General features: G+C 38.8%; 1 protein-coding gene and 1 pseudogene across 6 annotated transcripts; one reads left to right on the top strand and one right to left on the bottom strand.

The window, feature by feature from the left end:
* The first annotated feature begins 3410 nt into the window (after positions 1–3410).
* On the top strand, positions 3411–88453 carry ELMOD1 (ELMO domain containing 1). 6 transcript variants are annotated; one of them, XM_045163004.1, is made up of 13 exons: positions 3446–3548; positions 19452–19499; positions 20033–20101; positions 28622–28717; positions 43190–43335; positions 43473–43501; positions 44487–44584; positions 48792–48921; positions 67256–67389; positions 70510–70578; positions 73980–74030; positions 75141–75274; positions 87066–88453. In XM_045163004.1, exons 4-13 carry the CDS (start codon positions 28701–28703, stop codon positions 87236–87238), a joined length of 981 nt encoding a protein of 326 aa, XP_045018939.1. In that variant the 5' UTR covers positions 3446–3548; positions 19452–19499; positions 20033–20101; positions 28622–28700; the 3' UTR covers positions 87239–88453. The 6 variants fall into 6 exon arrangements, with proteins under 6 accessions (XP_044785713.1, XP_025122738.1, XP_025122740.1 ...); XM_045163003.1 differs by lacking the exon at positions 3446–3548 and adding an exon at positions 4162–4200; XM_044929778.2 differs by lacking the exons at positions 19452–19499; positions 20033–20101 and adding an exon at positions 21362–21476 and having other exon boundaries at positions 3411–3548.
* Positions 12817–22447, bottom strand: LOC112579386 (annotated as a pseudogene).
* Positions 88454–121896: the final 33443 nt, after the last annotated feature.

The raw sequence follows: 121896 nt of genomic DNA, 5'->3' as shown, positions 1-121896 counted from the left end.
GAGATGGCTGGATGGCATCATTGACTCGATGGATGTGAGTCTGAGTGAACTCCAGGAGTTGGTGATGGACAGGGAGGCCTGGCTTGCTGTGATTCATGGGGTCGCAAAGAGTCGGACATGACTGAGCGACTGAACTGAACTGAGCTCAAGAAAGGAAGAGAATACCTACTCTACTGAGATTATTAGGAAAAGGAAAGAAAGGTTGGGCTTCCCTGGTGGCTCAGATGGGAAAGAGTCTGCCTGCAATGCAAGAAACCCAGGTTTCGGGAAGATCCTCTGGAGAAGGAAATGGCAATCCACTCCAGTATTCTTGCCTGGAGAATTTCATGAAACAGAAGAGCCTGGTGGGCTACAGTCCATGGTGTCACAAAGAGTCAGACATGATTCTTTCGATTAATTTACAATAACAAGCTAATTCCTAGGGCGATGACGCTCAGTAGTCTTTCTTCTCTGGTGTAGTGGGGCGAGCTGGATGTCCATTTTTTAAAAACATGGTGGGTTGAGAATGTGGAAAACATAAAAATTTTAAGGATAGCTGCTGTGAATTGGAGGCGGTAATAGTAATATTGATTTATAGATGATAGATTGTGGCTTTAGCTAAAACACACAAATTTGTAATGAACTGTGGCTAGGATTTTCTTCCACAATGCTCTGTGGATCCTTAAGGGTAGAAATCTGTGAATTTGTGACTGGAGGGAAATTAATAGAGTAGGAAAGGGAAAAACTGTCCCCAATCCTAGGCTTATTAAGACTAATAAGAAAAGATGTATATAGTCTAAGAGATTGAGAAGAGTTGAGAACCTGTACATATTCATTCATTATTTCACAATCTTTTATGCAGGATCTATCACATATCAGTTATCTGTTAAATTCTTTAATACAAGGTGAATGAGATCCTGCCCCGAGTTAAACATTAATACGTGGCAAGGCTGTCTCTAAATACTATGGAATACATGTATACAAACATACTTTGGAAAAGTTGATTCTAAGTGGTGCCAAGTCTGTCTCACATTCAGATTATAAGAGAAACAGAGAGAAAAAGTTAAGTTATTCAGACAGTAGGTAGAAGCAAACAGTCAACTAATACAGAGAATAAGTAGGATCATAAACAGAGGTCAAAGGTGGTAAGAAGGTGAAGGTTTAGGAGGTAAATGATCCTGGAAGAGATGTTTGAGATGTAGGAGATATGCGAGTCCAGGCTGAATCTGGCCACTGGAGAAATGCCATTCTTTGAGGTTAGAAAAAAGATATAATTTGGTGTGGGGATTAAACTCTGTGGGCTTTCCATACCCCTTCCAATTCATCATTTGAATTGCAGGTCCCTACCTAGAGGAGCTAGCTGAAGAAGTCAAATGAAAAGAATAAAAATAATTGGCAGGGATCCAAGTCCATGTAGTTTGGTTGACCAAGGGCTATCATTATTTTTACTGATATTTTTGAGAGAAGGAATCAAGGCCTATAGATTAATTTGATGAACACAAGGACAAAAATGCTTGGTTTGTGTCCTTGGAGATTATTTACTTTGTAGGTGTTTATTGCCTATCTTCTTCAAGCTATCTTTAAGCGCTATGAGGGCAAAGACCATGTCTGTCTTGTTCATAATTGTTTCCTCAGAACAATGCCTGCACAGTAAATTGTTTTACATTGCTTAAACAATAGCAGTAGACTGTGATAAGTGCTGTACCATCAGAATGCATTGGTGCTCTGGAAGCAGAGCATTAGCTCTACCTTGGAGTTAGGGGAAGCATTCTGAAAGAAGGTGGCATTTGAATTTGAAGAATGGGTAGGCCTTTGTAAAGTGGAATGGAAAGAGAAGAGTCTTCCAGAAAGTTTCGAACACCATAAATAAAGGCAAAGCATTACAAAACACATGGAATGTTTGGGAACTATTGAAAAGTTTGTTTTTTGAGCATTGGTACTTTAAAATGTATGCAGTATCCGTGGAAAGTAAATTGCTTCCCATGCAAGTATACTTTATGGAATAATAGTAAAAGAAGAATATTAAATTACTTTAAAAATCGACTTTGGAGTGGAATTCTTTTGTCATGTGGATAAACCTGTCAACAGTGAATCTCTCCTAAAAAGCTTTTCCTTCCCAAGAGGACTCATATATGGCTGCCCAAGAGGTTTTATTTTAAAAGTAAGAAGAAGCTGAAGAGTATAAAGGGAAGGTAATAGTGGATAATGCTTCTAACAACAATAAAAAAAAATTAGAAGGATAAAGGGTAATGGTTATATGATGTGAGGAAGGAACACAATTTGTTCACCATTTAAGGACTATCACTAACCTAACCTTTCATAAAAACTCTATGGTGGAGGTGGAACCTACAGGAATTCTATTCAGTGAACATTTACTATGTAGCAGGTGCTTTGCAATCATTGTCTCACTTAATCCTCACGCCAGTCCAGAGAGGAAGTCCAGGATTCACCATTTTATAGATGAGGTAACAGAGAGGAAGAATAGCTGGGTAAACTACTCGAGTAGTAAATGAAACCGAAATCAAGGCCTACCTCGAAGGTCATAGTCTTTCCCCTACTCTATCCTGCTTCTAACTTAAGAAACTGTTTTGAGAGAAAAACGTTCTTCCTTAATGCGAAACACAATACAAAATAAAGGCACAGGTCTCCATGTGTGTGTGAGTGTGTGTGTGTGTGTGTGTGTGTGTGTGTGTATTAAGTGAGTTCAGAGCCAAGTCCTCTTGCACTGTGAAGTAAAGTTCCCCCAAACAGCCCCAGGTCTTGTTGTTCATAATTCATCCATTATAATTAACCCCAGGGTTAAGGTATTGTTTCTGAAACCTGATAAAAATGCAAATATGTAACCTGAGAGGATTGACGCAACCTCAATTACAAACCAAAGAGCTGGCTCTTTAACTTGACCGGACTGGTCTAGTAATCGGGAAAGGAGGGTACTGCTGAGGCATCCCTGTAGGTGAGGACCCCAGGCTCAGGAAAGCAGGTGAGGGGTGAATGTCTGGATTGGAGAGATCTCACCTGGTAAAATAAGCTGAGCTAAAAAACAAACTTGGCGCTCTGAACAATTCTCTGAGAAGGGAGCGAGGAATACATTTTGCCTTCTTATTCCAGGATTCTTTAGGAACCCCATAGACAAGCCTCCTGAGGTTCACCATCTTCCAGCCTGTACTCCTTGCTTTCTGCCCAAGCAGCCAGGTCTGCAGATTTAACCCTTCCCCTCCAGACGCCCGCGCTCCCTCCCCCGCGACTGGGCATGCTCAGTGGCCTCCCGGGTTGTGCTTCCAGGGAAACCTCCGCACGCCCTACCCGGGGCTGCTCTCGGTTGCCTGCTCGCCGCCCGCCGCCTGGGGCCCATCCCAGCTTGCTCAGCTCCTAGCGACCCAAATTCCGGCCCTGCCCCCGCCCCGCCCGCGTCCGCAGCTAGTGCGGCAGCCCTGATCCAGGCTCCGCGCTGGGACCGACCTCGTCCAGCGCCGGGCGGAGCGCGCAGCCGGAGCGCTTGGGAGAGCAGAGATGGAGATCCGACTGCCGCACGCCGGGACCTGCTGAGCTTCTGCGGCCGCAGAGTTCACGTGAGTAGCGGCGTCCTGGGGCGACCCACCGGGAGCGGAGAGGAGAGGCGCGAATGCCCTTGAAGAGGAGCGAGGTGGCGGCGAGGACGCGAGGCATCGCGCGAGCTGTGCAGCATGTGGGGCGCAGCAGGAATGTTGCGGGTGTGGGAGGAGGGTGTTGGAATGAAAAGTGCATACTACCTCGGTGCAGGGGCTTCGTGGTCATTGAGGACCGTCATCTGTCCCCTCATCTTGCCACCCCAAGTTAGCACCCGGGGGATGCAGGTAGGCAGGAGAAGCTGTTTACATCTTGGCTGGGGCGCTAATCACCTATTGACCGAACGCCGAAGGCTTTTGAGGAGGCATGGTCGGCAGAGACCAAAATAGGAGCGGAGACAAGGGCGGCCGGGCAGGGCGAGTGGCCCGTCGGGGTCTCGGGGCCCCTTGCCCCACGGCCTGAGGCCCCAGGGGCAGTGCAGGACTTCGGGTTGGCGGGCCGCAGAGCTGGAGGATCATCAGCGCCCGGAACCCGGGGACCTGTCTTAGGAGCTGACGCTCGGTGCCTCCTACTACCAGGAAACCATTCACTTATGAGAACATCTCTTTCCTAGGCAGGTAGAATTGAACAGGCGACTGGGGAGCGACGGCTGACAGAGCTATTAAAAGCAAAACAGTTAAGTGTGGTGGTGAGCTGTGCGATTGTGAGTGCCTTTCGCCGCCCCCCCCCTCCCGCGCCCCTCAAGTGTGGGTGCTTCTATTCACCGTGTTTCCTCCCCACCTGTAAGTGGCGAGTCCGGTAACACACCTTATAAATATTTCAGGAACGACCTCGTAGGCTCGGTTGCTTCAGATCAAGTTTAATGAATATGTTTGTCAGCCTTTATGCTCTGCACAGGCAGGTAGAAGCCCCGTGCCTCAGTTTGCCAGATCTCATCCCTTTCCTATACCAACTAGGAAAAAGATACTGCCAACCCCACGGTGAGCTTTAGATTGGTACCGTAAATTTGAGTTTGTCGTTCGGAGAGACCAGTCTTGGGCAGATATCCAAGCGTTGTTCTGCATCTCTGCAGTGTGCGTGTTGAGCCTGGAGCTTGACAAACCGGAGCTTCCAATATGGTGGAAAGCAGGTAATATGCTTATGTTGGAATAAACGTCTTAATTCATTATCATCTCAAGACACCAAGTAGTTACACAGAATTAGTCATTCTCTTCCTAGAAGTTGAATCTGAGATCTAGTTCAAATTTTGAGAAAGGCAAAATTTGTATCCCTCTACAACTGGGAGGCAGTTCTCTCTCCTAAATTCTTCCATGGGAATAAGAAATGAAGGTCTTTTCCATAATCACTGTCAAGAATAAGGAAACAACACAGTAATGTAGGAAACTTTCAGGATTGGAACAAGCTGTAGGGCATCTTTCCTCACACTTTGGGTTATAACTTCCACTATAACACACACACCATTAATGCACTACAGTGGTTACTCCTTTGCTGAAGAAACCTGCTTTTTCCTCCCTTAGTGGGACTCTTAGTATGTCTCTAAACAACTTGTGAGGAATTCCTCTGTTGACCAAGATTTCAAGCCTCTAAGATTTACATTATGCTGAAAGAGACAAGTCTCTTCTCTTGTAAGACCATACACATTGAAGCTGAACAATTCGGTGTACAGATATTTATCATTTAGAGAAGACTTTTCTAGCAAAGACCCACTGCAGTTACATCACAGGCTCCACCTCCACCTCCCAGGCTGCTTCTCCCCAGCCTGTTAGTGAGGACAGTATGTCTCACTGTGCTTGATGAAGAAAAGGAATCCCCGAATGAAAGACATATATTTCTCATATTGTGTTTTCAAAATTAAAATTTCAAAAAAATTTTCATTATTAATACATAAATGCAAGGACTTCATTCAGAAATAGTATTGATAATGACTCTGAATATCAGCTTTTCAAGAAATCTGGGGCAACATTACAGTATTCTCTGTGCTGAAATTATTGATAGATGGTATTAGAAGGGAATTCTATGAAATTAACAAAATAAGTAAAAATTTTGCATAAGAAACAGCATTTCCTAAAGTATGTTACTGACTTGCTCAGAAAGTAACCCAGTATCATTAACAGACATAAAATATGGCCAGTTGAGAAGTTTGCAGAGCTCAGATACAAGCCTCCAGGTGCTCTAAAGAAGCATTCTTTGAGTCCTGTGAGAATTTTTAGAGTCACTGGTAAAGCTGTCAGATTTGGCAAATAAAAATATAAGCTGCTCATGAGTTAAATTTGAATTTCAGATAAACAATGAATAATTGTTTTTAGTACAAGTATATCCCATGCACAATTTGAGGTATACTTATACTAAAAAATGTTTTATTTGTTGTTCATCTGAAATTCAGTTTTGACTGAGCTGCCTGTATTTTATCTGGCAACTCTATAGTCACTGGAAATGTTTCGGTCCTCTTTTTGGGGTCACTGTGTTTTGAAAAATGAAAGTGGAGCAGAAATCATATGCTTTTCTATAGACAATCTGGGACAAGTCCAATTCTGGCTCAAGCTATTGAAAATAACTCATGCTTAAAAGTGAGATGCATACACATTCTGATTCACCTTGTTGTACAGCAGAAACTAATACAACATTGTAAAGCAATTATTTTCCAATTAAAAAAAATTTTTAAATACTTTTAAAAAGTGAATCCTTCAACACATCTCTGCTTGCTAGATTTAGTGAGAGGTGCCAAAAGATACAAAGATGAGTAAGGGAAGTGGGGGTAGAGGAAGAGCTCTGTATCATAAGATATGAGACTTCCAGAGTCCACTCGAGGAGCCTGGGAAAGCCACTGAATTCTGCTTAGTGGCTCTAGTCAAAAATGATGAGCAGTTTTGACAGGTCTGACCTTGAATGAGCGAGATCTTACCCTGGGAGGTAAGGAATAAAGAAATTCATACCTTTATACCTAATGGAGTGGAGCTAGAGGTTGACGGCCTCAGTCAGAGGACAAAGAAGCCTGCTGAGAATGAGGAAAATGAAAAGGGAATGCTAAAGGACATTAAATAGCTGGTGATGGGAATGGAAAAGGGAGCTGAAAAGGGACAAGTCCAAGGATTGGTAAATGGTACTTGGGTGAATGCATCTCACTGCATTAAAAAAATAGTTCGTTTGCCTTTTGACTAATACTTAAAGGGCTTCTTCACAGTTCTGCTACCTTCCTGGTTTCCTCAGGTAAAAAAAATCATCATCAAACAAATCTGGTATATAGCATTTTAAAGTTTTGTTATTTTTATGTAAAAGATGATATTTAAATTTGATATTTGTGATGCTGATCAATATTTGGTTGCTTTTGCCCAAATTCCTGAAATAAGATAAGCAGATGTTTTGGCTTTAGCAAGTCTGTTGCTTCAGATAGGAAAAGATACTAAATTGCAATCATTTTCTGATTTAGTCCAGCTATCTTTAAGGAAGCAGATTCTGATAATGGAAAAAAATGTAGATTTTACAGAAATAGAACTATATGAAAATGCCCATATGCTTATAGTACTAGAAAATACCTACTCAGAATATTTCAAATGTAATTTATTCCAAAAACACACCACTTATATTTATGTCTTTGAAGACCCAGTGGGTACTTTCACTATTGATCATTATAGGAATTTTCCAGGGAAGTTGAAGATCAAACCACTATGGTCCAAATAGAGAACAGAAAATCTCCTTTTTCTGAAGATTCCTGTTTGCCAGTCTCAAGCAAATGATGGTAGAGTGCCATCCTAGATTTCATGTCTGTTAACAGATATAGTTATCTCTAGGGACCATCTTCAGAAAAGCTTCATATAATTGAATATCCATGCAGTGCTGTGCTATGCTTGGTAGTTCAGTCGTGTCCAACTATTTGGGACACCATGGACTGCAGCCTGCCAGGCTCCTCTGTCCATGGGGATTCTCCAGGCAAAAATGCTGGAGTGGGTTGCCATGCCCTTCTCCAGGGGATCTTCCCAAGCCAGGGATTGAACCCAGGTCTCCCCCATTACAAGCAGATTCTTTACCGTCTGAGCCACCGGGCCCAAGAATGCTAGAGTAGATAGCCTACCCCTTCCTTCAGGGGATCTTCCTGACCCAGGAATCGAACCGGGTCTCCTGCATTGCAGGTGGATTCTTTACTAGCTGAGCTACCAGTGAAGCCCTGAGTATCCATATGTATGGTTAAATTTCTACTTTATATTACAGTAAATAAGTATATAAAATATAAACTTTAAATTACAGTAAGTTTTTTAAATCACAGAATTACTCTATGCTAAAATGCGTAGTGAAGCAGTCAATTCAGGTTTTTCCTTATCAAATGATTATTCCTTAAAAATAGAACAGAAAACACTCTATTTCAAGTATTTATATTGTTCTTCTTTGTAGTGTCTGGCAAACATATCCTGCCTTATAATTCTGATAGTACATGAGAAAAAGAGTGATCAAAGACATCTTGAAGTTGCCAAAATCTCAAAGCAATTAGACTACAGTTTCTGTTTTCAGCAGGGTTTCACTTATTAAAGTGATATGACTTACTAAAGAAAGCCTTACTTCAGTGATCTCTAAAGACAGCTTATGCGAACTGTCACCCATAAAGAGCTTTAACTGAAATTGTGTGCTCAGTTCACATTCTAAGTCTTCAGTAAATAGTCTGAATTTAGAGACTCTGAAGACAGTATGTTTTTGCATCCCAGGAACTTTTAGCCCTCCAGTTCATTTATGCTGACCATGAGCAAGTCTTATTTAACATCAGTTTCTGTGCTGAAAAATGAAAGATATACACATTTCAAAAGAGAATATTGTGTCAACTCCAATCATCTTTGTCTATAAAATAAACATTAACTGTGTTCTAAGGGATAAATAACTTCAATCTCAAAGTAATTAGACAATTTCTATATTGTCTGTGTACAATCTGTAATGTTTTTGATGCCACCAGAATAATTCAGAATTTGCTATGTTTAATCTTTTGCTTTTTTTTAATATAAATCAGATGATTGTGGTAAATGTTTAAGGAGAGCTCATTGCTGCTGCTGCTGCTAAGTTGCTTCAGTAGTGTTCGACTCTGTGCTACCACATAGACGGCAGCCCACCAGGCTCCCTCATCCCTGGGATTCTCCAGGCAAGAACACTGGAGTGGGTTGCCATTTCCTTCTCCAATGCATGAAAGTGAAAAGTGAAAGTGAAGTGCTCAGTCATGTCCGACTCTTAGTGACCTCATGGACTGCAGCCTACCAGGCCTCTCCATCCATGGGATTTTCCAGGCAAGAGTACTGGAGTGGGTTGCCATTGTCTTCTCCAAGGAGAGCTCATTAAGCCCCCTTAAAATCAGTTTCAAACAAGCTAATGACTACAGATTCAAAAGTCTTTACATAACTTTTAAATGTAGTTTCCATTTTAATTATTGGGATTGGGACTTTGTTGATTAGAATGTGTGGTATAAGGTCTTATTTCAGCTGATATGACTCTCAGTCCTTTTTCCCTTGTATAAATAAAGCTACCATATGTTTAGAAGCTTTCATTCATGATGAAACTAATAACTTATTTATACCACGGCTGCTTTTTGGTTTAGCAAATGTCATCAATGATAACATAAACTCTGTTCCCTATTTTTTGTTTTTTACATTACAGTTTGGCATTATAAATATTTTAAGTGTGAATCAGTCTCTGGCATGAATTAACTATACAAGTATATTTCTTCCTTTTGCTTCAGAAGAAGAATCAAGATGCTGTACCCTTCAGTATTTGAAAGCCAAATTTTCTGAAGACTCTATATTCTGGTAGAACAGTTATATTTTAATTTCAAATTTTCTTTGGTCTTAGAATCCATTTAGATTAGCAAAAATCTTAAAACAGTTGTTTTTAATTGAGAAGTTTTATCATATATTCTTTAAAATGGTAAACACTTATCAAAGCTAATTTAATTAATATATATTATGCACATCATTAATCATAACAGTTGTAAATATATATTCACCCTTCATAGGACCACCTAAATACATAACTTAAAACTTTGAAAGCTTACATTAAAATATCTGGCATAGAAATTTGGTTTTCATATTCTGTCTCATGTATGATCTGTATGTAGCCCAATATGTGAACTAGTACATGAAAATCAAGACATAAAACAGAAAGATTGGATTATAGTTTTTGATGTTTTGTATCAAATATTTCTTCTATTATTCCTTTAAATTGTAGATAACATAGAATATTTAAAATAGAGCCAGACTCATCAAATTTTTACATCTGTACCAACCTTCTGGAATACATCTGTCAACTAGACTCTTGAGTAATCTTTGTAGATGAAATGAAAAAATGACATCTGGGATGAGATCTAATAGCTGGATTCATCAGCTGGAACCAAAGAATGTTTCTAAGTGTGAAAGCCACATAGAAGCTTGTTTCTGTTGGCCTGCTTCAGATCTCTTCCCTTGACCCTGACATTTCTACAGTTTTATCAATGCCTCAGATATACTTGGGCTTCCCAGGTGGCTCAATGGTGAAGAACTCCCCTACCAATGTAGGAGATGCTGGAAAGACGTAGGCTTGATCCCTAGGTTAGGAAGATCCTCTGGAGGAGGAATTGGCAACCCACCCCAGTATTCTTGCTGGGAAAATCCCATGGACAGAGGAGCCTGGCAGGCTACAGTCCAGAGGGTTGCCAAGAGCCAGACGCAACTGAGTGATTGAGCACATACACACAGAGATAGACTATACATATATCAGGTTTGTTGATAATGCAAAGCTCCAAGAACTAGTGAATTTGAATGACAATCAGGGTTACACTTAATATCCCTTAGCCGAGAGCAAGAGCTGAAACTAAAATTATGTGCAGAAAGAGTTGGTTTCATTTAGTTTCTAAGATTAGTTGCTAAGGTCAGGGAGTGGAAGTCCTTCTTTAACAACAGTTTGAGTTGTAAAAGTTAGTTCACTTGAGTATTAACCAACAGTACAGAAGAAATTAATGCTTTCTTTGGTTGCATTCATAGAGTCCATATTAAAAAGATCAAAAACAGACACTATTAACTCACTGTACTGAAAGTGATGCATTTTGGGCCATCTATCAGGAAATGTAGTAAGGGAATGCCTGACTCTTGTGAGCCTGGGTAGGATGTTGGCTCATATGACCTTAAAAGCACCTCCTAAATCTGATTATGCATTTTACATTGAGTTCTTAGGCATTTATTATGAACCTGCCAACATCTAATTAACTTAGTAACATTTATGTGGCACATAACTATTGTACATCCTTTCCTTGATTAATAATGAATATCTCTCCTCATTCTTTTCTACTTAAAGATTATTCTTTAGATAATTAACCAATCATCACTTAAATGCTTCTACTTTGTGACCACCAGTGGGTTCGTTCACCTAGTTAAGATCAGACTTGAAATTCTTAGATAAAATAATATGTTCTTTGACTAGCCACAGAGTAGCCACAAAGGATCATGTTCAGGTTCTAAAATAAAATGGCACAAAGTAGACAAAGATGAAAGGCAGACATGTATTCACTCAGTGTATTCTATGTGTACTCTGTCTGCAGTGTGTTTTGGCTTTCAAAGGTATTTGTTTATATAGAGTGGACACCCGTCTTTACTCTTGAACACTGCTGTCTGAACCCCTTTCCTGTGTTGAGGGGCCTGTCTCACATTATGAGACAGAGGCCACTTCTCACTATAGCAGCTAAAAGTGCCAGATGCTTTCTCTCCCAGGTATCCTTGCGTGAGATAAGACGTGGACTCATCAGAGACATGGACCCAGACTCTGCCCCAGCGGCACATATTTTTTGGCAACACTCTTGATCAGTCCTGGGGAGGGGTCAGTGGAGCCAGCTATTGATTCTGGACCTGATAATGGAAGTAAAGGTGTCTTTATTAGACTGGGTCTACGTTGCCATTTTAAGCATTATTTTTGTCTACGTTTCACTGGACACGACTGAAGTGACTTAGCAGCAGCAGCAGCAGCAGCAACCTCTAAACCCAGTTCTCCAGCCCTCCTGGAGATTCTGTAGATTACCTTCAAATTCATTTTCTGCTTAAATAGGCAGAGCTAGTTTCCATTCCTTGTCATAATAAAAAACCCTGACTGGTACGAAGCAAACAAGTCCATGCTTACATTGGCATCTTAGTCAGTCACTGGGACCTACTGAGTACAAAGTACTCTGAGAGGCTCAAGAGGAAATATTTATTCATTTTCTGAATATTTCTTTAACAAGGCACCTTGCTTGGCATTTGGTAGGAGAGGCAAGCAAAACTGGTATTTTCAAATTAGTGATATGAGGACAAGTAGGAGAAGGTAGGGATGCCACTGTCAAACTTTGATAAAGGCAGATATTCTTTGAATTCCTGACTCTCAAGATTGATTTAGTGTAGGGATGAAAGGTTGGGGTGAGAAAGAATGCTTTGGGGGAAAAATATATGTTTCATCAATTCTAAGAGTCAAATTGTTTTCTTCATCTTAACATTTATGAAATTAGAACACATTAGAAAAATTAGAAAACAAGTGTGTCATGTTTTAATTGCCACCTTTTTCTCCTCAACCCATCAACATATTTCACCAAGTCTAAGATATCATTGAATATATACTACTACATTTTTACTATTAAGAAAAAAGGCTCTGTAAGTAATTACTAAAAAATGATGATACGTAACAGCATAGTGGGGACTCTAGAGTAGATTTAAAGAGAACTTAAGATAATTAGGTCGGTCATGGAAATGTTGTGAGTTAAACACCAAATTCTGTTTCATTGTTCTAGTAGTCTCCCAAAGCTGTTAAAGAATAGTAGTAGATTTATGTTATGAACAAATAAAGAATAGTAGTAGATTTATGTCATTGTTCTAGTAGTCTCCCAAAGCTGTTAAAGAATAGTAGTAGATTTATGTTATGAACAAATTAAAATAATCATTTTAACTTTATTTGACTATAAAATGTGCCTGTATACTTACAGTGATTCTCAGTTTGTGGATGGCACATTTATTTTTGACGACTTTTCCATTTGTACAAAAGTCAACAGAATAACATAATGGATCCTAGTATTCAGCAAGTATTAATTCATGATCAATGCTGTTCGATTTTTAGCCCCTACTGTCTGTCCACCCAATTTTATTTTGAAGCAAATCTCAGACATCATACCATACCATTTGTAAATATTTCAGTGTATATCTCTAAAACACATACTCAAAATATTGTTTCTGCTTTCCTAGAAATAAAATTTATAGTTTGTAGCACCTTTTTAAATAAACAGATTGTGTGTTTATTTTAATTAGGTTTTAAGCTACCTTTTGGGGGAGGTTTTTAAAAAGAAAACCATATGAAGAATACTTCAGTGTCCACTGATTTCTTTGTAAGACATTTATATGATGCTAGTAGGTCATATTATAATCCTGCAGTAATATCTATCTTGATTTCCCACTCTGCAACTTTGTTTTAAATATGTTCTCTAGTTGAAGATGTGTTTAAAGAATATACTGCTGTTCTTGCCATTTCCAAAGCAATCTTCAGAAATGTCTTATCTATTCTGTTATTATTTTTGGCCCCAAGGGGAGGATTCCTAGTTATTATATCAAATGACTTGAACTGTGTCAACATTTGTCAGCTCAAACTCTTCCACTTTCCCATTAAATATTTTCAATACATTTTAATTTGTGTCAAATTCAACAAACAACCTACAGCGTGTGGTCTGGTGGCATACTATTCTAAAGTAACTTGGGCTTTTTGAATCTATCTACTTGATGTAAGCAACTGACTAGTTCCTTGAACCTTAGTTTCTTCTTTTTTGTTTTTTTAAAGTGTGGGTTCACAGAGTTTAAGGCCCTTGGACCTCAGGAGGCTGGAAACACCACCCTATGTATGTCACCTTTTTTAAAAAAAGGTTTTTGTCTTTAATCAAAGTAATATATATCATTTAAAATGTCATATAATTATACAGTATTATAATGTAAAATAGACCTGTTGCCCAGTCCTTTTCCATTCCACATGTGTTTCTCAGGTATACTCACTTTAATTCTTTTAGCTTATTCTTCTGGAGTATTCCACTTTACTTTTAAATAATATGCTAATATTGCTATTTCTCAATATTTAAAAATATCATATCTCCTGATTTTCTACTATAGAAGTGAAGATTTAAATTTCATACGTAACATCTTTCCCTTATATTCATTCTTTTCTCTTTCCTCACTTCTCCCATTATCTCTGTTTTCACCTAAGAGAGTTTCACATGTATCTTGCTTTGGATGGTTTTCTGAAGGGTAAATCTGAGGACTAGTAATCTGTCTGCCACTGTTCTGGGAGCTGAATGGGAGAAGAAGGCTGGATAAATCTCACATTTATCATGTAGACTTTTGTTTAACTTCCTAGTATTCAGTATAGAGCTCAGCCTCATTTCCTGTTTCTAGAAGTTCAGAACCTATTTAACTCATCCCCTTCAAAAGTTAATCTCACCTCTTCTGAAGGAATGGAGAGGGGTTATGCCTATTCTCTTTAGGTAGGGAGGAGATCTAGGCCCTAACTTATTCTTATGAAAACTTTGAATCAAGTTGTGTTGATTCATTCTGCATTCCCATTTTTAGAGGAGTTTGGCATCCCTAACTCCTGAACATGACTGAGATTCTGTACTCTGAATTATATTGCCTTTGGGTTTATTTCTCTCACTGTAGGTTTAGTCAGATAGGTGAAGTAAATTGCCATTTGCTTATCTTTCAGCTTCCAGATTCTGCTGACATCTCATGTGCACTCCTGTTGCCCTTAGCCTTATGGATTTATGCTTTTTGATTTCTTTATGTTAGTTGAATTCAGTTCAGTCGCTCAGTTGTGTCCGACTCCTTGAGACCCCATGGACTGCAACACACAATGCTTCCCTGTCCATCATCAACTTGGGAAGCTTACTCAAACTCATGTCCATCGAGTCAATGATGCCATCCAACCCTCTCATCCTCTGTTGTCCCCTTCTCCTGCCTTCTGCCTTTCCCAGCATCAGGGTCTTTTCCAATGAGTCAGTTCTTTGCATCAGGTGGCCAAAGTATTGGAGTTTCAGCTTCAACATCAGCCCTTCCAATGAATATTCAGGACTGATTTCCTTTAGGACTGACTGGTCTGACCTCCTTGCAGTCCAAGGGACTCTCAAGAGTCTTCTCCAGCACCACAGTTCAAAAACATCAATTCTTCAGTGCTCAGCTTGCTTTATAGTCCAACTCTCATATCCATACATGACCACTGGAAAAACCATAGTTTGACTAGATGAACCTTTGTTGGCAAAGTAACGTCTCTGCTTTTTAATATGCTGTCTAGGTTGGTGTTAGTTGGATTATATGTTGGATTACATGTGTTTTATTTGTTGTGTTTAGATGGAAGTCTATAAACATATTTAGATGGCAATAATACACAGAAGAACTATATAAAAATATCTTAATGACCCAGATAACCACAATGGTGTTATCACTCACCTGGAGCCAGACATCCTGGAATGCTAAGTCAAGTGGGCCTTAGGAAGCATCACTACAAACAAAACTAGTAGAGGTGATGGAATTCCAGCTGAGCTATTTCAAATCCTAAAAGACGATGCTGTGAAAGTACTGCACTCAATATGCCAGCAAATTTGGAAAAGTCAGCAGTGGCCACAGGACTGGAAAAGGTCAGTTTTCATTCCAGTCCCAAAGAAAGGCAATGCCAAAGAATGTTCAAACTACCACACATCCTCTGGGTGATAGAGAAAGCAAGAGAATTCCAGAAAAACATCTACTTCTGCTTTATTGTTTACACCAAAGCCTTTGACTGTGTGGATCACAACAAACTGGAAAATTCTTCAAAAGATGGGACTACTAGATGACCTTACCTGCCTCCTGAGAAATCTGTATGCAGGTCAAGAAGCAACAGTTAGAACTCGACATAAAACAACAGACTGATTCCAGATTGGCAAAGGAGTACGTCAGGGCTATATAACACTCTGCTTATTTAACTTCTATGCAAAGTACATCATGCGAAATGCCAGGCTGGATGAAGCTCAAGCTGGAGTCAAGATTGCTGGGAGAAATATCAATAACTTCTGACATGCAGTTGACACCACCCTAGTGGCAGAAAGCAAAGAGGAACTAGAGTCTCTTGATGAAAGTGAAAGAAGAGAGTGAAAAAGCTCAGAGCTTCTATATTGACTTCAGAAAGGGCAGTGTGGGCAAAGACTCTTTTACTTATTTTGAGTCTCTAGTGAATGTAATGAGTGCACAATGATATTTATTGACTAGAATTAAGAACTGAGGTCTCTTCCTACCAATTGGCTGTCTGTCCTTGGATAAATCATTTATTGAATTTGTTTGAGGCCACACAAGGTCACTTAGGAAAGGTATAGAAGAATAGGAACATTGGGGAACACCTATACTTAAAGGGCAGGCAGAGGAAGAGTATGAGATAGACAGAAAATCAGGAGAACATGGAAACATGGAAGCCAAAAGCAGACCTTTCAAGAAGTAGCATCACATTAAATCATATCAAACAAAGATAAGAAAATAGAGCTTGGATTAGACCATGCTCTGCCTTCAACCAAACATTTATATACTCACTTAGTCTATGTATAGGTAAATGTTTATCATTCCTGAGATGTTTATGGTCAGAGTCATCTTTGTAGTATAAGGAAGTAGTCTTGAACCCTGTGTATAGGTGAGAATGTGAATGGAATGACTATGGTGACTATGACAGGGGAAGGGAACAAGAGCTCAGAGAGACTGTGCAGTATAGAGTTGGGAGGCTGTTTTTAAGGCTAAGAAGGACGTGAGTTAGTCATATGTGATCACCCTATAACATATTATAGACTTAACTAACCTGATTTACCTGGAGAAGGAAATGGCAACCCACTTCAGTATTCTTGCCTAGAGAATCCCATGGACAGAAGAGCCTGGTAAGCTACAGTCCATGGGATCTCAAAGAGTCAGACATGACTTAGCAACTAAACAACAACCTGGTTTAACTGAATAAAAATGTTTGTGTCAGAGAATATGTTTTATGTTTCATCATACTGCAGATGGTGATTGCAGCCATGAAATTAAAAGACGCTTACTCCTTGGAAGGAAAGTTATGAGCAACCTAGACAGCATATTCAAAAGCAGAGACATTACTTTATCAACAAAGGTCCGTCTAGTCAAGGCTATGGTTTTTCCCAGTAGTCATGTATGGATGTGAGAGTTGGACTATAAAGAAAGCTGAGCACTGAAGAATTGATGCTTTTGAACTGTGGTGTTGGAGGAGACTCTTGAGAGTCCCTTGGACTACAAGGAGATCCAACCAGTCCATCCTAAAGAAGATCAGTCCTGGGTGTTCATTGGAAGGACTGATGTTGAAGCTGAAACTCCAATACTTTGGCCACCTGATGCGAAGAGCTGACTCATTTGAAAAGACCCTGGTGCTGGGAAAGATTGAGGGCAGGAGGAGACGGGGATGACAGAGGATGAGATGGCTGAATGGCATCACTGACTCGATGGACATGGGTTTGGGTGGACTCCAGGAGTTGGTAATGGACAGGGAGGCCTAGTGTGCTGTGGTTCATGGGGTTGCAAAGAATTGGACATGACTGAGCAACTGAACTGAACTGAAGCTTCATCAAGTTAAAGTCAGCAGGCTGGTGTATAAAATACTTGAGAAGTCTATCAAGGCTACTATTTTGTTAGAGTGCTGTGCAAACAAAAAGTAAATTCAAATTTTCCCTGAGCTTAGGCCATGGCCAGCCACTTCAGAAATGCTGTTTTGGCTACAAAGGAGTAGATTAACTCAGCACCACTTATGGAAAAACAATTCAAAGGACATTTCTCACCAGTAGTGTCTCAGGGTATCATACATGGCATACCAATTATGATTTGTTCCTGTCTTTTATGTAATTTTCTAGTTAACAGTAATTAATATATTAACAGGTGTGCCTCTTTAAAACAAAGCTAGATTTAAAAAATAAAGTAATTCTTTTTGCTTTCTATAGAAAACATTTAGAGAAGTTATTTAATGAGCACCCAGTGAGCAGGGACTTAAATACCATTTGCAAAATGCTTTCTTCTACCATCCAAAGCCGTTTTTGGTGTTTCCTCTTTAGGGGCAGATAATTAGAATTAATTGCTATTTTTATTTCCTGTTTGGAGAACAAATAATTAGGACTAATTACTATCTTCCTTCCCATCACTTGTCCTACACAACCAGCAAGTCAGTTTGATTCTACCTTTGAATTATTTTTTACTTCTGTTTGCTTCTCTTTATCACAGTCTTTGGTGTGCCAGTTCAGGTCACAACCTGCCAGAATTTATCTAAACAGTCTCTTAAGTGATTCTTGACAAAATGAGCTTTTACTGTAGGGGAGGATATAATAAGAATGATAAGACATTAATAAAAATACTAGAAATGAGTAGCAACTCATTGATTGCATATTACATTTAACTATGCTATGCTTTGGTTGATTCACTTCTTAGAGCAGTCCTTCTAAAGGTACTTGTGATTTCTCTCTCCATCTAACTGAACCCTAGAGGGATTAAGTAACTTGTCTAAAGCCATTTGGCTATTGGTGAAACTCAGACATGAATTCTGTCTCCAAAACTTGTGCTCTTAACCAGCATACATATTCTCTGTCATATTTGACAAATGTCCTTTAAATAGTAAGGATCCTTTGTAGTATTAAACTAAGTTGCCCTACCCTGAAAGGGCTTCGCCTGTGGCTCAGTGGTAAAGAATCCACCTGCAGTTCAGCAGCCGCAGGAGATTCAGGTTCAATTCTTGGAGGAGGGCATGGCAACCCACTCCAGTATTCTTGCCCGGGAAGGTCATTGGACAGAGGAACCTGGTGGATTACAGTCCATTGGGTCACAAAGAGTAGGACACAACTGAAGCAACACAATTTAGCACACATGCACGTTACCCAGAACAGTACTGGCACACAAATATTCAAGAAGTTTTTGTTTTGTTTTAATGGAAAGACTGAGGAACCACTATGTACAGGTCATGATGCTGAAGTATTATGATACTTCATTTATCCCACATCATTATGAATGAGTTTATTCTTTTAGGTAAACCAGTTTTCTAGCTGAAATTAAACCATTAAGTATAATTTTTAGAAATTTTTATAAAAATCTTTCTGAAATGTACTCGATTATTTTATTGCCTTATGAAAATCCTAATTTAATATTATCCTGATGGCAAAAAGTATAGTTAGGAACAACAAATGTTGCATATGCTGTTTATTTATCATTTCCTCTGGGCTGTAGTTTTAATTACCATTTATATGCTGAGGAAACCCAAATCTTTGTATACAACTAAGATTTCTCTCCTGACCTTCAGAAACCTGTATATCTACAATCCCTCTAGAGCCTGAAAATTCAAAATGAACCTAAGATCCCCGGATACACTCAGACCCCCAAATCTGCATTTCCAAAATTCCATGTCTTACTGGAAAATTCCACTACCTAGTTGCTAGCCATAAACGTGGGCATAATGTTTGACTCCTTCTTTTCCTTCACAAACACCCTCAATCAGTCAATTAACAAAAGTCCTATTGATTTTACCTTCTAAATATCTCTCAGATCCATCACAATTTGTCTGTCTTTTGCCTTATCCTGCCATTATTATGTTTGCCTAGATGATCGTAACAACCTTAAAAATTATGTACCTACTTATATTTCACCACAGTCTAATTTATTCTCCATACTACAGTGAGATTACATTTTTAAGACTACAACTCTGATCATGTCACATCCCAGTCTATAATTTTCAGTAGTTCTTCACTGCTCATGGGATAAGTTTCAAAGGTCTTTAATATCATATCACATAAAGCTTTCAATGACCTGATCCTTTCTTGACCATCCATATTTTGCCATCTCAGTTTTTGCCTATTCTTCTCATTGAGCACTACACTAGGTCATATTGAATGTTTTCCCTTCCATATCTTGTGTATAATATATTCTTGCTTCTAGGATTTTGCATGTGCTATTTGGGGGAACCCCCCGAACCCTACATCTAAGGTAAGCATCTCTTACATTCACTGTCCCAGCACCCATTTTCACTTGTAATATTGTGGTTAAGTACCTATTTGTTTTTGTACTGATAAACCAGCTTCTCTTCTCTCTTCCTTAAGACTGTTGGGTCTGGAAGATGGAATTCATAACCTCTTGTTCACCCTGTATCCTTAGTGCCTAACTCTGTGTTTAGAGCATAGTAGGCACTAACATATTGTAATAATTTTTAAAAATAGCTTTAGATTCACAGAAGCATTTCAAAGATACTATAGAGTTTCCTTATACTAGTGCCCAGTTTCCTCTGTTGTTAATTGTGTGTGTGTGTGTGTGTGTGTGTGTGTGTGTGTGTGTGTGTGTGTAGGCATGTGTGTTCAGTTGTGTCCAACTCTTTGTGACCCCTTGGACTGTAGTCCACCACACTCCTTTGCCCATGGAATTTTCCAGGCAAGAATACTGGAGCAGGTTGCCATTTCCTTCTCCAGAGGATCTTCCTGACCCAGGGATCTAACCCACATCTCTTGTGTCTCCTTCATTGGCAGGCAGATTCTTTACCAGCTGAGCCATTACTCAGCCACAAAAAGGAACAAAACCGGGCCATTTGTAGTGAGGTGAGTGGACCTAGAGTCTGTCATACAGAGTAAAGTAAGTCAGAAAAGGAAAAACAAATATCATATAATATCATATACTAACATATATGTGTGAAATCTAGATAAAAAGGGTACAGATGAACCTATTTGCAAGGGAGGAATAGAGACGCAGATGTAGAGAATGGACATGTGGAAACAGGGGAGGGTGGAACAAATTGGGAGGAGTAGCACTGACATACACACACTGGCATGTGTAAACAGATAGCTGGGGGAAGCTGCTGTATAGCACAGGGAGCTCAGTTTGGTGCTTAGTGATGACTAGAGGGGTGGATGGGGGGTGGGAGGAAGGCTCAAGGGGGAGGGGATATATGTATATACATAGCTGATTCACTTTGTTGTATAAAACAAAGAAACTAAAACAACATTGTGAAGCAATTATACTCTAATTTTTTAAAATCTTATATTAATATGCTACATTTGTCACAACTAATGGACAGATACTGATCCCTGTTAACTAAAATCTCTGCTTATTCAGATTTCCCTAGTTTTAACTTAATGTCCTTTTTCTGTCCTAGGATCTAATCCTTGATACCACATTGTATTTAATAATCATAACTCCATAGGCATCTCTTGACTGGGACAGCTCCTCAGACTTTCCTTGTTTTTGATCTTGAGAGTTTTGAGCAATACTGGTTGTTTTCTGGTATAGCCCTCATTAAGTATTTGTCTGATGTTTTTATCATGATTAATCTGGGTTTAAAGGAGGAAAACCACAGAGGTAAATTGCTGTTATTTTTCTTTTTTTAAAGGATTTATTTTTGCCCCTTGAAATCTGAAATACGCTGATGCTCCAAGAAAGTGCAGTTTTATCAGTTTGGTCAAAGATAAACATCACTGGTTAACAACTTTCATATATTCACAAACCTCATCTTCAATACTATGAGATACTTTCTGACAATCACACTGCCTCGATTTTATATCTTTGTAGTTTCCTATTCACCCACTCCAGTACTCTTGCCTGGAAAATCCCATGGACAGAGGAGCCTGATAGGCTACAGTCCATGGGGTCACAAAGAGTTGGACACGACTGAGCGACTTTACTTTACTTTATGTTATTCACCCAGCATCCCAAACACTGAGTCCCACATTCAGACACATCAAGGCCTTTCTAAGCCCAACCCTATTCCAAACACATATTCTAAGTAACTAGCCAAAGCTTTGTCCATAGCTCACAGATCTCAACTGTTCACCCCCCACAACTTCTGCTTCCTAACTCCACAGGGTATTGACCACAAGTCTGTGGAGAAAGTCTTACATCATGTATACTTTTGTCTGAACCTGGACATCTAGAAGCTGGACCAAAACTCTTAGGACTCCTTGGAGGTGGCCAGGCAAGGTCAGTACGTCAGTGTGGACTGGGCAGACCAGCACCTGAGAGAAGAGATGACCATCTCCCTTGTCCATCCAGCAAATTTGCGGTTTTGGGCTGCATTTCTTAGTGCCATTTCATTACGTTATATCAAGGGTATATACTGTCAACATGAATTATCACTGTAATATTAATCTTTATCATCCGCCCAAGTTAATATTTGTCAGCTTTCTCAACTGTAAAGTTACTTACTTCTCCACTTTCCATATTGTACCCAGGAAGTCACTACAGGCATACCTTAGAGATCTTGCAGGCCTGTTTCTAAACCAATGCAATTAACTGAATTGTAAGAATTTTTTGGTTTGCCAGTGCATATATACATTATGTTTAAACTATACCGTAGTCTATTAAGTGTGCAACGGCATTATGTCTAAAAAATGTACATGCCTTAATTTTTAATATAATGTATTTATTGCTAAAAATGCTGGCCATCATCTGAGCCTTCTGTAAGTTATAATCTTTTTTCCGGTGGACTGTCTTACCTTGATGTTGATGGCTGCCAACTGATCATGGTGGTGGTTACTAAAGATTGGAGTGACTGTATCAATTTCTTAAGACAACAGCAAGGTTTGGTGAATCAATTGACTCTCTCATGAACAATTTCTGTGTAGTGTTTGATGGCATTTTACCCACAGAAGAACTTCTTTCAAAATTGAAGTCAATCTCTCAAACCCTGCTTCTGCTTTATCAACTAGGTTTATGTAATAACCTAAATCCATTGTTGTCATTTCAATAATCTTCACAGCAGTTTCACTGGGAGTTGATTCCTTCCCAAGAAACCACTTTCTTTGCGGCTTCTCATCTGCTCAAGTTTTATGAGATTGCAGCAATTCAGTCATAGCCTCAGCCTCTGCTTCTAATTCTAGTTCTCTTACTGTTCCCACCATATTTGCAGTTACTTCCTCCACGGAAGTCCTCAGCCCCTCAAAGTCATCCATGAAAGTTGGAATCAAATTCTTCCAAAATCCTGTTCATCATGAATGTTCTTAGTAACATCTGGAATGGTGAATCCTTTCCAAAAAGTTTTCCAATTGACTTTGCCCAGATCTATTAGAGGAATCACCATCTATGGCGGCTATAGTGTTACTAACATATTTTTTAGATAGTAAGACTTAAGAGTTGGAATGACTCCTTGACCCATGGCCTACAGGATAGATGTTATGTTAGCAAGCATGAGAACAGTATAGATCTCATTGTATATCTCCATCAGTGTTCGTGGGTGACCAGGTGTATTGAGTTGTAATATATTCAAAGGAATCCTTTTTTCTAGCAAAAGTTCCCAACAGTGGGCTTAAAAGAGTCAGTAAACCATGTTGTAAGGAGATGTGCTATCATCCAGGCTTTGTTGTCCCACTTACAGAACACAGGAAGAGTAGATCTAGCCTAATTCATAAGGGCCCTAGGATTTTCTGAATGATAAATAAGCATTAACTTTAAGGTCACCAACTGCATTGGCCCTTAACAAGAGAGTCAGCCTGTCTTTTGAAACTTTGAAGTCAGGCAATAACTTCTTTTCATTTCTGAAAGTCTTAGATGGCATTTCCAATAGAAGACTGTTCTGTCTACATTGAAAAACTGCTTCATGAAGCCACATTCATGAATTATCTTAAGCTTCATACTTTTTAAAAGACACAAAAGTACAAAGAATAGTATACAGCCCCATCACTCAGAATGAACACGTTTACCATTTATTTTGCTTTTTAATAAATAAAATATTTTAAAAATTGGAGGCCATTATTTCACTCTCCAGTCCTAAAACCCTCCCTCTTCTCAGAAGCAACCACAATCTTAATTTGACACATAAAATTCTTTTCATGCATAAAATATTTTACAGAAATTTCTGTGTATTAAAATACTGGCAAAACTCCCAACAAACAAAAGTCTAGCCACCAGGTGGCTTCAAAAGTGAGTTCTTCCAGACATTTAGAGAAGACTTAATACCTATCCTTCTTAAACTACTCCAAAAAATTGCAGAGGAAGAAATTCTTCTGAATTCATTCAATTAACTCACCATGATACCAAAACCAGACAAAGATATCACACAAAAGGAAAATTAAAACCAGTATCACTGATGAACATAGTTGCAAAAAACTCAAGAAAATATTAGCAAATCAAATCCAACAATACACTAAAAGGATCATTTACCATACTCAAGTGGTATTTATCTTAGGGATGCAAGTAGCCATAAATCAATCAATGTGATATACCATATTAACAAATTGAAGAATAAAAATCATACTGTTGAGAGGGACAAGAGACAAGATGGTGGAATAGAACTTGAGTTTACCTCCTGTCATGAAAAAAACCAGAATCACAGCTAACTGCTGAACCACCATCAACAAAAGACTCAAACCTACTCCAAAAGATATTCTACACCAAAAGACAAAGAAGCCACAATAAGATGGTAGGAGGAGCACTTTTATGATATAATCAGATCCCATACCTGCCAGGTGAATGACCCACAAACGAGAAAATAATTGTATTTCAGAGGTTCTCCCATAGGAGTGAGAGTTCTGAATCCCAACCTCAGGGTCTGGCATTGGGAGGAGGAGCTGCCAAAACATCTGGAATTGAAGGCCAGTGGGACTTGAGTGCAGGAGCTATGCAGGACTGGGGGAAAGAGAGACTCTGTTCTTGGAGGATGCACACAAGGTTTCATGTGCACTGGGACCCAGAGCAAAGCAGTGACTCCACAGAAGCCTGGGCCAGGCCTACCTGCAGGTCTTGGAGGGTCTCCTGGGAGGTAGGAAATGTCTGTGGCTCACTGTAAGGACACTGGTGGGGGCCCCAGAGAATATTCATTGGCGTGAGCTCTCCTGAAGGACACCATTTTGGCAACAAGACTGGCCCCACACAACAGCATGCAGGTTCCAGTGCTGGGACACCTCAAGCCAAACAACCACCAGGATGGTTAAAAATACCTAAAGTCATCCTGAGCCTACTGCCATGTCTAAATGCACTCCTTGATGTGGCCCTGTCCTCCAGAGGAACAAGAACCAGCTCCACCCACCAGAGGACAGGCCAGTCCCTCCCACCAGGAAGCCTGTACAACCTTCTAGACCAGCAACACTCACCAGGGGGCAGACACTACAAAACAAAAAGGAACTACAGTCCTGTAATCTGAGGAATAGAGACCACAAACACAGAAAGGTAGACAATAAGAAATGGCAGGAAAATACGTTCCAGATGAAGGAACAAAATACAACCCTGGAAGAACAACCAAGTGAAGTAGAGATATGCAAACTACCTGAAAAAGAATTCAGAGTAATGATAGCAAAGACCATCCAAGATCTTGGAAAAAGAATGGAGACACAGACTGAAAGGATACAGGGAATGTTTAATAAAGAACTAGACGCTTTAAAGAACAAACATAAATGAACAATATAAATTCAACACCCATTTATAATAAAGTGGACATAGAGGGAACATACCTCATCATAATAATGTCATATATGACAGACCCACAGCTAACATCATACTCAACAGTGAAAAACTGAAAGATATTTCCTCTAAGATCAGGAACACGTCAAGGATGTCCACTCTCACCACTTCTATGCAACATAGTTTTGGAATTCTGAGCCATGGCAATCAGAGAAGAAAAAGAAAAAGGAATCCAAATTGGAAAAGAAGAAGCAAAAGTGTCAGTCTTTGCAGATGACATAATACTATACATAGAAAATCCTAAAGATGCTACCAGAAAATTCCTAGAGCTCATCAACAAATTCAGTAAATTTGGAGGATACAAAATTACTACACAGAAATCTGTTGCATTTCTGTACACTAACAACAAAAGATGAGAAAGAACAATTAAGGAAGCATCCTGCTTACTATCATATCAGAAAGAATAAACTACCTAGGAATAAATGTACCGGAAGATACAAAAGCTATAAGATGTATTATAGCATTTGTATTTGTATTCTGAAAACTATAAGATGCTGATGAAAGAAATCAAAGATGTCACAAACAGATGAAAAGATATACCATGTTCTTGAATTGTCAATATTGTGAAAATGACTATACTACCCAAGACAATATACGTATTCAATGCAATTCCCATAAAATTACCGTTGGTATTTTTCACAGAACTAGAACACAAAAAAAAAACCTTAAAATTTTTATGGAGACACAAAAGACCACAAATAGCCAAAGCAATCTTAAGAAAGAAAAATGGATTCAGACTATACTACAAAGCTACAGTTGTCAAAACAGTGTGGTGCTGTCAGAAAAACAGAAATAAAATCAATGGAGCAATGGAAAGCCCAGAAATAAATGCACACAGCTATGGTCAATTAATCTCTGACTAACAAGACATTGAAGGTGGGAAGACAAGGGGATGACAGAGGATGGGATGGTTGGATGGCATCACCAACTCAATGGAGATGAGTTTGGGTAAATGATGAGTCTGGGAGTCGTTGATGGACAGGGAGGCCTGGCTTGCTGCAGTTGTCCATGGGGTCACAGGGAGTCAGACATGACTGAGTGACTGAACTGAACTGAACTGAAAGAGGTGAAATATATGATGGAGATACTATTGTCTCTTTAATAAGTGGTGCTGGGAAAACTGGACAACTGCATGCAAAAGAATGAAAGTAGAACATTCTCTAACACCGTATATAAAAATAAACTCCAAATGGATTAAAATCCTAAGTGTAAGGCCAGATACTATAAAACTCTTAGAGGAAAACATAGGCAAAGCATTCCTTGACACAAATTGCAGCAAGATCTTTTTTTATCCACCACACAGAATAATGAAAATAAAAACTAAACAAATGGGACCTAATTAAATTTGAAAACATTTGGACAACAAAGGTAACCATAAATGAACTGAAGACAGCCCACCAAATGGGAGAAAATATTTGCAAATGAAGCAACAACAAGGGATTAATCTCCAAAATATACGAACAGCTCATGCAGCTCAAAAAAAAAAAAAAAAAAGCACAAATAGCCCAATCAAAAATGGGCAGATGATCTAAATAAACATTTCTCCAGAGAAGACATACAGATGGCCAAAAACACATGAAAAGATGTTCAATATTGCTAGTTATTCATGAAATACAAATCAAAACCAATGAACTATCACCTCAAACTGGTCAGAATGGCCATTATCAAAAAGTTTACAACCAGTAAATGCTGGCATGAGTGTGGAGAAGAGGTAAATCTTATCTACTGTTGATGGGAATGTAAATTGGTATAGCCACTGTGAAAAACAATATGGAGCATTCTTTAAAAACTAAAAATATTACTACCATATGACCCAGCAATTCACTCCAGAGTATGCTCCCAAAAGATATGAAAGCAATAATTTGTAAAGATATATGCACTCAATATCATAGCAGCATTATTTACAGTTGCCAATATATGGAAGCAACCAAAGTGTCCATCAGTAGATGAGTGGGTAAAAAAGGATGTGGTATATATACACAATGGAATACTACTCAGCCATAAAAATGAACAGAATTTTGCTATTTGCAGCTTGGAGGGTGTTATGCTAAGTGGAATAAGTGAATACCATACTGCATGATATTTCTTATATATGGAACATAAAAAATAAAACCAACTAGTAAGTAGAACAAAAAAGAAACATATTCAGATATGGAGAACATACTAGTGGTTACCTGTGGGAAAGGGATGAGGGAAGAGCCAGAGAAAAGTAGGGGATTAAGAGAGATTAATATAAACTACTATGTATATAACAAATAAGCTATAAGGATATATTGTACAGAAGAGGGAATATATTGAATATTTTACAATAAGTATAAATGGAATATAACCTTTAAAAATTATGAATCACTATGTTGTACATCTGAAACTTATGTAATATTGTAAATCATCTATACTTCAACTTGAGAAGAGACTGGCTTTTGTTTAGGCTGAGTTTCCACATTCCTAAGCTGTTCTAGTTGGTAATTGTGTCTCTACTGAAAGCCACTTGTCCACACATTTAGTTTCTTGCCTTGTCTTTGTTGCAACTAGTGTTGTTTTTCTTTCTCTCATTGAGGTAACTTCATTCTGCTGTTGCTCTCAGCCACTCTCTCTTCTCTATATGTTTCTTCATATCTCATCCCAATTTACTGCTTTGTAGGCAGCTGCTGGTGTCCTTCCTTGTTGGAAGAAGACCATTACCTTGATATTGTGGCTTTTGTGAAAGTGTGTTGTAAACTGACATGCATGAAAGAAATATATAATTTCAGCATTTTATTTAGAGTGCCCTCCAGAGATGGGGTTCAGTTCAGTTCAGTTCAGTTGTGTCCGACTCTCTGCGACCCCATGAGTTGCAGCACGCCAGGCCTCCCTGTCCATCACCAACTCCCGGAGTTCACTCAGACTCACATCCATCGAGTCAGTGATGCCATCCAGCCATCTCATCCTCTGCCGTCCCCTTTTCCTCCTGCCCCCAATCCCTCCCAGCATCAGAGTCTTTTCCAATGAGTCAACTCTTCACATGTGGTGGCCAAAGTACTGGAGTTTCAGCTTAGCATTATTCCTTCCAAAGATCACCCAGGGCTGATCACCTTCAGAATGGACTGGTTGGATCTCCTTGCATTCCAAGGGACTCTCAAGAGTCTTCTCCAACACCATAGTTCAAAAGCATCAATTCTTCGGCGCTCAGCTAGGGACATATTCATTTGTTTCGAGTACTTGCTTTTTATCAGCTTTTTTTTTTCTTCTTTTAGCTTAAAAAACATCACCAGTTGCTTCTAGTTATTTTTTGAGTTATACTTCTGAAAGGCTGAGGCTGCCAGATTTAAGACCATCTGATATCTGGAAATCAGAATAGTTAATTTATTGGTTCTTCATTTTTATCTTTCATATAAATACTATTCTTCAAGATACAGGAACAGTATCCAAAATAGATGAAAAGTTTACTTTTGAAGAGATTGCTCTTGAAACTAACAATTTCTCCAGCAAGCGACTTGAAAGACATTGTGTAATTATAAAGTGAAAGGCTTTAGCTTTAATCTCCACCCATTGAATTACATTGCTGTGTGGTCAGTTTGGTTGTTAAAAGTTTTGGGTACAAGCACCTTATCTGCTTACTAAGATTAGCAGAAATTTGGGGTTTGATTTTTCTAGCCCCATTAACAGTAAATATATCTAATTTCTTCCCACAGTTTACTTTGACAAAGGCAAATTTGGAGACAATTACTTAAGACCAGTTTGTATAACATCTGGATAATCAAAATAGTCACAATGAAGCACTTCTTGAGGTGAGTATTAATGGTTTCCTGGATGAGCCCTATGAAATGGAGAGACTTCCTTAACAATTAGTATAGTATTTCTGTTCACCATTTGTGATCCTATAAGCAGGTCTCTTTGGATTGCATGTAATAGCATTGTATTTTGGCTAAGAATGATTTGGCCATAGAGTTCCTTCTGCCAACTTTATATGCATACTGATGCTAGGAGAGAACACTTGCAAATAGGAGATTACAAGAGAATATAGGCACAAAAGCATGGGGCAGGTATACTTCGATGCTTTGTGTTTATAAAGCCCAAAGGTTTAGGTTTGAGGAATTAGTAGTCAAGGAATCAGTATAATTTGTATAGAATCATTTTCTTTGAAAAAAGTAATTTTAAATATAGATTTTGGTTGACCGGCCAACCCATACAAGCATTTTCAAATCTTCATTTTTGGAGAAAAATATATATTCTAAGCTTTTGCTTTTCTTGCCTCAGTGATGCCTCTGAAATCTGCACTAATTTTTGGTTCCCTGAATATTATGCTGTATAGGGTGCTATATATGTTTGTGTATTTTAGAATGATCTTGTTTTATTTTGAAAGCCATTTAGTTGGACATATAGTCATAATTATTTTTAAGAGTATTGGCTGTCATTCACAGTTCTATAAATAAAATGCTCAGAGAAATTTTACATTAAATTAAAATATGACAAAATAAAGTTAATTTGGTCCTGAATGTTACAAAATAAAACATACCTTCTACAATATTGAGTTTCTTTCCCGCAAGATGGTGACCTACTTATATTTCATATTCTCATCCCTGTTCTGGCTATTTTCTCTAAGAAAACAATTAGTTGGCTTATTTCTTTTAGGAAATGATTTAATTCTTTCAGTAGATGCAATTTAAGATTTTCTTTTTCCCACTGGTTTTCATTGCATTGTTATTTCTGGAGCACCTAAATCATTTGTATGGAATTCACTATGTTTTGGTTGGCTACTGGTGTTTATCCAATCTTAGAATTATGAAAACCTCTCGGAAGGTTAGAACTAAATTATTTACATACATTAGCATTTATTTTGTTGTACAGAATATTCCTCAACCTGTTTATTTTAGATGTGTAAAAAGATAGTATTTGAAAAATCACTGGGACATTTACCATGAAAGTATTTAACTCATACATTTTTGGTTGCCATGGCAATTAACCTATCTGTTTACACATTCATGAAAAATTAGTAACTATAAATCTCCCTTGAATGTAAATGTGGTGTTTTTTAGTTGTAGAATCATATTAACAGAGAGCTTTAATACTGGTTGAAGATTAGGAGTTCCTTTTGTAAAGTGGGAGCTGGTAGTGGTGAAGCGTGTACCAAGCCTTGAATTACTGAATTTCTTCTTCAATGTTTTATTTGTTTTAAAAAAAACTTGAGTGGCCTCAAAACCAGCCGTTTAAAGAGAAATAGCATTTGTTTCTGTTAGATTATGTTAAGTTGCATAGGTATAGAGATTATATTTTTAATATTAATTTGTATTTTATGATTTAAAACCGATACAGTGGAAAATCTACCACTCTAATTTCACACAGAGCAGCACCAAGGGTGATGGAACTGGCATATCCCTATCAGTTATGTGTTCTCATACCAATTGTTCTCTTTTAACTTGGCACATTTGTTTTATAAACATTACTTAACGTTGAAACTGAAGCTAGGATAATAAGCTACACATCAAGAAAGAAATGAGGATTTTCTCATTAATCCTTGGTTTTGAAATAACAAAAGGAAACTCAATCATCATTTCTTCTTAGTTAATTATTGCTTTTGACTTTAATTTTTGTTTTTAATTCTTACTAAGTTATAACTTGTGTGTATTCATTATATGTTAATGTTTGTGGGATTTGGAGGAATAAGAGGGCAAGGAGCAAGAATCCTGCATCACAGGCCCTATCAGATAATTTAGATTGCCTTCTGTTCCCTGTGGTCCGTTCCTACAGATGCTGGACAATTTGGCAATCTTTACATTGGAACTAAAGAGAAAGTTACATAAATATAACTTGAACAAATCATGTGTTAATTCCTGAGCTCAGCAAATATATTATACAGAATAAGGAGTTGACTTTCACTGAAGAGAATTGGCATCATTTAAAAGTCCACAGAGTGATTAATCTGTCTACTTCTGAATTACTCTAGAATGAAGAATTTCTGAGGTCATGTACAGCCTCAAAAGAAATGAAGTTAATCTTAAAGAAACCAAGTGTGGGAAAAAAATGAGTTTTAATCCACATTTAAGGTCCATGGAGCCCACACTCTTCTCTCTTGACTACCTGCTACCATCACATATGTTAATGGTGTAACTACTCAAAGCTTAAGGGAATAGAAAAAACATTACATGAGATATTAGAAATAAATGCTATAGGATTAATACACCCAGCTGAAGGGTGTGTTTTAAGTTGACATTAGATATGGGATATTGGATAAGTACCCCATAGTCACCCAGTATGACTTTAGCCATGATCTGCATTAAAAAAAAAACACGGGATAAAACTGAGAAGAAAGTGTGTTTATGTGTGATCAGAAAGAGGGGACACTTTTTGAGTCCAAAATAGAACTGAAGCTTAGAGTTTAGTTTATTTAATATATTTCATTAATTTCAATTCAATTGATGTTTATAATAGAGAGAACCTAACACTTATATCAAGATCTTTTCCTTTACTAGAATTTAGTTATTGAGATTATATACATTTAAGGTCACTGGAACGTTATTAATTTTGAATTTTTCTAATAAAGGGGATGTTAGGAGTCACCCCATATAAATAATTGCTTCCAACTATTTCAGCCTCAAGATCTCAGTTTCTTGTCATGGACCTTACTGGTTACTTTCCTTCCTTAAGCAGAAGAGAGGAAAATGAAAACATCTGCCAACCTCAAACCTCCATGGGAGAAACTGAGATATAGAGCAGACTTGTACTGGCTATGAAACAATAGAGGGAGAAACAGTATTTCCCTACTATGGTTAATAGATACAGGCTTCCAGTTCACAAAAATATCTGTAAATGGAGTTTTAGAAGTCATTCACACTTGATTAATATCTTCATCCACTGATTGAATTAGTAACATTTAGTACTATTAGTAATTCTAGTACTATGCCACATTTTAACTTTTGTTTTCTCTTCATAACAACTGTAATAAAACAGGAATTAATACTTCACTTTATAGCACAGGGCAAAAAGCTTATTAACAAAGTTAAAAAAAAACTCATGCAAAGCACACAGATATTGAATGCACGCCTATCTGACGTCAAAGTTTTTTTCTCTTAATATCTGTATCATGTTGTGTATGCCTGTTGTGAGGTGTTCTGGGTGATACAAAAGTGAATATGAGGTGGCCTCTTCTCTAAAGTAGCATACCACTTGGTAACGAGATAAAGCCACACTTAGAAAATTAAGATGTAAGAAGGAATGTGATTGGTGACATGCTGCAGCTATTTTGTGACAGGACTATTCAGGGAAGGCTTCACTGAGTTGATGTTGAAGGAAAGAGATAGACGACATAATAGATGGAGAAGGTGCTATGAGCAAAGCCTAAGAAAGTATGACCAGCTGCCACAAGCATCAAGTGGTCAAGGCTTATTGGCTGTAAATCCTTTTTAGGATGAGTACAAGATAAAGTGCAAAGATAAATTTGGGGGGCAGTTCTTGGACACCTTTGGAAGCATGGCATAAAACAGCCCAGAAGCATGGTAACACTTTCACCAAGAAATAATACGGACCTTAAAGAAAAAGATGAACCTGAAAGTGAAAGGTAGTCACTCAGTCATGTCCGACTCTTTTGTGACGCCGTGGACTGTAGCCCACCAGGCTCCTCTGTCCATGGAATTCTCCAGGCAAGAATGCTAGAGTTGGTTGCATTTCCTTCTCCAGGGGATCTTCCCAACCCTGGGATTGAACCTGGGTCTCCTGCATTGCAGGTGGATTCTTTACTGTTTGAGCCCCTAGGGAAGCCCTTATAGAAAAAGATGTCAGACAAAAAAAAAAAAAAAAGAAAATCTTTTTTCCTTGAAACATATGTCTAACTTTATCTTAGAGCCAGATATCTAGTCCATTCCTTCCATTATGAGTAGCTTGTGCACAGTTTTGAGGGTAGATTTGAAGTCAGACTTCAGACACTTTCCTATTTAATTGGGTAGCATTTCCATTCAGCACCAACTAATTTCCACTGCTTTTGACGGGCTGAAGGTGCAGGTTCACTTCCAGAATTTGACTAGCCTCACTTGAGACTTTAACTGAGCATATTTTTTGGATGTTGAAGCAAAGTCCTGAAAAAATGGTAGATTTATGGTGCACCCGAATACCTCTCTCATTGTAGACTGGTACTTTTAGCCATAGTTTTCTCTTTTTTTTTTAGGACACATACATACACACCACATATGTATATACATACATAAATATACACATGTATACATACATATATATATCTCTATGTATGTGTATATATTATATATAGACCCATACAGAGGTACACATGTCTACACATATATATTTCAAATTATTTTGTTTCCTGTATTAAAGCAAAGTATCCATACCGTTATTGGAATATGTTAACCTGAATAGTTTTCTAGGCAGTTTCCTATAGGTGATCTCATCAGAGCTTGCCATGACATGTTTTTTGAACCTGCAATATTAGTTCTCCTGCCCTGTTTGCTTTCCCAGGTTAGGGACTTTTTCAACACTTATGTCTTCGGATATATGCTCTGTCCCTTTCTCTCTTTTCTCTTTCTGGGACCCATATAATGTGAATGTTAGTATACTTGATGTGGTCGCAGAGATCTCTTAAACTGGCCTCATTTGTTTTTCTTCTCTGTTTAGCTTCAGTGATTTCCACTACTGTGTTTCCAGCTCACTGATCTGTTCCTGTGTCTCATCTAAGCTGCTGCTGCTGCTGCTAAGTCACGTCAGTCGTGTCTGACTCTGTGCAACCCCATAGACGGCAGCTCACCAGGCTCCCGTCCCTGGGATTCTCCAGGCAAGAATACTGGAGTGGGTTGCTATTTCCTTCTCCAGTGCATGCAAGTGAAAAGTGAAAGTGAAGTCCCTCAGTTGTGTCCAACTCTTCGTGACCCCCATGGACTGTAGCCCAACAGGCTCCTCCGTCCATGGGATTTCCCAGGCAAGAGTACTGGAGTGGGGTGCCATTGCCTTCTCCCTCATCTAAGCTACTGTTGATTCTTTCTAGAGTATTTCTTATTTCAATTATTGTATTCTTCACCTCTGTTTTGTTCTTCTTAATATTTTCTAAATCTTTATTAAAAAATTCTAATTTCTTACTCTGTTCATCCAAGCTTCTGCCAAGTTCTTTGCACATCTTTAAGTCATTAACTTTACCTCTTTATCAGGTAGATTGTCTATCTCTACTTCACCTAGTTCTTCTGGGGTTTTATCTTGTTCCTTTGGAAGATATTTCTCTGCCATCTCATTTTGCCTGATTTGCTGTTTTTATTTTTATTTTTTTAATATAAATTTATTTGTTTTAATTGAAGGCTAATTACTTTACAATATTGTATTGGTTTTGCCATACATTGACATGAATCCGCCACAGGTGTACATGTGTTCCCCATCCTGAATCCCCCTCCCACCTCCCTCTCCATCCCATCCCTCTGGGTCATCCCAGTGCACCAGCCCTGAGCACCCTGTCTCATGCATCGAACCTGTACTGGCGATTTGTTTCACATATGATAATATACATGTTTCAATGCCATTCTCCCAAATCATCCCTCCCTCTCCCTCTCCCACAGAGTCCAAAAGACTGTTCTATACATCTGTGTCTCTTTTGCTGTCTTGGCATACAGGGTTATCGTTACCATCTTTCTAAATTCCATATATATGTGTTAGTATACTGTATTGGTGTTTTTCTTTCTGGCTTACTTGACTCTGTATAATAGGCTCCAGTTTCTGCTGTTTTTATTTCTATGTATTTGGAAGGTTTGTTTTGTTTTCTGACCTTGGAGAACTAGTCTTTCATAGGCGATGTCTTATGTATCCCAGCAGTACACTCACCTCTTATCACCAGAGCTCGGTGCCCTTGGGGTGCCCCGTATGTGGACTACATGCATCCTTATACTGTGTGTGTGTTAGTTGCTTAGTCGTGTCTGATTCTTTGCAACCCCATAGACTGTAGCACACCAGGCCCCTCCGTCCATAGGATTCTCCAGGCAAGAACATCAGAGTGGGTTGCCATTTCCTTCCCCAAAAGGAACTATAGAAAGAAAGAAAGTGAAGTCACTCAGTCGTGTCCGACTCTTTGCGACCCCATGAACTGTAGCCTACCAGGCTCCTCCATCCATGGAATTTTCCAGGCAAGAGTACTGGAGTGGGTTGCCATTTACTTCTCCACCTTCTACTGCAGTGGGCTGAATACTGTAGATGGTCTGGTAGGCATGGCTATTCTTACCTCTCACCCCTACCCCTGCCTTGGTCAGTTGGTTGCAAAGCCTGCTTTGTGCAGAAGCTGCTGGCAGCTGGTGGCAGGGATGGGTCACAAGACAGCTCGGTATAGCACTTTGGGGATTCCAGAGGCTAGTGTTGGCCCTCTTGTGGGTTGACCTGGGATCCAGGACAAGTGTTTGTGGGGCTGGGGGTCTTTGATCAAATGTTGGCCTGCTGATGGCCAGAGCCTGTTCATTACATGGCCCATTGCATGGCCTGGAGTGTCCCCAAATAGTTTCAGCTCATTGGTGAGTGGGTCTGGATCCCACAATGACTGGATGAGGTGTCCAAAATGTCTTAGAACGGGTATCCTATCAGCCTGGGGTAGGCAGAGCCAGGTTCTGGGTTCTCCGGCTGCACAGCCCTGGGGGTCCTGGAGCTGATGTAGGGTGGTGTCTGTGTGTTGCTGGGTGAGGCCAACTCCTGACACAGCTGGCTGCAGGGTCTGGGGTGTCCCAAAGCTTGTATAATCCCACTAGTGATCTAGGGGCTGGATCCTAGGGTGCCTGGCTGAGAGGTCTTAGAACTGGTGTTGGCCTGCTGTTGGATAGGCTGGGTTGTGACATGTTAGGCTGTGGGGGTACTGCCGTGGTCCTGGAAGTGGTGTCTGTCTCCTGGTGGGTGAGCCCTGGTCCTGGGGTCTCAGGCTGTAGGACCCGGGGTCCTGGAGCTGGTGTCAGCGTGCTGGTGGGCAGGGCTGAGGCCCTGGGGTCCTAGGGCTAGTGCTGGTGCCCTGGTGTGTGGGGCCAGGTCCTGGGCCCTCTGGTGGGCAGGGGGTTAAGGCAGTAGTCCTGTTGGTAGATGGGACCGTGTTCCCACCCAGCTGATTGCTTAGCCTAAGGCATCCCAGTACTGGTGCTGACAGGCTGGTGGGTAGGGCCAGGTCCCAGAGCTAATAAGTTCCAGGGAGGATTCTAAAATGTCACTTGCCAGCACACATGTCCCTATGCTAGGACAACTCCCCATGATGGCTGCTGCCAGTGTCTGTGTCCCCAGGGTGAGCTCCAGTTGCCTCCTGCCTCTCCAAAAGGCTCTCCAAGATCAGCAGGTAGGTCTGACCCAGGCTCCTTTCAAATGACTGCTTCTGCCCTGGTTGCCAGAGCGTGTGAGATTTTGTGTTGTTGTTGAGTCACTCAGTCATGTCTGACTCTTTGGGATTCCATGGACTGTAGCCTACCAGGCTCCTCTGTCCATGGGAATTTCCAGGCAAGAATACTGGACTGATTGCCATTTTCTTCTTGGAGATCTTCCTGACCTAGAAATCAAACCAGCATCTCTTGCATTAGCAGGTGGATTCTTTACCACTGAGCCACCAGGGAAGCCCCATGAGATTTTGTGTGTGCCCTTTAACAGTGAGGTCTTTTTCCTACCGCTCTCCGGGTCCCCTGACTGGCCTTCAGACCTTAACCTTTTGGTGATCATCTTCCTGGTACAGGATCCCCAGACTGGGGAGTCTAATGTTGGGCTTGACCTCTTTGCTCCATGTGGAGACCCTCTGCAGTTGTGATTGTTCTCTCATTTGTGGGTCACCTACCCAGGGGTCTGACTGTGCCTCATCTCCACCCCTTCTACCTGTCTTCTTGTGGTTCCTTCTTTATATCTTTAGTTGTAGAAGATCTTTTCTGCTAGTCTTCTGGTCTTATCAACTGTTGCTCTGTAAATAGTTACAAGTTTGGTGTGCCATGGAAGGAGGTGAGCAAACAGTCTTCCTACCCTGCCATCTTGGTCAGTCCCCTTGTCTAAATGCTTCCTAAATGTCAAAGCATAATGTGTTTGCTGATTCCCTTATAAATAAACTAGTAAGTATGTTGTCCAAATAGAAAAAAAACCCTGAATTTTAAAAATAAATCTTGTAAAATGGATGGATTTAACATTGTTTTTAATTAAATAGTGATCTCATTAGCAATTTAAGAGAAGCTTATGTCTCTCTTCTTTGAAAGGAAAAGAATAAACCATTAATTTATTATTTCAGTTGTACCACAGTCAGCTATTGCTCCCTAATCCCTCATATAAAATGTCCCTGGAATTAAAAAATAGTGCCCTTTACTATAGCAATAGCATTTGGAATAATGTCTATCCATGATAGATTTATACCCACTAATTTTAGAAGGCAGCATGTCTCTTCAGATAAAGAATGATGGAAAAGAGCCAGGGAGGGATTTCCTTGCTGGCCCAGTGGCTGGGACGCTGTGCTTCTACTTCAGGGCATGCAGGTTCCATCCCTGGCCAGGGAACTAAGATCCCATATGCCACAAGGCCAAAAAAAAAAAAAGAATGATGGAATTCCATCCAAGGGGCTGCACACTGCCTCACTTCTGCTTAATGTGGGGGAGATAATCTGTTTCTCTAGAGGCCCACAAATGGTTTATTTGTATGATTTCACATTTCTAATCCATGTATCAAGTCCTCCAGAGCCTCCTTTCCTATGGATTCTCATTATTTAGAAGGGTCCATTTACTAGGCCAAATACCTGTTGACGAGTTAATTTCCAACTGACTGCCAGTGCTCCTAATGGAACTTCAATAGAGCAACTACAAATTTTTAAAATGTCATTTCAGAAAGTACATATGATGTTGGAAACATTCGGTAGTCTGCTGTTCTTTATGGCCATTCAGATGAAAAGTATTTCGTTTAAGAAAGTTGTTTTGATCCAAGAATTGTGATTATTTTGTGTGTGTCTTTCCTCACCAGTAGTGTACTTCTTGTTTATTATAGGATTCCTTCAAGCAAGAATTAACTTTCAGTAGCAAATTCATTGAAACTGTTCAAAATAAGCTACTTTTCTCTTCCTGTTTCAAAAGAAGATATCAGAATCACAAATTTAAGATGATGAAGTAGTGTACAGGTACCCACACCCCCACCCCACAAGCAGGGGACTACAGGGTCCTAGGTACACCTCCTGTTTTCGAGGCCTTATCACTGCTGAATGGATTCCTCTAACAAAGACGCACAAGACAGGAGCTCACTTTTATTTGGTAGAGATAGGATTCATCTTGAATAATTTACATTGGGTGGCTATTCTTGTGCAAACTAGGGGATGAATGTTAAATGATAAAAGTGATCATTTTTGCCTTATGGAAGGACATTGCTGTGAATTCAGCCATAAACTTCACTCTGCAGCATATTAGTAAATAACAGTAACAGAAAATGTTGGAAATAGAACATGCGTAAGTAGCTCTTGTTTATTTATTAACTTTTTGCTCCTGGACAGGGACGTGAACCCTGGGCCCTGTATAAGTAGCTGTATAAGACTGTACAAGTAGCTCTTATGTTAAATCAGATTCTTCTAGTGCTTAAGCAAGGCATTCATCTTTGAAACTGCAGTAGCTCCTTTTGGAACATGATCAAGAAGCTGTGATTGAGAAAAGAGAAACAAACACAAAAAACCTGCTATCTGTACATATAGTTGTTAAAAATAGGAGATGGTGGGAATTCCCTGACAGGCCAGCGGTTAGGACTCTGTGCTTTCAGTGTGGGCCTTGGTTCAATTCCTGGGCAGAGAACTATGATCCAACAAGCCATGCAGCGTGGCAAACAAACACACACACACAAAAGCACACACATATGAAAGAACAGGAGATGTGACAGTATTTTCTTTTTTTAGTCCTGAGAATTTGATTGTTAAGTTCCTATACAATATAGCAGAGCTTTACAGTAGTGATTTGAGAATCTTCCATAAGAACTAAGAAAACTAAGGATAGTGTTATGAAGAATAAAGCAAACTACTTTTCCTAAATAAAACTAAGACTGTTGGTTTGATGATTCAAGTTAGGAAATAACAAAACAAGCTGCGCTTTAAACCCTCTGAACATAGGGTTCAGGTGGTAAAGAATATATGGCAGTAATTCTTCTAAGAATAGGAACAGAAGGATAGGATTAAAGAAAGCAAATGGGATCTGCCACACAGGTATATTTGAGATGCCTTCACTCCAAGCATGCGGTCAAAAGGAGATAAAAGAAGGAAAAGTACTATAAATTCAAAAGTTCCTATTCCTAAACACAGAATGGAAAGGGACACACCTTTCTCCCTATCTCCCTCCTTCCTTTCTTTCTTTTTTCCTAAACCAACTACTGATTAGCTAAAGTTCAGTTCAGTTCAGTTGCTCAGTCATGTCCGACTCTTTGCAACCCCATGAATCGCAGCACGCCAGGCCTCCCTGTCCATCACCAACTCCCAGAGTTCACTCAGACTCAAGTCCATCGAGTCAGTGATGCCATCCAGCCATCTCATCCTCTGTCATCCCCTTCTCCTCCTGCCCCCAATCCCTCCCAGCATCAGAGTCTTTTCCAATGAGTCAACTCTTCACATGAGGTGGCCAAAGTACTGGAGTTTCAGCTTTAGCATCATTCCTTCCAAAGAAGTAATTCCTTCCCAGGGCTGATCTCCTTCAGAATGGAGGAGATCTCTTAAGGTGGGATCTCTTAAGAGCATTTAAAGATCCACTTCTTAATTTCTTGCTTTTCAGGGTAAACATGACAAACTACTTTAACATTCTTCCCAAATATTTAATCATTTTTATTGTTCTCTGGACCTTAAGCAGTTTTTCCACAAACTTTATAATTAACACACTTAAATAGATTCAAACATTTAAGGAATGATCTCCTGGTAGGTGACATTTGATGATGAGGAACAGCCATCCTGAGGTGCTCATATGGAGGTTTTGCTGATCTGGTCCTTTCATGAGGAAGCAACTTGGGTACTTGTTCTCATCAAAATAAAGCTTCCAAATTAAGAGATAGCACCGATGTTTCCTTCTCTGACCATGCCTTAGGTTTATGATCTAAATGCAAAATAAATAGTATCTGGCAAAACATGGTTTGATCTGATGATTGGCTGGAAAATACCTCACATAGAAAGAAAGTACAGTGCCTACCATAACAAGCTGGTTGCTTAATGAAATATTTATGGGCATGTTGGCCGATTAGAAAAACAAGGGGAAAAAATAAAAATATATCCTGGATAGTATTGATAAATAACATAATTGGACTATCAGCCCAGAAATTATGAAAGGGTAAGGAAGCAGTGTATAAAAGTCAGTGCCTGTAATGCAGGAGACCCAGGTTCAATCTCTGGATCTGGAAGATCCCCTGGAAAAGGGAATGGATACCTACTCCAGTATTGCTACATGGAGAATTAATGGACAGAGGAGTCTAACAGACTACAGCCCATGTGGTCACAGAGTCAGACACAACTGAGTGACTAACACTTTCACAACTGAAAGGAGCATTTCTCTTTCATGATTTGTGATATTCTTCCTGTGATTATATGAGAGAGTTGTGATGTACTTTATAGAGCAGTGAGCCCTAAGAAATGAGGCATCATCTTTAACCCCTCATTGTGGGTTTCCACCAGATGTTGTTGTCTTTGACAGTGTGAATATCCTCAGGGGAACTGAAAAAAAGAAATGCATAGAACTTGATATCTTTTCTGTCCTTTTGTGTAAGATTGTCTGATGCAAAATAATTCCCCAAGCATTTTCTTCTCATATGCAAGGAGGCCAGTGGGAGAAATCATAGATGGGCTATAAGCCACTCTACATCTGACTGCTTCCTGCCACCTAGAAGGACACCTCTAGGTCTCAAGCCACATCTTTGTATAGATCTGATGAAGAATTTGCATGGGGGAATCTTCTGCAGTTTAACTTAATTGGCTTGTACCTAAGTAGGGTGAATACAAAGATACTCCTTAAACAGTAATTAGAACCTTTTCTCTAGGCAGATTTAGTACTACAAGAACCTGATTATTATGCAGTCCTAATGTATAGACTTAAAAGAGGCTTCATCTGAGTAGCCGGCCCACATGCTAGACAGACTTTACAGGAAGTTGCACATGGGTACCATAAGGGCAGATATCATGGGAAGCTTTATTTTTGACTTAGTAATAGGATTAATGCCAACCAGTTATTAATATCATTATCAGTTGGCTGATAACCAGTTAATAAGGATATTGCTCAATCTTTTCTTCTGTCATAGCTATCCAATAGTTGGAAAAATAGAAAATTTTTTCAAGAGAGCGAGTTGAAGTTGTGTATAATTTCTTACTCATCTAATTAAAATGTTCCGTTAATTATTTTCAGGGTTACGTTTTTTAGAAGCTGGTAATCTAAATCTTAACAGATCTTAGAACATATTTGACTAAAACAGTTGAATTGCAGACTTCACAACACAGTAAATCCATTTTTTTGTCTTTCAGTAGAATCTGACTTCATATAGAAATTTCATATCTACTTGTTTGTAGTGATTTTTGGTGATCACTGTTATAACTTTATTTTTTCTAAAAATAATGTATACATATTAAAAAAGAAAATTACTTAACCAGAAAAGCAAGTAAAAATTACTCATAATTCCATTACCCAGACAAACCTCTGTTAACCTTTTTGTTGAATATCCTGCCAATCTTTTTCTCCTTGTTTGTGTATCATCATTAAATTTTTTGTTTTATTTATTATAAGAAAAGATATATTATTCCATACATGTTCTTTGGATATTTTATGTTATTAGGTAGTCTAGAATCCAATTTTATTATCTACAAAGGATTCTCTCATATTTTAGTGTAGCAGTTTTGGTTACTTATATGTTTCCTCTGTTCCCTTTGCATTTATATGATACAAACTTCATGCTTTTGTACAAGTTAGTTTGTTGGAATTGTTGTTTTTAACTTAAGCTGTTCAAAGTATTGGAGCCAGAGCAATTGAACAAAGGAACACAGTTAAGGTATTTGTTCAAATCAGGGATTCATCACATCACTGAGGCTTAACTACACTAAATAATTAGTTAACTACACTAATTCATCTGAATGACCCTGGATCACCTTATGTTAGAATTGGAGGAAATCAGTGAACATGTGAGAAAAATATCTTTTAGAAATGACACCAATAAGAAGTATTATAAATAATTCTGCCTTTTAGGAAAATAACTCTACCTTCTAGGGAAACTCTAGTATTCAAAGAAGATGAGTTGAATACAAGTTCCTGGATAATAAATCTTTACCTCTATAGCCTGAGTCATTTGAGACTCCGAACAGTATCATGAAGTAGTAGACATATTAAAAACTAAATATGTGGACTTACATATTAAATATGTAAATATGTAGATTCACATATTAAATATGTAGACTCGTATTAAAAGCTAAAAGTTGCCATAAAACGCAAATTCACATGTGCCAGAGACATTGTGGATAAGTACATGATTGGTGACAATATATTTTATAGTTTGTCCCATAAAGTATAGTTCCAATATTTTATTGGAGTGAGATAGGGTGTACAATGAAGAAAACTTTGTTTAGCAGGAGCCCAGAACAAACTTGTCAAGAGGGGGAGATTTTGGAGAGTTTAAATCAGAGAATGTTGGAGAACCAAAGGTCAACATGCTTGTTCAGTGAGCTGATAAGGAGGCATTCTGGCACATCCAAGAAGTAGTGGGATTGGTCAGCAGAAAAGACAGGTGGCCACACAATCAAGCCTTAAAGAGGACAATAGTACCAAAACAAAAGCAGAGGAGAGGAGAAATATGGGAGCAAGGGAAGAAATAAACAGCAGCCAAAAAAGGCACCAAGGAAAAACTGGAAATTTACTCGGGTGAGCTGAGAGGCTATTCATGGAGGCAGAAGAAGAGAGTTGCTATAGCATGTTCTTCCCCATGGCTATAGGAGAGACAGCTTCTAAAACACAGGGATTCTGTATTCAAGGTACTGATTTGTTTTAAAAATATTTTTAGCCAAAGGTAGGAAAAGAAAGGATTTCCATGCTTCACTCTCTGTTGGTGTATCAAATTTACTAGAATAGGCATTCGGGAGCTTGCTGTCATAGTAGGTATGTCCTTACAGACCTAGGGCTTCACTCCTGATGATGGATTTTGTAGCTACCTCAAATAAAGTAACATGGGATTGAAATAATGAAATATGCGTGTGAACCCAAGAAGTCTAATGGTTGATTTTCTTCTGGGCTTGTTGCTTGCTGGTGGTGGCTGCTTTCTATTCTCTTCCAGAGTTCTGTTGGAAGAGTGCTGTCTTTTATTTTTGACAGAATGCTGATCCAGGTGTGCCTGTATTTTTATTGTAAATTTTTGTGGCGTTGCCTGAAATTTGTAATGAGAAAACTGACTGGAAGATGTGAACTGCAACGAATCTGTTATAATACCAAGCCTGGAGCTTCTAGAACCATGAAAATTGGTAAGCATGAAACAAAGAAGTAAGCAAAATGTAGGCTTTCTGTAATTGAGAATACAGTGTTATATTTCAGTACAATAATTGTAAACCACTTGTAAAAGATAATATTTGAATAGCTTTTAAAATTATCTCTTTTCCAGAAACATCACTGAGAGATTCAAAAAGTAAGGTAAGTAAAATTGTTTCTGTATTTTTCAGCAACTTCTCACTTGGAGGCTTACCTCCAATCATCCAAAAGTAAGAATTTTAAGAAACAAAATATACCTCTGGCTATGGGCTTCCCTGGTGGCTCAGATGGTAGAGAGTCTGCCTGCAATGCAGGAGACCCAGGTTCAATCCCTGGGTCAGGAATATTCCCTGGAGAAAGAAATGGCAACCCCCTCCAGTATTCTTGCCTGGGAAATCCCATGGACAGAGGAGCCTGGCAGGCTACAGTCCATGCGGTCACAAAGAGGTGGATACAACTGAGTGACTAAGCACATGTATACTAAGGCAAACTGAGAAGAAAGAATTTTTTCCCATCACAAACCACTGTGCTTTTTGTCTAAAAGCAGGTACTCATGAATTTCCAGACAGATTTATGCTGCACATATTACTTCATTGTTGAATTCATCCCTTTTTATATCTCATTCCAAATCATAAATATTCCATGGAAATAAGAGAAGTGTTATCTCTCTGCTACTTCCTCAATATCCAAATCATTTAACTTTATACTCAAGATTTTCCAAGCCACTATGCTAGCTTTATAGCACATAGTTAAGCATCCACATAAGAAATAAAAATTTGTTTCCTAAGATTCTTGAATATTTAACTTTGATATCCTTAAGACTGTATCTCCCATGTACTTCACACAGTCATAGACATATACTCATTAACAATGGAAACCATGTGTATTCAGTGAGAAAAAGAAAATATAGTATTTCTATGTGAGTAACTTGAAACAGATGGAAGTGGTAAAAAAAAAAACAAGCTTATGTATTTTTGTTTTATGTTTATTACCTTATTCAGAAAAACACCAAATTTACTAGAATTTAAAGACTACATGAATTTTTGTTTTTAAGCTTTAAACAAATATTTGAAGCCCCAATTTAATTAGACCCCACTTAATATACTAGTGTTCATGACAAGGGAACTGATTTAAACTTGTTTTCTAGCTATTACAGACTTCAGTGAGTGTTCATCCTGATGCTATTGAAAAAACTATAGACGACATCATGGAACTGAAAAAAATTAACCCCGACATAAATCCACAGTAAGAATATGTTCATTATGTTATAAATATAAAACAGAAGTCACATGCCACATACTTAGTATTTCTAAATATTCTGTTTCTAAATACTTTCTCACACACGCTTTCTCTCTCTCTCTCTCCTTTCTCTGCCCCAGATAATTATCTGCATGTTTTGACTTTCAGGTGAAAAATAAAGAAAAAAGATGCCTTTTTCATATTTGTAAATAGCAGCAACTTTGTAATTCTGTTGTGATTTATGTTTATGCTTTGAGGTGCAAAGAATGTAAGAAATCTGATGGACACCCTTGATATCAGAAGAGGAAATAAAGGGAGCCCATTCATCAACAGTCACTCCATATGCTGCCTATGTTTTACATTAACAGTAAATGTACAAATTGTAAATGTGCCTGAGCTGACTCTGCTCTATGAAGAATATTTCTTCAGTTCATGACAGGCTGTTAATCTTGGAGACAGTTATTACCTGCTTGTGAAGAAGACAGACATGTGTGGGAGGAGAGATGACTTTTATATGAAGACTTTAGAATTTTGTAATTAGTTGTCTTATCTTGGAAGTATTAAAATGCATTTGGCAATGTACATGACATTTAAAATTAGCTTTATATTTTCCATTGGGTACAGGAATTTTTCTGTAAAATTTTAGTCTAAGGATATTGGGTAGAATAAATTCTGTATGCAGATACATTCAGATACAGTTTAGGTAGGTAACAGTTGAACTGTCATTTAGATGTGCGTACTTAAGAACTTTAGATGTTACATTCAGAGTGCACTTAGCATAGGTCTCTATGTTGGAGGGATTCTAGGTACTAGCTAATTGCTCATCACAAAACTCCATTTCCACATGGTATCCATAGCATTCTTCTGCAGATGCTTCAGCTAATTAGCTGCTTTCCCTTATTCAGCTTTATTAAATATGATTTAATTATATAGTAAATGTCTTTTTGAAACCTACTGACTTATTTCTCTGAAATGGTGGTAAGAATGCAATTCATTTAAAATTTAAGATTACAATTAGGCATGAGAGATATATTAGACCTATAATCATACTTAGAGATTGGATTAGATTTAATAGCAAATCTTTTCTGTCTCTTTTATGAAAGTTATATATTTCATTCAGAAGCGGTTCCTTACCATCTATTCTTTTGATTTCCTTTAGGAAGAAAAAACTTTTATAGGTAGTATTTAATTGCGGTTTTGGACCGTGAATTTTAAATCATTATAACTGGGCTCAAACACAGCTTCATTAATCAAAATAGGAACCATTACAATCAACACATTTTTGCCAATGAAAAATGTTTGTTTATTCCTGTAGCATAAAAACCCATGCTTTGGGATTTGACAAACCCTTGGAAAGCATTTTCTGCCTCCTGCTGATTGTAGAAGCGTTTTCCTTGCAAAAAGGTGTTGAGTTGCTTGAAAAAGTAGTAGTTGTACTTTGAGAGGTCAGGTGAACATAGTGGATAAGCAAAACTTTGTAGCCCAGTTTGTTCAACTTTTGAAGTCTTGATTGTGCAACATGTGGTTGGGCATTGTCGTGGAGATTTGGGCCCTTTCTGTAGGCCAGTGCTGGTTGCAGGCATTGCGGTTTTCGGTGCAAATCTTCAATTTGCTGAGCGTACTTCTCAGATGTAATGGTTTCGCCGGGATTCAGAAAGCTGTAGTGGATCAGATCAGCAGCAGACCGTCAAACAGTGATCATGACCTTTTTTTCATGCAAGTTTGCCTGTGAGAAGTGCTTTGTAGCTTCTTCTGGTTCAGCCATTGAACTGGTTGTTGCCAGTTGTCATATAAAATCCACTTTCATCACACATCACAATCCAATCGAGAAAAGCTTTGCTGTGTTACATAGAATAAAACACTTCAAAATGATGATTTTTGATTTGCAGTCAGTTCATGAGGTACCCACTTATCGAGCTTATTCACCTTTCCAATTTGCTGCAAATCCTGAATGACCATAAAATGGTTGATGTTGAGTTCTTCGCCAACTTCTTGTGTTAAAAGGGTCAGCTTCGACGATTGCTCTCAGTTGGTCATTGTCAGCTTCCAGTGACGACCATTGCGCTCCTCACTTCCAAGGCTCTCATCTTCTTTGCAAACCTTGAACCACCACTGCACTGTATGTTCATTAGCAGTTCCTGGGCCAAATGCATTGTTGATATTGTGAGTTGTCTCTATTGCTTTACAATCCATTTAAACTCAAATGAGAAAATTGTTCAGATTTGCTTTTTGCCTAAACATCATTTCCACAGTGTCAAATAAATTTAAAATAAAAAGCATCTAATAAATCATTAGCAAAAAACCTAAAGCAAGAAATGTGCATTAAAATGATGTATAACATGGCCACATTTATTTAAGACTGTATTCCAATATCAAATGGCAAATTTCAACAATGCAGAAATTAGGGTTAGGGTTAGGGTTTAGGGTTACGGTTAGACCCTGACCCAATAGATTGTATTTTACAGCCGAATATGAATTTTAGTGTTGTTTTTTTTTTTTTCCAGTTTGACATTCACAAGATGTGATCTTTAAAAAATTAAATATTTTTCTGGAAAAAAAATCAAGAAATAGAGCTGGGGGAAATACCATGTAATCTATCAATCCATCACTACTATTAACCTTACTTTGTTTTATACATTTTTTCAGGTGCCACTTATGGTGGTGGTAAGAATTACTACTGTAAAATTGAATTGGCTCCCTTGTTCTCTTTTTTATTTTTCCCACTCTCCTCTTTCCTCCAAATTAACTGTCTTCTCTGTCCTCTGTTGATTTTCTGGGTGATGAGTACCACTGTGCCTTTTTCCTAAGTTTAAATATCGGATTTAGGTTTTTTTTTAAATTGAACATTCAGTTTTATATCAGTTTAGTGTTCTGAGTTATCTAACACTGCCCTTTGTGTTTGAAATAAACATACAGTCCTAAAATAAGATTTTGTATTGCCCTCAACTTTGAGTTAAAACTCTATACATCTCTTCCCTCTCAAAAAAGATGGTTATGACACCGTCGTTGTGATTATGATGACCCCCCATTCCAACAAAAAATGTTTAAATTTAGTGAGTGAATTAGAAGTCAGAGTATACTGAGCAGTAATTCTTGGCTTGAATCATATGAAATTGCTATTGTTGAATCACAAAGTTGAATGACTATAAGGAAACTAGCAGCCATCAAATGAATACAGGAGGGTAATTTATGTAACAGTAATTTATGGAAAAACAGGATCTTGGTGAGTATTTAGTCACCTGTTTAATGAACTCGTAATGTTATTTGACTGCTTAAGGAGACTCTATTTCACATTTTGTGTTATAGGAGAGAAAAACAGCTTTCAGATCACAGGAAATAATGATCATCTCTATGTCATGCTTGCCAGATTGATTTTTGTTCCAGTGATATGTTTTAAGGGGACTGATAAACAAACTGTATATTCAGAGAAGACTGAGCAAGATAGTAAAACATCTGAAAACCATGTCCTATGAGAAGGAACTGCAGAAAGTGGGAATTTGAGATAAGACCCTGGAGATGAGACTGGAAGAAAGAATTCATCTTAAAATTAATAGACATGGCAGGGAAATGTGGAAATATATTTTCTCTGAGAACAGCATTTGAACCATTTTGTAATAAAGCACATTTGGTTTCAGCATAAGAAAAAGCATTCAGACAAGTAGAGTGGTTCGAATGGAATGGGAAATGTCAAGTAGTGAGTTCTTTCTCTTGGCATTGCCTTATCTGTCAGGGGTGCTTGCAAGCAGAAGTGTTTTAATTTTTGTTGCTTTCATTTGTTTTGAAATTTCTCTTACCCCTAAGCCCCTGGGACGATTTCTTTCTCTCACACTAAATAGCTGCCCACACACACCCTTCTAAAGAGTTTCTGATATATCTACCTAAGGGAGTAAAATAATTCCTAAGAAACTATGACCACCTGTATTTTCTACATCTTTCAAGTCACCTGCATAAAGAGCTCCCATGTTTTTAAGCCATATTATTGCAATTTGACTTAAGAAAAGACTGGAATGAGAGGTAAATTTTAACTGACTTCCACAATTGTCCATGTAGAGTTTCAGTTAAAAATTGTGCTTCTATTAGATCCTATTTGAGCAATTTCCTAAATATTATATAAATATGAAAAGCCCTATTGTACATACATGAAGTGAACAAACACCAAAGAATATGTTTTGTTTTTCCTCATATGTGTTTCTTCTGTTTTTTAACACCTTAGATTGGGAATCTCTCTTCAGGCTTGCCTTCTGCAAATTGTTGGCTACAGAAACCTTATTGCAGATGTGGAAAAACTGCGCAGAGAATCCTACGATTCTGATAATCCCCAACATGAAGAAATGCTTTTGAAGGTTAGTCCTTGAACACATTTCAGTTCTTCACTTAGGTCAGCTGTTTGTCAAGCCCCTGCTGTGTGCTAGGCACTGGTCTGGACGTGGGGGAAACCAGGGTGAATATGACACGAACACTGAAATAATAGGTAAAGCCTACCTTTTCTTGCTAGTTCAGATGTTGAAGGTAAATTTTTCAGTAGAAAATCCATGTGAGAAGTTAAAGCCAATTTTCATGTGTAATCTAAAAAGGCATCAGAGGTGATTTATATGGCCTCTCATATTTGGCTCAAGTTTAGATTATTTAGAGCTTCCCTGGTGGCTCAGATGGTAAAGAATATGCCTGCAATGCACGAGGCCTGGGTTTGATCCCCGGGTTGGGAAGATCCCCTGGAGAAGGGAATGACAACCCATTCCAGTAATCTCGCCTGGAAAATTTCATGGACAGAGGAGCCTGGTGGGCTACATACAGTCCATGAGGTCGCTAAGAGTCAGCCACAGCTGAGCAACTATAATACTTTCACATTCACTTAGATTGTTTAACTGTGTTGAAAACCAATAGAAATAGCATTTGTCAAAGAGTGACCTAGGATTTCCACTTATGGCTTTTAGTAGATGTCAAAGAAGATGAAGTTGGTTTCTGCTTCCACAATAGCTCCCTGGGGAAATTACCAAAGCTCTTAATGCTGATTATTTATTCATGTAACTTGGAGAGTATTAAAGAGTAGGTAAAAGTTTATATATGGTGTATTAAAGCTGTTTGAAGAATAATACGCTGTTTTAAACACTCCTTCTTGGCTGTCAAAGCAAAATCTTAAAAATCTTATCTGATCTGATACTGTATTATGACACATCAATAAAACTTCAAAAAATGAAGATAAGTCTTTAGAACTACTCATCTGAAATGTTTTATAAATTCATTTCTGAAAATAGATGCTCTTTAGGTTGGAGTGCTTCTTTGTCCTTTCCTAGAATTCAAAATGGCAGTAATGAAATTGGAAGAAAACATTTGTTTAGCCGCTTTAACTTATTTTATTGAAAAATGTAAATAGAAACTATAATTTGAAAAGTGTATCCTTTTGTGATTTTGTGTGTACTATATACTTTTGTGTATGTATATGCTTAAGCAGATGACTCATTTATCCCTACTAATTAGTGCTAGATCTGATGTCAATCATTACAAGTAACAATAGTTTCATTCTTAACAATAGTTTCTTCTTTTTCTCCTCTGCTTACTTTTAGCTACTTAGTGGCTGATCTTCATCTCTTTGGTTATTTTTTTCCTGTGTTCTGCTAGGGATAGTCAACTTTAATTAAATGAACTCAAAGGTGGGAAATAAGAGGTGATGAAAGAGAAAAGACGTGTTATAGTTAAGGCACTGGCCATATGCTCCTGAACAGTTCATTAAAATGACTAAAATGCCCTCTGAATCAATGACATTTGGGTACCTGATATACATCATCTTAGTTGATCTGTTGTATGTGTCCTGGCACACAGGTTTTCAGCAAATATGAGCGAATGAATGAATTATTGAAGTCATAGATACAGATCAAGAACTTTTATGATACGATTTGAGTATGTCAGTGTTATTTTTATAGTCACAGCTATACGAGATAGGCAGGGGGATGATTTTTGTTGTTATTTAGTAGCTAAGTTGTATCTGACTCTTTTGTGACCATGCGTACTGTAGCCTGCTAGGCTTCTCTATCCATGGGGTTTCCCAGACAAGAATACTGGAGTGGGTTGCCATTTCCTTCTCTCCAGGGGATCTTCCTAACCCAGGGATCAAAGCTGTGTCTCCTGCATTGGCAGGTGGATTCTTGATGGTCGGTATCTTTTTTTCATCATTAACTTTATTTAAAAAACTTTTTATAGAGGTACTGTTGATGTACAATATTATGTTTCAGGTTATACACAATGAAAGTGAAAGTGAAAGTGGCTCAGCTGTGTCCAACTCTTTGAGACCCCATGGACTATACAGTCCATGGAATTCTCCAGGCCAGAATGCTAGAGTGGGTAGCCTTTCCCTTCTCCAGGGGATCTTCCCCACCCAGGGATTGAACCCAGGTCTCCTGCATTGCAGGAGGATTCTTTACCAACTGAACTATCAGAGACGCCATAAATAATAATTCATAATTTTCAAAGGTTATACTCCATTTACTTATAAAATATTGGATATATTTCCTGTGCTTTAAAAAATATCCTTATAGCTTATTTTATATATAGTAGTTTGTACCTCTTAATCCCCTACCCTTATCTTGCCCCTCCATGCTTCCGTCTCCCAACCGGTAACCACTAGTTCTCTATATCTATGATACTGTTTAACGTTTTATTTACTAGTTTATTTTTTTAGGTTCCATATGTAAGTGATATCGTGTAGTATTTTTCTTTCTCTGTTTGATTTATTTCACTTAGCATAATATCCTCCAAGTCCATGGGGCTGAATCCCATTGTATGTATAATATATATACCACATCTTTATCTGTTTATCTGTTGCTGGGCACTTAGTTTGCTTCCATATCCTGGCAACTGTAAATAATGCTGCTTTGAACATTGCAGTACATGTATCTTTTCAAATTAGTGTTTTCAGTTTTTTTGAACATATATCCAGAAGTGGAATTGCAGAGTCATATAGTAGTTCTACTTTTAGTTTTCTGAGAAACTGCCATACTGTTATCAGTGGATGCACCAATTTATATTACCACCAACAATATACGAAGGTTATCTTTTCTCTACATCCTCACCAGCACTTTTTCCTTGTGGTTTTTTTTTTTTTGATGATCGCCATTTTGACAGGAATGAGGTGATTTCTCATTGAGGTTTTGATTTGCATTTCTCTGAGGATTAATGATGTTGAGCATCTTTTAATGTATCTGTTGGTGAAATATATGCCCTCTTAGAAAAAAAATGTCTATTCAAATCTTCTGCCTATTTTTAATCATATTTAAAAACATTTTTATTGCAGTACAGTTGATTTGCAATGTTATGTTAGTTTCTGGGGGCTTCCTAGGTGGCTCGAGTGGTAAAGAATCCCCCTGCCAATGCAGAATACACAAGAGACAATAGCTTCTGGTGTACAGCAAAGTGATTCAGTTTCATACACACACATATACATATTCTTTTTCGTATTCCTTTTCATTATGGTTTATTACAAAATACTGAACATAGTTCCCTATGTTGTACAGTAGGAATTGTTGTTTATCCATTCTATATTTAATAGTTTGCATGTGCTAATCCCAAATTCCCAATCCCCTCCTTACCTACCCTCTTGGCAACCACAGATCTGTTTTCTATGTTCTGAGTCTATTTCTGTTTCATAAATAAGTTCATTTGTATCACACTTTAGATTTCACGTATAAGTGATACCATATGATATTTGTCTTTCTCACTTACTTCCCTTAGTATGATTATCTCTTTGTTGTTGTTCAGTCAGTCAGTCATGTCTGACTCTCTGCGACCCTATGGACTGCAGCATGCCAGGCTTCTCTGTCCTTCACCATCTCCCAGAACTTGCTGAAACTCATGTCCCTTGAGTCAGTGTTGCCATCCAATCATTTCCTCTGTCTTCCCGTTCTCCTCCTGCCTTCAATCTTTCCCAGAATCAGGGTCTTTTACAATGAGTCATTTCTTCCCATCAGATGGCCAAAGTATTGGAGCTTCCACTTCAGCATCAGTCCTTCCAATGGATATTCATTCAGGACTGATTTCTTTTAGGATTGACTGGTTTGATCTCCTTGCTGTCCAGGTGACTCTCAACAGTTTTCTCCAATACCACAGTTTCTGCAAATGGCATTATTTCATTCTTTTTTATGGCTGAGTTGTGTTCTATTTTTATCCATTCATCTGTCAATGGACAATTATGTTGCTTCTATATCTGAGCTGTTGTAAATACTGCTGCTATGAACATTGAGGTACAGGTATCTTTTCAGATTATACTTTTGTCCAGATATATGCCCAGGAATGGGATTGCTGGATCAGATGACAGGTCTATTTTTAGTTTGTTGAGGAGACGCCACAGTGTTTTCCACAGTAGCTATACCAGTTTACATTCCCACGAACAGTGTAGGAGGATTCCCTTTCCCCAACACCTCTCCAGTGTTTGCTGTTTGTAGATGTTTAATGATGGGCCATTCTGACCAGAGTGAAGTGATATCTCATTGTGGATTTGATTGGCACTTCTCTAAAAATTAATGATGTTGAGCATTTTTTTCATATGTCTATTGGCCTTCTATATATTTTCCTTGGAGAAATGTCTGTGTAGATCTTCTGCCCATTTTTTGGTTGGGGTTGTTTGTTGTTTTGTTATTGAGTTGCATGAGCAGTTTGTATATTTTGGAAACTGAGCCCTCGTTGGTTGCATTGTTTGCAAACATATTCTCCCAGTCCATAGATTGTCTTTTCATTCTGTTTATGAATGCCTTGCCTAGGGAAAAGCTTGTAAATTTGGTTATTCCCTGTTTATTTATTTTTTCTTGTATTTCCATTGCCTGGGGAGGTTACTGGTGCTTTACTTTGTTTATTGAGAGGTTTTGTTTTGTTTTTTTTTGTATTACTGATTCACTTTAATTACTGGCAATAGAACTGTTTATATTTTCTATTTCTTCCCCATTCAGCCCTAGGAGATTGCACTTTCTAGGAATTTGTCCATTTCTCCTAGGTTGTTCATTTCATTGGCATACAGTTGTTTATAGTAGTCTCCTACAATCCTTTATGGGCTTTCCTGGTTGCTCAAATGGTAAAGAGTCTGCCTGCAGTGCGGGAGACCTGGGTTCGATCCCTGAGTCAGGCAGTCCCTTGGAGAAGGAAATGGCAACCCACTCCAGTATTCTTGCCTGGGAAATCCCATGGACAGAGGAGCCTGGCAGGCTACAGTCCATGGGGTCACCAAGAGTTGGACACGACTGAGTGACTTCGCTTTCTTCATGATCCTGTATGTTCTGTGGTGTCAGTTGTACTTACTTTTTTCCTTGTTGAGTCTAGCTAAAGGTTTATCTATTTTATTTATCTTTTCAAAGAACTAGCTTTTAATTTCATTGATCTTTATATTATTTTCTTTGTCTCTATTTCATTTATTTCTGCTCTGATCTTTATGATTTCTTTACTTCTACTAACTTAGGTTTTTGTTTGTTCTTTTTTTAGTTGCTTTAGATTTAAGATTAGGTCTTTATTTGAGATTTTTCTTGTTTCCTGAGGTAAGGTTGTATTGATATAAACTTCCCTCTTGAAACTACTTTTGCTGCATTCCTGGGTTTCAGATCATTGTGCTTTCATTTGTCTCTAGGTGTTTTTTGATTTTCTCTGATTTCTTCAGTGATCCATTGGTTTTTACTTTTATATTACTGGCCTCCATGTGTTTGTGTTTATTGTAGTTTTTCTTGTAGTTTATTGCTAATCTCGTAGCATTCTGATTAGAAAAGATGCTGGATATGACTTCAATTTTCTTACATTTTTAAGGCTGACCTTGTGGCCTAGCATGTGGTTAATCCTGGAATATGTCCCATCGCTCATGAGAGTAATGTATATTCGGCTGCTTTTGAATGGAATGCTCTATGAATATCAACTAAGTCCATCTGCTCTAATATGTCATTTAAGGCCTATTTCCTTATGATTTACTGTCTGGATGATATGTTTGTTGATGAAAGCAGAGTGTTAAGCCCCCCACTATGATTTTGCTACTGTTGATTTCTCCCTTTATGGTTGTTAGTATTTGCTTTACATATTGAAGTGCCTCCTATATTGGATGCATACATATTTACAACTGTTATATCTCCTTTTTGTACTGGTCCCTTGATCATTATCGGAGAAGGCAATAGCAACCCACTCCAGTATTCTTGCCTGGAGAATCCCAGGGACTGGAGAGCCTGGTGGGCTGCTGTCTATGGGGTCAGACAGAGTTGGACAGGACTGAAGTGACTTAGCGGCAGCAGCGGCAGCTTGATCATTATGTAGCATCCTTCTTTGTCTCTTATAACAGTCTTTGTTTTAAATTCTATTTTGTCTGATACAAGTATTGCTACTCTAACTTTCCTTTGATTTTCTTTTGCATGGAATACTTTCTTCCAACGCATCACTTTCAGTCTGTATATATCCCTACATCTGAGGTGGGTCTCCTGTAGACAGCATATATAGGGGTCTGTATCCACCCAGCCAGTCTGTGTCTTTTTATTGGCACATTTAACCCATTTACATTTAAGGTAATTATTGATATGTGTATTCCTATATCAGTTTTCTTAATTGTTTTGGGTTTGTTTTTATAGGTCTCTTTTTTCCCTTCCTCTTTTATTTTCTTCTCTTGTGATGACCATCTTTGGTGTTGTGTTTGGGTGTTGTGTTTTCTGTGTGTATCTATTGTAGTTTGGAGGTTTGCTGTTCCCATAAAGTTGTGCTATAACAGTTCATCTATTTACATGGCTTTTTGTCTGTTTGTTTGTTTGGTTTTGTAAATTGCTAGTCTCTTTCCCACCTAGAGAAGTTCCTTTTGTTGCATAGTTGATCGGGTGGTTCTCTTAGCTTTTGCTTGTCTGTGAACCTTTTGATTTCTCCATCAAATCTGAATGAGAGCCTTCTGGGTAGAGTATTCTTGGTTGTCAGTTCTTCCCTTTCATCCCTTTAAATATTTTGTGCCACTCCTTTCTGTCTTGCAGAGTTTTTCCTGAGAAATCAGCTGATAACTTTATGAGAGTCCCCTTGTATGTTATGTGTAGTTGTTCCCTTGTTGCTTTGAAGATTTTATCTTTGTCTTTAATTTTTGTCAGTTTGATTACTCTGCGTCTCAGTGTGTTTCTCCTTGGGTTTGTCCTGCCTCGGACTCTCTTCTATATCTTTGTTAACCATTTCTTGCATCTTCTAAATCTTTGCCTCCATTTTCCCCCAACATCCTGTATCATCTTCACTAGCATTACTCTGAATTCTTTTTCTGGAAGATTGCCTGTCTCTACTTCAGTTAGTTGTTTTTCTGGGATTTCATCTTTTTCTTTCCTCTGGAACATAACCTTCTGCCTTTTCATTTTGTTTAACTTTCTGTGATTGTAGTTTTCTTTCTGGATGCTGCAGGATTTCAGTTCTTTATGCTTCTGTCTGCCCTCTGGTTGACAAGGCAATCTAAGAGGCTTGTGCAAGCTTATCAGTGGGAGGGACTGGTGGCTAGTAGAACTGTATCTTTCTCTGGTGGGCAGGACTGTGCTCAGTAAAACTTTAATCTGCTGATGGGTGGGCCTGCACTCCTTTTCTGTCAGTTGTTTGGACTGAGGCAACACAGCCCTGGAGCCAGAGGCTCTATGGTGGGGCAAATGGTGGCCTCTAGGAGGGCTTACACCAATGAGTATTTCCTAGAACTTCTGCTACCAGTGCCCTTGTACCCACAGTAAACCACAGCCACCCCTACATCTCTTCAGAAGACCCTCCAACACTAGCAGATAGATCTGGTTCTGTCTCCCTTGTTCACTGCTCCTTTTCCCTGGACTCTGATGCGCACAAGACTTTGTGTGTGCACTCTAAGAGTAGAGTCTCTGTTTCCCCTAGTCCTGTGGAAGTCCTGCAGTCAAATCCACATTGGCCTTCAAGGTCAGATTTCCTGAGCAGTCCTAGTCCCTTTGTCTAATCCCCAGGTTGGGAAGCCTGACGTGGGACTCAGAACCTTTGCAACAGTGGGAAAACTTCTGTGGTATAATTGTTCTCCAATTTGTGGGTCGCCACTACACTAGTATGGAATTTGATTTTATTGTAATTGTGCCCCTCCTACCATCTCATGTGGCTTCTCCTTTGTCGTTATACATAGGGTGCTTTTTTTGGTGGGTTCCAGCATCTTCCTTTTGATGGTTGCTCAGCATTTAGTTTGGAGAAGGCAATGGCACCCCACTCCAGTACTCTTGCCTGGAAAATCCCATGGATGGAGGAGCCTGGTAGGCTGCAGTCCATGGGGTCGCTAAGAGTCGGACACGACTGAGTGACTTCACTTTCACTTTTCACTTTCATGCATTGGAGAAGGAAATGGCAACCCACTCCAGTGTTCTTGCCTGGAGAATCCCAGGGACGGGGGAGCCTGGTGGGCTGCCGTCTGTGGGGTCGCACAGAGTCGGACACGACTGAAGTGACTTAGCAGCAGCAGCATTTAGTTGTGATTTTGGTTCTTTTGCAGAAGGAGGTGAGCACACGTTCTTCTACTTCACCATCTTGAAACTCTCTCCTGCTTTTTTTAAATTTTTATGATCTAGTAGGTTGATTATATTTCCCAAACTTGGAGTAGTGGCTTTTTGTAGGAGATGTCCTATGTGTTCCAGCAGTAAACTTCCCTCTCTTTACCTGAGCTTTATGTTTTAGGGATTCCCCCTGTGAGAGCTGCATGGGTTCTTCTGTTGTGATGGGCTGATTATGTGGGCAGTATGGCAGTCACCGATCCCGTTGTTAGTCACCGATCCTGTTGGTTGCCAGACCCTGCTTTGTGTGGGGGCTGCTGCCTGCTGGTCGGTAGGACCAGCTCAGGAGGCAGCTGCTGCAGAATCCTGGGTAGCCTGAGGCCAGTGCTGGCACACTGGTGGGTGGAGTGCAGATCTAGGGATCTGGCTACAGGACCCAGGGGGTCCCGGAGCTGGTGTCAGATTGCTAGTGGATGGAGTCAGTTCCTGATACAGTTGGGTGTAGGGTCTGGAGCATCCCAAAGCTTGTATTGTTAGCCTGCTAATAGCTGGGGCCAGCGCCTAGCTGGTCCCAGTGCAGGGCCTGGCCTACTGGTAGATAGGCCATGTATGTAGGCTTGTGACTGTTATCTGCTCCCTGGTGGGTGAGGCTGCTCTAGAGGCTAGGAAAGGTTCCCTAGAGAGCAGGGCCAGAACCCAGGTGATTCTTAGACTGGTGCCTGCCCAGTAATTGATGGAGCTGGATTCTTGGTTCTCTGATTGGAAGGGCCATATTCCAGAAGCAACTCTGGGTTTAAAATGTCATAAGGTCACCTAGTCTGCTGGTGGGTGGGGCTCTGTCCCCATCCAGTTAGTTGCTTGGCCTGAGATGTCCAAGTGCTGGTGCCTACAGTGTTCTGGGCCAGAGCAGGGCTGGGTCTTGGGTCTACAATGGTGCTTGCCAGTACCGTTGTCCATGTGGTAGAATGAACTCCTCAAAATGGTAGCCATAAGAGTCTGTGTTCTCGGGGTGAGCTGCAGTTGCCTTCTGCCGTCCTAGAAGACTCTGCAAGATCAGCAGGTAGGCACCCAGGTGCCTATCAAATTAATGCTTCTTCCCTCAGGCCCACTGCATGTGAGATTTTGTGTGTGCCCTTTAAAAGTGAAGTCTCTATTTCCCCCAGCCCTTTGGTAATTTAGAAAGAAAAACCTCACTGACCCTCAAAGTCAGATACTCTGGGGGCTCATCTTCCCAGCACAAGACCCCCAGGCTGGGGAGTCTGATGTGAGACTTAGACCTCTCACTCCTTGGAGGGAACCTCTGCATTTCTAATTATTCTCCCATTTGTGGATCACCCACCTGGAGTGTGGGACATGACTATATTGCAACTCCACCCCTCCTACCTGTCTTGTTATTCCTTCTGTTAATCTTCAGTTGTAGAAGATTTTTTTTCTGGTAGATTTTGGTCTTTTTCATTGATGATTATTCTGTAAATAGTTGTGATTTTGATGTGCCTGTAGTAGGAAGTGAGCTCAGAATCTTTCTACTTTGCCATCTTGCCCAATCTTGGTTTTCATTACTTCAGAGATAAGCAAACTAAAGTATGTTAGTCGAGTCTCCGATTCACACAGCTAGTGAATTACAAAGCTATGGCTGTCTCCCTCTATAATAGGCACCTTGAGGAAAGACATATTTTCTACCCTGAAATGGCTTGTAATCTAATTTGGGAGGTGCTCTACATCTTCAAAAGACACTAAATCTTATCCATAGAGTGTCTCTAAGTTCAGTTCAGTTCAGTCACTCAGTCGTGTCCGACTCTTTGTGACCCCGTGAATCGCAGCACACCAGGCCTCCCTGTCCATCACCATCTCCCGGAGTTCACTCAGACTCACATCCATCGAGTCAGTGATGCCATCTAGCCATCTCATCCTCTGTCGTCGCCTTCTTCTTCTGCCCCCAATCCCTCCCAGCATCGGAGTCTTTTCCAATGAGTCAACTCTTTGCATGAGGTAGCTAAAGTACTGGAGTTTCAGCTTTAGCATCATTCCTTCCAAAGAAATCCCAGGGCTGATCTCCTTCAGAATGGACTGGTTGGATCTCCTTGTAGTCCAAGGGACTCGCAAGAGTCTTCTCCAACACCACAGTTCAAAAGCATCAATTCTTCGGCACTCAGCTTTCTTCACAGTCCAGCTCTCACGTGTCTCTAAAATACCTCTCAAATGAGTCCTGTTCCCACTGCCTTATTTTAGCCATCATTTCCAACTTGAGCTATTAGAATAGCCTTTTAATTCTGCCACTAACCATTAGCCTTCTCCCTTCCATCTTCTAAAATACCACTGGAGGGATTATTTTCATTGTATTCTCCAATTACAAACTTCAGGTTTTCGGTGTCTGGTAGAAGAAAACCAGAATGCATCTTCACATGCATTTTGGACCCTTTCCAGTTTATTTCTTTAAGCTATTTCTCCTTTATCCTATTATGTACAGCTCCCCCATACTCTGTCATTCACCATGACCCAGATTAAGCCATTCCATCCAACTGTGGTACCATGTTACCCATTACTCTCAGAGTAGAATCTGGCTCATTTTTTTAAAATGTTGTTCATTGAGTTTTGAAATCTTCTCTAGCAAGTTTAGGCATAGGATCTTTATTGTCTTCTTCAGTTAATTAAAATTCCATAGCTGATAATAATAAAATCAATAATAAGATGTTCCTTGAGTGTTTAATATGTGTCAATTGTTAAAGTAAAGGTTTCATAGCATTATTCCATCTAATTGTCACAATAACCAATATTGGTATTATCCCCATTTTGCAGATGAAGAAAATTGATATTATTCTCATTTTTCACATAGTTAGAAAGGGCTTTTAATTCCTGCACTAGGCTATCTCTCAAGGGAGAAACTATGTCTTGTTCACATTTGTTATTTCCAGTGGCTGGCCTATGATTTATGTTTGACTTATTGAGCTTAGGTTTCTTCATCTTTAAGATGGATAATAATATCATTATTATCTACTTCACAAAATCGTTTAGAGCTAAAGTAAGCACACCAAAACTTGTAGGTCAAAATCTGGCCTGCCACCCATTTTTCTAAGTAAGGTTTTATAGGAACACATCCATGCTCATTCATTTATGTGTCGTCTATGGCTGCTTTTGTACCCTATTGAAAAAATCAAGTAGTTGTGGCAGTGAACTTATGGCCAATAAAGCCTTAAGATATTTGCTGTCTAATCCTTTACAAAGTTTGCTGACCCTTGGTTTAGAGGCTTGAGTGATATATTGCCAAATTATTTAATTGCTTTCATTTATATAAACATGCTGCTGCTGCTAAGTCGCTTCAGTCGTGTCCGACTCTGTGCGACCCCATAGACGGCAGCCCATCAGGCTCCACCATCCCTGGGATTCTCCAGGCAAGAACACTGGAGTGGGTTGCCATTTCCTTCTCCAATGCATGAAAGCGAAAAGTGAAAGTGAAGCCACTCAGTCGTGTCCGACTCCTAGCAACCCCATGGACTGCAGCCTACCAGGCTCCTCCGCCCATGGGATTTTCCAGGCAAGAGTACTGGAGTGGGGTGCCATTGCCTTCTCCATATAAACATAGGAGACCATAGGAGACCATTATCAGTGTTTCTCCTTATAAACTATGAAAAAGAAATCCGAGGCTTCCCTGGTGGCTCAGCAAAGAATCTGTCTGCCAGTGCAGGAGACACAGGTTCCATCCCTGGCCCAGAAAGATGCCACATGTCACAGATCAACTAAGCCCAGGCACCACAACTACTAAGCCCATGTGCTGCAGCTATTGAAGCCCATGTTTCTAGAGCCTCCACTCTGTAACAAGAGAACTGACTGCAATGAGGAGCCCATGTACTGCAACTAGAGAATGGCCCCTGCTCACCACAACTAGAGGAAGAGCCCAGCAATGAAGTCCCAGAACAGCCAAATAAATAAAATTATTTAAAAAACCCAAAATTATAAAATTATTTTAAAAAGAAAAGAAAAAAAAACAAACCTTGATTTTTATGGTTGTTTAAACGTAGGCTGGGATAAAACTGATTAACATCACTTTACATTGATGTAGCACTGTCCATATGCGTTACTCAAATGGGCATTCTTATTAAGTGTTTTCTAACCAAGTTAATAGTAAAGGCAAAAATTTAAGTGGATTTATGTACTTAATAGGAAAAATATAACCCAAAATTAAAAGGTGTGATCATAGAGCTGCTTCTTCTTCAGTGGAAAAATAGACAAATGCCCTTGCTCTTTCTGTTCTGTGGCAGACCAGAGACAGGGCAGAAGTGTTCAAATATGCTTGCGATAAAGTCTGAATGCAGAGGAGAGAATTAAACAGAGCACAGGATGATGGACTGACTCAGCAAGCAGCTTTCACATCTCTAGCTTGTTATCTGCATAAGAATGACCCTTCTAACCCTTGTCTCCTGCAGTTGGCAGGTGGCTTTGTAATAATTCTACTCCCAGTAGTACAGCCTTAGATGGCTAGACTCATCAAAGCCCCCCACCAGAGGCCCACCACCTTAGTTAAGATTTCAGTCAGCTTCCAGGTGCAAGAAATGACCTTACCTTTCAGAGCTACCCTGCTGCCTCCTGTTATTTTTCTGGGAAGAGCCTATCAGAGGAGAATCCAGTAGGCAGTTACTCAAGCATTCTTACAGGAAATGTACAATCAGTAGCACTTCATGTAAGTGGTTTAGCATAATTGACTTTCATTTTCCATGAAAGTGACACGTTAAGAAATTAAAAACACTTTTTAGCCATTAATCTAGTCTGTTGTGATACACTGAATTATTAAAATGGAATTTCTTTTTTAAATTTATTTTTAAAACATTTTATCATTCAAAGATTTTACTTTCCCAAACCAAGTATTCTCCGAATGAAGGAAGTTTATCCTTTAACTATAGAAATGAAATGCTTGCTGTTGGCATTTTATTCCACTCACTTGATCAAACCAGGTATTTTTAAACTGTGTAGGGCCTTGAGATTATTTCCAGATATTGTTCAAGTGAATATGATGAGCTTTACAATCTGTTTTTGTTTGGTTGGTTTTCATTGTGGCAGTAACCAAATCAATTCCCAGAGGATTTTTTTTTAAGGAGATCTTTTCTCTCAGTTTTTTGTACTCTTCCAGTGAATTACAACATTTTGTCTTTGGATGAATAAAGAGCACTGACAAATTCTTATATGGGCAATATAAAAATAGATTTCTGGGTCTTCCCTGGCAGCTCAGTAGTAGAGAATCCACCTGCCAATGCAGGAGACACTGGTTTGATCCCTGACTTGTGAAAATCACACATATGTCAGAGCAGCTAAGCCTGTTTGCCACAACTATTGAGCCTGTGCTCTAGAGCCCAGGAGTGGCAACTGCTGAGCCCACGTGCTGAAACTACTGAAGCAGTAGAGCCCACGCTTCATAAAAAGAGAAGCCACTGCAATGAAAAGCCTATGCATTGCAACTAGAGAGTAGCCCTGCTTGCCACAACTAGAGAAAAGCCTGCCGAGCAATGGAGAACCAGCACAGCCAAAACTAACTTAATTTTTTTTTTAAAAAGAGATTTCTTATATCAGTTTGATATTTTATTTTCAAGCATGATAGATATATTTTCCTTTCTCTGAAATTTTTTTCTCACCCTTTAGATTGAATTTACCTGTTGTGCTAAAACATAAAATATTGTATTATTTGAATAATAAGTAATTTTGCATTCATGCCTAAAAGAACTTTGATGAATTACAACTCTTTTTATTAGTATTTCCTGTCATTGGACTTTGCTTTATACTATGTCAGATGTGACATATACAGTTCCCTTTAAGCTTTAAAATCCATATAACATAGAATTAGCAATTTAAAAGGTGAATTATGTCTTAAATAGGAACAAGAAATTTTATATTTCTGTTTATACTTGTCTACAGTGAAGATATAACATGAAATATTATTAATAGCCTAAAAAGTAAATTTAGCCTAAAAGTAAATTTACATACCCATCTTCATTTACTAGAAAGAACTAATATTTTGAACATTACATGTTTATACAGTTGTGGGTCTCAGTCTTTCTCACTCTCTCAAGTAATAATACATTCTGAGTTTATTTTTCTATAGGAAGTTTAAAAAGTACAACCAGTTTCTTAAGCAGTGAAGAGCATAATGTCTAGAATTTATATCTGTCCAGTAAAATGCAATTGATCATAAATTATTTTAGGTAACTCTTAACAATGATAATATCTTTTTGAGGTTTATTCATGAACGTTATTGATCTTTCTTTTTTATTTTTTCTTGTTGCTCAGTCGCTCACTCATGTCTGACTTTTTATGACCCCATGGACTGCAGCATGCCAAGCTTCCCTGTCCTTCACTATCTCCCAGAGTTTGCTCAAACGCATGTCCACTGAGTTGATGATGCCATCCAGCCATCTCATCCTCTGTCACCCTTTTCTCCTGCCCTCGATCTTTCCCAGCATCAAGGTCTTTTTCAATGAATCGACTCTTGCAATCAGGTGGCCAAAGTATTGGAGCTTCAGCTTCAGCATCAGTCCTTCCAGTGAATAGTCAGACTTGATTTCCTTTAGGATTGACTGGTTTAATCCCCTTGCTGTCCAAGGGACTCTCAAGAATCTTCTTTAGGACTACAGTCCAAAAGCATGAATTCTTCGGTGCTCAGCCTTCTTTCTGGTCCAGCTCTCACATCTGCACATGACTACTGGAAAAACCATAGCTTTGGCTAGATGGACCTTTGTCAATGAAGTGATGTCTCTGTTTTTTAATATGCTGTCTAGGTTTGTCGTAGCTTTTCTTCCAAGGAGCAAGCATCTTTAAATTTCATGCTGCAGTCACAGTCCACAGTGATTTTGGAGCCCAAGAAAATAAAATCTGTCACTATTTTCACTTTTTCCCCCATCTATTTGCCATGAAGTGATGGGAACGGATTCTATGATCTTAGTTTTTTGAATGTTGAGTTAAGCCAGTTTTTTCACTCTCCTCATTCACCTTCATCAAGAGACTCTTTTGTTCTTCTTTGCTTTCTGCCATAAAGGTTGTATCATCTGCATATCTGAGGTTATTGATATTTCTCCCAGCAAACTTGATTCCAGCTTGAGCTTCATCCAGCCCAGCATTTCGCATGATGTTCTCTATATACAAGTTAAATAAGCAGGGTGACAATATATTTTTATTTTTAATTGAAGTGTAATTGCTTTACAGTGTTGTACAACCACATGAAATAGCACTAAATGTACACATATCCTCTCTCTGTCGAGCTTCCCCACCACCGTCATACCCCTCTAGGTCATCACAGAGCACCATGCTGAGCTCCCTGTGTTCTATAGCAACTTCCCACTAGCTATGTGTGTTACACATGGAAGTATATATATTTCAGTGCTTCTCTCTCAATCCATACCACCCTCTCCTTCCTCAGCTGTGTCCACAAGCCCATTCTCTACTTCTGTGTCTCTGTTCTTGCCCTGTAAATAGGTTCATCAGTACCATTTTTCTAGATTCCATGTATATGTATTAATATATGATATTTGTTTTCCACATTCTGACCTACTTCACTTTGTATAACAGGCTCTAGGTTCATCCACCTCACTACAACTGACCCAAGTTCATTCTTTTTATGGCTGAGCAATATTCCATTGTATAGATTGTACCACAATTTCTTTATCCATTTTCTGTCCATGAACATCTAAGTTGCTTCCATGTCCTACTTATTGTAAATAGTGCTGCAGTGAACATTGGGGTACATGCATCTTTTTGAATTATAGTTTTCTCAGAGTAAATGCCAGGTAGTGGGATTTCTGGTTCATATGGTAGTTTTATTCCTAGTTTTTTGAGTAATCTCCATACTGTTCACCATAGTGACTGTATCCATTTACATTCCCACCAACAATGCAAGAGGGTTCCCTTTTTCTACATTCTCTCTCGTGTTTTATTGTTTGTAGACTTTGTGATGATGACCATTCTAATGGGTATGTGGTGATACCTCATGGTGGTTTTGATTTGCATTTCTCTAATAATGAGCGTATTGAGCATTTTTTCATGTGTTTGTTGACCATTTTGTATGTCTTCTTTGGAGGAATGTCTGTTTAGGTCTTCTGCCCATTTTTTGATTGAGTTGTTTTTCTGATATTGTGTTGGATAAATTGCTTGTATAGTTTGGAGACTGATCTTTTGTCAGTTGTTTCATTTGCAATTATTTTCTCCCATTCTGAGGATTGTCTTTTCATTTGTTTATAGTTTTCTTTGCTTTGCCAAAGCTTTTAAGTTTAATTAGGTCCTGCTAGTTTATTTTTGTTTTTGTTTCCATTACTCTAGGAGGTGGGTCAAAAGGATCTTGCTGTGAATTGTGTCAAAGAGTGTCCTGCCTATGTTTTCCTCTTAAGAGTTTTGAGTTTCTGGCCTTATATTTAAGGCTTTAACCCATTTTGAGTTTATTTTTGTGTATGGTGTTAGAAGGTGTTCTAGTTTCATTCTTTTACATATAGCTGTCCCATTTTCCGAGCACCACTTATTGAAGAGGCTGTCTTTTCTCCATTGTATATTCTTGCATCCTTTGTCAAAGCTAAGGTGCCCATAGGTATGTGGGTTTATCTCTGGGCTTTCTATCTTATTTCTTTCGTCTGTATGCCTGTTTTTGTGCCAGTACAATATGCCTTGATGACTAGCTTTGTAGTATAGTCTGAATTCAGGAAGGTTGATTTCTCTAGCTCTATTTTTCTTTCTCAGGGTTTCTTTGGCTGTTCAGGATCTTTTGTGTTTCCATACAAATAGAGAAATTTTTTGATCTAGTTCTGTGAAAAAATGCCATTAGTAATTTGATAGGGATTCCATTGAATCTGTAGATTACTTTGGGTAGTATAGTCATTTTCACATATTGATTCTTCTAATCCAAGAACATCTTTCTTTATTCAACTATATGATGCTTATTTATTCTTGTCCCTGTTATCGATGAGAAATAAAACTCAAGTCAGTTCACTTTCTTTTTGTTAACAGTGCTGCTAATAGTTTTGCTATAAAGTTAGCTAATCATTTCTGAGGACTTGAGTAATGCATGACCTCAAAATTATTCCTTTTCTTCCCTTCCCTTTATTCTCTTACATGTTTTTGAAGATTCCAAAACACTTTTGTAGAAGATTTTGTGTATGTCACTTCATGGGAAATAGATGGGGAAACAGTGGAAACAGTGGCAGACTTTATTTATTTTGGCTCAAAAATCACTGCAGATGGTGACTGCAGCCATGAAATTAAAAGACACTTACTCCTTGGGAGGAAAGTTATGACCAACCTAGATAGCATATTCAAAAGCAGAGACATTACTTTGCCAACAGAGGTCCATCTAGTCAAGGCTATGGTTTTTCCAGTGATCATGTATGGATATGAGAGTTGGACTGTGAAGAAAGCTGAGCACTGAAGAATTGATGCTTTTGAACTGTGGTGTTGGAGAAGACTCTTGAGAGTCCCTTGGACTGCAAGGAGATCCAACCAGTCCATTCTAAAGGAGATCGGTCCTGGGTGTTCTTTGGAAGGAATGATGCTGATGCTGAAACTCCAGTACTTTGGCCACCTCATGCGAAGCGTTGACTCATTGGAAAAGACTCTGATGCTGGGAGGGATTGGGGGCAGGAGGAGAAGGGGATGACAGAGGATGAAATGGCTAGATGGCATCACTGACTCGATGGACGTGAGTTGGAGTGAACTCCGGGAGTTGGTGATGGACAGGGAGGCCTGGCGTGCTGCGATTCCTGGGGTCGCAAAGAGTCGGACACGACTGAGCGACTGAACTGAACTGAACTGATACACACATATACACATAAACCTATCACTGACTAGGAACTAAAACAGAAAGATTAAAAACACTAAAATATACACAAGTATACATTCCATTGCCTGCAGAGCAATGACATCATCACATGTCATTCAGCCTCTGGAAAATTCCACTGTATATTTATGAGAAGATGAGAGTGAAAAGACAACTGACCTCTTAGTTCTATTACAAAATAAGTTTTGCTTCCCAGGCTTCCTGGAAATGTCTTAGGCTCCCTCAAGGAGTCTTTCAGTCATACTTTGAGAGCTATTGTCATAGATAATTGAAAGATAATCAGATCTGCAATTGTAATATACTTGCATATATTCAGATTTCCAAAGTTCTTCTTAATAGTGTAGTTTACTAAATTTTAGCCAGTAAGAAATAGTATTATATGTGTGTATATTAACAAGCTAATTTTTTCCTTGTCTTCAGTTATGGAAATTCTTGAAGCCCAATACTCCACTGGAATCCCGGATTTCTAAGCAATGGTGTGAAATTGGTTTCCAAGGTGATGATCCTAAAACAGATTTCCGAGGAATGGGACTTTTGGGACTGTACAATTTGCAGTAAGTAAAATGAAGAATGGTTGAGCTTTAAAGTGATATCTGGCCTCCTTATATAGAAATGTCAAAATTGAGTTATTAGTCCTAGAAGCTACTTCCCAGAAGACTCCAAGTAAACATTCAAGTCCTCTGACTTCAACTCAGGTTCATAAAATTTAAAAAACTACTACCATCTTCCTTTTATCTGGCAAACTTCATGCATTCTTTTAAACAAGTTTCAAATTTATTTTAATTATTTTATTATGAAAAATTTCAGTTGTATACAAAAACAGAGGGAAGATTATAAAGAATCCCCTTTATACTGATCATCCAGATTTAGTAATTATTGACATTTTGAAATACTTGCAGCACTTTGTATTTGGTAGAATTATGTTAATGAAAATCTTATACTGTTTGTAGTTTCAGTCTCATATGTCAATATGTAGCTTTAGAAGACATGAATATTACCTTACATTAACCCCAATGACATTATTACACCTAACAAAATTAACAATGATTCCTTGGTATTATCTATATCCTGACCATATTCAAATTTCCTAGTTCTCTCAAAAATGTCTTTTATAGCTGGTTTGTCATAATCCAGTTCCATGTAAGATCTTTGCATTGCACTTAATGATTATCTCTCTGGTCTTTTTTAGTTCAAGCAATTTCTCCCCCTCTATCCTCTCCTTTTGTACCCCCAATCATGTCATTAAACTCATGCAAGAATCTAGGTCAACTTTCCAGTACTATAAAATGTCCCACAGTTTATATTTGTCTGTTTGCATCTGTACCCATCCCGGTATTTCTTGAAAATAAGAGATATTCGGAAACACTTGAATAGGTTCATGTTGAGAGTGTCGCATCCCCACTCTCAGTTTTATGCTGAGATGAATCAGAGGAATCACAGCCTGATGGCTCTGTTGCCATCTAGCCGTTTAACCATTTCCTCCAGTGATCATCACTGAACGAATTAATTGTACATAGAATGCTTCTCTAATTTTGTTATTCTTCCCACAGTTTTTGGCTGGAATTCTGTAAAGACAGTTTCTTTTATTAAATATGGTTGTTTGGTTTCTCTAAAATAGAGGCAGGCTAGCTGCTCAAGTAAATAAGTTACCAATTTTCAGAGGGAGGAGTTGGTGCCTTAGTTCCTTTGTTAGTGATCAAACTTTTTTTTTCTTGGCTTTATCTCTATATTTTTAAATTATCATTTTAACTCCTGGTTTTTGTATGTTTATGTGATTTAATAATTGTCCTCATTACTTTTTTCATACTTAAATTAGGTCATTTGTAGCCGTTCATTTTCAAGAAAAAGGAGTCCTTGTAGGTTGTTCCTAGGAAGGGTAGTGATATGTTTTTAAAAGAAAAAAACTGACATTTTTAATAACACCCATTTTCCCCCTAGATCTTTGCTTTTATTTTAAATTTAAGAAGTTTAATAATGACCCATGCCTTTTTTTAAGATGGTAAATATTTTATACAATTTTAAAGGTCACATTCAATTTACAGTTATTAGAAAATTTTGCTTCCATTCCCCATGTTTTAAAATACATCCTTATAGCTTGTCTTACACCCAACAGTTTGTATCTCTTACTCCTTTAGCCCGATTTTGTCCCTCCTCCCTCTCTCCACTGGTAACCACTAGTTTGTTCTTTGTGTGAATAGTCACCCATTCTTTTATGAAGTGTTTTAAATGTTACATTATTATGTAATGTGTGAATGAATAGAAAAGTAAAGGTGGGGTTGCAAATAAGTATGTAAAGGATGAGCTTTTGATAAGTACAGCTGGGACAGTTGACGTTCTATTTGAAAAATAAATATCTACCTTGCCTCAGTTTACAAGTTGATTGTCAAAAACAACTATTTACAACTTTTAGGAGAAAAATCTTTGAAATATGTGAGTAAAGAGGGATCTCTTAAAGACAAAATCCAAAAAAGCACAGCTGTAAAAGAGAAATCAATGGATCTCAGACGTTAAAAGTGAAACTTTCTGTAAGATAAGCCACCATAGACAAAATGAAAACCAAGATTGACATTCATATACATGATAAAGGATCCATCTCCAGTATATTAGGCTCTGAGGGTTTATTTGTCTTATTTATTTGAATGTATTTTTGGATATACTGGACCAAGAAATAGTAACAGATAGGCTATAAAAGAAGAAACCTAGATGATCAACAAAAGTATGAAGAGACTCAATTGAGGGTTTATTCATCTTATTTATTTGAACGCATTTTTAGATATACTGGACCAAGAAATAGTAATAGATAGGCTATAAAAGAAGAAACCTAGATGATCAACAAAAGCATGAAGAGACTCAATTTCATTAATAATCACAGATATGTTTATGAAATTTGCTGACTATCTTTGAACTTTTTGTAAGAAAATTTAAGAGCTTGTTTTATCCTTTAGATATATTCAGGAAATTATATACACATCAAATCAAATAATATATGCTATACTTAATTGTATTTTATAATTGTCTTTATGAAGTAACTTTTATGATATATTTTTGAGGGTATGTAAGCTTTTTGTATTTGTTAGGAAATTCATTGCCTCTTTTCCCCCAAAACAGAATTTTAACATCTCTATGCTCTGTAAGATATTTTCATCCAAAATTTACCCCAAGAATATTCTCCAAGAAAATACATTGAACCTCATCTAGTCTCATCCTTTCTCTGCTGTTTGGCTGTCAGAACCTCTCACCATGTTGCCTTCATCCAGGCCTTTTCTGCCTTCTGAGGGGCCTCATCCTGCCTTCCTATTAAGAATCTGTAACCCTCTTCTGTAAAGCAATTGTCCTTCAATTAAAAAATAAATTAAAAGCAAACAAACAAAAGAATCTATAACTCTCATTAAGAATATCTTTGGCTCCCTGGGGAATGGTAAAGTTCATAATTAAATGTTCAGACCTACTGGAATCATTCCTAAAACTTTGTGGGTTTTACAACTACCCTATTAGATTCTCATTGTATTTAGAAAATTCTGTTATGAAAAGCTGTTCATTCTCTGGAGGAGCTGAAACAAGTGATATCACTTATGTTGGTATCCATCTCTGAATCCGAAATGACCTCAAATTGGATTGAAATGAATGTATTTATAAGGTCTGGAGTTATGGTTTTCTTTTCCCTCCAACTGCAGGTATTTTGCAGAAAGAGATGCTGCAGCAGCTCAGCAGGTCCTCTCTGATTCTCTTCACCCCAAATGCAGGTAATCATTAAAAATAAAAGGTGAATTAGGTTTTGTAGATTAGGTAGAATTAACTTCATCTCCTATATGGCTCTATTGATGAGATTCTCAAGAGTCAACCCACCAAAAGTGAGGCTTAAAGCTCTTTTAAACAAGCACTTTTGACAAATGCTGAATAGGAAAGTTAAAATGTCAGACTTGTTACAGGTTTTAGGATGTAGAGTGGCACAGTTCAAGTGAAATATGTATTTACCTGAAGGGATTAGTAGTACCCCTGGTGTCTGGGAAGACTGAGTAGTAGATGGGCATAGAGGAAGGAGAAAGTAGAGTATGAAAGAGGTAAAACACAAGAGACCACAGAGGGGGAACAGAGGGAAGAATGGAAGTCTTGAAGTCAGAGACCAAGTGAGAACGTCTGAAATTGCTGAGGCTCTTTTATTTTCTTAATAAAATTCCAGATTGTAAATTGTGTTTTCATTTAACTTTCTAAATTTTTTTAACCGATTGCATTAAGGGATATCACTAAAGAGGAAATAAGGTATTTTTCTTTGCTTTTGCTTTTTCTCACTTTTATTTTAGGCTAAATATGGGTAAGAATTTTTCAAGAAATATAAATTCATGAAAAATTTCTAAAAGCAAACATTTCCCGACATTCTATATAATATAGTTTGTTACATTTGGCCTGCGTTTTGGTAAAGGAAAAATCAGATTAGACTGACCTGATAGAAAATGTCAGAGTCTTTCTACAACCGTGTCTATTGAAAAAACATTTTGAAATGTCACCTAAGGCTGAACACATTACCACATATCTCTGATCCCATCTACTCCAAGAGATGGACATTTTATTTGGGAATTTTGTTGCGCAAAGAATATTAACTCTTCTATTAATGTATTTCTAATTGTATTATTATGAAGAGTATATACATGCTTTAGTCACTCTCATTATAAGGAGTTCTTCTATTATGTATTCATATTTTTGTATCACTTTTTGCTCCTCAGCATGAACAGAGTCCTTGTTAGTGTTCATGATTACTAAATAAGTCCCAAATTTTATCATACCACTCTCAGAATCTATGAGTGGTATAGATTGACTTTGGGGCTCCTCTCTTATCTTATACTGACTGTAGCTTCAATGGCTAAGATTCATTAAATTATACTATACTTCCCAAATTTATAATTATAATCTTTTATAAGGTTAAATTTTCATTTTGTTTATCTTTTATTTACTTTGAGAAAAACACTAAGATCCCTTAACTCTTTCTTCATACATTGCGTGGCTAAAATCAAGCTATTTTATTTTTTTAACTACATTGAATTACTTGTTTCTGTTAATGTAGAGATTCTGAGCTCTCTATAATTAAAATTGGCTGAGGAGTCTGTGTGCACTGTAATTCTGTGGACAAGCATTAAGTAGAAGACATGAATCCTTCATGGTCCTTGGGAAGTGGCAATATGCTTAAAATATTTGTTAATAAACTATTGGAGAGGGATTAATTTTGTCTATGAACCATTCTGAAAGAAAAGCTTTATAATTTTATATCCTGTGTTGGCCATCAGAGAGGAAGTATTAAGGGTTTGTGTGTTTACGCTTAAGAAGAGACTAGAATGTGTGGGGTGGAGGGGCATGCAAATCCTTTGTCCCTCAAGCTACAAATAAAATTGACTAGATGAAGTTCAACTATTAACCACTTCAAATTGATGGTAAATGTCATTTAATGCAAATCAGAATGTCTTGAAATCACCACTGTCCTTCACCAGTATCTGAAAGAAATATTTATTAACCCATTGTGATATCACCCTAGATTCTTTCAGACCCTGAATATTTCAGGTGCTGAACAGGGAGAAGCCAGTAAATACTAAGGAAGGTTTTCCCTGTATACCCTTCAGCAAGCATTATACATTGTTGCTCTTGGGAAGATCTATCCTGAAGTAACTTGAGGGATAAAAGTAGATTGGAGTTTAAGAGGAGAATTTTGACAGTTTGTTTTTGTGCTTGTTTGTGGTGTGTATGTTTCCTGAAGAGAGGAATTCCTTCTGTTTGGGCTCAGACATCCTATAGAGTATCATTACTTAAAAGTATTGAAATGAGTGGAGGTCATTTGGCCTTTTCTTACATTTCCAATGCAGATAGATTTAATTTAACAAAATACAGAGACACTATGAATTTATAAAGCTTTGTTGAAAAGAGCTGCTTATAAATTTGTTTATACAAAATTTCTTAAATTTCACACCTAACTCTTTTTAGTTTGGGTATGAGTTGTTTAAGATAAAAAATCTCCTGATGCCTCTTTGGCTGATAATTGGCAGTTACACTTTAAAAAGAAGTGGCTTATTTTAACATGAATTAAAGACAGTTACTTTGAAGTAGAGCCAGTCATTTATAGAGTAGAAAGTACTTAGAGTAAAACACCAATTTTGCATCATGTTTTTGTGGGCTTGTGCTGTGTATAAAATGTGTGTCTTTTGATGTAGTGTTTGCATTGTTTTATGAAGAACTCTCTCTTACTTAGATGGAAGCTAAATGTTTGTAATAACTCTAGTTTGAAAATTGTATTTAGTTCCAAGAACGACAATTTTTAGTGTAAAACACTGAATGAAGGTCACATTGGCCACAAAGAAGAGTCCAAGGTGGTTCCTGCCTACAAGATGTTGGCAGTATGGAAGTGGGTGAGAAGGGGCATAAGAAAGTACACAGAATAATAGAATGCTAGTTAGTGTTATCAGAATGCCTTTATTATAGTACCATTTCTTCAGATAGTCTTGTTCAGAAGCTCTGATTATAAAAAGTGTGTTAAAATGTGTCTGCTATGGGGTAGTTATCTCAGCTTAGCCAGAGGAAATGCTATAGCACTCGTTGGAACAGAATTTTTAAAGCTTATGTGTCTCTCCTTCCCTTCTCCCCTCCCTCCCCCCTTTTTTTCTTTCCTTCTTTCTTTCTTTCACTATCAGTAAATGTTTATTTGGAATCTGCTGTGTATAAGACATCACAAATAAGGTTAAATAATATAATTACCATGAGGGAAAACCAGATGAAGTGCAGTGTGGGGAATCATGAGAAAGTGAGGTAGCATCTTGCTAGAGGAGAGAGCAATACCAGGTGAGGTTTCATGGAGGAAGTATTGTTTGATAATGAATAGATAATATAAAAGATTATGTTTGACTTTTAGGTCTGTCTCTCACTACTGTACTATAGTGAATAAGGGATAAGTACCATGGCTTTAAATAATTCCATTTCTGAGCTCTGTACAAATTGCATTGTAGCTTTTTAGTTAATAACATTGAAATTGATTAGTGTTTGATAACTGAGTTATAGACATCCCCACATCTAGTCAACAGTTTAAAGAAAAAACATTAAAAGAGAACAGGTGCTAATTAGAGATCAGATCTTACATATTTACTTATTTGTTCACTCATTTATTCAGCAAATTCAGCAAAGCAGAATGGGAGAAGAAAAGGATGGATAAAGCAATTGGGTGAGTGTGGAACTCCATATATAACGGGTTGTCAGTCTGAGCCAGAACCAGAACAAAAATGTCCTAAGAGCACTGCAAAAAATGGCAAGGATGAAAATCCACTTGTCCTGATGGAAATAAATAATCCAGTTTTGAAAAGGACCTGCTTATATTTTTTGGATTTACTTATATGATTATATGATACTACTTTGCCTGTGTTCTAGTCACAAGGTTTAGAAAGTTATAACTGTATGGAAAGGATTTTCAAAAATCATAATTTGGAATTGTATTTGCTAGTTTGCTTTTAAGGATTTCTATCAAGTGTCTGGCTATTAGTTAAAATTTTACTTTAGAACACTTTTCATAATGCCTCATGTCATCCAAAAATATTTCTGAATAGAGTACATCTTTTTTATGTGCTGGATTTATAGTACCAGAGAAGACTTAAGAACTCCATTTGACTTAATTTTGAATAGACATGTGGGAAATGAACTAGAAAATATACCCTGAGTATTAAGATACTAATTTTTCCTCATTTTTAAAAGTAGTATTTGATTTATTATAGAAAATTTCAAAAACATAGAGAAGTAAACAGAAACACCCTAGTCATATTACTCTAATATACCCATATTAATATTTTGTAGCATTTGATTCTTAGAGTATTTTTGTTCACATTTGAATGTATATAATAAAACTTGGCTTATTCCTTATATATTGTTTTATATCCTGCTTAAATCATCTTTAGGAATATAGTTTTACTAGCTGTAGTACACTATGAGATTACCATAATTTATTTCACCAATCATCTTCTTTAGGATATGTGAATAATTTACACATCTTTGCCATATAAATGACTATCATTGCATATAAAGCTTTTTCATTTTCTGTTTTTTTCTCATATATTTGGGAATGGAATTAGTAAGTTAAAGTATACAAGCTCTCAATTCTCTTGACAAACATTATTAAAATTTTCTGCTAATTAATAAGATTCAGAGTTTTGATAAGGCGTGAGGAAGGGAAATCTGCTATTCTCATAATTTAATAGTAATGTAAAAATCAAATTACCATTTTTTTGAGATGCTTACTTCCCATATGTGACACACAGTTGGTGTTGTGGCTTGTACTTTACAGGTACTCATTTGCAATTGTGGGCATCAATATAACTGATCTGGCATATAATCTACTGGTGAGTGGAGCACTAAAAACTCATTTCTACAACATCGCTCCAGAAGCTCCAACATTATCGCACTTCCAGCAAACATTCTGTAAGTGTCTCGTTGCTTAATTATTGACATAGACTTCTGTAGAGAACACTCTCAGCAAGGGCTGAAGCTGAGAGATCTTTGTGATTAGGTTGCTTTGGAGCCGTTGAACTCCTCCTTTCGTTTGTATTTTGTTTTCTCATTCAAAACAACATATTTTCAGGCATCATGAATCTTTTCTCGTTCCCTCCTCTCACCTAATATTCAATGTATCAACTTCCCATCTGACTTAAAGACATCATGGATGTCTTTCTCCCTCTGATCCAGCATGACACTTAACTGTACAGGCTTTGAAAACAGCCTGAGTTGACTCCAGGTCTACATTTACTACCCTCCCCTAAACCTCAGCCATCTCATCTATAAAATGGATGCAAAATGAGATGAAGATAAAATGTTTCTTTTATTAGCTAGTCCCATTGTTAGTGCTCCATGAACATTAGAAAGAGGAGGTGGTGGTTTAGTGGGGGATACAGATGGTGGTGGAGTTGTTGGTATTAATTTTACTGCTACCACTATTATTGCTACAGAGGGAAGTGTTTGCAGTTCCTTCTAACTGTAGGTGTTAATAGAGGGAATTATTGTTGACCCTGAACCTGAGGTTTCAGTTGTGCTGAGGTTTCAGAAGATAAAGATCAAGACTGTTTAGTAGAGTCCTGGGATGCTATTGTCCAATTTTAAAGGCAGAATCTTAAAATGTAACTATATGTCATTATTATCTTTGCAGGCCAGGCGTTACCTGGTTTGGAGGAACATAGAAAGATAATCTGCCAAATCATCAAGTCAGCCTAAGCAATTTAGAGAAGAAATGCCTTTTAAGTTATTTTGTAGTTTTTGTTGTTCAGTCACCAAGTCATGTCCGACTCTTTGTGACCCCATGAACTGGGACACTCCAGGCTCCTGTCTATTTAAACATTGCTTATTGCACTGAGTGCCTGTACTTAAGCTTTTTTAGCAAGAAAATGTCAAAGTTCTTCTCCTTTTGTTTTTTTTAGCTTTTTTTTTTTTTTTTTCCCTGCTGTTAAGTTGGTAACCAGATCTGCACTCTTTCTAATTATGGTTAAGACCCCATCATTCCACCACAAATCTACCACAGGAAAGTGTTGTTCCCTGGTTCATTTTTAAAATGTGATAAAGTCAAAAGTTAACAGATATTTATTTTATTTAAATTCCTAAATTAATAGTGCTTATATTATCTAGGATTCTGTCATCTTTTATATCTGCCTAATCAGGACATCCAGTTAAAGATGACATAATTAGTGTATGTATTACACTCCCTTCTGAAATTCCACTCAATAGAAAGTTCTTAGGAAAATCCTAAGACAGAGGATGAGATGGTTGGATGGCATCATCGACTCAATGGACATGAGTATGAGTAGGCTCCAGGAGTTGGTGATGGACAAGGAGGCCTGGCGTGCTGCAGTTCATGGGGTCACAAAGAGTCGGACACAACTGAGCAACTGAAATGAACTGAACTGAAAGAAAGCATAAACCCACAAGGATAAAAATCAGAAACAAGACAAGAAAATCTCATTTTGAAAGCTGGAAACAGATTAAATGGTGATTGAGTTTGTGGCCTTAAGAAAGCAGATCCCTAACAGGTGGCATGGAAAGTAAGAAGCAACCTGATTTATTCCATAAGACTCTCCAAAAGGTTCAAGAATTGGCAGCATTAAATATCTCAGAAATGAGGGTTAACATAAGACCAAAACTGGCAAGTTTGCTTGAAAATATGTTAAGAATCTCTTAGAGGCCTAAATCCCATTTTCCAAGAGACAGCTTCTGTCCTGCCCCCTCCTCAGCAAAGCCTGGTTACTTTCCAGAGAGAGAAAAATAAAGGGTTTCTGGTCTGATGAGAATCAGGTACAGCTAATGGCAAACCATACTGAAAGTGATGATGAAGACTGAGACCCAGGCTCCTCCTACCTGGTTCCTATCACTTTGGCAGCCAGTCAAGAGATTGACAAAGGCCTTCTCTGAAATCTGAAAACATCCCAAGAGAAAATAGCTGAAAACACTGACCTCTGGGTCTGCCCCATGAAACAGCCTAGCCATATCACTCTACAGTCATGCTCACTATCAGCAAACCCTGCCTAGTTCTTAGAGCTTCCAATTAACTTTTACTCCAGTTGGCTTTTTATTTAGTAAAATACACTGCAGAGAGCCAAGTTATTATCAGATGTTTGAGTTAGATGCTTAAAAACATGTCCTCAAATTCTTTGACACTTCTTCTGTTAAGAAGTAGGGTTTTTGTGTTCCTGTCATCCCAGCCCAACTGGGCTGACCAGTTGGTTGACCAGTAGAATAAGCAGAATTCATACTATGTGACTTCTAGGGCTACATTAAGAAAGGCTTTCATTTGTGGGTAAAGATGATGTGGTACATATATACAATGGAATACAGTACTACTCAACCATAAAAAAGAATGAAATAATGCCATTTGCAGTAACATGAATGCAACTAGAGATTATCATACTAAGTGAAGTAAGTCAGAGAAAAACAAATATCATATCACGTATATGTAGAATTTAAATTATGACACAAATGAACCTATCTATGAAACAAAAACAAACCCATGGACGTAGAGAACAGATTTGTGGTTGCCAAGGAACAGGAGATTGGCGAAGGGATGGAATGAGGTTGGAGTTAGCAGACGCAAGCTGTTATATATAGAATGATAAACAACAAGGTCTTACTGTATATCCTAGGGAACTATATTCAATATCCTATGATAAACCATAATGGAAAAGAATATTATAAAGAATGTGCATATAGGTATAACTGAGTCACTTTACTACGCAGAAGAAATTAACAAAACATTGTAACACAACTATATATCAATAAAATAATTTTTTTAAAGAAAAAAAGTTTTGATCTGGAGATCAGGGATTGAGCTGCCTTTGGAAGCATGAATCACCATTTAAGGGATCTGATTCCTTTGTATTGTGAGGAAATCCAGGACATACAGAGGAGCCATATGTAGTAATCGAGATTGACAGCCTCAGAGGAGGTCCCAATGGATAGTCAGCATCCACTACTAGACACGTGAGTGAATATGCCTCCAAATGATTCCTGCCACCAGCTGTCAAGTCACCACCCCCAACCTTCAGATCTTCCCATTTGAGACTCCAGGCATTGTGGATCCATCCCTCTTATCAATCATTCAGTTCAGTTGCTCAGTCATGTCCAACTCTTTGCAACCCTGTGGACCCTTTGAGAGCCCATAGACTTCCCGGTCCATCACCAACTCCCAGAGCACATTAAACTCATGTCCACTGAATCAATGATGCCATCCAACCATCTCATCCTCTATCGTCCCCTTCTCCTCCTGCCTTCAATCTTTCTGAGCATCAGAGTCTTTTCCAGTGAGTCGGTTCTTCACCTCAGGTGGCGAAAGTATTGGAGTTTCAGCTTCAGCATCAGTCCTTCCAGTGAATATTCAGGACTGATTTCCTTTAGGATTGACTGGTTTGATCTCTTTGCTGTCCAAGGGACTCTCAAGAGTCTTCTCCAACACTACAGTTCAAAAGCATCAATTCTTTGGCGCTCAGCTTGCTTTATGGTCCATCTCTCACATCCATACATGACTAGTGGAAAAACCAGAGCTTTGACTAGACAGAACTTTGTTGGTAAAGTAATGTCTCTGCTTTTTAATATGCTGTCTAGGTTGGTCATGGCTTTTCTTCCAGGGAGCAAGTGTCATTTAATTTCATGGCTGCAGTCACCATCTGCAGTGATTTTGGAACCTAAGAAAATAAAGTCTGTCACTATTTACACTGTTTCCTCATCTATTTGCCAAAAAGTGTTGGGACCGGATGCCATGATCTTCATTTTTTGAATGCTGAGTTTTAAGCCAGCTTTTTCACTCTGCTCTTTCACTTTCATCAAGAAGCCCTTTAGTTCCTCTTCACTTTCTGCCATAAGAGTGGTGTCATCTGCATATCTAAGGTTATTGATATTTCTCCTGGCAGTCTTAATACCAGCTTGTGCTTCATCCAGTCCAGCATCTCACATGATGTACTCTGAATATAAGTTAAATAAGCAAGATGAGAATATAGAGCCTTAACGTACTCCTTTCCCAATTTGGAGCCAGTCTGTTGTTCCATGTCCGGTTCTAACTGTTGCTTCTTGACCTGCATATATATTTCTTAGGAGGCAGATAAGGTGGTCTGGTATTCCCATCTCTTGAAGAATTTTCTGCAGTTGTGATCCACACAGTCAAAGGCTTTGGCATAGTCAATAAAGCAGACATAGATGTTTTTCTGGAACTCTCTTGCTTTTTCGATGATCCAACAGATGTTGGCAATTTGATCTCTGGTTCCTCTGCCTTTTCTAAATCCAGCTTGAAATTCTGGAAGTTCACGATTCACATACTGTTGAAGCCTAGCTTGGAGAACTTTGAGCATTACTTTGCTAGTCTGTGAGATGAGTGCAACTGTGCAGTTATTTGAACATTCTTTGGCATTGCCTTTCTTTGGGATTGGAATGAAAACTGACCTTTCCAGTCCTGTGGCCACTGCTGAATTTTCATATTGAGTGCAGCCCTATATAGCAAAAACAGTAAGGAAAGCCTCAAGCATGAAAGAGAGTCTAAAGCAGGCAGAAATAAAGCCACTCTAAAGAAATAGAAACAAAGCAGAGAGAAGAAAACTTTAGAAATATGTATCATTAATTTCCCCAGGAGATAAGAAAAGAATTGCTACTGTGAAACATGAACAAGGTGCCATAGAATGAACACTCAGAGAACAAAAGAGTACTCTTAGAAATTAAAAATCAGATTACATAAATGAAACCTTGAGGGAAAATTAGAAGATAAAGCTGGAAACTCTTCCATAAAGTAGAACAAGAAATATAGATGGAAAACAAAAAAGAAAGGTTTGAAAGGACCATTCTTAGACGTCTATAATAGAAGGGCCAGAAAAAGAACAGTGAAACTAAGGGGAATGAGTCAAAGTAATACATCAAGAAAAATATTCACAACTGAAGGATGACTTTCATATTTCAGCTAGTAAGAACTAGCATAATAGATTAAAATGGATTCACACTCAGGTCCGTATCATTGTGAAATTTTATGACTTAGGGAAGAAATGATTCTAAATATTTCCAAGTCTGTCACATAAAGAATTGAGAATTAAGATGGCATTGGACTTCTCAACAGCAACATTTTATTCTAGAAGATGGTAGAATAACGTCTTCATACATTTGAGAATGTTATTTAAAATCTAAGGGAATATAGTTTCCAATTTAGAATTCTATAACCAGTCTAACTTACTAGTTAAGTGTGGGAATAAAATAAACACATTTTTCAAATGCAAAGTCTTAAACATTTTACATTTTTATATCTTTATAAGAAAGTTCTTGGAGGATGTATTTCCAGGAAATAAGAGAGTAATCCTTACAGGAATAAGTGGGGTCCAGAAAGCAGGAGATCTCTAAGGAAAGAGAAGAGAATCTTCAAAATGAAGGAAGTTAAAAAATCAAGCAATGGAAAATATGTTATTTAGAGCTTGGAAGTCAGTAATCAAAGAATCAACTGAATGAGTTGAAATGTTGTTTATTTAAGGAAGCAGGAATTAGGATAGGAAGGGTTTCTGGAGTTTTGTTTGTGTTTTGTAACAAAACTTATTAAACTATTTGACTCTATGTATAGTTTGATGCTCATCATCATTAACTGGGCTTCCCTTGTGGCTCAGCTGGTAAAGAATCCACCTGCAGGCCAGGAGACCTGGGTTCGATCACTGGGTTGGGAAGATCCCCTGGAGAAGGGAAAGGCTACCCACTCCAGTATTCTGGCCTGGAGAATCCCATGGACTGTATAGCCCATGGGGTCTCAAAGAGTTGGACACAACTGAGTGACTTTCACTTTCACCTTTCACTTTCATCATTAATTATTGGGGCTTCCCTGGTGGCTCAGTGGTAAAGAATCTGCCTGCAAATGCAGAAGGTGAAAGTTAGATCCCTGGATTGGGAAGATCCTCTGGAGGAGGAAATGGCAACCCACTCCAGTATTCTTGCCTGGGAAATCCCATGGACAGAGGAGCCTGGCAGGCTAGTCCACATGGTTGAAAAAGAGTTGGACATGATTTAGCGACTAAACAACAGCATCACTAATTATTAGAGAAATATAAATCAAAACTACAATAAGATTTCACCTCACTCTGGTCAGAATGGCCATCATAAAAAAGTCTACAAATAATAAATGCTTGAACGGGCATGGAACAAAAGGAGCCCTCCTACACTGTTGGTGAGAATATAAATTGATACAGCTACTATGGAGAACAGTGTAGACATTCCTTAAAAAAAAAAATAGAACTGCAATCCCATTCTTGGGCATATATCCAGAGAAGACTATAATTCAAAAGGATACATGCACACCAGTGTTCATTGCAGCATTATTTACAGTAGCCAAGGAACGGAAGCAACCTAAATGTCCATCAACAGATGAATGGATAAAGAAGATATGATATAGACAGATAGATAGACACACACACACAATGCAATATTGCTCAGACATAAAAAAAGAATGAAATAATGCCAATTATAGCAGCATGGATGGACCTAGAGATTATCCTACTAAATGAAGTAAACCAGGCAAAGACAAATATCATATGATATAGCTTTTATGTGAAATCTGAAAAAAATACAAATGAACTTAATAACAATAACAAAAAAGATAGACTGACCCACAGCAGTGGAAAACAAACTATTGCTACCAAAGGGGAAAAGTGGGGAGGTTAAATTAGGAGGTTGGGATTTATATATACACACTATACATAAAATATATAACTAAGAAGGACCTACTGTATAGCACAAAAGTATACTGAATATGTTGTAATAACCAAAAAGGGAAAGAATATGAAAAAGAATAGGTATACATATATATAACTGAATTATTTTGCTGTACACCTGAAACTAATACAACATTGTAAATCAGCTGTACATCAATAAGTTCATTGACTATGCTAAAGCTTTTGACTGTGGATCACACAAACTGTGGAAAATTCATCAGAGATTGGAATACCAGACCATCTTACCTGCCTCCTGAAAAACCTGTATGTAGGTCAAGAAGCAAAAGTTAAAACTGGACAGGGAACAATGGACTGGTTCCAAATTGGGAAAGGAGTAGGTCAAGGCTGCATATTGATATTGTCACCCTGCTTATTTAACTTCTGTGCAGAGTACACCATGCAAAATGCCAGGCTGGAAGACTCACAAGCTGAGATCAAGATTGCCAGGAGAATTATCGACAACCTTATATATGCAGATGATTCCACTCTAATGACAGAAAGTGAAGAGGAACTAAAAAGAGTCTCTAGATGGGGTGAAAGAGGAGAGTGAAAAAACTGGCTTGAGACTTAACATTCAAAAAACTAAGATCATGGCATCCGGTCCCATCATTTCATGTAAATAGATGGGGAAAAAGTGGAAACAAGGCAGGTTTTATCTTCCTGACCTGTAAAATCACTGCAGATGGTGACTGTAGCCACGAAATTAAAAGATGCTTGCTCCTTGGAAGAAAAGCAATGACAAACCTAGACAGTGTATTAAAAAGCAGAGACATCACTTTGCCGACAAAGATCCATAGAGTCAAAGCTGTGACTTTTCCAGAAGACATATATGGATGTGAGAATTGGACCATAAAGAAGACTGAATGCCAAAAAAAATTGATGCTTTTGAATTGTGGTGCTGGAGCAAAAGATTCTTGAGAGTCCGTTGGACACCATGGAGATCAAACCAGTCAATCCTAAAGGAAATCAATTCTGAATATTCATTGAAAGGACTGATGCTAAAGCTGAAGCTCCACTACTTTGACCACCTATGTGAAGAGCCAAATCACTGGAAAAGACCCTGATGCTGGGAAAAATTTAGAGTAGGAGGAGAAGGGCAACAGAGGATGAGATGGTTGGATAGTATCAGAACTCAGTAGATATGAATTTATGCAGACTTTGGGAGATAGTGAAGGACAGGGAAGCCTGGCATGCTACAGTCCATGAGGTCACAGAGAGTCAGACACAACTTAGCAACTGAACAGCAAAAACCTGTATGACTCAATAAAAAAGCAAATTTTAAAATACTTAAATTTTAATGACTTATTAATGGAAAGTGAAAGTCCCTTGTATTTGTGATTACAGCTCTTACTTTGACAACTAGGTGATTATATTTACTCCTATAATAGAGGGACTAGGCCTCTTTAGAAGAAGCTAACTGTGCCCTGGATTTTTTTATTCCTCTCTCAAATGTAATCCGTTCTGCACATCTTCTCTTTAATATTCTTGCAGTTACCTGTGTTCTTATGTATGTTTCTATTGTGTACTAATCAAATGCAGTGAAGCAAAACCAGGACACAGTCAGGCAACAACAAATTTGCTGCAGTCCTGGGTTGGAAAGGCAAGTTTGTATTCCGAACAGGCATTTCATCTAGGTGAACGAATGTATAAGAGCTCTGTTATTTTGACTTGACAATATTACTCAGTGAGCACTGACTGCACTGCCACGTCAATGTGCTGTAAGAATTACATTCCATCTAAAGCTCCACTGAACGTGCAGCTGCATTGAAATGAAATGAGATTAGGTGTAGTAAGCAGAAGGAAGTACAATGGCCACAAGAGAAAAAAGAATTAGCTTTTCTTTGACCTTCAAAAGAAAGAACTATACACAGGAATAATAACCAGAAGAAGCGAACCCACTGGAAAAGGCAGTTTATTTCATGTCCTAGCTTCCAGCTATAATTGTGTGATTGTACACCATTCAGGTATCTGTTTATACCCGCTGTCCTCATCTGTAAAATTTAGACTTATCTGCATTTCCTATTCTATAAAGCTGTTGGAAGAATTAAATAAGACTGTAAGCAATAAAACTGTAAGCAATTAAAAAGACACTGGCTTCTCTTTCCTTCCTCTGCTCTCCATGTCATTATGTTAGCTTCCTTAGCTAACAAATCATTATCTGAAATTTTCTGCCTTGGTCCCTCTCCAAAAAACTGAGAGTTGGGGAGCATGGAGCTCTACCATGTCCTTGTATCTGTTACATGTTTGTTAATTAGCAGATGAGCCAACCGATCAGTAAGCCAAATGGATTTGTGAACACTCTGTAATGTTACACAAATGAGTGAAGTTTTATGATTATGATACATATCCTGGAAGCCAAGCCACCTTTTTCATATTTTGATTAGAGTAATGTTACAGTGTCTAATTATTTTTCTGATGTGATAGAGAAAGAAAGTCTCAGGGAATCAGTTTTCAAGATTTACAGCTTGACTTTTGTAGCCTTGAGACGAAGGAGAATGGTGTTAGATTATTAACAACCCCTCCACCTTCAACTCTTATTCTAATCATTTAAACCTTTCAAAATGTTTTCCTATAGTTGCATGTAAGGTAGAAAAATGGTGAAATCAAATGGATTTGTATTCTTCTAAAACCGTATGCTGTTTTAGATAACATTCAGAGTGAGTGAAATTCACATTGTAGAAAAGTGAATTCCTCATTAAAGAATTTTTCACAGTGCCTGTTTATTGTCAACAGTGGTAAATAAAGCAAAGCTAGTGGAGGCAATGGTATTCCAGTTGAGCTATTTTAAATCCTGAAAGATGATGCTGTGAAAGTGCTGAACTTAATATGCCAGCAAATTTGGAAAACTCAGCAGTGGCCACAGGACTGGAAACGGTCAGTTTTCATTCCAATCCCAAAGAAAGGCAATGCCAAAGAATGTTCAAACTACTACACAATTGCACTCATCTCACAGGCTAGCAAAGTAATGCTAAAAGTTCTCCAAGCTAGGCTTCAACAGTATGTGAACCATGAACTTACAGATGTTTAAGCTGGACTTAGAAAAGGCAGAGGAACCAGAGATCAAATTGCCAACATCTGTTGGAACATCAAAAAAGCAAGAGAGTTCCAGAAAAACATCTACATCTGCTTTATTGACTATGCCAAAGCCTTTGACTGTGTGGATCACAACAAACTGGAAAATTCTTCAAGAGATGGGACTACCAGACCACCTGATCTGCCTCCTGCAAAATCTGTATGCAGGTCAAGAAGCAACAGTTAGAACTGGACATGGAACAACAGACTGGTTCCAAATAGGAAAAGGAGTATGTCAAGGCTGTATATTGTCACCCTGCTTATTTAACTTCTATGCAGAGTACATCAGGCGAAATGCTGGACTGGATGAAGCACAAGCTGGAATCAAGATAGCCAGGAGAAATATCAATAACCTCAGATATGCAGATGATACCACCCTTAAGGCAGAAAGTGAAGAAGAACTAAAGAGCCTCTTGATGAAAGTGAAAGAGAAGAGTGAAAAAGTTGGCTTAAAGCTCAACATTCAGAAAACTAAGATCATGGCACCTGGTCCTGTCACTTCATGACAAATAGATGGTGGGGAAACAATAGAAGCAGTGACAGACTTTATTTTTGGGGCTCCAAAATCACTGCAGATGGTGACTGCAGCCATGAAATTAAACGACACTTGCTCCTCAGAAGAAAAGCTATGACCAACCTAGACTGCATATTTAAAAGCAGAGACATTACTTTGCCAACAAAGGTCCGTCTAGTCAAAGCTCTGGTTTTTCCACTAATCATTTATGGATGTGAGTGTTGGACCATAAAGAAAGCTGAGCGCCGAAGAATTGATGCTTCTGAACTGTGGTGTTGGAGAAGACTGTTGAGAGTCCCTTGGACTGCAAGGAGATCAAACCAGTCAGTTCTAAAGGAAATCAGTCCTGAATATTCAATGGAAGGACTGATGCTGAAGCTAAAACTCCAATACTCTGGCCACCTGATGTGAAAAACTGACTCATTTGAAAAGACCCTGATGTTGGGAAAGATTGAAAGCAGGAGGAAAAGAGGATGACAGAGGATGAGCTAGTTGGATGGCATCACTGACTCAATGGACATGAGTTTGAGAAAGCTCCAGGAGTTGGTGATGGACAGGGAAGTCTGGCGTACTGCAGTCCATGGGGTCGCAAAAAGTTGGATACTACTGAGTAACTGAACTGAACTGATTCACCTTTCAGTTTTAAATGTGGTAGAAGGAGGTCACAGTTGGGAAGCAGAATACAGTAAGTAAGTTCTCATGTCAAATACTTAGCATTTATTCCAAAATGTCCCCAATCTAGACAATGTTTTTGAGACAAAAAGATTTGAATATGAAATTATGGTTCAAAGCAAAAATGTCTTATTAACAATTTCATGTAGTTTAATGACCAGTCTGTATTGTTCAGAGTTGATTTATAGTTTTCATTGTCTCATAATAGTCAAAATGCAATTGCTTGACTTGTCAGGGTAATTTAAAACTTGATTCAAATCAAATTTCAAGATAAAAAAGGCTGAGTGGAGTACTTGTGAAAAATCAGACCATTATGTTAATTTAACTAGGAAGGGAAGAATGAAGTAGTTACTGTGTACCTTTCAGAATATGTTCCAGATGTTATTCATATTCTAGAAATGGCAGAATTTATTTTTTCCAGTATTCTTGCCTGGAGAATCCCAGGGACAGAGGAGCCTGGTGGGCTGCTGTCTATGGGGTCACACAGAGTCCAACACGACTGAAGCGACTTAGCAGCAGCTCTAGAAGAGTGAGAATAATTCTGGGACCAAGTGCAAAAATCTTGTAGATTGGTAGCTTCTACTTGCACTAGTTTTAAAGAATAATTTTTAACACTAGTATTTATTGCATTTGCACTCCATAGTTGCTGATACGTGGTTTGACATCTCTTTCAGCATTCAGGGTGATTTTGAATAAGATTAAGGATTTTTTTTTCCTCTTGCATTCTTGTCACTTATCTTATCTCTAACAGGTTATTTGATGCACGAGTTTCATAAGTTTTGGATTGAAGAGGACCCTATGGACATAATGGAATTTAATCGTGTGCGAGAGAAATTCCGCAAGAGGATCATAAAACAGCTGCAGAATCCAGACATGGCATTGTGCCCGCACTTTGCTGCCTCAGAAGGTTTAATCAACATGTAGTCACCCACACTTGTGTCAATGGATAGCCCGGAACACTGCCTCATTATTGTGTTAGATCTCTGCTTAGGTCCCGGCTCATGCACTGAATGCACTCGGTGATTGTATGCATGCCTTTTGTTACAGTGTTTTCATATCTTGGTCATAATTACCAGATCCCCAGATACCACAATGTCTGGAGTGTCTGTCCTCCAGTGACTGCTCATATTGTGGCATCATGCAGTGTTACATCTTGCCTTGACACCCAGTATGGAGAGAGTTTTCTATTTTTTTAAATTGTCTTCCTCTCACTCATAATTTAGCATTGAAGAATTGTATTTCTCTAGCTGTATTTTATATGTAAAAGATTTAGCTGAATTTTGTTCTGTGAAAGCCTTTTAATTTATTGATATGTTTTGTGACTACAGCTGCTAGCTCTTCAGACCAGGTTCATGCTTGGACCTCATTCCAATAAAGTATAAGACTTTAAAATGATACAAACAGATACATGATAAGATAAATCATTATTACAAACACCCCTGCACTTCATGAAAATGTAACAAGGCTTACAAGAAGCAAATTTAGGTAGGTGTTGTTTTTGTCTGAAGTACTACAGAATTATATTGTAATTTACCCCCAGTTGTAATTGTGGCATTGTCATCTGGACATCATATTATTTTATTCTCATAATTTTACTGGCTTGGATGCCTAAATATGTTTATGATGCTTCAGCCTCAGAAAAGAAGTACGCATACTGCAAATGCTGCAAAAGCTTTTTCACTGCCTGCCTCTTGCTGAACTCAGAGTTAAACCCAGGCCCTGTTCTGATCCAAGCATCTTTGCTTGGGGCACTGAGTACTGGCTGGTTTGTTGTCTATGTCAAAAAGTAATATTAAAAAAAATTTTTGCAAGAAAATGTGTTGCAAGAGAAGAACCTGACTTATGAAACTAATGGCCCTGTCTTTTATCAATGGAAGAAGTAAACTGCTTGCCAGGGGAACAAAATCAAATCATTTCGAAACTGCTTAAAGTCATTTTAAAAACCATGATTTAGTTCAGAGTTATGATTATAGTCTGTTGAATAGTATTTACCATGGCATTTCATCCCCATGGTATTTTATACCTTCTGACTATCAATTTTAGTATTATTAGACGTTTGTGTAATCATTTGCTTATTTAAGTGAATTTTGAGTACGGCCTAACTCAGTTATAAATAAATTACATGTCATTCTACTATAATGTATAGTGGATTTCATTTTAATATTTTTGTGTTTGTATACCTTCTGAATATGCAAATATGCGGGTGGGTAGAATGTCAAAGACTGACAACCTGGAGCTAAATATAAATCATGAGTAACCAGGTATGAATTACAGTGTGTTAATGTCTGAGAGATTGCTTTTATTTAACTAACCTTGAGGCCTGATGTTGCTTTAATGAATGAATAAGATCCAGCTTTTTCTTTGCAACTTCCTTTAAAGCCTAATTTCTCTACTGTTAGCTGATATAGAAGATATTAAGGTGCCTGTTGTTTCCAGTCCATTCCAGCTCCTCTAGGATTTTGCTGTCCTTTCCCTTTCAGCTGCGTGCCAGGTGGCAGGATTTTGCACTGCATCTTACATACCTTTGTGCCTTTTCTTAGAATGGGGAAAGGAAGGAGTTGATTTAATGCATGATATATACCATGAATAGTGACAGGAATATATATTCCTCTTCAGAATAAGTGAGAATTTGTAAACCTGGTAAATGACCTGTTTTGGGAGCCCTGAGTTTCCACCACAGCTGACACTGTTATATATGAAGGTGTTATTCTATTTCATGCCTTTGTAAGCCACATATATGCATTGTCTCTTCCTATCCAGTATAGTCATGTGTCACTAACATGGTTTGATAACGTATCGTATTTAACCAGCTCATGTCTCTTCTGTAAGGCAGAGATCAGTTCAGTTCAGTCGATCAATCATGTGTAACTCTTTGCAAGATTGCAGCATGCCAGGCTTCCCTGTTGGAGAAGGAAATGGCAGCCTACTCTAGTATTCTTGCCTGGAAAATCCAATGGATGGGGGAGCCTGGTAGGCGGCAGTCCATGGGGTCGCTAAGAGTCGGATACAACTGAGCGACTTCACTTTCACTTTCATGCATTGGAGAAGGAAATGGCAACCCACTCCAGTGTTCTTGCCTGGAGAATCCCAGGGACGGGGGAGCCTGGTGGGCTGCCATCTGTGGCACAGAGTCAGACACGACTGAAGTGACTTAGCAGTAGCAGCAGGCTTCCCTGTCTATCACCAACTCCCAGAGCTTGCTGAAACTTCTGTCCATCAAATCAGTGATGCCGTCCAACGAGCTCATCCTCTGTCATGCCCTTCTCCTCCTGCCTTCAGTCATTCCCTGCATCAGGGGCCTTTTCCAATGAGTTAGTTCTTGTATCAGGTGACCAAAATATTGGAGTTTCAGCTTCAGCATCAGTCCTTCCAATGAATATTCAGGACTGATTTCCTTTAGGATTGACTGCTTTGATCTCCTTGCAGTCCAAAGGACTCTCAAGAGTCTTCTCCAACACTACAGTTCAGAAGCATCAATTCTTTGGTGCTCAGTTTTCTTTATAGTTCAACTCTCAAATCAATATATGACTACTGGAAAAACCATAGCTTTGACTAGACAGACCTTTGTCTTTGCTTTTGAATATACTGTCTAGGTTGGTCATAACTTTTCTTCCAAGGAGCAAGCATCTTTTAATTTCATGGCTGCAGTCACCATCTGCAGTGATTTTGGAGCCCAAGAAAATAAAGTCTGTCACTGTTTCCATTGTTTCCCCATCTATTGGCCATGAAGTGATGGAACCAGATCCCATGATCTTAGTTTTCTGAATGTTGAGTTTTAAGCCAGCTTTTTCACTCCCCTCTTTCACTTTCATCAAGAGGCTCTTTAGTTCCTCTTTGCTTTCTGCCATAGGGTTGGTATCATCTGCGTATCTGAGGTTATTGACACTTCTTCCAGCAATTTTGATTCCAGCTTGTGCTTCATCCAACCTGGCATTTCACGTGACGTACTCTGCATATAAGTTAAATAAGCAGGGTGACAATATACAGCCTCAATGTACTCCTTTCCCTATTTGGAACCAGTCTGTTGTTCCATGTCCAGTTCTAACTGTTGCTTCTTGACCTGAATACAGATTTCTCAGAAGGAAGATAAGGTGGTCTGGTATTCTCATCTCTTGAAGAATTTTCCACAGTTTGTTGTGATCTACACAGTCAAAGGCTTTGGTGTAGTCAATAAAGCAGAAGTAAATGTTTTTCTGGAACTCTCTTACTTTTTCAGTGATCCAACAGATGTTGGCAATTTGATCTCTGATTCCTCTGCCTTTTCTAAGTCCAGCTTGAACATCTGGAAATTCACGGTTCACATACTGTTGAAACTTAGCTTGGAGAATTTTGAGCATTTCTTTGCTAGCATGTGAGATGAGAGCAATTGTGTAGTAGTTTGAACACTCTTTGGCATTGCCTTTCTTTGGGATTGGAATGAAAACTGATCTTTTCCAGTCCTGTGGCCACTGCTGAGTTTTCCAAATTTGCTGGCATATTGGGTGCAGCACTTTTATAGCATCATCTTTTAGGATTTGAAAGAGCTCAACTGGAATTCTATCACTTCCACTAGCTTCGTTCGTAGTGATGCTTCTTAAGGCCCACTTGATTTCACACTCCAGGTTGTCTGGCTCTAGGTGAGTGATCACACCATCATGGTTATCTGGGTCATTAAGATCTTTTTTGTATAGTTCTTCTGTGTATTCTTGCCACCTCTGCTTAATCTCTTGTTTCTGTTACGTCCATACCGTTTCTGTCCTTTATTGTGCCCATCTTTGCATGAAATGTTCTCTTTGTACCTCTAATTTTCTTGAAGAGATCTCTAGTCTTTCCCATTCTATTGTTTTCCTCTATTTCTTTGCACTGATCACTGAGGAAGGGTTTCTTATCTCTCCTTGCTGTTCTTTGGAACTCTGCAATATGTATATATCTTTCCTTTTCTCCTTTGCTTTTAGCTTCTCTTCTTTTCTCAGCTATTTGTAAGGCCTCCACAAACAATAGTTTTGCCTTTTTACATTTCTTTTTCTTGGGGATGGTCTTGATCACTGCCTCCTATACAGTGTCACGAACCTCCATTCACAGTTCATCAGGCACTCTGTCTATCAAATCAGGCAAAGATGGTTGATGGTAACAAAGCTAGAAGCTTTCCCTCCCAGCTCCTTGGATTTCTCTCTGTTGTTTCTTAACACGACTACACAATTTTAGAATGAACAGACTCTGCCAACTCCTTCTAGTTCTGATTATTATTAGATTTCTTGTTCACACCTCTTTGTGAAAGATGTATTCTATCCTGTCATATGAAGTGAGGTGTGAAAAAAAAAGGGGAGAAACTTTCAAAGGCATATTTTAAAGTGGGATGTCATTGTGTGTTTTTCCCTTGAACATTTTTAGCTTGCTTATAGTTACTTCATTGAACAAGGGTCAACCACTTAAAATGTAAATTATGTAGCATGCCCTTACCAGGTTTTTCAAAACACTACTTGCTATGATAAAAAACAGTTTGTCCAAGAAAGAAAACTTTTTGAAGCACCATTTCTGAAGATTGTGACTTCAATCTGATTTTCCTTCTCACAGTTCTTGTTATTGTAGTGAAAAAAAAATATTTTTTGCTTGGTGACCCACCATCGTTACTATTTGAATTGAAGCTTAAATATATACTAGACCTGAAAAAAAGGTCTGGAAGATACATCTTCCAAACCAGGTACTTCTGAGAGAAAAAGAGGATGTTGTTAATTTCTTTGGGACAGTAGGGTGAACTGGGACAATTTGAGGAAACTGAGATATTAGGTGAGAGACAAAGAGACAGACATAAGTAGGGATCATCCTACTCATCCAAGCAGACAAATGCAAACTAATTTCACTTTCTAACCTCTGGCAGGAAAAATACATCATAGGGACATAGACATTTTGATATCTAATATACTACCCCCAAATCTTAAGACACATCAGAGATAAGGGCTTGGCCCGAACTGAAAGGTCAGCTGAACAGGCTGGGCTTATAGGAGGTCAGCAATGGGGAAACAAAGTCCAGCAACCAAACTTCATGGTGGCAAACTATCTTGATCCACAAACATAGAGGGCCAGACCCATACTGAACAGGAATGAGGAGGGAACCTCCTCCAAGATTGGCGGAATGTAGAGCTAGGGAATGGGAGGTGGAGGGAAGAAAAAAGAGGCAGAAAGGAAAAGTGCCAGCCAAGCCCAGAGCCACATCCAGGAAACTGAGCCATAGTGACACATGCTTCATCAGCGCAATGCCGCTGACTTTTCAGGGAGCTTGACAAAAGTGACTGCTCTAATCCAGAAACAAAATGGCAAAAAAGCAGGACAAAGTATAATATCAAGTCCTAGAAGATGAAAGAGATTCTGGTATGGATTCCAGTTCAAGAATTAACATTTAGTGAGTGTTGCTGCCAGGTGCCAGGACTGCTAGTCCTTCCCTTACATTATTTCATCTCCTCAACAACATGCAAATTGAGATTATTTGCATGCTTGTTTTTCTAGACAAACAAGATTAGAGAATTTAAAAATATTGCCAGAAGTCTCAAGAGAAAGAAAGTCACAAGAAAGTATTACTTCACACCTGTTGGAATGGTTATTATCAAAAAGGAAAGACATAGCAAGTGTTGGTAAGGATATGAAGAAAAAGGAATCCCTTGTGTGCTATTGATAGGAATGTAAATTGGCAGAACCACTGTGGGAAACAGTATAGTTCAGTTCAGTCGCTCAGTTGTGTCCGACTCTTTGCGACCCCATGAATCGCAGCACACCAGGCCTCCCTGTGCATCACCAACTCCCGGAGTTCACTCAAACTCACATCCATCGAGTCAGTGATGCCATCCAGCCATCTCATCCTCTGTTGTCCCCTTTTCCTCCTGCCCCCAGTCCCTTCCAGCATCAGAGTCTTTTCCAATGAGTCAACTCAGAAACAGTACAGAGGCTCCTAAAAATAGAACTACCCTAGGATCCAGAAATTCCACTTTTGGATATATATCCAAAGGAAATGAAAACACTAATTCAAAAAGATACATGCACCTCCAGGTTCAGTGCAGCATTATTTATAATAGCCACATCATGAGATTAACCTAACTGTCCTTTGATTGATGGATAGGTAAAGAAAACATGATATATTTATATACACAATGGAATATTATTCAGCCATGGTGAAGAGGGAAATCCTTTCATTCGTAACAACATAGATGGATCTTAAGTCAGACAAAGAAAAACAAATACCATATGATCTCACTTATATGTGAAATCTTTTTTTTAAAGCAACTTTTAGATACAAAGAACAGATTGGTAGTTGCCAGAGGCATGATGTATGGGCTGGGCCAAATGTGTGAAGATAGTCAAAAGGTAATAAATGAATAAACAAATAAGTAGCATCACATAGTGGTGATGTGATCTATCTATTGTCAAAAGACAATAGATAGATCATAGATACATAGATGATAGATACAGCATAACAAGATCTTGAACCCAGAGCCTTAAGCACTGACTTAATCATTATGCTGTCTACCTAGTTGGAATTATTTTCTACTGTCAAGGGTAGATTATAAACACGTAGATTATATACCCCTCCCAAGTTATAATACACTATACATAAATAACATCTCTTGCTCAGATGTCTGTGGGATGAATTCATACTTAACCATACTATCCCTTAGAACTTGCCATATTTTTGGCCAGAATTTCTTCCTTGATACAGAAAGAACAATTCCAACAGGATTGTGAGCTCTGTCTCCAGATCCTTGCCCCCAAGAGCAATTGAAGTCTGCATACCTCCTTCTGGCCCCGCAGTGGAAAACCTCAGCAAAATGCCCTTGCAGGGCCTGACTGTAATATATTCAGGTTAGTAGCTATAAGGCATATCTGTAGAAAAAGAGCTTTATAGAACTTCAAAGATGTGAATTCTTTGTAAATAAAACAATCCTTTTACTTCAAAGATTCTTATGTCCCATGACCTGACATAGCCTCCAGAATGCTACTACTCATAGGCACCTGAACATGTGTGATGTCATCTGTTAACAACCCTGGGATACTTCACAGAAACCAGGGGGTAGGGTTGCAAAAAATAAAATGTTGACTTAGTCCCTTTCTATTATTTTATCTATTATGTACCTAGCATTGTGGCCTGTCTTGCAAAAGAGACTATAGAGGAAAGTTGATGGCAACTAGAAAAGTGGGACAAAGAGAAGGGAAAGCTGAGATTAAATTTGTAAAACAACAGTTAAACCCCCTCTGTCATGCAAGGTGAATCAAGACAAGGTTGGGGATGAGGGGAACCCTTTCATGGTAGATCACTGCCCACCATACAAGAGCTTGAGTGAATTCCACAGCATCCCAAGACATGAGCTTGGAATAGGCTTTCCTAGGGAAATTTCAAAGCAAGTATTAGTAAGAGAAAAAAGGTATGAATGCTTCCCATTGTCCCAAGGCTACCAGGGCCTGTGTGCTGTGCCAGACACACTGTCAGTCTGGGTCCAGGTGAAGAACTCCTTCACTCCTCTTCCTCTTCTCTTTGGGGGCAAACCTAAAGCACACCTTGGCAGAGGAAATGAACTGATAGGTGCATATTGTGGCCAGGCAGTCTGGATCTGGCTGCCAGTTGCTCTATCCCTGCAGACTTTGGGGTCTATGGGATGTTACCGTAAGGAAGGAAATCTCCAGTCCTCAGGGAGGCTGAGCTTGCATGTAGGTCCTTCTGTTGGGAGAAAGAAGAGCAGCTGGTTTGTTCCAGAAGCCCAGAGAGAGTTTTTGAGTTATTTTTTGCCAAATCTCATATCACACCCATACAGTTATATTCTAGATGTATTAGCTCTTCTGTGCAAATCGTGTAGCAATTACTGAGAAATAGGAACATCAACAGCCTGAAGCGGTATGATACCGAGAGTTTTGTAATCCACTTTTGGTCAAGTTTTTACTATTTCTGCAGGGTACACTAGGAAAAATCTGCAGGCAGAAGACGCATATTCCAGTTTATGTGCTGCTAGCCTCCTCAGGCTAATGACTTACCCTCTCAAACTTGGCTTACCATCTGTAACAGAAAAATAATAATGGCAGCTCCCTTTCAGAAGATTACTGTAAGAGTAAAAATCAAATAAACAAACTATCATTAATTAAAGTGCTTGGGAAGCTCCAAAGTACCAATTAAACACATTGGTAGTAATTACCGTACTAATTATGTCTAATTATGGTTGGCTTTTATCTGTTTGGTTTTTGGCTGTGAGCTTACTCTAACAGAAAATTAAGCTATAAAATTTGTCCTTGTAGCCAGTGTCCCCATTAATTTTGTTCAGCAAGCATTTATTGAGAACTTATTTTTGTATCAGGGATTTGCCAACTCTGGGGATCAAATGGAAAAGAATATGGTGCTATTGATCTCATGGAACTCATAGTCTAAATCTACTGCCTTGCTTCTTGCTCTGAAAAATATTGATCTGGTCATTCTTCACTGAAACCTTACATGGTTTAGTCTCAACTGTTAATAGTTTAGAAGTAAATCAAACACTTCCTTTGCTTTCCCTCCATTTACTTTGTCAATATAACTTGACACTGTACCCACCTCTAACGAAGGACTGCATGTTTTGTTGTTATACCCAGAGGCACAAACAGGAGTTAGTATAGAGAAAGTGGAAAGTTGTTATGGACTGGATATTTGTGTCCTCCCAAATTCCTATGCTGAAATCCTAACCCTCAAGGTGATGGTATTAGGAAGTGGGATCTTTTATCACCTTTGGTGGTAAAACTCATAAATAGGACTATAGCCCTTATAAAAAAAGACAAGAGAGAACTTCCTTTCTCTCTCTCTCTCTCCATACCCTCTCCCTTTCTCTGCTTTTTGAGGGTACAGTGAAAAGATGGCCATCTACAAGCTTAGAAGACAGTCATCACCAGACACTAATGTTGCACCTTGATCTTGACTTTTCAACTTCCGGAGCTGTGAAAAACAAAAGTTTCCTGTTTAAGCCACTCATTCCATAGTATTGTTATAGCAACTCCCCAAAATTAAGACATCAATGCGGATACAGGTCCCAGGCAAATTGCCAGCCCTCCCACCCCAAATGCTTCTTGAGGAGTTTCCCACAGTAGCCAAAGCTGCTGCTGCCCCAGATGCACACACCCACAAATGGCCATTCTCAAAGAGTTTCCTTCTTTCAAGGTATCAGGCAGGGTGGCTAGCTTCCTACATGCTGGAGAAAACAGTCTTCACTTACTAGCCAAACTCTTCACCTCACTGAAGAGAAACCACCTAATTGCAACTTGGCAGGTAGCTCAGTGGTAAAGAATCTGCCTGCAAATGCAGGAGATGCAAATTTGATCCATGGGTTGAGAAGATCCCCTGGAGAAGTAAATGGCAACCCACTCCAGTATTCTTGCCTGGGAAATCCCATGCACAAAGAAGCCTGGTGGGCTAAGAGCTGGACACAACTTAGCGACTGAATATGCACAACTATCAGAGAAGTTATTTGAAATCTGAACCTAGAATGAACCCAGGAGCTTGAAAACACCAAGAGAACGACAATCAAAATAATGCAACTCTGCTGTGCAAATGTTCTGACCCTATATAAGAGCATACCAAAACAGAATAGAGCCATTCTTAAATAAACCAAAGACTCTCACACAGATTAACAACAATCTGAATCTTTTTTTCATGATTTAGAATAAAGATAGTAAATGTAATTTAGAATACTAGCCAGTTCAAAGAAAGCTATTAAAATAGTCTTTTGAAATAACTAGACTTGAAGTTACATTTACACATAACTAATTTCCTGGCTTTTAGGGCCTAACTTGTACTTGTGTTCCTGCTGCTGCTAAGTTGCTTCAGTTGTGTCCAACTCTGTGCGACCCCATAGATGGCAGCCCACCAGGCTCCCCCATCCCTGGGATTCTCCAGGCAAGAACACTGGAGTGGGCTGCCATTTCCTTCTCCAATGCATGAAAGTGAAAAGTTAAAGTGAAGTCACTCAGTCATGTCTGACTCTTTGCGACCCTATGGACTACAGCCTACCAGGCTCCTCTGTCCATGGAATTTTCCAGGCAAGAGTACTGGAGTGGGATGCCATTGCCTTCTCCAACTTGTGTTCCTACCTCTATTTAAATATGAAATGAATTAACATGCATGAATGTGCCACACAAATGTGAAGATCCATCTTAAAATGCTATTAACTTGCTGTGGATTTTTAATGGATTAATGTGTTTAATTATTTGTTTTATTTTTGTTTTGTTTTTAATCATTTAAGTTGTGAAATTTAATAGAGATATAAGAAATGTAGCAAAAATGAAATATAAATTATTTACACCACTCAGGTCAAGGAAGAAAATATTATCAGCATCTCAGAAGCACTCCCTTCATGCCCACTCCTTTGAAGTCATAACTCATCATTTGGATGGTAGTATCTGTTTTAATTTACTATATAGTTTTACCACCTGAATGTGTGTTTTATATGTATGTATTGCCATCCCTGTTGGGTTTTTCCTTCTTTTAAACTTCATCTAAATGCAGTTATACTGTATATAATCTGTTGGGTCCAACCTTTTCCCTCAAAATTTGAAATTCATCTATATTATTGTATATACTAGAATTGTTTTATTTTCATTGCTGAATGTTTTCTATGGTGTGAACATATCATAGTTTATTCTCTCCATCTGACAACCCTTGCCTTTTATTGGACTCTTACTTCCACAAATATTTAATTTGATTATTGATATGATTGGATTTAGTTCTATGATTTTATGATTTGTTATTTATCTCATCTGTTTTTAAACTTTATTTTCAATAGACTATATTTTTTGAGCACTTTTAGGTTCACAGGAAAATTGAGCAGAAGTTTCAGAGTTTTCTCATCTGTTCCCTGTTCTCACGTATGCTGTCATTAACAATATCTCCCACCAGAATAGTACAGTGGTTCTAACTGCTGACTCTACACTGGCACATCGTAATCACCCCAAATCCATAATTTACAGTAGGGCTCACTTTTGATGTTGTACATTATATGGATTTGAACAAATATATAACGGCATGTTCTTTGATCTTTTTTCCTGTCTAGCCTTCTTTTAGCTTAATTGATTACTTATAAAATTTCCAATTAACTTTAGCTTTTTAGCAAAGTTTTCCTTACTTTTAAAAAATTTATTTTAATTGGAGTATAATTACTTTATAATACTGTGGTGGTTTTTGCCACACATTGACATGAATCAGCCATCGGTGCACATGTGTCCCCACTATCCTGAACCTCTTCCCACCTTCCTCCACATCCCAACCCTCTGGGTTGTCTCAGAGCACCGGCTTTGAGTGCCCTGCTTCATGCTTCGAACTTGCACTCATCATCTATTTTACATATGGTAATATACATGTTTCAGTGCTATTCTCTCAAATCATCCCACTGTTGCCTTCTCCCACATAGTGCAGAAGTCTGTTCTTTACATCTGTCTCTCTTTTGCTGTCTTGCATATAGGGTCGTCATTACCATCTTTCTAAATTCCATATAAATGCATTAATATACTGTATTGGTGTTTCTCTTTCTGACTCACCTCGTCTGTAAAACAGGTTCCAGTTTCATCCACCTCATTAGAACTAACTCCAATGCATTCCTTTTTATAACTGAGTAATATTCTATTGTGTATATGTACCACAACTTCCTTATCCATGCATCTGCCAATGGACACCTAGGCTGCTCCCATGTCCTAGCTACTGTAAAGAGTGCTGCAATGAACATTGGGGTATGCGTGTCTCTTTCAATTCTGGTTTCCTCCATGTGTGTATGCCCAGCAGTGGGATTGCTGGGTCATAAGGCAGTTCTATTTCCAGTTTTTTAAGAAATCTCCACACTGTTCTCCATAGTGGCTGTACCAGTTTGAATTCCCATCAACAGTGTAAGAGGGTTCCCTTTTTTCCACACCCTCTCCAGCATTTACTGTCTGTAGACTTTTTGATGGCAGCCATTCTGACCAACATGAGATGGTACCTCATTGTGATTTTGATTTGCATTTCTCTGATAATGAGTGATGTTGAGCATCTTTTCATGTGCTTATTAGCCATCTGTATGTCTTCTTTGGAGAAATGTCTGTTTAGTTGTTTGGCCCACTTTTTGATTGGGTTGTACTTGTTTTGGTATTGACCTGTATGAGCTACTTGTATATTTTGGAGATTAATTCTTTGTCAGTTGTTTCATTTGCTATTATTCTCTTCCATTCTGAAGGCTGCCTTTTCACCTTAATTATAATTTCCTTCATTATGCAAAAGCTTTTAAATTTAATTAGGTACCATTTGTTTATTTTTGTTTTTATTTCCATTACTCTGGGAGCTGGGTCACAGAGGATCTTGCTGTGATTATAGTTTCTGGTCTTACATTTAGATGTTTAATCCATTTTGAGTTTATTTTTGTGTATGGTGTTAGAAAGTGTTGTGGTTTTAGTCTTTTACACATGGTTGACCAGTTTCCCCAGCACCACTTGTTAAAGAGACTGTTTTTTCTCCATTGTATGTTTTTGCCTACTGTGTCAAAAATAAAGTGTCCATAGGTGCATGGATTTATCTCTGGGCTTTCTATTTTGTTCCATTGATCTATATTTCTGTCTTTGTGCGAGTACCATACTGTCTTGATGACTGTAGGTCTATGGTATAGACTGAAGTCAGGCAGGTTGATTCCTCCAGTTCCATTCTTCTTTCTCAAGATTGCTTTGGCTATTTGAGGCTTTTTATGTTTCCATACAAATTGTGAAATCATTTGTTCTAGTTCTGTGAAAAATACCATTGGTAACTTGAAAGGGGTTGTGTTGAATCTATAGGTTGCTTTGGGTAGTATATTCATTTTCACTATATTGATTCTTCCAATACACAAACATGGTATATTTCTCCATCTATTTGTGTCATCTTTGATATTTTTCATCAGTTTTTTATAGTTTTCTATATATAGGTCTTTTGTTTCTTTAGGTAAATTTATTCCTAAGTATTTTATTCTTTTCATCACAATGGTGAATGGGATTGTTTCCTTAATTTCTTTCTGTTTTTTCATTGTTAGTGTATAGGAATGCAAAGGATTTCTGTGTATAAAATTAATACACAGAATATAAAATTAATATCCTGAAACTTTACTATATTCATTGATTAGCTCTAGTAAGTTTCTGGTGGGATCTTTATGGTTTTCAATGTAGAGGATCATGTCATCTGCAAACAATGAGAGTTTTCTTCTTTTCCAATCTGGATTCCTTTTATTTCTTTTTCTTCTCTGATTGCTGTGGCTAGGACTTCCAAAACTATATTGAATAGTAGAGGTGAGAGTGGGCACCCTTGTCTTGTTCGTGGTTTTAGAGGAAATGCTTTTAATTTTTCACCATTATTATTCATTTTTTATTGACTCATTTTTATTTCTTCTAGGTCCTTTCTAAATATTTCTTGCATTGTCTCAATCCTTGTCTCTAGTCTATTTATTTGTAACTACATTTTATTTTCTAGATTTGGGATCATCTTTACTGTTATTATTCTGAATTATTTTTCAGGTAGAATCCTTATCTCCTCCTCTTTTGTTTGGTTGGGTGGATTTTTATCATGTTCCTTCACCTGCTGGACATTTCTCTGTCTTTTCATTTTGTTTAGCTTGCTGTGTTTGGGGTGCCCTTTCTGCAGGCTGGAAGTACATGGCTCCTCTTAATTGTGGGGTCCACTCCCTGTGGGTGAGGTTGGACCAGTGGTTTCTCAAGGTTTTCTCTTGGAGGAGCTTGCATCTGTATTCTGGTGAGTGGAGCTGGATCTCTTATCTCTGGAGTGCAATGCAAGTGTCCAGTAGTGAGTTTTGAGGTGTCTGTGGGTTTGGCATAGCTTTGGGCAGCCTGTCTTTTAATGTTCTTGGCTGTGTTCCTATTTTGCTGGAGAATTAGCATGGTGTGTCTTACACTGGAACTTGCTGGCTCTTGGGTGGAGCTTGGTTTCAGCATAGGTATGGAGACTTTTGGGTGAGCTCTTGTCTATTAATGTTTCCTGGAGTCAGGAGTTTTCTGATGGTCTAAAGTTCTGGAGTTAAGCCTCCTGCCTCTGGCTTTCAGGCCTTCTCTTACAGTAGCTCCAAGACTTCTCTGTCCATACAGCACAGAAGATAAAGCCCCTACATTAATGGTGAAACAATTCTCCACAGCCAGGAACACTCAGAGAAATTTTCAGTTATATAGAGAAGAGAAGATGGAGGAAGGAGATAGAGGTGACCTAGAGGAGAAAAGGGAGAGAGCAATCAAGCCAGTAATCAAACCCCTAAGTGAAAATGGATATTGAAAATTAGATTCCTAAAGGTACAAAATTGATAACATATCAAAAAGCAATGATTAAAAACCTAGAATAGAGGTTAAACTCTCAAAAATACAATATAAAAAATACAAAACAAAATCTATCACAAAAATTTTAAAAAAATATATAGAATTTGTTTTTTTAATAGAAGTTTTTTAAATGGTAATAATAGGCCATATAAATGAAAGTTAAAGGAATAATAACTAAAATTTTTTAAAAATTAAAAAATGATAATAGTAAAAATTTATCTGGGAATTTCTCTAGAGCTGTTGTGAGCAGTATGGGGTCAGTTCAGTGTCAAATAGTCCCTCGTTCCAACTTGCACTTGTTCTCAAGGTCTATGGTTGCCCCTCAAATGCACAGTCTCATCATTAACTGCAGAGATTTAATCTGCTACACCTGTCACTTCCAGAGTATTTTTCCCCTTCTTTGTTTATTTCTGCTTCCTCTGTTTGCAAGTCTCTTCAGTGTCTAACTTTCCCTGACACAAGGGAGCAAAGGAGGCCACTCATTTAGGCTCACTTGTTCAGTTGTGCTGTGGGGAGAGAGGGACACTGCAGACAAATTCTGCTGGCATGTATGGGGAGTGCTCACTGTGGATGGGCCACGCTAGGTTTGCCAGAGGCCCAAGAGTCACTTCCCGGGTGCACACTGCTAAGGCTTCAGGGTGCTCTGCAAGGGCACTGTCCCAGGTGGGCGCTGCGTGTCGTGCACTTCCCAGGTCTAAGCCACTCAGGTTCTCAGGTCCTCCACAAGGGCACAGACCCAGATGGACTGTGTGTTTTGTGCCCTTCCCAGGTCCAAGCAGCCAAAGTGACCGGGTGCTTGGCGAGTGCACTGTCCCAGGCGGGCCGTGCGTCTTATGCACCTCCCTAGTCCCGGCCTCTCAGTGTCCTAGGTGTGCCTTTAGGGCACAGTCTCGGGTGTGCCGTGTGTCTCCTCTGGGGAGCTGATCTCAGGCTGTGACACTCCTGACAGATGTCAACCGTCCAGGATCCCAGGAAGACGTGGTTATCAATGGGGAGCCTGCTCATGGTTTGGTGGAAGATGCAGTCTCTGGAGCCAAGATTGCAGCAGCCCCTTGCCTTGTGGTTCTGGCTATTGCACAACTGCCTCTCTGCCTCTGCGGAGGAAGGGCCCTCTCTGGCAGCTGTCTTGCTCTCCTCTGCTATTTGCTCAATCCTTTGTTCTGTGAGCATGCCAGGGGTCACCGTATGGAGTTAGAACCTCTTGTGGGAAAGGGTTTTTGTTTTTGTTTTTTTGTTTCTTTGGCAATCCCACGGTTTGGGTTGCTATCTCACATTAGCTCCCTCAGATTGCCCTCAGGGAATTCAGGCCCAGTCCTTACCCTAAGGACCAATGATGCAGCTTGTGCCTGCCTGCCCAGCCCCCACTCGCTGCTGGTGGATGCAAACATCAGTGTCACTTCTCTTGCAGGAGGTGTAGTTAGGTGCGTATTCTGTGGGTTTTTTTTTTTTTTTTTCCTGGTTATGTTGCCCTCTGAGATTCCAAAGTTCCCCACAGACATGCCTGTGAGAGGGTTTCCTACTGTGTGGAAACTTCTCCTCCTTCATGACTCCCTCCCCAGGATGTCTCCATCCCTAAATCTTTTGTCTTTCTTTTCATCTTTTATATTTTGTCCTACATGCTTTCAAAGAGACTGGGCTGCCATTCTGTGTGCCTGATGTCCTCTACCAGCATTCAGAAGTTGTTTTGTGAAAGTTGCTCAACATTCAAATGAATCTGGGAGGGGAGAAAGTGGTCTCTCCATCCTATTCCTTTACCATCTTGGGACCACCTCTAATTATGTTATTTTTTTATTTTTCTCCTCAGCTTCTGAAAGCATTTTTAATTAAACTTCTTAATATAACTGTATTTCATACCACAGTGCTATCAAAAGGACTAATATGGAGAGATCCCATATACCCTTCATCCATTTACCCCCAAGGATAACATCTTGTGTAGCTGTGCTATAATCCCACAAACAGGAAATTAACATTGATATAATCCACCCAAATTCGATTTCACCAGTTATATTAAAATAACTTTTCATATCTCTAGGATAAATGCCTAAGTGTGGAATTGCTAAATCATATGGTAATTAATGTTTAGTTTTCTAAGAATCAGTCAAATTGTTTTCCAGAGGGGCTGTACCGTTTTACATTAAAGATAATTTCTTGGTACAACAAATAATGCTAATCATTCCCCAGAATTTTCTTGACTCATCTCTCATAGTAACTGAAATCCCTAGTAATAAGCTGGAGGACATGGCTACCCAAGACTAAAGACTTACATTTCCTGCATTCTCTTCCAGCTAGATGTGATCATTTGACAAATTTTATTAAGTAGAATGTAAGTGGGAGTGTTGTGAGAGCTTCTAAGAATGTTCCATTAAAGAAATGCCCTCTGTCCCTTTACTTGTTTCTAGTTCCCTCTGCTACTATAAACTGGATGTGATATTTGCCATCTTGGACCATAAATACAAAAGCTACATTGTAAGGATGTTAGTGATAAGTTAAATGTAGTCCGGGTCCCTGAGGGCCTCAGCTGATCTACCAGCCCTAGACTGTCTTCTCCAGACTTTTATGTGAAAGTGTAACACATTATCTTTCAGTTTCAGTTGGTTTAGTCTGTTCTTTATTTAAGTCTTTATTGTTTATAAGTGGACAGAATTCTGACAGAATATACCAGCTGCCAAAGCATGGAGACATACATGATCCATCCAGGGAACACCATTAGCTCAGCACATCTTTGGACAGAGTATTTATTGACACCTAACTAAAAATGAGGCAGAAGCCAAGGGTGAAGGCAGAGGCCTGATCATGAAGGGTGTGGTATACCACGCCTGCTAATATTCAGGAACACAGAACTTGGATTAAAAATTTTCCCTAACAAGTCAAAAGATACCCACATTCCCAGATGTGCTCTCTCACAAACGACTGAAAGGGAGCCTTGACCTTGACACTATGCTGGAGCTTTCCCTGAATCTACTGCCTTCTGCAGGTCTGCCAGGCCACTCAGCCCTCCTGGCTTCATTGCTGATTTGGCACTGACACTGCAGCTGTGGGCCATGCAGACCTTACATGAGATAGTCTAGAGTCATCCATCCCCATCACCTGGTCCCTCTAGCAGAAAGTTTGTAGCTACCGTCTCACTCAAGATGTTTAAGAAGACCACTAGTTTGTTTTCTTTTCTTTTTAAATTTTATCAGTATTAATTTGAGTCACTGAAGCAAAAATTCCAGGCAGTACACCTTCTGTCAACACTTCACAACTCTTTGAATAATGGGACCATGAATATATATGTCTTATTATCACTGATGCAAGGAATGACAGTTTCAGCTCAAACAACCATCTTTATTTCCATCTCACTGATCAACCCTGAATATCCTGTTTTTGTTTCCTACCACCCAGCAGCTCCATGTACCTGATGCAGATTTGTTTATGGTCCTGTTATATAAGTAGAATATCCCTGAAAAATGTTCTTTTTTCTTTTCTTCACAATCAGAGGGCTAGGGAGCTGTGCATTCATCAGCAAATATTCACTGGGGGCCTGTTATATGTCAGGCATTATGCTAATCTCAAGGGTACAGAGAGGAATAAGATGAGCTCATTGTCTGCAACTCCAGCTGGAAGATAGACACACAATCCATTACACTACAGTGAGGTGAGTGAAATAGCTGGACTGTGTATTAGGTGCTATGGGAGACAATACCATGGGGACAGTATGGACAAAGGCACCAAGGTGAACAAAGCACAATCTGGGCAGACTATTATAAGCAGTTCAGCCTTGTCAGAGGTCTGAGAACACAGAATAAGAATGGCCTCTAAAGTTTTCTTAAAGAGTTGGCACTTGAGGGTGAATTTAAGAGGTCAAAAGGAAGACAGCAAGATTGTTGGGAGATTGGTAGTGCAGTTCAGGTAACAAATTATTGGGGATCAAACTGAAAATGTAGGGGTGGATATGTAGAAGAGGGAAAAGATTCAAAAACTGTTTGAAAGATTAAATCAGAAGGAATTAGTAACTGAGATGTAGAGTATGCATTTGGAAAGATTGTGATAAAAGTATTAAGGTATGATAGAGGGAAAAGAAGGAATAGAAAAATTTGTAGATTATTTTATGAAATTTTCATCTATTTTAAATAGATGAAATCTGAATCTTCCCATCAAGATTCTTGTCTCTTTTCAAATATTCAAATCTGATTCATCAGTAAAGTTTTGTCATTTCCTTCATATATGTCTCACTTCTTACTGGCTTTGTACCTATGGATTTGTTTTCTTTCCCTGTTGCTATTGTAAATGGGCTCTCACTAAAAAAAGTCCCAGATAGTAATAAACTACTCTGAGAAGTAAGGAAGATGGCAGGAAAGAGTTGGACACAGGGCTGCAGCCTAAACAGGTTGCTATAGTAGGCACTGGAACAGTCAGAGGTCTCAGAAGAACAGGGCCAGGAATTGCTAAAATATAGAAGTAAGTTGAAAAAACAGGTAGTTGGCAAATCAACCTACAGGTTTCCATTCACACATTTATTGAAATATTATTAGGTACCACAGTGGCCTAGGCCCTGGGGCAAAATAAGCTGAGGAGAGAAGATTCATATTCATGAAATGAACAGAGCATAATGATACTTGTTGAGAGAGCTAATTCTTAGGTAGGTTGATAAGGAGTCTGGGGGCCCTCAAGAAAGAGGAGGAGGAGGAGGAGAAAGGAACAAGCTTTTTTTTTTTTTTCTACATTCCTTCCTCTAGTCACATAATATACTTTTTTTTCTTAAGCTTTCGGTTGTTATGGCAACAATCTATTTCACCTAAGACTAATTTTCTTTAAGCCCAGAGCTAATGATTACACAACAAAACAACTCGTCTTGCTCAAGGATATGTTTTCCCTTAAATTCTGTGCTAATGATTATATAACAACAAAGTATCTTCCTTGAAAACAAGTTTCTCCTTCTTAAGAACCTTCTGACTAACCCTGTTATCCTAAAATGTATGTTGTGGGAGTGGGTCTGGTAAGACATTTACAACCTTGAGACATTCTTTTGATCTATTGTTAGTAACCAATTGAAAAAGTATATAAGGCCTTGACAAGACTAGTGAGTGGGACACTCTCTACCTGATGTCTATGTCAGAAGCTTTTTCTATCCCTTTTTTCACTGTAATAAAACTTTTGCCACATGAAACTCTGAGTGCTTGAAGCCACGTCTCTGGTCCCGAAGCTAAATTCTCTCCTTCCAAGATCACGAATCCAACACCATTCACCATAAGCTATCATCTTGGGGGCTTATCTGGGATCTTCAAGACAAAGTAAGGACAAGGTAAGCAGAAAGCTTTAGTCTCTCTGCTTTCTCACTGTACAAATTTTCTGCCTTTTTTTTTTTTTTTTTTTTTACTAACTCTACAGTGTGCCTGTGAGTGTGATTGATTGAAAGTCTGAGACATACAAAACAAGTACAAAGGAAGTGTTGAGCCCGGCTTTGTGGTTCTGTGGTGCCTTGTAATGACTAAAGGCAGCCCTGAAAGGAGAGCCTGTCAGGGGTTTATACTGACCCTGCCAATGCCAAGAGGCACCCACCATCCCTGCAAAGGGGAGCGGCAAGAAATGGGCAAAGCATGTGGACTGAACTTCCCTTTCTAGGTCATCTTTCTCTGGTCTCTTTGGCCATTTCATAACTGCCTGGGGAATTAGAACTACCAACCTAATCTGTTGGATCATAGACTTTCAAGGGACCTGTGATCCATGCTATTACTATGTACTTTTATTTAGACCCCAAGCTTGAATTGATAGTCATGAGGCACCCAGCCTTGCTAGGATCCAAAAGCTACATCTTGGTTGTTTTCTCATGCACTGCTGTTGGGAGCTAGGTGGAGCTCTAGCTCCAGGAGTGTCTCTCTCTTGGCTGCTTCCATACAGGTCCAGAGCCCTAAAAGTGAGTCCTTTCCAATGGCTGTACCTCCGGACTATATGGATGGAAGTGCTGCTAATGAACATGAGGTTTCTAAGAACAGAGGATGGGAACCCCAGAATCGGGCCAGACTGGGAATACAGCAGGATTTTTTCCTTGGTAATGCTAGCTCTTCAATTCAGTTCAGTTCAGTTCAGTCGCTCAGTCGTGTCTGACTCCTTGCGACCCCATGAATCCCAGAACGCAGGCCTCCCTGTCCATCACCAACTCCCGGAGTTCACCCAGACTTACGTTCATCGAGTCAGTGATGCCATCCAGCCATCTCATCCTCTGTTGTCCCCTTCTCCTCCTGCCCCCAATCCCTCCCAGCATCAGAGTCTTTTCCAATGAGTCAGCTCTTCGCATGAGGTGGCCAAAGTACTGGAGTTTCAGCTTTAGCATCATGCCTTCCAAAGAAATCCCAGGGCTGATCTCCTTCAGAATGGACTGGTTGGATCTCCTTGCAGTCCAAGGGACTCTCAAGAGTCTTCTCCAACACCACAGTTCAAAAGCATCAATTCTTCGGCACTCAGCTTTCTTCACAGTCCACCTCTCACATCCATACATGACCACTGGAAAAACCATAGCCTTGACTAGACGGACCTTTGTTGGCAAAGTAATGTCTCTGCTTTTGAATATGCTGTCTAGGTTGGTCATAACTTTCCTTCCAAGGAGTAAGCGTCTTTTAATTTCATGGCTGCAGTCACCATCTGCAGTAATTTTGGAGCCCCCCAAAATAAAGTCTGACACTGTTTCCACTGTTTCCCCATCTATTTCCCAAAAAGTGATGGGACTGAATGCCATGATCTTCATTTTCTGAATGTTGATCTTTAAGCCAACTTTTTCACTCTCCTCTTTCACTTCCATCAAGAGGCTTTTTAGTTCCTCTTAACTTTCTGCCATAAGGGTGGTGTCATCTGCATATCTGAGGTTATTGATATTTCTCCTGGAATCTTGATTCCAGCTTGTGCTTCTTCCAGCCCAGCATTTCTCATGATGTACTCTGCATATAAGTTAAATAAGCAGGGTGACAATATACAGCCTTGACAAACTCCTTTTCCTATTTGGAACCAGTCTGTTGTTCCTTGTCCAGTTCTAACTGTTGCCTCCTGACCTGCATACAAAGTTCTCAAGAGGCAGGTCAGGTGGTCTGATATTCCCATGTCTTGAAGAATTTCCCACAGTTTATTGTGATCCACACAGTCAAAGGCTTTGGCATAGTCAATAAAGCAGAAATAGATGTTTCTCTGGAACTCTCTTGCTTTTTTGATGATCCAGCGGATGTTGGCAATTTGATCTCTGGTTCCTCTGCTTTTTCTAAAACCAGCTTGAACATCTGGAAGTTCACGTATTGCTGAAGCCTGGTTTGAAGAATTTTGAGCATTACTTTACTAGCGTGTGAGATGAGTGCAATTGTGCAGTAGTTTGAGCATTCTTTGGCATTGCCTTTCTTTGGGGTTGGAATGAAAACTGACCTTTTCCAGTCCTGTGGCCACTGCTGAGTTTTCCAAATTTGCTGGCATATTGAGTGTGGCACTTTCACAGCATCACCTTTCAGGAATTGAAATACCTCAACTGGAATTCCATCACCTCCACTAGCTTTGTTCGTAGTGATGCTTTCTATGGTCCACTTGACTTCACATTCCAGGATGTCTGGCTCTAGGTGAGTGATCACACCATCGTGATTATCTGGGACGTGAAGATCTTTTTTGTACAGTTCTTCTGTGTATTCTTGCTACCTCTTCTTAATATCTTCTGCTTCTGTTAGCTCCATACCATTTCTGTCCTTTATCGAGCCTATCTTTCCATGAAATGTTCCCTTGGCATCTCTAATTTTCTTGAAGAGATCTCTAGTCTTTCCCATTCTGTTGTTTTCCTCTATTTCTTTGCATTGATCGCTGAGGAAGGCTTTCTTATCTCTTCTTGCTATTCTTTGGAACTCTGCATTCAGATGCTTATATCTTTCCTTTTCTCCTTTGCTTTTCGCTTCTCTTCTTTTGACAGCTACTTGTAAGGCCTCCCCAGACAGCCATTTTGCTCTTTTGCATTTCTTTTCCATGGGGATGGTCTTGATCCCTGTCTCCTGTACAATGTCACAAACCTCCGTCCATAGTTCATCAGGCACTCTATCTATCAGATCTAGTCCCTTAAATCTATTTCTCACTTCCACTGTATAATCATAAGGGATTTGATTTAGGTCATACCTGAATGGTCTAGTGGTTTTCCCTACTTTCTTCAATTTAAGTCTGAATTTGGCAATAAGGAATTCATGATCTGAGCCACAGTCAGCTCCCGGTGTTGTTTTTGCTGTCTGTATAGAGCTTCTCCATCTTTGGCTGCAAAGAATATAATCAGTCTGATTTTGGTGTTGACCATCTGGTGATGTCCATGTGTAGAGTCTTCTCTTGTGTTGTTGGAAGAGGGTGTTTGTTATGACCAGTGCATTTTCTTGGCAAAATGCTGTTAGTCTTTGCTCTGCTTCATTCCGTATTCCAAGGCCAAATTTGCCTGTTACTCCAGGTGTTTCTTGACTTCCTACTTTTGCATTCCAGTCCCCTATAATGAAAAGGACATCTTTTTGGGGTGTAAGTTCTAAAAGGTCTTGTAGGTCTTCATAGAACCGTTCAACTTCAGCTTCTTCAGCATTACTGGTTGGGGCATAGACTTGGATTACTGTGATATTGAACGGTTTGCCTTGGAAACTAACAGAGATCATTCTGTTGTTTTTGAGATTGCATCCAAGTACTGCATTTCAAACTCTTTTGTTGACCATGATGGCTACTCCATTTCTTCTGAGGGATTCCTGCCCGCAGTAGTATAATGGTCATCTGAGTTAATTTCACCCATTCCAGTCCATTTTAGTTCGCTGATTCCTAGAATGTCGACTTTCACTCTTGCCATCTCTTGTTTGGCCACTTCCAATTTGCCTTGATTCATGGACCTGACATTCCAGGTTCCTTTGCAATATTGCTCTTTACAGCATCGGACCTTGCTTCTATCACCAGTCACATCCACAACTGGGTACTTTTTTTTTTTTTTTGCTTTGGCTCCATCCCTTCATTCTTTCTGGAGTTATTTCTCCACTGATCTTCAGTAGCATATTGAGCACCTACTGACCTGGGGAGTTCCTCTTTTGGTATCCTATCATTTTGCCTTTTCATACTGTTCATGGGGTTCTCAAGGCAAGAATACTGAAGTGGTTTGCCATTCCCTTCTCCAGTAGACCACATGCTAACTCTTAGCGGACCAGATAAAGTTCTCCAGTGGCTTCTGTCTTAACTCCCTGGATATTCCTTTTGTGGGATCTATGAAAATGAACTGGAAGCATTGGCCCTTGTAGCTCAAGGACAAAAATCACTTTTTTCTTGCTGGCCAACCCTCCACCAACTCTTTTGCTATCACATATAGTGGTGCGGTGACACTTAGAAGAGACATCTTGGGTTTTTCTGTTCATCCCTTTATGACTCACTGCTTCTACTGAGGTCGGGAATATGCTCAAGCATGTGCACAGGCACACAGAACACAGATGCTTTCCCTAGTGCTCCTAGCTTGGGAAACATTCCAGAAGACTACTCTGCTCCACCCCAGGTGGCACCAGAGGAAAAGGGGAAATCAAGCCAAGGTCTTAATGGTAAGGAACTATAAATCAATTTGGGATGCCCATCAGGTCTACCCCTGGTGCATCTCCACCCCATGTCGATGGTAGAGCAAGGAGGGCTGACAAGAATGAGTAAGTTGCCTCTGTTGGTAAGGGACAGACTAAGTTCAACCAGGGAAGCAAAGCTTTGGTGGAAAGTCTGACTCCACCCCAATCTAGAGCAAGGAGGGATGACTCCAGCAGAAAAAAGCCACAGTGCTGGATGCCACTTTTTTCCTTCTTACAGATGGGAGCTAACAGTTCCAGAACCACCCTTTTGAAATGTACTTTAAACTGGGATAAATTCAATCCCTGAGCTTAACATTACTTGGAGAGATGTAGTGTGTATCTTAGGACACAGGCTGACTCCTGACTCAAAAGCTCGAGTTTTGGAAAAAAGCTACTGCTTTTGGAGATGAATGGCTTGAACATGGGTCAATAGGAAAGAGGGAACAAGAGATAGCAGCCCTCCCTATGGGGGAGTCAGACAGTCCCCACAATAGAGTCAGACTGGGACTATAACACGGCTAAAGGAAGATGGGATCAGAGTCACTTTGTCAGATGTATTCCTGAAGGACTCAAGTGGGCATATGCTAAGACTAAATTCTGCCAAATTGGCAAGCATAGAATAGGGAGAGAAGGAAGCTCCTGGTAAATTCCTAGATTGACTATGGGAAACCCTTCTCAGATTCACTGAGATTGATCCTGAAAGTGCAAAGGGAGGAGTGACCTTAAAAGATAGATCTCTCACTCAGTTGGCTGCAGATATCTGCTATAAGCTATTAAAACAGGTGTTTAGATTAAATCAGTCCTTAGATAAACTGCTGCAGCTGGCTCAAATGGTCTTCTATGGCAGAGAGTATGAGGAGGAGAAGAAGAGGCAGAAAAAGACCAGGGAAAGACTAAAACCCTAGTGATGGCTGTCAGATCTGCTCTGAAACAGTCTGAGGAAAAATGCCCAGAGGGACCCAGGTGAAAAGGGATGGACTTACTATTACACTGGAAAGGGGGGGACACAAAGCAGGGTTGTCGTCAAGCATTTAAGCCCCCTCCAGCTCCATGTCTGGTCTGCACAGGACCACACTGGAGACTGCCCTCAGAAGCATAAGCCCCAGGGGTCGGACTCTCAAGACAATCAGGAGTGAAGGTGCCTGGGAGCCCCCCACACAATCTTCCATCCTAATTACATCTGAGGAACCCCCAGTGGTAAAAACTGCGGTTGGGGGGGGGGTGGCAATCAGTCGATTTCCTTTTGGAAACTGAGGCAACGTTTTCTGTGCTCACTGAAGCCCCTGACCCACTGCTCCTGATCCACTACCATAATGGGGCTCTCTGGTTGAGCCAAATGCTATTATTTCCGTCATCCTTTAACCTGCAACTGGGACTTTGTGTTGTTTTCTGAAGAGTTCTAATCGTGCCAGAGTCTCCCTCACCCTTTCTGGGGAGGAATATACTGAGCAAGGTCCAGGCCTCTGTTTTCATGGATATGAAATTCACTCTTTCTCTCCCATTAATTGAATAAAATATAAATCCTAGAGTGTCAGCTGATGGAAAAACTGGGTCGAGCACAAATGCTGTTCCTCTCATTATCAAGCTCAAAGACCCTCACCTATTTCTGCATCAAAAGCAGTATCCATTAAAGCAAGGTTAAGGAGGGGTTAAAACCCATCAATGAAAATTTAAAGGAACTGGGGCTATTAATTCACTGTAACAGTCCATGAAACACTCCTATTTGGGTGTAAAAAAGTCAAATGATAAATGGAGATTAGATCAAGATTTATAAATAATAAATGAGGCTGTGGTTTGTTTACACCCCATGGTGCCTAGACATTATACTTTATTGTTTGAAATTCCTGAACAAGCCAAATATTTTTCAGTCATTGATTTAAAGGATGCTTTCTAGAATTAAACCTATAATAAACTAAAATCTTTCTCAGTTATCAATGCAAAGAAATGGAGGAAAACAATAGAATGGGAAAGACTAGCAATCTCTTCAAGAAAATTAGAGATACCAAGGCAACATTTCATGAAAAGATGGACACAATAAAGGGTAGAAATGGCATAGACCTAACAGAAGCAGAAGATATTAAAAAGAGGTGGCAAGAATACACAGAAGAAATGTACAAAAAAGATCTTCACGACCCATATAATCACGATCGTGTGATCACTCACCTAGAGCCAGACATCCTGGAGTGTGAAGACAAGAGTGCCTTAGGAAGTATCACTACCAGCAAAGCTAGTGGAGGTGATGGAATTCCAGTTGAGCTCTTTCAAATCCTAAAAGATGATGCTGTGAAAGTGCCACACTCAATATATCAGCAAATTTGGAAAACTCAGCAGTGACCACAGGACTGGAAAAGGTCAGTTTTCATTCCAATCCCAAAGAAAGGCAATGCGAAAAATGTTCAAGCTACCACACAATTGCACTCATCTCTCACGCTAGCAAAGTAATGCTCAAAATTCTCTAAGCCTGGCTTTAACAGTACGTGAACCATGAACTTCCTGATGCTCAAGCTGGACTTAGAAAAGTCAGAGGAACAAGAGATCAAATTGCCAACATCAGTTGGATCATTGAAAAAGCAAGAGAATTCCAGAAAAACATCTGCTTTATTGATTATGCCAAAGCCTTTGACTGTGTGGATCACAGCAAACTGGAAAATCTTCAAGAGATGGGAATACCAGACCACCTGACCTGCATCCTGAGAAATCTGTATGCAGGTCAAGAAGAACAATTAGAACAAGACATGGGACAAAAGACTGGTTCCAAATTGGGAAAGGAGTACGTTAAGGCTGTATATTGTCACCCTGTCTATCTAACTTCTGTGCAGAGTACATCATGAGAAATGCTGGGCTGGATGAAGCACAAGCTGGAATCAAGATTGCTCGGAGAAATATCAATAACTTCAGATATGTAGATGACACCAACTTTAAGGCAGAAAGTGAAAAATTAAAGAGTCTCTTGATGAAAGTGAAAGAGGAGAGTGAAAAAGCTGGGTTAAAACTCAACATTCAGAAAACTAAGATCATGGCATCTGGTCCCATCACTTCATGGCAAATAGATGGGGTAACAGTGGAAACAGTGGCAGACTTTATTTTTTGGGCTCCAAAATCAATGCAGATGGTTACTGCAGCCATGAAATTAAAAGATGCTTGCTCCTTGGAAGAAAAGTTATGATCAAACTAGAAAGCATATTAAAAAGCAGAGACGTTACTTTACTGACAAAGGTCTGTCTAGTTAAGGCTATGATTTTTTCAGTAGTCATATATGGATATGAGAGTTGGCCTACAAAGAAAGCTGAGCACTGAAGAACTGATGCTTTTGAACTGTCATGTTGGCTAAGACTGTTAAGAGTCCCTTGGACTGCAAGGAGATCAAACCAGTCAATCCAAAAGGAATCAGTCCTGAATATTCATTGGAAGGACTGATGCTAAAGCTGAAACTCCAAAATTTTGGCCACCTTATGTGAAGAACTGACTCACTGGAAAAGACCCTGATGGACAGGGAAGCCTCTGCAGTCCGTGGGGTCGCAAAGAGTCGGACATGACTGAGAGACTGAACTGACACTAAACTATCCTCTACCTACCATGACTTTAAGACAATTGAGAGGATTCTTGGGCATTACAGGCTATTGTTGCATTTGGATTCTGGGTTATGGGGAACTTGCCCAGCCTTAATATAAACTTATAACTGAAACTCAACAGGCCAAGACTGGTAAGTTTATCTGGTCGTCAGAGACTCAAAAGGTTTTTAAGGCTCTTCAAACTGCTCTCCTGCATACTCCTGCTTTAAGCTTCCCCACAGGGTCAAGGTTTAATTTGTTTGTTACTGAAAGAAAAGGTATGGCCTTGGGAGTGATGACACAACCCAGAGGGCCTCAACAACCTGTAGCTTATATAAATGAAGAATTCAGTTCAGTTCAGTTCAGTCACTCAGTCGTGTCCAACTCTTTGTGACCCCATGGACTGCAGCACGCCAGGACTCCCTATCCATTACCAACTCCCAGAGTTTACTCAAACTCATTTCCACTGAGTCAGTGATGCCATCCAACCATCTCATCCTCTGTCTTCCCCTTCTCCTCCCACCTTCAATCTTTCCCTGCATGGGGGTCTTTTCCAATGAGTCAGTTCTTCACATCAGGTGGCCAAAGTATTGGAGTTTCAGCTTCAACATCAGTCCTTCCAAAGAAATCCCAGGGCCGATCTCCTTCAGAATGGACTGGTTGGATCTCCTTGCAGTCCAAGGGACTCTCAAGAGTCTTCTTCAACACCACAGTTCAAAAGCATCAATTCTTCAGTGCTCAGCTTTCTTTATGATCCAACTCTCACACCCATACATGACTACTGGAAAAACCATAGCCTTGACTAGACGGACCTTTGTTGGCAAAGTAATGTCTCTGTTTTTCAATATGCTGTCTAGGTTGGTCATAACTTTTCTTCCAAGGAGTAACAGTCTTTTAATTTCATGGTTGCAGTCAACATCTACAGTGATTTTGGACTCCCCCAAAATAAAGTCTGTTACTGTTTTCACTGTTTCCCAATCTATTTGCCATAAAGTGATGGGACCAGATGCCATGATCTTAGTTTTCTGAATGTTGACTTTTAAGTCAACTTTTTCACTCTCCTCTTTCACTTTCATCAAGAGGCTCTTTAGTTCTTCTTTGCTTTCTGCCACAAGGGTGGTGTTATCTGCATATGAGGTTATTGATATTTATCCCGGCAATCTTGATTCCAGTTTGTGCTTCATCCAGCCAGGCATTTCCCATGATATACTCTGCATAGAAGTTAAATAAGCAGGGTGACAGTATACAACCTTTATGTACTCCTTTCCCATTTTGGAACCAGTCTATTGTTTCGTGTCCGGTTCTGACTATTGCTTCTTGACCTGCATACAGATTTCTCAGGAGGCAGGTAAGGTGGTTTGGTGTTCCCGTCTCTTGAAGAATTTTCCACAGTTTGTTGTGATCCACACAGTCAAAGGCCTTGGTGTAGTCAATGAAGCAGAAGTAGATGTTTTTCTGGAACTCTCTTGCTTTTTAGATGATACAATGGATGTTGGCAATTTGATCTCTGATTCCTCTGCCTTTTCTAAATCTAGCTTGAACAGCTGGAAGTTCTCAGTTCACACACTGTTGAAGCCTGGCTTGGAGAACTTTGAGCATTACTTTTTAGTATCTGAGATGAGTGCTATTGTAAGGTAGTTTGAACATTTTTTTTGCATTGCCTTCCTTTGGGATTGGAATGAATCTGCCATTCATTCACTGGAATGAATCTGCCAAACTGTGGGTTAGGGAATTAATTTACTTGTCATAGAACAAATTGCTAGTAAATGTCTGAGTCAGGATTAAAACTTCAGTTTAATTGTTGTCAAAGCCCATGTTTTCCCACTATGTTCTCTTCTAAGGAAGAAACTGTGGAAAGAATTCCTTTGGCATATCTCAAAGAAAAGGATATTGTGTCACTAGGAAGATTGTCTAGCCAAGATCCTATGATGATTCATATTTAGATCATGTTCCTTGAGAGTAGGGAAAGAGATCTGTAAGCAACTGGTTTTAGCATCTGAGAGTTGTAAAGAAAGTTCTCAGGGAAACCATCCAATGATATTGTTGGAAATCTCAGAGGTCACAGGGCTATTTATTCCTCTGCACAGCTAAAATTTCAACCCTTGCTAAAATTTTTGTTCTATTTCCAGCCATAATGAAGGTTAAAGTGTTTATTATTAAGCAACATAAAAAAGAGTGAGAGATTCAACAAACTTCTGATTCAAGCACCTCTGAGCCCACTCTTTTCAGGTAATTGTTCAATTATAAAGCTGGATATTAAATAGAGTCCTGGGCATCCAGTTAGGATGATATGCCAACTACTTTCCAGTCCATGGCAAGAGAAACATGGTCATAAATATCCTCACAATCGCACAGTTTCAATTGTATAAATGTGGAATATTCAGGAGAACGTTTGCCAATGTAATTGAATTGCAAATAAAAAGCAATACTTATAAAAATATATGCCCTAAAGAAAAAAGTAAAGGTCAGATACTATGACATGATTTCTCTCAGAAGAGGTAAGCTTTCATGTTCCTCTCAATATATGAGTGATAATGTGGCTTTTACAGCTAGGTGTGAAGCATTAGGCTTGCTTTATCTTTTCATTGTAGATAGAAGGAATATCTTATTATTGGGGGGATTGGTTTGCAGATTTACTGCAACCTGAGCTAAAAGTTCATATTAACTATCATGGCATCAGAATAAGCATATTTGGGACACAGAAAATACCAGGAAAAGATGGAAAAGGGGAGATAGAACTAACTACTGAGATCTACAAGGAAAATATATTTTGTTATACAAAACTTTCTCAGGAAGAGAATGCTTTATGCCTCAGGAGCTAACCATCAGTAATGTTAAATATCAAAGATATGATTTTTCATGAGACATTCAAAATGGACTGGTCCAAAGCCATCATTAAATTCAATGACATATGGTATCATATACAATGTGTTTCAGGTTGGTGATCTCTCAAATTACAAATGGTTCATTTCCAAAATCAAAGTGTGATTGTTTCATCATGTGTATCAAAAATCAAATCTTACAAGCTTAGCTTTCCACTTTTTTGGTTAGTCAGCTACAGTCATTCTGACAGAGTGGAGAGGGAATCCGTGACTGATTGGGCCTGAAAGAGGAGGGAGATCAAGATGGTAGAGTAAGATGGTATAGAGATCACCTCCCTCTAAAAATGCATCAAAAATACATCTACATATGAAACAATACTCACAGAAAACTAATAGGAAACAGGCAGAAGGACTTCTACAAGGTTGTGAGAAAGATATACACATAATCAGGTAGAGTGGGAAGCAAAGCACTAGGTTGGGACATGTGCCCCTGGGAGGGGACTCAGAAGAAAAGGGAGATCACATGGTAGACACGCACTCCAGGCAGTGAGTTAGTCAAGCCACAGACTGAGCATCCCAGCCCTGAGATCCCATGCAGGGGAGGCAAGCTTCCTGAGCTAATCAGGGAACCACTGGGGCGATATGCTGAAGAAGCCTAGACTCCACTCAGGAGTGGGAAGGTGCTGGATTTTCCATAAATAGGGCAGAGAGAAGTTTTCCTTAGCAGTTACTGCTTCCACCACACTCCCAGTCTGTGTGAAGTGAACATCCCAGTCCCAGTCACTCCATGCCACAGCTTGGCACTGGATCTATGATGGGCAGGACCAGGGGAAACACTGGATCTAGGGACACAAAAGCAATGCGGCTGTGATCCAGGTAGGGTGGCAGTGGCCATTACTGGCACTTAAATGCACCACAGAAGCAGCCCACACTTCTAACAGAAGTGCAGCCAATTGAACTCCCACAATTCCACACCATACTTCTCAGGTTTAGCCAAGTGAATGCTTCAGCACCGCCCACTCCATGACACAACCTAGTACTAGATCTCAGGTAGATGGAACGAAGATATAGATACAACCATGGGCTGCATTTGAGCAGAGCCAAAGACACTTAACAGGCAGCACCTCTGTAAGTGCACAAACACCCGACATAAGCACCCTTCCTTTGGGGAAAAGTCCCAGTGAAGGAAGAAGGGAAAACATACACTTAAAGGGAACAGAGCCAGCTCAAGCTCAACCCTCAGGGCTTTCAATTAAGCAACTTGGGAACAATTTGGGAGCCAGTGATGATGGCCACTGATCAAAGATGATGTCCCACGTCACACCCTGAGACGTCTCTAGCTCCTCCAAAACCAGCCACACTCCATACCAAGGTGATAGCATGAAAGGCATGACTGGCATCCACATCAAATCCAGCTCTCCCCGTCAAAGGCACTGGAGACACACAGTCTACACAAGAACACTCCTACATAAGAACACTCCTTCAAAAGCACAATAGGTGGCTGTTTCATCTAAATTCATAGAGACAACGTTAAATATAATGAAAAGGCAGAGGAACTGCTCTCAACTGAAAGAGCAAGAGAAAGAAATAAACAATGAAAGAGAGTCTATTAGAAAATGAATTCAAAGTGTGGGTAATAAAAATACTAATTGAATTAGGAAAGATAATTAATCTAAGGACTGAATCATTTTTAAAAACACCTAGAAAATATCAGGGAGAAGGCAATGGCACCCCACTCCAGTACTCTTGCCTGGAAAATCCCATGGACGGAAGAGCCTGGTAGGCTTCAGTCCATGGGGTCGCTAAGAGTCGGACACGACTGAGCGACTTCACTTTCACTTTTCACTTTTCACTTTCATGCATTGGAGAAGGAAATGGCAACCCACTCCAGTACTCTTGCCTGGAGAATCCCATGGACAGAGAAGCCTGGTGGGCTGCAGTCCATGGGGTCACACAGAGTTGGACACAACTAAAGTGATGCAGCAACAGCAACAAAAGGTATCAAGAGAAAGGCAGTCATATACAAGGGAGTCTCAATAAAAGTATTATCTGATTGCTTTATAGACCAAGAGAGAGTGGCATGATACAAGAAACCCACTTCAGACCTAAAGTCACATATAGACTAAAAGTGAGAGGATGGAAAAATATATTTCATGCAAATGTCAAGCAAAAGAAAGCTGGAGTAGCAATCCTCATACCAGACAAAATAGACCTTAGAAAAAAGAATATTTCCAGAGATAAGGAAGGACACTACATAATGATCAAGGGATCAATCCAAGAAGAAGACATAACAATAGTAAATATCTATGCATGCAACATAGGAGCACCTCAATACATAAAACAACACTAACAGACACAAAAGGAGAAACTGACAGTAACACAATAGTAGTAGGAGACTTTAACACCCCATTCACAGAAATGGACAGGTCACCAAAACATAAAATTAATAAGGAAACACAAGTCTTAAATGATACATTAGATGAGATGGATCTCATTGATAACATCAGAACATTCCATCCAAATGCAGAAGAATACACCTTCTTCTTAAGTGCACATGGAACATTCCCCAGGATAGACCTCATCTTGGGTCACAAATCAAACCTCAGTAAATTTAAGAAAATTGAAATTGTATCAAGCATCTTCTCCAACCACAATGCTGAGACTAGATATCAATTACAAGGGGAAAACTGTAATTGACACAAACACATGGAGATTAAACAACATGTTTCTAAATAACCAACAGGTTACTGAAGAAATCAAAACAGAATCGAAAAATTTTCTGGAAACAAATAACAATGAAAACATGACAACCCAAAACCTATGGGATGCAGCAAAAGCAGTTCTAAGAGGGAAGTTTATAGCAATATAATCCTACCTCAAGAAACAAGAAAAACATCGAATGGACAACCTAACTTTACACCTAAAACAACTGAAAAAGAAGAACAAAAAAACCCCCAAAATTAGTAGAAAGAAAGAAATTATAAAGATCCTAGCAGAAATAATGAAAAAGAAATTAAAGAAACAATAGTAAAGATTAATAAAACTAAAAGCTGGTTCTTTGAGAAGATAAACAAAATTGACAAACTTTTAGCCAGACTTTTCATGAAAAAAAGAGAAGAATCAAATCAACAAAATTAGAAATGAAAAAGGAGAGATTACAACAGACAGTGCAGAAATACAAAGGATTATAAGAGAGTATTATGAACAACTATATGGCAATAAAATAGATAATGGAAGAAATGGACAGATTCTTAGAAAAATTCAATCTTCCAAGACCGAACCAGGAAGAAATAGAAATTATGAACAACCCAATCACTAGAGCTGAAATTGAAGCTGTGATCAAAAATCTCCCAAAAAAGCAAAAGCCCAGGACCAGATGGCTTCATAGGAGAATTCTGTCAAACATTTAGAGAAGATTTAATCCCTATCCTTCTAAAACTCTTTCAAAAAGTTGCCAAGGAAGGAACACTTCCAAACTCATTCTACGAGGCCACCATCACCCTGATACCAAAACCAGACAAAGACAACACAAAAAAAGAAAACTACAGACCAATGTCACTGATGAACATAGATGCAAAAATCCTCAACAAAATTTTAGCAAACAGAATTCAGTAACACATCAAAAAGCTGATGCACCATAATCAAGTCAGGTTTATTCCAGAGATGCAAGGATTCTTCAATATATGCAAATCAATCAGTATGATACACCATATTAACAAATTGAAAGATAAAAACCATATGATCATCTCAATAGATGCATAATATGCCTTTAACAAAATTAAGCACCCATTTATGATTAAAACTCTTTAAAAAATGGGCATAGAAGGAACCTATGTCAACATAGTAAAGGCCGTATATGATAAGCCTACAGCAAACATTCTTCTCAAGGTGAAAAACTGAAAGTATTCCCCCTAAGATCAGGAACAAAACAAGGTATCCATTTTCATCACTATTATTCAACATAGTTCTGCAAGTCCTAGCTATAGCAATCAGAGGAGAAAAAGAAATAAAAGGAATCCAGATTGGAAAAGAAGAAGTAAAGCTCTCAGGGTTTGCAGATGACATGATACTGTACATAGAAAACCCTAAAGATAGGATTAGAAAATTACTAGAGCTGATCGGTGAATTTAGCAAAGTTGCAGGATGTAAAATCAAGACAGAGAAATCACTTGCATTTCTATATACTAACAATGAAAAATCAGAGAAATTAAGGAATCAATTCCCTTCACCATTTCAATAAAAATAATTAAACATCTAGGAATAAACTTACATAAGGAGACAAAAGAACTGTATACAGAAAATTATAAGACACTAATGAAAGAAGTCAAAGATGACATAAACAGATGGAGAGATATTCCATGTTC

This window comes from Bubalus bubalis, chromosome 16 (genome assembly GCF_019923935.1).
Source record: "Bubalus bubalis isolate 160015118507 breed Murrah chromosome 16, NDDB_SH_1, whole genome shotgun sequence".
Taxonomy (NCBI): domain Eukaryota; kingdom Metazoa; phylum Chordata; class Mammalia; order Artiodactyla; family Bovidae; genus Bubalus; species Bubalus bubalis.
The sequence above is the reverse complement of the archived record's forward strand: the minus strand, read 5'-3'. Positions and strand labels throughout refer to the sequence as shown.

Excerpts from the sequence above, each read along its gene's own strand:
- ELMOD1 (XM_044929778.2), top strand. Across the intron at positions 43,502-44,486 it reads TGAGAGATTCAAAAAGTAAG|CTATTACAGACTTCAGTGAG; the intron begins GTAAGTAAAATT and ends CTTGTTTTCTAG. Across the intron at positions 70,579-73,979 it reads TCTCTTCACCCCAAATGCAG|CAAATTCAGCAAAGCAGAAT; the intron begins GTAATCATTAAA and ends TCATTTATTCAG.